Genomic DNA, 144,179 nt, shown 5'->3' on the forward strand with positions numbered 1-144,179 from the left:
TTAATGCATCAATTGTCCACATGAAAAGAAAAATGTGATAGATAATCTATTGTTATTTTCTATTATTTTAATTCATTGCTGCTGGGAAATGTGTATTAGTGGGGCCGTACTACACATTAGAAGTAGTGAGTGTTCAACTGAGCGTGACCCCATGTGATGACAAAAAGCATATTTTTAACTTTCTGCTCCTTACTTTTCTGCATTCTCTTCTGTATTCAAAAGTAACTTTGAGACTATGGTGCCACACTAAAATCATGTACCTATACAAGTGTCTATAGCATATGCTGTTCAAGAGAATAATACATGAACCACAATCTTGTAGGCTCAACTTCTCTGTACATTAAGTGGGGAAACCAAGACCAAGATATCATTAGAAATTTAGCTAGATGCCTTCCACCAATACAGGTGAGAAACCAGTGAACTACACATTCCATTCTCACAACTATGGGTAAGGCCTGCAACAACGAGGGTCTCATCTTGAGTGTTTCAGCCAAGAAGTTTGGTGAGTTGAAATCCTTCTCTGGTGTTCCTTAAGAGTTTGTAGCCTACCTCTCCCAGTGGGAAGTCTGGGAATTCAGCTGCGCCACGTTGGAGATGATGGTAATAACTTAATTATATAAATGGTTGTCTGTTGAAGGCATAACCCAGGACCTGGACCCATTCAGTTTGCTGGTAAAAACGCAGGCAATTTCAGTCGCCTGGATCCAGAAGGTACTGTTACAGGAGATGAGGTGGTGTGATTTGTAGCTGGAACTCCTCTGTGGACTTTCAGCAGGACAAGCTTTTAGTTCACCTAAGCAGGCATTAGGATGACATGAAATATTCCCCATTCTAACATCTGTGCCACAGCGAGAAGACCAAGATAGCATCAGCAGCAAAAGAAATAATGGATGAACATCCTCAGGGCAGACATTTGATTTGGAGGATTCTTGTTACTTCTGCAGTTGAGGGTAGATTATGCAGTTCCTGCCCCAAAGGCTTGATCCTAACTCCTCTAGGGAAGGATTTCTGCTATACCGCACTATAATAATCTCTCATCCTTCTGAGTAGGCTGCTGTGTTTTTCCATTTCTGTTAGCTGGGTTGGCCACAGGCCTTCTGCATTTTTTCATTTACTTTTATGCAACAAGAATATCAGGTAGTAAGATCAAGTGGCTTGATGCCTGGCTGATTTGTCGCTTAGGTTTATTAAATAAGATAGCCAGTGTGGAGCATTACAGGAAGAGGTGGGTAGAGAAGAGATGAGTCTGAGATATTATTTCCATATTCTTTTTCTTTCTATTGTATTCAGTGTTCAAAAGCAAGAAACAGCAGTCTCTCTCCACACTGTAAAATGAAGACAAAATTTCTCTACTTTTCACTTCTCTGAAATACAGGATTAATATAGCAGTAGTAGTATACTAACAGTATACTAGTAGTAGCCTACTTGTGAAGAGTAGAAATACAATTAAAAAGAACCAGAAAAATGTTCATGATGACAGCAAAAGTTTTGTACAGTATAAGAGATAGGAATAAATGATCATAGAGTCTTTTCTGGCCCTGAAAGTCATTTAAGTCTAACGCAGCTTGAAATCCCACAGGCCCACCAAAGACCCTAAGGGGAACAGCTGTATTAAATTGGACTTAAAAGCCACCATCCTTGGCACTGACCTGTGCTCTCTAGTACAGAGAAGAGAGTAGTGTGATTTCAAAACGGGATAATTTATAACCTGCTTCCAGTTTTGACTCTACTATTTCAAATTCATGGGCTGATGGAAAAAAGGGCTCTGATATTGCTGAATGTAATAAATTGGGCCGTGGTGCAATAGTCTTAGGTATACATCCACATAAATTAGATGGAGATAACTACATAATTTTACGGAACATAAAACAGCCTCTTCGTTTGCTGGGAACTGCAGTCTGATTTCAAAAGCCGTCGTCTGCTGAAATCTTCCATATCCTGTCCCTAATCTCCTAAGCCATCTCTACCCTCGAGCACAAACATTAGAGAAAAACAGGGAGATACATTTTCATTCCATGTGCTTCCTCTGCCTGGATGTGAACAATGTTCAAAGTACCTCAGCTAGCCCACGTGCAAAGAGGACATGTGCTTTCGTCAGCATCTGTTTCTTGGAAGTGAAAGGAGCTGCATGACCTCTTCCACCATCAAATTCAATTCACCACTGTTAAAAAGAATCCATACCATGTTCTTGGTTCAGTAAATACATAAAGCTCCATCTTACAAGCAGTTAGTTCTTTCGCTCCTTCCTCTGTTTCTCCCATTAGAATGCTGTTCTTGAACCTCAGTGGAAGTATGGCTAGGAGCACCTAATTTAAAAATACATACATAGCACTTTTCAGATAATCCCCACTATTCCTGTGCCATGCTTTACCTTAAATAGTTCTTCTCTTTCTCTATTTTATCTTCCCTCAAAGTAATTGCAAAAAACAGCCAAAGCATTTCTCAGTCATATCTTTTAACCTAAGTTTTATACTCTCCGCTCCAAAGCCAAGATGACAAATGTAAAACAGACATAGAAATGCTCTAGAGAGGAGCTTTCCAAATTTGCAAGATTTTAAAATTTATAAATATAAGCTTTGCCTCAAATTAAATAGTGTTTCCATTAAAGTTCATCCTGTCTGCTCACATATCCATTCAAACTGTCTATAATTTCTGGAAGTCCTATGATTACCAAGTATTCTAGCACTGAGCTTAAGCAGTCAGTCTGGTTTCTCAGGCTAATCTAGGCTGCTTCCATACAGAGCATCCTTTGGTATCATGTGAAGAGCCTGACAATGTACTTACACAGTTTGGATTACACTTTATATGAAAGAAAATTATGCTTGGGGAAAAAAAAAAAAAACAAAACAGTCACCTTTCCTTGATTTATATGCTTTCTTCCTTTTTTCCTTCTGCTGCCCATACACCTGGTAATATTAGGGGTTCACTGTGTCCAGAGAAGCGCCTCTTTGCTGGCAGATTAGAAATGTATTTCTCTCTCTTGTTTTTAAGACAGTTGAACTAAATTATCAGCAGTGTCTTTTCTAGCCCCAAACTAAGAAAATTAGGTGGCATGTTTCAGGCCTAACCTGGTACTACTTATTATTGAGGTGAATAATTCGATTTTCTTCCATATTTCTAATACAAATAAGAGAGGGGAATGCTGAAGCAGATTCCTCCTGGATGGTCTGAGCCAGCTGATGGATTTGGGACCTGCACAGTCTAAGCATACTGGGCACAATAAAGTAGAAGGTGATGACCCATTAATGCTCCCCTGGATAAAATATCCCCATTTATGTGTGGTTTGCATAGCTTTGTATAGCCACAGCTTTCAGACCTTTTTTCTCCTTGGCTCTCATGTGTAGAACATAATTTTTAGATGTGCTCTGGGCATTGTCCTTGGATGTTTACCAAGACTGTCAAGCACTTTGTTGGTCTCAGAGACTTTTGGCTGTTCACTTGGAGCAAGTGTTTTCCACTGAGCAGGGAAGCAGGATATTGGAGTCCAGATTAAGCCCTCCCCATCTCCCAGAACTGAATAAAATAAAACCTTCTTCCACCCACACACTCCTATCTCAGCTTAACAACAAAAACAACCTGCCAATCTCTCCCCACAGAAAAACCTCTAGAGTTTTTATCAAGAGTAAAGGTACTGCAAAATTTCTCAAGCACATCAGGCAGAAATTGCCATCATTCCTTTCAAATCATCTGCTGTTATTTTCATTGAAACCACTGGATGAATCAGATCAGAAGAAAGGGAGTGGGGTATTTCCTGTACCAAAACCATGCTACAAATAAAGACAAGAAAGTTTTGCTCCCCTCTAGAGGAGCACTTGTTGGCCAGAACTGTCAATATTTGCTGAGCAAAAAACTTTAGTCCAGAAAGTCAGAGAGGCAAAAGTGAACGGTAGCCTTTAAATGCAGTTGTAGGTATGGAGGAGACTCATCTGGGAAAAGCTACCGATACACACACACACACAAAAAGTAAATTCAAGAAGGACCTACTCTAAATAGGCACAAGAAAAGAGACAGGAAAATACAGTGATAAAGCTGAGACAACTAGGGAAAAGAAAAGCATCTAAAACATTCACACTGACAAGAAACGAAGAGAACTAAAAATTAATTGTTGGAGTCCGATGGAAAGAATATGGCAGAGCAAGGAATTTAGGTCTTCCTAGACCTGATTATTAATGTACTCATGGGACTTACCGGAAGTAAACTGGAGAAATTAATGAATATTAATAAGGGACTCGTAAGATTCAATTGTTTATTCAAGCTGTAGGCTGTGCAGTGCTTTGGGATGTGATATCACTTAATGATGTGTTAAAAAACACAGTCAGGACTTTATTTGAAACGTTCACATTATTTTAAACCTTTCTCAGTATGCACCTCTTTAATCTGCAAATGTGGACTCAGGCCATTGATTTATCTGGGTCACAGTATCTTCATGTCTTCATTGGTCACATCCACACCAGTTAATAACAAAGAAGTCAGAGATCATTCTCAGGACAAGATAAGGAAGATGTACAAGCTTGAACACAACTTTTCTCTCACCTGTCAGTCACTTACCCAATTTGTGGGTTTTTTTTTTTTTTTTTTTCCCATGGTCTTCACAACCGCTATTAGACAAGATTAATTACAAGCTGCATGCGATTGTTCTTTGAAACCACTTTTTCAGATTTTTTTTTTTCAGTTTTGTGCACTATACTGTGCTGCAATGTGGACAAAACAGATCCTTCAGGCCCATTGCACTCGTTTCTTCTTTGTGTAGTTTTGATGCCATATGAGAGTGTGTATAAATTTCTGTACATGTGTTGTTGTTCATCTAAACAGGCATTGTGTGGTTTCAACTAAATTTAAAAGAAAGGTGAAAAACTCAGAGATGGTAAATTTCTGAAACACTTATTAAAAGAGGGAGCTGAGTATAAAAGTCCTCTTAGTGAACTTTAACTACCTTTCTAGACCTCACAAAAACTACGTATTGGGGAAAATAAATAAGAGCAGGAAAACACATACAAACATGACTGGTGCAAACCAGTCTTTATCTACTCTGCTACTCATAGAACAAGTACTTCTTTGCTTTAAATTAAAGCCTCATTGCATCATTAGCCCTTTGGTAATTCATGCAAATTGTCACACAGGAAAGTATGTTAATCTAAGATTCCCAACCATGACACAGTTTCTGACATTTATATTGAAGTGAAATCTGTGAGCAATACGAAGCCAATTGCTAACTGTGTTACATATGTGAGAAATAAACTGTATCATTAACATTCAGAGTGTTTTAGGCCTCCTTTTCTGCTATTGCCATAAGACAGATATTATAGAACTCATTTGTAATTTGCTGACAGCTTTCTACTATTTAAACTTAGAAACTGCAAAACAGTATTTCATTTATTCACCTAGGGCATTTTCTATTAACAGTGCTGCTGAAAAGTAGACCTGCACTTAAAAAAAACCCAACCAACCAAACAAAAAACCCACAAGCACAACAACAGAACTAGTAAAACGTATATATGCACATGTATATAAGTATATATACATGTACATCATTAGGAAGAGAAAATGTAGGACAAATTTTCAAGGTGGATGGGAAATCTTCCCAACAAGACTAAGCAACCTGTCACCTTGATCCTAGAGTGGAAGTGATTAATACCGTGTAATATCTGACTATGCTACCTATACTGGTCTGCTATAAAGACCTATGCCCTATCATTAACAAATATGTTCATTAATTCCTTATGAATTCCATGAGGAAAATTCAGATAAACAAAGATGAAGAAAATAAAAACTGGTGAGGTAGGGCAACAATATTTTTACTTTTTTTCCAAACTTTCTTTCCATTGCATCCCTGTTGACCCATCTATCTCCAGGCCTTGGTCTGCAACAAAATAGCCAAGTGCAGTAGCTCTGCTCAACAAACAAGCTGCGTATCCACTGCATGTGTTTTGCCTATGAATCACCTTCTGATGTTGTTCCAGTTCTTTTCTGTGCATTTATTAAAAATTATTTCAAGAGTGGGATGGACATCAGATGAAAGATGGCTTGGTAGAAAAAGCTGTAATTTCATATGGAATTGCTTCAGGACTTATCAGTCTAAGGCAACTGCACAGATGTTGGATTTCCAAGCATTAACTTATCACCGAATAGGCACTGTTTCAACATAATTTATGTTTCAGTCTTGGGATTTCCCTGACAACCTCCTCCAAATCATTTCTAGCTGTTAATGTCCTGTCAGATATAATGACTCTGGCTTCTCTGACAGTTTTGTCCTTAATGCGAAATAAATGTCTTCCTGATGCTTCACTCTATGTCGCTAATGGGGTGATAGCTTAGCATTTTTATTCATGTTTGTCTTTTGGTCTCCAGAGGCTAATCAAAGCTGACCACTGGAGGTCAGGAAATGGATCCTGCTGGCTTCACTGGAAGTACAACAAGTCTTCTGGCCAGGTGGGACCGCAATGGTCACTGAGGCAGATGTGGAGGGGGATAAATCTCAAAGGAAGCCACTTTTACTGGATGACTAAAGACAGACAAGTTACTTGAGAGACAAAATATTTTTACCCAAGGAAGCAGAAAGAAGGGAAGGTATTGGGGCTCTTAGGACACCACAGGCACAGGATCGGCTGCATTAAGTATAGGCCAGAAGAAGGAAAGTTTTTGCTCACTAAAATGTCTTTCACTCTACCGCCCAATATCCAGGTTTCACAGGGATTTACTCCAGACACAAAGAGGTCTGGCATTTTGTTTTCTTAGGTCAGAAATCTTCCACAAGACTGTACTGATTCCCTTTGCTCCTGTAATGGCGGAGAAAGTTCTAATTGAGGAGAACCTTCTTTCCTTTGAGGTGCCAGAGCCCTGGACCAGGCTGCCCAGAGAGGTTGTGGAGTCTCCTTCTCTGGAGACATTGAAACCCACCTGGACACATTCCTGTGTGATCTGCTCTGGTGACCCTGCGTTAGCAGGTGGGTTGGACTGGATGATCTCCAGAGGTCCCTTCCAACCCCAACCAGCCTGTGATTCTGTAAGAAAACCTGTTCAAAAGCATTTTTAACCTACACTTCCCTGATCTGTGAAATGTTTGATTCAGCAAGACTGGGTCCAACCTGATGCCAGCAGAAGAAAAATCATCCTCTCTGGGAAGTTATCATCTTTGCAGAGACTAAATCTGTTCCTTGAGATTTCCCTTTACTGGGCTGGAAATCTCTATACCATAGTCCCTAGGGACTAATTATTATGGGAAGAGGACACCACTTGGGTGATTTGTCTCCTAGATGGTTGGTGTAAAGAGAGATTCCTCGAGAGACTGTCACCAAACACTTATCCCTCTCCTTTGAATAGGGAGAAGTATATGGAACCTAAACTGCTGACTTCTGTGCCAAAATTTGAAAATCAGGTGATATGAATATCTCCCTTTCCACAGTGTCTCTGTTACAATCAACTTTCATAAGGACCCAGAAAATCTGAGGTCCTTAGCCACGGAGGTGGAAGAGAGTGTTTCCATCAAGAAAATGGTGATCCAGGTGACGCAGCTGCATGGAATACTTGAAACATTGGCAGCACCCTCTAATATTGATAGAAGACAGAAATTTCCTACCCAGACTTCAAGGAGTACAAATTCTCCTGTATTATGCAGGTTACTGAGGGATGGCCATTGTTCTACAAACACAATGAGAGACCAGCAAGACACTCAAAGAAGCATTTTTCCCATGGCAAGACTTGATTCTGCCTTAATTGGGTGATTTTTTTGTGCCTGCTTAATGTAATCAAAGCATCTTGAGAATAAGATGCAAGAAAACAATCTGGCCCAGAAGCACAAAATGTGAGGTGGAAAAGGGGCTCTTGTCTCTAATGAAGCAAATGTTTCAGAGAACTTCATTTTTCATACTCAACATTTCCTTCTCTGATATTTTAATCTTTTTTTTTTTTTCCACAGAATAAGCCAGACCAAAAAAAAACCTCCCAAACCCCAAAACCTTCTGAAAAGGTCAGAATGAAGAATATTTCATACTGTAGGTTGTGGAGTCATTGCATTCCTTTTTAGGTACACCAGAACCACATGAGAAAGTTTGCAAATACCATTTAAGATAGCAGGGAATGAGTTGCCTTACATAGGACCTCACTGTCTTATTTAGGTAATACTCAGCCTTGCTAGAATTGTAATAACTGGTACCAGCTCTCACTATTAGTAACAAATACTCTGTAGGCAAGTTATCCCTTAATCTGCCAGTGCCACTGCCAACATTTAATTAATCTGTTTAATGGCCTGGTGCTGTCTCAGTGGAGTAAAGGAATGTTTTGTCATTTATTTAGAGCTAAAACATAACCTAATCGCCATTTTTGGTCACTTGAACACTGTCTGATTTTCCAGATGGGCAACACCATTCATTTCAATAGCACAGCCAGTTAGCTTGTTTCTAAACAGAGTTGGAAGCCTAATTTCTGAGCTGACAGCAATTTTTTTGTAATATCTGTAATGTTTAAATACCTGGCACTCCAATGATCCTGGGTTATCATTATTTTTCTTCATTTTATAAATTAATATTTGTGAAATAATTAATTACCAGGGCATGATGGAAGAATAAACTACTTGTTTCCCATGCAGTTTATGTACATGAGAAACTCCAGATTTACAACTTTTCCTTCTTTTCCAATTCATTTCTCCTCCTGGAATGGGCATTTGTTCCAGAAACCAGTCTGGTATGAAACTTATTCAACTCATAGGCTGTGAATGGAAAATACTGATATCTATATGAAGTGCTCACATCATGTGTCCTTATGTGTTGGCCCATTCAATTTTCAAACTTGAAAGACAGCACTATATGTATAGTTACTGTTTTGTCATAGAAATAGTCTTGTGTGTATGTGTGGTATAAGCAGCACGTTCAGCAATCACAATAACAGAGTGAAGTAATTTATGCCCACTATTTATCAATTTCATACGAATCCTTTCTCAAACTAATTTCTGAACAGAATCTTTTATTTCAAAAACAACAACAACAATAAGTTACCTTATAATATTCTTGGGATTCTCCAACAATCGGTAACGCAGAAACACGGGAAATAATAACAAAATTACTTTAAAAAAAAAGCATGTAGATTTGCAAACTCCTCCTTTTTGGCCAATGACCACACCCAGCACAACCTGGAGCTCATCCTGTATCCATTTGTTTAAACAACTAAAGAACAATGAAACATTTCTGGACATTCCTGCAATTGCCTTCGATCCATCAGCTCTGGCAGCTGCTTGGCAACTCTTGACTTGGCCTCCAAAGCAAACCCACCCTCTGAAGAAAACACTGCAAACTTCTACAGCCAGCCTGTTTGCCTGCAAAGTGATTAATTTTGAGCGTCTTGAAACCAAAGCCAGTGTGCTGATAACGTGAAGCAAACAGAGGGAGCCGAGTGTTGAACAGCTCAGAACAAACTGTTCCTGTTTTGCGAGCCAGGCTGATATTCTCACCACGCATTAGGTTTTCAAATGGATGGAAAATGGGCACCCCAGGCGAGGTTGAAAGGCTTGAGAGGAGATTTTCCTCGTTATCCACCTCCTCATCTCTACGATTGTGGAGACACTCTTTGATAAATATACATTAAAGCTCTTCATGTTTCTCGAGATCAGTCTCTCTGTTTGCTGAAATTCAGGGGCTTCCCTCTCTGAGACATCCCTGAAAATTCCTTCCATTATTCTATTGATAAAACAGGAATATTTTGTATAATAACATATACTGATAAGACACAAAGGCTGAGATGAAGAGGCCTCTTATGAAACCCAGCTAAGAAACACTTGGGTTATCTCAACCAGATGTTATTAAACTCACCACAGGAATTACTGGCTTAGATATGCTGGCCTGTGTTAAGAAGCATTCAAGCCACATGATTAAAACAGTCTCTTTTAGCTTTAAAATCCACATATCTTTGCAGTTACTGAACTTGCTGACTCCCTCTCTGGAATTCATGGGACAATATCAGCTTATACCTTATTTTCAGGAAAGTGTTTGCAAAGAAAAGCTTAAAAGCATAAAGAGGACAAAAGATTCCCTTTTCCTTTAATAATTTTCAATTCAATGTTACAATCTGGAGGGTTATGCCTCAGGATTTATGAGTGATATGAAAAATTAACCTACTTACCTACCATGTAGACTTTCATCTAAGGCTCATCTTGTAGTTTCTGGACATGACCAGTTCTAGCCAAGGAAAACTTAATTAATCTTGACTTAAGTCAAGGTAAACAATTTAAAGCATTGTAAAATGCTCTCTGGGGCTGAAAAAAAAGCAAACAAGCTTCACTAATGGAATACATGATTTCATTCCACAAGCCGCTACTGAGGTTTCTTCAATTTGGTTGAACATCTATCATGATTTTCCAAAAATAAAGCAATAACTATTATTTGTAGCTAGACAGCTTGTTTTCTTGTCCTGTCTGATTTTTCCTGACAGTCCTCAAGATGCTCCTAGGATTACCCTGACCTTTTTATTTTTTTTTTTCCCCGCACTCCTTCCTTCATGTACAGCAAAGCATCCTGAGGAATCATGACAGACAAGGAATGGAGGTGTCACCTGCTTGCTTGTTTTAACAAAGACAATGTACTCACAGTATGTTATACATAACATTAGAGGCATGCATGGGGATAGTATATCTAAGGTCCCTCTAAAACATCGAGTTCTTCTTGCCTAAGTGTTTTTGGAAGTAGACCAACATGATGTATGGTTACAACCAGCTTCCAGCATGCACCTGTGTTTACTTAACTTCAAAATGAAGTCTGTGCTGGACATTGCTGGGTAAGGTGTTATCCTCTAAAAGCTAGTTAAACTCCTTGTTCTCCTTAGAAAAACACTGAAATTAAGTTGTTAGACAAGTCCTGAATACATTTCGGAGCACACTGAAAGTAATCTAAGTGGGTGGCTTACAGTTCATCGAACTATCACACATTTGCTGGAAAGATTTCCAAGAGATACAAACCAGAGAGGCAGGACAGAGCAAGAAGGTGTCAGAGAGCTCAACGGGACTGCTTACATTGCTTTCAAGACCCAGGCATGACCAAAGGCAAGAGAGTGACCTGAGAAAGGTGCTCACATTGAGATCGATGAGCTGAGGCCAGAGACCCACTATGAAGAGCAACTTTAAAAGCCTCCAATGACTTTGCTGGCATTTGATGATACCATTAGGAATCTAATCGTGGCTCACAGCTCCACCTTTCCTATGCAGATAACAACAGCAACCTGTCTCTGTTTTGTCTTGAACCTCAAAAGCACAAGGTTCATCACATCAAATAACCCAATACAGGGCCATGACTCTTAGAGAGACCAGAATACAGCTTCTAAGGGACTTAAAGGAAAAGGTTTTATCTACCGGTCTGTCTTGGGCCTTGGCATCTTGAAAAGATTATGGAAACTGTACGCTAAGCAAAATTTGAAAGGGGGTAAAAGTTGTTTTTTGTTTGTTTGTTTGTTTTCAAATGTAAAATAAAGGGAATTCCCTGTTGGCTTATACAGGGTTGTACAGTTCTGGGCAACGAAAGCTAGTGACACTCAATTTCAATGCTCAAGAAATCATATCTTTAGAAGGGGGAGAAAACACGCCTTTAAAATTCCTAAAAAGTCTTAATATTTGCCATGCGCAATGTCAAGATCATCAGAATAATAGCTGCAAACTGCTCTTCCATGTAAAATATCCTCAGGAAAAAGAAACACTGAGATATTATTTGTCCTCTTTCTGCCAGATATGGGAAGGAGAATTATTTTAGAGTAGAGTGACATTTTCATTTTGGATAAAAGTCCACATTCTGTTAGTCATCACAAAGGAAATATGGTGTAAATCAGCCATAGTCAGTTGAGTTCTGCATTATTTTTTATTTAGTTTTGATGAAAATTTATTTAGAAATGAAAGAATAAAAAAAAAAATCATGTCCTGGTGGTGTACATATGCTATACTTCTGAGCACCGTTATTCATTCATTTTGATAAAATCTTTTATTTGAAAAGACTGTTTATCATTATAGTTCTGACAGGTGACATACTCCTTTTTTGTTTGTTTGGTTTAGGATTTTTTTTTAATGAACTCATGGATGCTTTAAAAATCTAAATGTAAAAGATGTCTATGAAAACATAAGATGAAAATGTAATATGAAACGTCCTGTTTCTGTGCCATTATGCTACTCTGGATGAAATATAAGACCTACCATTGACTTTGTGTTTCTTTTACTTCATGATAACTCTGTCTAAGCCATAAAAACACACAATTCTAAAACACCAAGAAAATATCCAACCTTATCTGAAGAAAAGTTTCCTGTTTAGCGGTGTAGAGGGGAAGGAGAAAACATTTCTCTATTTCTAACATGAGCTCTAAGCTTCCAGTGTCACAGCAATGGGCACTTGCTCAGAAACAGTCCACACATTTATTATAGCCTATAAAAGCAAGGTCCTGTTGTAGCACGAAGCGGGGTTGGTCTCTTCTCCCAAGTAACAAGTGATAGGACAAGAGGAAATGGCCTCAAGTTATGCTAGGGGAGGTTTTGATTGGATATTAGGAAAAAATTCTTCATGGAAAGGATTATCAGGCATTGGAACAGACTGCCCAAGGCAGTGGTGGAGTCACTATTGCTGGAGGTGTTTAAAAGGTGTTTAGATGAGGTTCTTAGGAACATGGTTTAGTACTAGAATTAGGTTGTGGTTGGACTCAATGATTCTGAGAGTGTCTTCCAACCAAAATGATTCTGTGATTCTATAATTCTATGAGCAGTGAATGCCAGTGTAGCAGCACTGGTGTGGTGTACCAGTCCAAAACTTTGCTTGGCAGAATAATTACCCTGTGCTGGGCTCTATGCTACCAAGGCTGCTTCATGTCCAGAGTGAGACCTGGCTCGGTTGGAGACACAATCTACACCTATGCTGAGTGTATAGGGTATAAATATGTGCTGTGACACCAGATGTGTCTCATTAACAGTGCACAGGAAGATTTAGAGTCAAATTTCCATTTATTCCTCACAAACAAAGGCTTACTAATGTAAGGAAGCTGTTTGGAAGAAGATTTAAGCAATCAACATTTCACAGTAGGGAGTGAAGAGCTACATTATTGCAACATTAGAAAGGGGAGGTTTGGGATTCCTAAAATCTCAAGTTCAATGTACATATAGTGGAAAGTGGGAAAAGAAAGAGAATGTGAAAGTAGTTTGTTTTCCAAGCTGTCCACATATCACCCTTGACTTGCCCTTCCTGTTCATGGGTGCAAAGACTTTTCTCTCCATCCTCAATGAAATGCCAGAAGCTCTTATTAGCCTTCCACCTAGCAAAGTCCCTGAAACAGGATGCTATCATTTGTCATTCTCCTCCTGAAAAAAAAACCCTCCATCCATCTGTTCCACTGTACATCAACAAAACAGATAGTAAAGATGCCAAGAAATATTATTTTCTGATTTTTTTTGCTTCCCATTTTACACAGCTTCTGTGAAAACACGTGGCAGGTGGTTTGAATAAAACATCCCATGTGCTTTTTCTTTTTCATCAAAAGACTGACAAAGAATGGCTTGTCTGTCACATTCCTCTTGCAATGTCATTACCGTGAGCAGCATTTTTGGAAGCAGCAGTGCTCCCGAGCATTTCTCAGTGGCTGGCCTGAACGCCATGTGTGTGGAGATAGATATATCAAACTGTTCTGATGCAGTGCAAGCCAATACCTTCTCTACAAGCCAACCAGGGCTAACACAGATTTATTACAATTGAGCCTTGGCCAGTGGGTGTCACCAAAAATTAGCTGCAAGGGAAATTTAAAAAAAAAAAACACACACAAACAAGGGGGCAAGAGAACCTGAATATTAAAAAAGCATTTCCGAACTTATTTTTGGCCCCAAGCCTTGTTTTGAATCCTTCCTTTGGTCAAACAATGGCAGTGAGATCAGAGCCAGGCATCTAGTGCCCGCTAATTACTATCTGGACTGACGCTTGCAGTGAATAGCTGGTAGGCGGCCCAGATAGGATGGGAAATGATTTGGCTGAAGTATCCCATGTGGATTCTCTGTTGGTGGTGGCATGTTTCTTCATGGGCTTCCTACGCCGCTCTCCCTCACGCAGTGGTGGAACGCCAGCCAGGTGACTCACTGAGATTCTGCCCCATGTTTACTTCAAGAGCCTTCTCCACAGGGACTTGCTCTACTGTGCGGAGCCTGATTTTCCCAAGAACACCTCAAAGGGCTAATTTTAAATTAACAAAAGCTTTGGAAGGCAAGGGAGAAGGGAAGGGGGAGGGAGATTGCAGGAGGAAAGAGATGGCAGAAATAGACTCCTTCCTTTTTCCTTTCTCTTGTCCAAGATAAGGAAACATCACATGCTAAAGGCAATTTAAAAACAACTTAAAAGGCAGATAAATTTAGTCACAACTATTCTGCTGGGTGGACAATTGAGATATAGAACAAGTCTTCAGCCAGGTTTTTAGGAAAAACTACCTGTGGTCAAAGCAAAGGGGCCAAAATCAAGGAAATCAAGTTGATATTAAAACTACAATAGAACCAGGTCATAAATCCCTTCAGAGAAAAGACAGTGTAGCAGTCGACACAATGGAATTCAACTTATGCATTCCATCCAGGTCTTCTGGTCCTGTCTAGGCTTCCTCTTTGACAAAGTCACTGCAGCTTTTCCATGGCTTGGTTCTCCACTCATAACATAATAATATTAACGTGAAGATGGCCAGGACCAATGTATGAACAACTACGAGTTTGCTGAAATTATCGTTATATTAATGAGAAGTTGCACTCAGATCTCAAGGTGCTTATTGTACTTTAAAAAAAAAAAGGTTGTAGGATTTTGTCAAGGAATACATTGGGGAGTTTGAATATTCCTGTTACTTTCCAGTTCATAGTTCAAGTTTCTAACTAATTAAGAAAGACTAAAACATAAGCCCTGAAAACTGGTACCGTAAATGATGAGATTTGCTTCCTGAGCATATGAAGCCAATGGCATATTTTCATTGTGTGTCTCCTGGAAAGCTGGAAGCCAACTCATCCACTCATGGAAAAGGGAAGCTGATTTGGGATGCTTTGATATATTTTGACTGGAAGTGTCCTTCTGTAGAAGGGGTGGACTTGCACATGATAAGCATAAACATGTAATCTTCAAAGAGCCTAAGAGATGTCCTCTATCATATGAAAGAGTTCATGTTCCAGTTTTATCAAGACTCAAACTCTTCCAAATCTTTAAAAAGGTGAAGAAATTCATCATTCAAGGAGACAAAAACTGGTGAATGAATTTCACAGGCACTGCTAGAGTCTGACGGTTCTTGTGTCAAATCTTGAAGAGACTTGTAGCTCTGAGGCAAGGAGATGTCATCAGAAAATGACACTGGCAGCTACTCAGTAGAACTAGATGTTTTGCATGGAAACAAATCTAATACAGTCACACTCCAGATTTAATACAAAGATTATAGTAAAGCCGCCCCTTTTATGTCCTTGTCAGCTGTCCTTTTGCTACTCTTATTGACTGTTTTTTCAGTGGTCTTTGGGTAATATGTAATTTGAGCCAACTTGTAAGGTTCAGTGGGCCAACAAAGATATTCTATCCATTATTGTGGTGAACATGTTTTAGCCACTGGTCAGCACTAGCTTGAGGATGTCTGTATAATGCTCCATTGCACTAAATAAACATCTATTTAATCTCTCTGTACCATCTGGATAATAATATTTGTTTGATTTTCCCTTTTGATTTTCTTTTCTGTTGAGATTAGTAGTATTAAAAGTCAAGCTCTTTCTGTTATTACACAAGGATACATGAACACAAATAAGACAAACAGGCCAGGACCTGTTCTTTGGCCTTGAAGGCAAGTGGTGTGATTCATCTCATGGCCGTATGGCTGAACTTTCTTCTATGTGAAAAAAGTGTGGCCTCACCCATACTTCCCATTGGGAACAGTCTCTGACCTGTGATATCACTTGCACCATCTCTGAGCATTTTCTGGGAAAGAAGAAAATTGCATGGAGCAAAACTGTTTTGGGGAGGGAGCTAATAGTTGATCACTATGGAAGAGTGCAGCTCCAGCCCTGGTCTTTAACAGCCTAGACACAATTTAAGTGTACAATACCCAAGACAAAGGATCATAAGGTTGATTGGAAGCCTGTAGGTACTACCATCAACAAGAAACACCAGTAGTTTTCAAAGTTACTTTTTGATTTGGCTTCTATTAGTTCAAATCACTAGTCATGAGCACTTCCCTGAAGGAAAATACTAACTTGAAGGCAATATGAAATCTCTACACAATCACTCCTCTAGCAAATGTTCTTGGCCATTCCCAGTAATTCTCTGCTAGTTTTCCAGCTCTGGAAGATCAGCATGATATGTCACACCAGTGCATGAGAGGAAAATGCCATTAAAGAACATGACTCTCTTGACAGAGAGGTAGAGGTGTGTATTGCTTGGCTTGGCTATGGTGCATTCCATTGATGCCTTTGAAACTTGGGACTGTGAAAGATCACTCAGATAATCCTTCCCAAGCGTAGTGAGAAGGAACTGCTAGTGCCACAGAGCAAAAAATATGTCCAAATCTTGATTCTAATACCCTCATTTTTAAAAAGAAATCGTTGATCTGCAGCTAATCGTGTTTGCACCTTCTGTTGTCGCCAAGAGCAATATTTTCCAAGGTGCTTTTAATGAACTGAACAGCCTCTCAAAGGCTCATGAGAGACAGAGAGACAAATTGCTTTATTTGATTATGCTTCACAATATCTTGGTACATTCTTAACAGAAAAGAACACAACAAAGATTGATCCTTCTCCTACTTAAATCAGTCGGACCTTTTCTCTGAGGTGGAATCAGAGCCAGGACGTATTAATTAGAAATGTGTTTTGATGAAATGTTGCTATGTAGTGTGAGCTGTGTAACCAGAAAAGCAGATCAGGTTACAGGAGAGATGTAGCTGGAGGTGACTTCCAAAGGGAAAAAGGACAGGAGAGGTCAAGGTGGTGGGTTTCAGGATGGAGAGCTCAGCAAGGAGCATCCACACAACCTCAAACTCACCTCTCGTGGGGGCTTCTGACTGGTAGGACATAGTTCCATAACCCCACCTACATTCTCAATGGCTTTGCCAATAGATAAAGGCATTTATTTGTAACGAACTATTTCATGTGCCTTGGCAGAAAAGCACATAGTTGCTGAACAGTTGGGAAAGTGTTTTGTCAGAGATAGTCTGGCTGAAGACTTGCCTATAACACTGTTTGCTACAGCTCTGTGGGGCTACATTTCTCATTTACAGTCTGCTCTGCCTTTGCTGTTTTGTTGTCTTTAATTATTCTTTTAAATCTGTCTAAAAGAGCACTCTTCCCCAAACCTAGATGAAATTTTCAAAATTCTTAGTTTAGTTCATCAGCAAATTCTTCCAACTGCTTGCAGGTAATGTGGTCTTGATAGCAGGAAATTTCACAAACTTGACAGAAATCGCAACAAGAAACCTGCAATTCTAGATGCAGTCTGTGGTTTGTCTGTCAATGTTTCTCTCACTTTCACTCTCTGCCACTTTCTGGAAGCCAAATATTGCACAGAATTTGAGCATAGAATTTGAATCACTTTAACATAAACTGAAACATTGTCAGCAGTTTGTTCACAAGGTATAGATTCAGTCCCAGAGAAAAACAGACTTTCCTTTCTGCTCTATCCTTTTGATGCGAAACATCTTTTGAACAAATTAAAAACCGCTTAAGTTTTCAGCTGTACCTTTTCCGACAAGCGAAAAATTGACAGATTCCGTGAAATAATGTTTTCTCTTACATGTTTTCTTTCTTTGGTACAACTGAGATTTGGCTAGGACAGAACATCAATCTGCCAGAATTATGCGGAAGGCGTAGGATTTGTGGTATTTCAGATCCAGTCAACACAATTAAGCAAGCTTTGTTCTATTTTAAATTCAGAGAACATGTCCATCAACTTCCAGAAAGTTTTGTTTTGTTTTGCTTTGTTTTATTTTGTTCTTAAACCATGCTAGTTCCAGGCTGATGTCCAGAACATTTAAGTTTCAAACACAAATAAGAACCTCTGAGGAGTCATCTGAGCTGAACCTCCAGGTCTTTGACAAGACTTACCTGTTGAGAACGGACAGATGTTCTCCGCACACAGAGTTCTGCTCAGCTTCAGGCCTCCCTGTAAGATCTTCTTCTGTCACTGCAAAATTAAAACTTTCAGCATTATCTAGATTCTCTATGAGAAATATAGACCAAAAAGCTTCAACAACTGTGACCAAGCTTCTTAGGCAAATGAAAGATAAAATAATCTCAATCCAATGTTCCAACAGTGCTGATCTAAAAAAAATTCAGTTGCCTGCATTAAAAAATATGAGCCATTACTCTATGGTTTTGTATTCGATTATAAAACTAGTTCAAACTATATCAGGTTAAATCTAGCTCAGCCTTTTCAGAGCTATAATAACCGCAAATAAAATTTACATCCTCAGTTTGCTGACAGGAGTCTTAAAGGTTGGAACTCTCAATTCCATCACTTTGGTGTCGTGCCAGGGTTTTTGGAAAGAAAAAAAAAATCAAGTAAGCTCCATATGGCTCTTAACAGATTCAAGTAATTTTAATAAAACTAAACTATTGCCTAGGACTATGTGCACCCTGGAGACTCATCCATGTTTTATTCTGACATGTAAAATAAAACCTAATGAGAAGTTACCATAGATTTATGAGAAGAGAAAGGAGATTATTATTTTTATCTCATTTCCAAGCTGTTGTGGATCTTGTAAGGAACAAGAATGATTTGTGCCAGACACTGTGGTGTACAGTTTATACTGTGGTTACGGAATGTTGGTTATTATGTAATATCAGCAGAAAGACATGGAGAAGGAATAATTACAAGGTATCTTCTGGGCTTGCTGTACTCTGAGTTTCCAGAAGATTTTTTTATAAGCATTATGAATTTAACTGTTATTTACCTACTAACTCTTAATGGTTCAAAATTACAAAGCAGGTTTCCATATTTTCATTATCTAATATGTCAAGAATTGAATCTTATATATATGGGTAGGTAAATGTTCAGGAAGAAAGGCACTTCTGAAAGTCATATCACTTTTCTTGAGATGTTTGAGTTTGGACTAAAGCATCCAACTCAAGAAGTCAAATTTTGGTCAGTGTTTTTGGTTTTTTATTATTGGTTGGTTTGGGGTTTGTTTGTGGGTGGAGTTTAATTGTTTGTTTGTTTGTTTTTCCTGATGGCAATTTAACACAGGCATGGAGTGTTTTCTGATATTTTTTCCTTACAATTTGCGATCAAATGTTTACAAAATTTATCCTGTGGGATTTCCTAAGATATTAGTGTGCTTTAAGAAAATCGTTCAGATAGCACTGGCACAATTATCTGCAGGTGACAGAAATAAGGGAATTCTGTGAAATGTTTTGCTCACCTATGTTTTTATTAGAGGAAAACCCGTGACATTGCGATTCAAAGCATGGAAGCTGATCACTTGGACTCCATTATCTGGCAACAATCTTATTGAGAATGTGATATTTGAATGTGATATTTGTATCATTTTTTGACATAATACTGGAAGCATAAGGCAACTATAGCATAACTTAGATAGCTCGATCAGATGTTTAAATGGAAATGGGATCAATCTGGTCCATTGTTTCTCAGCACAAAGGTCGAAAGCGAGGGAGTCCTGTCATTATTACAACAGTCCCTGTAGCTCTCATAATCTTGACAGCTCTAAAGTTCTGAAAACTGTTTTTAAAAGTAATTAATTTATCCAGAAATGTCTTTAAAAAGGAGGGAGCTGGGTTGTCTTGGGGATTCTGGTATTAAAGTGAACCATGTGTGACAAATTTCTGTTCTCAGTTCTTCTTATTCTTACAGAATAAGCCCAGGGAGAGGCTGATTAAATGCAGCAGATACAGAGTAATGATTCTTTTTGCTCCTTGCCTTGAGAAAGCTCCAGGATCATCTACTCCACACAGCTTCCCTAAAAGGAGAGGAGTAGAACATGTAGTGCTCTCTATAAATTGCTTTCCATGGAACGTTAAGTGAGCATTTAGGTAGTAATGATTCTCTCGTGTCTCCTTGGGCAGGGAAGGGTCCCGTTTGCTCTGGCCCAGACTAATTTTTCAGCACATTTGCCTTGGTAGCAGCACTGCCTTTTTTCACATCCCTATTTTCTGTTGAATCAGTGATTTGGTTGTTTCAGTTCCAAGATTTCTTAATGTTTTCTTTTTTTTTTTTTTCCCTGTGAACCTTGGTAAACAATCCTTCATTTGTCAAGTCATGGCTGAGTATTTTCACCTGGCTGATGACTCTGCTTTTTTTTCCTTCTTTGGTAAAAAATGCGCGGAGGTAGCAACGTATCGCCTGTTGCAAAGGTTTTCATTCTAATTAACAGGTAAAAATAATATCTTGGTGTAGCTTTTTCTTTAGTCAAATGGCCAGAGCCTTTTACATCACATGAACAGAATTGTCCATTTAAATCAAGATTATATTTTGTCTAAGAATCTGTAACTGCTCACTCAGCCAATTAATCCATCTGAAAGTGGCCATATGGTCATTTGTGTGGGGAACCATATATCATTGATCAGGATCCGCAACTTAGCACTGACAGTGCACCATGGCTATAAAATTGAATTCAGCTGAACTAGACTAGACCAACAAACTAACACATAGATCTTCGACTTCAGTTGGCTTACACACTATTTTATTTATTTCATGCTTCAGGAGCTTTCAAACTAAGAACCTATTCACAGTTACATACTTGTATTTGATTCCATGTATCTCAAACCAGATTTTATTTTTTTTTAGTGAAATCCCATTCATTTTGAATTCAAATCATGCTGATTTCAATAGGAATGGAATTTCACCTTAAGAGCCTTTCAACTTTAAATGGAGTTAGTTTCCTTCATTCCTCGTCATAACTGTGGGGTTATTTTATCAAAGAAGTATATGGGTAGAGATGCAATCAGCCTCATTAGCTGGTCATTAAAATGTGTAGGTCTGTAAGGCTCTATTGTGAATTACTCTACACATGCCAATATTGACAGGAGGTATTTAAGACATCACGATACTGATGAATGCTGGGAAGTATTTAAACACAAGACAGAAGTTCTCTGATTAATTCTCATATAATTGTTCAATTTTGAATTTTACAATAACTACTCAAATTCACACGGGATATTTTTTTTATTTTGCAATGAGATCACTCTTGTTAGAGTACAAAGTTGTTAGTTTTATTCTCAAACTCCATGTTGTCAAGAAACAAGAAAGAAAAAAATAAACTCAGCCAAAAAAACATTTTCCTGAATATCCTTAAGTATATCAGGACAGAATTGAACATAAGATAATTGGACAATAGTACTCTGTAAGTCCTTGAAGTTAGGCTCTCCTCTTGATTACCCTTCACCTTACTCCAATCATATGTATTGCTGTTGTCATTATATTTTTTCTTGCATTTTTCAAAGTACAGTAATGCAACCAGGAAGTTTTAGTTATTTACTTTCAATTTTGCCTTTTTATTTTACATATAGCAGTATTTTCCTTGATATTCAACACAGACTTGGTTCTCCTTTCGCACATTTACTGTGAGTTTCGGAGTGAAAACCATTAAAATATCACAGCTTGTTCATCTGTTCGTTTTAAATGGGATTCTGAATCAGCAGCATGGAACTGCTTAAAAATTTCTGAGATTTATTCTTTTTCTCACCATCAGCTTAGAGCTCCAGTGCTCTAAGCAAATGGTGTTTGCTTGGAGCTGTTCTGCTTTGTGACCTGCTGTGCTCAGGGATCATTAAAAGAGTTTGTTCTCCCTCAATTTCTCAGGTACAGAGGCCTAGATGGACAAAATGATTAATTTTGTGTACTGTGACTCTATCCTAGCACAACTGCTTGCTGTTATCTACTTAGGTCTTTGTATTGAAACTATTAATTTCAGATGTCTTTTCTCTTGCTTGCTTCCCCAAGCTTAATAAACTATTAACAAGTTAATAATAAACTGTCAAGTATTAAGAAGTTAATAATAAATTGTAGTGTCATCTACAACATGAGTGCATTCAGAAACACATGCACAATCTTAAGTGGGGACGCCACAGCCTGTTAATTTTGGATAAAGCAACAGTTTTATACTTCAGCTCTGGGGAATGTTAGGGGCGTTCACGGTTCTCACTCCTAATTTGCACAAAGAGCAACTGCAGCCTGGCTTAGTTTATTTGTTATAGTAGCAATCATTTTGGCACATGCTGGCACTACCACTGAATGCAGAATAATGTCACCAGAGGCCGTTTCCTACACAAGGCACTGGAATTGCTCAAAAATCTCAGCTGGAAAACAGCCCGCTGAGGCCTGAGATCATAAAGGGCTTCTCGTGCGTAAATGACGCTGATCCTGATGATGGAACAAGGAGTTAAACCCTCTGCAAGCTCGGAAAGAGCACAGAGGAAAAACCCAGAAAATTACACTCGATTTTGTAATTTTTTTTTTTTTTTCACCTGACTATTTTCTGCACACAGATGCCACTGGCTATGATCCCTCTATAGAAAGGGAGGAGATTTAAAAAAAAAAATCTGCTGCAACCATTACGGTTGCAAGCAGAGGGTCCCTTGAAACATCCTCTGAAGTAACGATTTGTCTTGTATGCTGTGCTTCACTTTCAAACGTGTATTTACGTTTTGCTAAAGTAGCTGTAAAAGGCAGGTCAGGAGGAAGCATCTGTTCATCTGACCCTAAAAGACGTGTAAGGTGATGAGTTCAGATATAACATTTCAAGGATAAAATTAAGATTGACAGCTTCCACCTCAAGAAGAAAATAGCATTTAACAAAATTATGTTATGCTTGTATCAGTCACTGTTAGGGGTGCTCCAGACCAGACTGTCACTTCACACACACAGCCCAAGATAACCATATCTCTTTCATAAGGGGATGAAAAAATAAAGCTCTTTCTCTCCTTTTGCTCCCTTTTTGTTATACAATGAAAAATAGACTAGTGCTGCAGTAAATAAAATGTAATTTTACTTTAACTTGAAGGGACACATTTTCAAACACAGCAGTGATTACAAGAACATGATAGCCATGGTTTTGGCTCAGAAATTGATAAAATCTTCTGCATAATTATCACTTTCCCTATCGGTATGGTTTGTTTCTCCAGTTGTTCTCTGTTTTCACACTTAACGTTTTTATATGATTCACAGACTTATATAGCAGAACAACTGGCCGTGACTATAAGAGCCTTCCTGAGAAACTATGATTGAGATGTGTTTCTTAGTTTGTTCATTCAAAATCCTTAACAATAAACTGAAAAGCACAAACCACAGATGAAATAAAGGTCATACACTGGTAAACAACAGATAAGCACATCTAAGCATAAAATGTTTCTCAACATGAAGAACAGAAGAAGAAAGCAAATGTGCATTTGCTGTAAGACCGTGGGCAGTGGTTTCACTTTGGATTTTGATCATAGGCTAGAGTTAGACATGACGTAAATTCTCTTTGCTTGAATCTGTCTAGATGTTGAATGTTTTCTGGTAAGGAGAATATTTTTTTATTACATGCCATTAAAAAGCATCCTCCAGTAGCCAACTTGCCAACCCTCATGGTCCCCATGGCTGTGGTGTCTCCCATGCCCAGCTCCCAAGCTTTTTACCCTGCTCTCCAGCTAGTATGGTTTCATAGAATCACAGAATGGTTTGGGTTGGAAGGGACCTTCCAAGCTCATCCAGTGCCCCCGCTGCCATGAGCAGGGACATCTGCACCAGCTCAGGTTGCTCAGAGCCCCGTCCAGCCTGTCCTGAGATGTCCCCAGGGATGAGACATCTACCACCTCACTAGGCAGCCTGTTCTGGTTTGAAGTTTGCTAAAATATTGGGCATACCCGTGTGCACACACACAGAGGACTGTGGTTCCTTAGGGAAACACTCACCCACCCTGGTCTCTCCAGTTCCTGGGCCCACAGATACATGAGCCCTGTGAGCTACATCCCCTTCTCCAGCTTCTGGCACTCCGACCCCATACATGCATGTACACGGAGCACAGGGAACACCTCACCCAGGAAAATATTGGAAAATAGAGTTTAATAAGGAGAAAGGATAGACTGAGGTGAGCAAGCGCAGAGCGTGGCCAGCCCTGGTTTATACATGTTCAGCTGCTTTTATCCCCTTATCCCTCTGTTTTCCAACACTTGCTCCTCCCCAAGCCACATTGATTGGTCCTTCGCCAAAACATGCTATGATAAGCCTCACATACTCGCACAATTCCTGTAAAAACATCCTACAATAAGTTTCACACAATCCTCAAATGCTCCTCCCCTGCATCTCACCGTAAGTCCTGTTCGGATGAAGTCAGTAAACCCTGGGGCTTTCAAGACCAGGTGGGAAACGTTTCTTTGGTCAAGCCAAGCCATCTAGGTGGGGCTCAGCCCTGCCCATGGGCTGATCACCCTCCGTGGCAGCCCCAGGAGCGACTGAGTCGGAAGACTCCATTGGCACGAGTTACATTATAGGGGTTTTGCTATTTATTATAGTTCCTCAACTCCTTGATGAGCCTTTGTGTTTATGGTGATTAGCTCTTAATCACAGATGCTAATGGATTATGGAAACATCCTGCCTGCTGATGAATTTATTGCTCTTCTGGCCAGTCCTTGCATGGTGTCTGGCATGATTTGCCCATCTACTGCTCAAAAAATATCACGCTCTGATACCTCCCATTGCCCAGGCTCCCTTGAGCTCCCAAGGTCTGGGGAGCCCTGTCTGGTCACCATCTCACTGTGCTCTCTTCCTTTCAGCCACTCTGTGTTAATCATGAGTTTCTCCTCACCCACATCTGTGAAAGTTTTGAGATTCTGATACACAACTTCTGTCTCATTTGTCGTTATGTGCCTTTCCCTTTGTCTCCTTCCCTCCAATTGAGACACTAGTCTTTCCTCTGGGTTTCCTTCTCATTTGCTCAAAAATGTGTGACTCCTAGAATTCTGCCTCATTCACATCTCTACTCAAAACACCTTTTCCCTGGAAGACTCACCAAATCAGCTAGTGAAACACCTTCTCCCCCCACACTGTGAGATATAAGGGCAAAAATGAGTAGATCAGTGAAAACCAGCAGCAACTCTCCTTGATCAAGCAGGTTTTCTAGATTTTGCAGATTGGTTTTAAGGCAAAAAAATCAGTTTTGAAGCAGGGTCCACATGAATCATTTTCCCTTTCCCAAACCTGGTAACAAACATGAAGGCACACTATCTCTTCCTTCCAGACTCGTTCCAGAAGCCACAGAATCCGCACAACCCTTCTTCTGCGCCCAAGGCCAACGGCAATCGGGGCAAGGCAAAGAAAAAGCTCCACCTCCAGAGTCATGTATCATAAAATTTAGCAGCACCCCAACATACCTTCTCCAAAGCTAATACTTTGAAGACCCCAATAAGAACAGATTGTTCAGTTTTGCTCTTTATTTTACCAGCCATTGTAGGGCATACTTTTTCCATACTCTTGGAATCATCACTTGAGCAGGGACTATGCTCCGAGGTGTGGCAATGGTACAACTCAACTGAAGTCAGAGGATTTACGCAGACCTGGCCCTACATTTCACCTTGGCCTTTCCAACATGCTGATTTAATTTAACCCAAGGCCAGGAATTAAAATAAAAAACAATTCATGCCTGGTTACATTTGTGCTTGTGACCTACGCCTGTCCGAACAGGAGTCGGACAGGACAAAGCACAATGTACTTCCTCACTTTTATTGCTTTCGTTCACTTCATGTCATGCCAAAGAAGGTTGATTTAGGAAGTTCTAGTAATTAACTGCTGATGTTTTTGACTGCTGTTCCCAAGAGACTTACAATGACTTGTAATGGTTGTTCTGTAGGAAACTCTTTCTGGAATGATTGTAGATAACACATATTCTCCACATGGCTTTACTTTTACTTGATTATTTTTTAAGCAAGGAACATAATTTTTCCTTTAAGCAAAAGTCACCTGTTCCCTGCATCCTGGAAACCTCATAAATCACCCTTCTCCTCTCAGACCACACATACATTTTGCTGTCAGAGTCCACAAAACAACGAGACTTCCTAATTCAGCTACACATTAGACATAGAATATGTAAAATGGACAAAATGAGCAAGGAAAGAGTAAAAATTAATGCCGTCTTTATACTGTAAGTTATGGGTGCCTTTCATTGGTCTTAGCGGTTGAGAAAACTCAAAAGGTACAAGCACAGCAGCAATGTGCTTTTGGAGAGCACAAGTTCTTAGAAGAATTGAGATCCAAGCTGGTGCAATTAAACAAGATTCTAAGAGTTCTTAACATGGTCTCATGGGTATTTAGTCTCTCACTCTTCAGGATGCTCCCCTGTATTTTTAACCTACTGTGTTGTTAAAAATTAGTGGATGCCTTAGCACTGTTGCATAAAACCTAACAAATTCCACACAAATTAAAAGAAATATAATAATTATCATTCTAATTCCTCTTTCTGTGTCCTCTGCTACTCATACACACATGTATTTCTCACAGCATATGGCATGCAGCCATTAGACACCTATTTTCTCTCCTAGATGACTAAACATTTGCATACCCACAGCTATATTTCATATCGTAAAAAAAAAAAGCCGGCGCTTCAGATTTTCACCTACTATGTGCATCTACTATGCTTGAAAAATAATACCATAAAAGCAGGGCAGATTCTGATGTCAGGTTTGCAAACTAGAATCATAACGTTAATAAAACTGGAGTGTTTCTTGCAGAACTGATTTGACCAAGACTGACTCAGGAAGGATATTGTGCATGATAGGAATTCAGCCCTGAGAAGGATGTCAGTCATAATAAAACTGTTCTGTATTGAAGTGCTCGTAAAAGAAAGGCTTTCTTCACACGCCATTGCAAAGCATTACTCATTTGTCACACTATCTAGGACTGACATCTACCAGCTGCAATTTGGTATTGTGATATTTTCCCCTTTTACTTCCATTAACCAAACGCAAACAACATAGGACAGCAGATTTGAAATCATATCAACAATGTATTACGGCCACTTAAAAACAGGAATACAGAGATGTATCATAAACAATAAGACATAAAGACACAAACTGTGAACCTTTTTCTCAGCCAAAATGTAATAGCATGCAAGACGGTTATCTTCTGCATGAGATAAATGGAAATATGCAGCACACTGAAAGCAGTATTTAGCTGATTTGCACTTGGCATGACTTTGGCCCTTACTGTGTTTTTCTCCTGAATCTAACAGTCAATAAAGTAAATTAAGCATAGGCCTAGAAGTGCATCGCAAAATCTGAGTAACACAAAAATCAGTGATTCATGATGTCCTGTACCTCCAGAGTAAAACTATTTGTAGCCTCTTCCATGTTCGATGCTTGAGATGGATTTTTCCTTTTCACTTGTGTTACTTAAATTCATTTACTGTCGCACCTTGCACCTCCACTTATAATGACGCCTTTCTAATGTTTAGGATTTAATCCCTATCAAAACTACACCAATGTGGCCCATGTCATATGCACAGCTGACTGAGTGGCAACTCAGTAACTGTGATTTTCAGTTGGGATTTTAACTTCTCTTTGGAAATAACCTTGAAGAAACCCAGGCATCCTCAGGGGAACTGTGCCACACACATCTGCACAGGTGGAGACCATGGATCACTCCCTTCTCTTAGGCAGAACTTATGTTTTTCCATGTTCCCTGCAGCAATGATCCAGAGGTCAAGGTCTGGAGACCTTGGCTCATATCCACAACACTTAACAAACTAAGTACATCTCAGCAGAAGGTATGTTTGCGGAATGTAACTTTCAACCTCATAGTCTTTGTGTATTGCTGAACAGTTTTATTCTTTTTGTGGTTACACATTCTTTGCTAGTGTTTTGTCAATTAATAAATATTTGCTGAATTCCAGTGCACAGAGTATTTTTACAAATGCCCAGAATTTTTCTTAGATTAATTTGGAAGTCCTTGCCAAATGATAAGATAATGATAAGAAAATAAGTAGAACACCCCCACAGGGTGCAGATATCTTGGGTGTTTTACCAGGATTTAGGATTGTGACACAGTCATAGTGCTGTTATCCAAGAAATTTACACTTGAAAAGTCTCATGCCCAGGACACCTTCCAGGTCTCAACTCTGATATATCTCCTGGGTGCTCACATGAGCAACCAAATTTTATCAGCAACTCTTTCTCCAAACGCTGGCAAATTCCTGCTGCTCAGTCCTGTGATTTCTTTCACAAAGAGATGTTTCTCTATCTGACAGCTGTGAAGTGGAAGACAGAGGTAAGGATGGTGCAGGAGCCAGGAGGAATCTCTAAACCCATCATCTCATTCTCCTGTTTTGTCAAGGATATGGGTCTACAAACACATTCTTCTCCTTTTCTGACTTCATCATTCACACACAGTGAGATTAATTTGAACAAGTCATCCCAGGGCCTTGATAGTCAGTGGAGATCCAGCCAGCAGCAGGCTGGAAACTGAAAAATGCAATAGACACCTAAAACAAGCCAGATGGCTCTTGCCCATATTGTGCCTATTTCTCACCAGTGGCTTTAAAGACAGTCCTGGATCACTGTTTTGCATGGAGTTATCTACCCTGTAGATACCTCTGACTGGATTAGATGGATCCTGCCTGAGATTCCCAGGTGAGATTAAACTTCCTGCAGTAGGAAGCTGCCTGAGCAGAACAACTATTGCCAAGACTAATTGACAACGCTGGAAGCTTTTGGGTTGGGATGACCATTTTCAGACACATGAAAGACATTTATTTTGAGATTTGTGGATGCTCGCAACTTTCCCATGCCTTTATAGGCAATGGTACATCAACCAAACAAATTGTGTTACAAACATCTCCTACTAAGTGATGCATGGACCGGCTGTGAAAATGAAATATGTGGCATCTGAACTCATTAGCCTTGTTGCATCTCATCCAATTAGCCTCCATAAAAGAATAAGGGTCTAGAAGTTCAGCTTCAGACCCACATTAATGTCACGCTCCTGCTTCCAGGTTTGCTATCTGAGTATCTGAATCCATATTCTCTGCACAGGTCCATCCATCTCAAGCTCACCGGATGAAACCTTGATGCCAAGAGCCAGAGATCAACAAAACAGTTCTCTGGTTCGAGGGTCTAGCAAAAGTCTCGATGTTATCATTCTTGTGAATAGCTAAGAGTTGTGCCTTTAAGCACAAATTCCATGAAATGTCAGCTGTTAAAATTTCACAATTTAGCGTAATTCCTTCAAGCAAACAAAACCAAAACTACAACAAAAAAGAACCACAGCAGATGAAATTTGAAATCGTGGACTACTTAGAAATATTTATCTTAGAAAAAAGTCACTTTGCATACTTGAGAGGGTTTTTCTGTTTAAAATCTGTGCTTGTTTCCATGTTGATATAGCCAACAGCTATTGTTAATGAGGGACATCACAAAAATAGGTTGTTTTCCACTGTAACAATAATCCCTCCCCACCTTGGTTGAAATGACAAATAAAATATCATTGAAAGTGCCCTTTTTCCTTCCCTAGTTTTATAAACAAAGCTCCTAAGGAGAAACCGCTTCCTTATTTCAGAGCTAATGTTGGATTTACTATCTTTTAGCCAATGAAAACAAATAAATGAAGAGCGCTATTATATACAAAGTGTTTTTAATGGGAGGAGTGTTCCTTAGCTTATGCAGCAGACTGGGCCCTGGATCATAGAGACATGCAGGAGGAATCATTTTCTTTCTACGAAGAAACCTCTCTCTTTCCTACATGATCTTATAGATGAACAGAAAAATAAAATAATGCACATCAGTCATAAAGGATTTGGTGTTTGATTCTTACGGTTTATGTTTCTACAAACATGAATTGAAAAAAAAAAATACGAGATAAACTTTGGTGTGGGTTTTTTATCACCTCCTCCACAATAACTGTTCATTTACCAGCTGTGGTCAATGTCAAATAATTCAGGGCAGTTTCCTCCATAGTAAACTTACCCTGGGACAGGAAAATGAAACAGAGTTACCAAAATGATATAAATCTATATTTTGTGTCACATTACTCTTTTGTAAACATACCCAAAGTCATGTAGGCACTTTGAAGAACTGACTATTTTAAGCCTTCAAAAAATTGGTACCAGCATTTTCAGAAACAACCAGTGATTTGAGGTTCTCGTGGTTTAATGAAGGTCCCAAACACCCCCAGAAAATTGTGCCTTCTTCAAGTACTTCTCAGTAACTGAATATTTAGAGCCCCTAAGTCACTCATCACTTCTGAAAAATTGGGGTTTGGCTGTGTCATCTTTCCAAGCTCTTCAGCTTTTCTCTGATTTCTGAAGTGACCATTTCCTGTCATTTCAAATGAGCCCATTAGATACATCAGGAACAAAAACAAAAATAAAACTGCCTCAGAAAAGAGAAGACTTGAAAATCAACAGACTCAAGCTGTCGTATTTGCTCAACCTGGGAACAAAACACATAGTGACAGCAGAGATTCATTCATGATAGTTATCGTATCTCAAAGTTTTCCCAGATTTGACCAGCATAATAAGGGCAGATATGTAGAAAAAACCCCACCACTATGGTTCCTCTCACAGACGAGGAGGTTTACCTGTTGTTATTATTCCACTGACCTGATGTGGCCTATGAAACATTTACACTCTAATATCCCAGAATAATTTCCACTAATGAATTATTAAAAAAATGAGGAGGTGTTACTATTAACATTGCCTTAAACGTTTTATTTTTATGGGACATTCTGTACAAGACAAAGTTAAATATACATACATTTTGTACAAAGGTGACATATGACACCTTACCAAAACAGTGCCTCTGCTTAGATATTAATCTACATACACAATATGCCATGTCTGTTGTTAGCTATGGGGTCAATTTTCAGCAGAGGGTACATTTATTTATGCCACAGAGGAAAAGAGAATTAAATTAAGACATCATGCAGACCAAGTGCCAATGTCACCGGTGTCTTTTCACGCTCAGTAATCAAACAGTTGCTGCTTTGTTTATCTCAGGAAGTCACATTCATTGGGCAGTGAAAATGAGAAACAATGAAGAGGAAAACATAATTAAAAAAATACATGCATGCTGCTGGAACAGGATACGATTCTACACTGATCTGTGCAAATGTTTTTGCATTGCTGTATAACATTTTGCATTGCCTTATCTGATTGACTTAAAAATCCGTTTAAAATCTTAAGAGAAATAAATTCTGGTGCTTTATATCAAATGAAAATATGCAAGTCTTCTTCTTGATGGATACAGTGACCAAAGTAATGCTTTGTCATTTTTCTGCAGAAGAACAAGATCTAAATGAATGTTTTGGTTGCACGTTTCCTTCTTACGGAAGGATGTGCTAGCAAATCTCAGCAGTCGTTTCTCTTGCTGAGTAAGGACATTGCCATTCAACATGCTGCTTTTGGGCTCCACCAGGGTTGGTGGAATTACCCTACACAGGTGGTTGGTGAAGTGATCCAAGTGCTTTATTTCATTTGTGAGTGAGAGCACAGGTGAATCTGGAGCTATTTAATCTTAAATAGACAGCAGGTGGACAGTGGGCTTTGCAGAACAAATGCTCGTGACCATAATTACAGATAATGGGTAAGAAAGATCTGTCTCACTGAGATAGTGTTGTCACTGAAACTAAGTTTCAGCAAAAATACTCCCCATAACCAATGAGGAAGGAGCCTCAAAGTTCTTTGGAGCCTGTTTTAAAAAGAAGGTCAGAGTTCAGGGCCAATCCTCTAAAAGAAACCATAAACCACAATCTATTTCCAAGCCCTATGCACTAATCTATACTCTTTCTTATACCCTGAAAAATCCTTACGTCTTCATGGGTGAAACCCATTTGAGGTGATCGTCTTGGGCTCCCTTTATACTCATCATCCCACAGTCTGGGGCGCAGTTCTCCTCATCTTAAAGCAAAGATACATCACACCCTGATATCTCCTCTCTGAACAGAGGAGAACAGTTCCTTTGAACACGTCTGCACTGTAGATATCCATATTTTAGCCAGATGAAATCTCGCCTGTCACAAGGCAGCTCCCTCCTTCCCCAGATGAACACTTATCTTTGCTGCCCTTCTATCAAGGAGTGGAAGGTTATCTCCAAACTGACATACTTCAAAGCAGTGATTTAAACTAAAAGAAGTGCTTTAAAGGAAATGGTGTACATTTACCCGACTGGAAAATTTAGAAAGGAATTTTTTGTTAAACCTGATTCCAAAAATCTTCCTTCATTTTTCACCTCTACACTGTTTTCTGTCCAAATGCATTCCGCAAAAAGTCGTATTTTACATTATAGATGACCAGTGAGGTAAGTGGGGAAATCAAACTATATTTGCTTCATGAAATAAAGTGTGGACTGTAGGTTATAGAAATTTCAAGAGGAACAAAAGCTTTGGATCTGGGATCTTTGAGTGGAATCGCCCACTCCCAGAAACACCGAAGCTCATGCTGAGCCAAGCTCTTCCAGGGAAATCTGCAGTGCTTGAAGAATTGATGATAAGAGTATCTTAAAGGCAGAGTTGAGTCCACCTATAACCGACAGCGCAAACATATCCGTATATACACAGAGATTAAAGGGTTTGCCAAAGGCCATGTAACAGCCCTGTGGTAGAGTCAGGAATGAGCTCAAATCTGATGCTGTCTCTACCTCAGAGGCTGAATGGCAGATCTTAATCTCACAACATTTAAAGAACTTTGCCTATCTGATCTGAACCAAATTACGCTGAATTAAGTAAAATCAAAATAGCTGCAACTCTGAGATGCTTCAGTGCATACAGACAGTTCGATGTGAATGGAAAGCAAAGGGGGAGACAGATGTTAATTCAAAGATTATCTAAACCTTTCTGGTACTCGGTTATGGCTTATATTCAGGTTGGTTTCCAAATGTAGCTCAAGTGCTAAATCCCCAAGATTTGTATTTGCATAGTGAGTTTGGTATCTCCACACTACACACATTAGGACACTGAATTTTTGTTGGAAATTGATTTTGGAAAGAGCAACCAGTTTATCAGGACTCAGAGGAGTTTGTGTACTGACTAGGAAGAATGTGCTATGATAAATATCAGAAAGTAGAAGTTCTTTATTAAATTCTCATGAAATATTCACTCTCAAGAGAGAGAAATAATTCTAGAAACACTGTTTATCTGCCTCTTTTTCCAAGCCATTTTTTCCAATCTTCAGTTCAGTAACTTGTTCCAATTTGGGTAAAGTGTTGCCAAAATATGTCACTTAAAGAATTCATTTCGGAATACAAACTGCTGTTTCAGTACCTCGTGATATATCTTCACAGTGCATCACTTCAGTACATGCATTTTATTTAATAATGAAAAATGGTATCTGTCACAGATAGGCACCATTTAAATTTCAAACCTAACAGCTCTTCTGTTTTCTGGTAATTATGAAGAAGCAAACCACAGATCCTATCTATCATTTTGGTGTAAATAAACACTAGTGCATAAGTAGTTACAATGGTATAAATGTAAAGATACTGATACAGCTGTCTCCCATCCAGAAAGAAAAATGAGCTACATCAGTGTGAGGCACTGTCACACACCAATTGCACTCAGTATAAGGAATGTACTAGTGTTATTATTCCGGTAACACAAAACCACAATCCTTACTGCAAATATTATGACACAACAAAAACTTGTATAGGCCAGACTTTATCTGAAAGGCCATATGGTTACCAATCTGTTAGTGCAAAATGAGACTTAACTAATATCAGGTAAAGTAGTGAACATAGATTTATTGGATGATATCTTATACTGGTACTCGAGTTTTGTAGGTGAAGAACTAGGCAGCATGGAGAAGGCATGTACAGGGACAGAAATCTGGGTTCAGCGTCTTTCATCAGATTTTTTGAAACAATTGCAGGATACAGAGTGGATCCAGAAAGAGACCTCAAGGGGACGTTGACAACTTCACTGCTTCATCTGTAACCTTGATTTGGTGATGGAAACTCAGTCTGCTCTCAGAAGCTGTATGTTAAAGGCAGTGACAAGGAATTTACGTTAAGTGTTGTTTATATTATAAGCAAATATCTGAAGCACGAGGTGATTGAGGTGAAACTCTTCCAGTCCGCAAACCATGTCATTCTTCCTCACCATAAACTGCAGAACTCTTATCCTATTTCCTGTATTGGTGGGAATAGGAATGTGCTAATTCAGTCATTTCCTTTTTGATTTTACAAATAAAGTGCAGGTCAAGTCAGTCACAAGATTGGTTCTGTGCCATTCCAGTCAATAGCAGCTCCTCGCCACCTAGAAATGAAAACAATTATTTTACATCCATCAGGGAATCAGGTCATTGGAAAGATAGCCCAACACCACCCAACCACCCAACTTTAGAGAGAGCAGGATGGACTCATTTCAGGTAACAAATCACATCTCAAACAGAAAGGAATGGAAGTGAGGTACTTTTGCTCCCTAATTTTAGATGCCCAAGTTTGGAGGTCGGTCTCCTTACTCTTCCTCCAGTCTCTTCTAGGCAATACAGAGTCCTCAGCAGCAGCTGATTTATAACAAGTACTTTTGTGTTGCAAAGGCTGTAGGGAAGCCCAAAATGGGTACAGAATTAACCCTAAATAACCAGAATGCTCAGTCTCAGCTGTTACTAGACAATCTGCATACTCCTGTATAGGCAGACCTCTGATTAGGAACTCTGGGACTCACCCTTAGACCAGATCATGTCATTTAGGAGCAATCTTTGCTCCTGACCTTGGTGCCTTGGAAGTATTCAGGGGCTCACTTTAATGGCAATGTTTTGCTTTTCTTATGCAAAGGTTTTTCATTTTCTCTGCCCTCATTCCTTCTTCAGAATAACACATGCAATGTCTACTGCGAACAGTGTTTCCAAATGAGTCCACACACAAAAACCTTCTATGTTTTTAACTCCTGGTTCTGTATTGGCTGCTGCTGCTCAGCTGCCCACTCCAGGAATGTGACCAACACTGAATGCAAAGAAGGAATCGTTCCTGCATTTGGCATCAAAATGTGTCTTCAAATCACGGCAGAAGACAAAAATCTGAACCAAGACTTGGTAAAGCAGGATGATGCTCTCCAGTGAGCTCACCGGGTTGAAGCGAGTCAACTTAGCGTACAGTCAGAGTCATTCACTGCATGAATTGCACCCTTGCCCGTGGCATTTCTCATGTTCAGAAGTTCGTGGTCCATTATCTTCTGAGAACTAATCTATTGCATTCCCAGTGTCAAGTATTTATATTCAGTTTGAAAATCTGTCTCAGAGTGCATGTGCACAGGAGTAAGATGTTGGTGAGGGAGTGGAGACAACAGTGAGTTGCCAGAGTGCCACATTCTTTCTGTCACCGAGGAAAGAATGTGTCAGCAAGGGTATGGCAGCTCAGTCCTCTTGCTGAGCAAGTCAATTAAGTGTAAAACAAAACCAAAAGTTGAAGTCATGCAGTATTCAGTGCAAAGTCTCAAAGGAAGTGACCATGTGAGGCCTGCTGTGAAATTTTTCCTTTTTTTTTATTTTACTGAGAAAAAACAAAACAAAACAAAACAACTGCAGAAAGACTGTCCCCATCCCAGGACTTTGTAAGAGTACATGACTGTGATGCCTCACATCTTAAGCTAAAAACAGAATATGTTCTAGCTGGGGATACTTGACCTAGTCTGGCATTTGCCAATGGTGAGAGCCAGAGATTCAGAATACCACCCCCAGAACAAACAATTGAAAGTAGGAAGCAAAATTGCCACCTTCTGTCCCCATCAGATTTTTCAGGTAATGCCATCAAATCATCCCTTATCTTGCTGAACAAGTCTTTTCTTTGCAGACAGAAATAAAACTGTCCGGACAATTCAGTGTGATCATTTCCCTAAACTATCCTGCCACAACAAAATTCAAACGGAACCCAGATGGTAACTGCTGATTCAATTATAATTTATCAGATTACCAAGATGAAAACTACATTTGATGCATTTGATTCAACTGCGACCTCACCCAAGGGTCACGGAATTAATGGGAACCCAAGAGGAACTAGTTCAAGCCCTGAACAATGCTCAGTCTGGAATAACATTCAGAGTGTATCTATCTCCTGTACTAATCGTTTGGTATTGTTTTAGAGAATACCAATAACTCAGGATGAAATGCCCATCCTCTCCTCTTAGTCACTAAATTTCCACTGGACGTCTCACTTCAAAGCCAAACAGATGAACTAATGTGTCATACAGCCCCACTACCACAGAGGAGAGCTGATGCTAGAGGGTTAACAAAATATACCGCTGAACTTGGATTAAAATATCAGATCAAAGTTTTATTGCCCTCAGGCAGAGCTAATAGAAGGTATTTCCGCCAGTGCAAAGAGACGCTGAGGATCGTGACTGTGATATAAGAGTATTCTTCAGGGGAGAACGGGATAAGACGTCTGCACGGCATCTTCCGAACAACCCAGGGATGCACATTCCAGACATCTCTTGGTCAGAATCTGACTGCTTCTACAGATGTCTAGGGCTGAAAGCCACGATAAAATCACATGTACTTGTCCTGACTCTATGGCTGGGACCCTGCAGGTTCTACCCGTCCGAGGTGTTACCTGCTTTAAACTCAAATCTTGCTCTTCTGACATTTTATAGAATAGGGACTAAGAACATGAGCTTCCTTATCCTCCAGAAGCAAAACAACCCTTCTCCTCTGATAATAATAATAATAATAATAATAATTTAAAAAACTAAATACAGAAACAGTCTATTACATATGCAGTTTTCCCTTTGGGAGAGGATAAGGGAACAAACAGCAGACAGATGTTAGGCATCTGATGCAATGCATCACAGGACGGCGGTGTTCAGGTACTGGGGTAAACAGTGGGTAAGGCTTTTCAGGGATTAAAACAGAATTGAGTCATGTGAATGAAAGGAAAAACTCCCACCAACATTTGGAAACAACACTTAGCAGTTCTGATTGTTCGGACTGTGAAACTCTCCACGCTGCCTAAGAAATTCTCCTGCATTTTTTGATGAGACAGGTTTGATAAGAAGCTTCGTCATGCATGTTTTGTCAAAATAAGTCACAGCTACTTGCTAGCTTGCTTGCTTTACTAAAAATTAGTTTAGGACTGTTTTCTATGCATGTATGATAGAAAACATTTCTTTTTTTATCTCCCAATTTGTTAAAATACTGGTTAGTTTGGTTTGGTTTTACTTTTCCTTATATACCGTTTCGTAGTTGAAAGAAAAGGTTCTTAAAACAAAAAGGAAAAATATAACACAAAAAACATTTAGCAGCAAGGCCATGCTTAAATAAATATGCTCAAAACAAATGGAGAACACTGAAAACAAGGAGCCAGACTGATCAGAGTAAATCAGACAGGCCTGAGAATGATACAAACAAAATAAATTGACACTGGAATTTGCTAGTAATTTACTTTTTCAGTAGATCAAAGCAGGGAATCTAAAATAAACAAACCTCACAATTACAAGAAAAACTATGACTTTGATAAAATGCCAGGAATGCAAGATGCTCTAAAAGCAACTTTAAGTAGTTGCATGCATGATTTAGCCCCACTGTGTGGGTTTCCGAGGCTACATATTATTTATTTTAGTATTTAGTTATGCTTATGTGTCAGTGGAGCAGAGGAATCAAAGGAATCAATACAATCTACATGTGCGGGGAGCCTGGACTAATGTCACTGCTGTCATGTTACAGGATGCCTCTTCTAGTTTTCTGTAACTTTATAATGGCAGCCCTGCATGAACACACTGTTTGGCAGCCATTGCCCTTTTTTTTTTTTTTGGTGTTTTTTTACAGGACAAATTGTGGCAATAATAGGAGGGAAATTACAAGAGAAATCTGAAGCTGCTTGGCTCGCTGATTTAACAAATGTTATGGTCTTTGACAACAAGGCTTTTACTTCTTGCTCCAAAGATATTCAGAGAACAGCTTTCAAAGTCATGCTGATGGAGTTGATATAAAGTTGATTTTTCTGCCCAAGTAAATTTCTCTATTTTGCTTCATTCGTGTCTCACTAAATTGAAAATGTTCTCCTTCAGTTCGGTATGACTTGGATAAATTGCTTAGAAGCTCATCATTTAATAACAGACAGACCTCAAAATGTCCATGAAAATCCTAACACGACAGGAACTAGCGTTATATTTAAGGAGAGAATACGACCCAAGAACTGTAAAGAATGATTTCACAAAACACAGTGTTCTGTGATCTTAAGTAACTCTGTGCTGCCCATAGACACATGGCACGTTTGAGAAAACTGAGACCACTGATCACAGGGCTTCATGCATTGAGAACGGTATCCAAGTACCTCAGTACAAATATATTTTTCAGAGAACACTGATGAAAATGGAAGAAATTTTCTCCTTTTTTCACCATGCCTCTGCAATATGAATCAATCGCTTTTGGAAATTTAAATTTAGATCTATCGAAATCAAGTTGTGCTCTCAAACTGAATTTGGCTCAATCAGCTCTTCATCATGTAATGAAGGTTCCTCTAAGAATGACGTGAACATCTTAGCCAGTTTGATGTTAACTACAATAACACACAATTAAATGTGCAATACAAAGTACCACAGCTTGGCTTATTCAGATCCTTTCTGATTTTTAAGCAGTAATTTTGCAAGATTACTTGCTGCAATATTTTTTACCACACTCCAGCCTTACTTATATCATTTATGTCAATAACTGAACATATCTGGATCAAAAACTGTAGTTTCACTTACTTCGTCCTAATACAGTGCTCAAGTGGAGGAGTAAGATCATTTTCTTTATCTTCAGTGCACATCTGAGTTGTGTCTGCAGAGACATATCAGATATAATAATTAGCGGCTGGGTTATATCTCTGTTCGTGTAGAATACCACAGTAGCTTGTAGGAACTCTATCCATGGAAGCGATGGATGACCACTCACGTTGTAAATCTTCTAGACCACAACAGGCACATATCCACTTGGGATTGAAATACCCTGGAAGATGAGCATCGCTGGCACTTGAACGACATCTCATTCTCACATTGGAACCCCAGACAGGACCAGGAACGCCCAGAGTAAATACCACAACTACAACTCTTTGAAAATATCACGGGCTTTATGGCTGACCTTAGAGCGGACAGTCTGGCACTCACTGCTTTGCCGTCTCAAACCCTTTTAGCTCGTGGTCTACCACTTGTTCATGCACTGGCAAGCTAAAGGTTGAAAGAAAGTGACTGAATGCAAACTCGTTGTTGGAAATGATCCCCAGACTGTGCCAAGTATCAATTATTCTGGGTCAGAAACTTGCCCAGAATTGTGCTGACTACTTAACAGTAAGAATGATCGTGGGCAGTGTTCCAATTCATGCCCTGAGCTATGTTAGTTTACTAAAATTTAGACAGTTTCAAGCAAAACATGGATGAGAAGGTGGAAGAATATACTGGAGGCCTGTCATGAAGTTTTTCTTGTGCAATTGATGTTGTAATTATCAAGAAAGCAATTGTCATTCCTCAAATAATAAGGACGGCAGTAGTTGAGTATAAAAGCCCAATTCCAGTCCAAACTGGGCTAAGATTCCTTCACCCTGGAAAAGAAGATTGTCCCTTGACTGTCACGAAAGCAGCGCACAGACAGGGAAGACTGAGTCGTGTTGGATATAAGAGAGCTACCATAGGCTCTGAGCATTCATTTGGGACAGAGAAGCAATTGCACTGTTCCAGGGAAAACAGAGAGATCGGTGTCTCAGACACAGGATCTGTCAACAGCGAAAGTAGCCACTGAACTTCCCAGGGAAAAAACATCCTGCGACCAGCTTGGATGTCAGTCTGCTCAGCTGTTTCCTGTTTTGGAGTAAAATACCTTAAACCGCAGTAGATGAGGGGGTTTTGTTCTTTTTCTTCTTTTCTGTCTGTCATCCAGCCAACGGGCAGGCTGTGAGCAAAAAATGATGCCAAGATGGGGTGTAGGATATGGATCTGCTTCAGTGAGACTGATGCAGACAGGATGGGAAGCAATTGCTCTTAAATTCACAGCTGCCAGTCTCAGAGATATCTGGCTTCCTCATTTCATAGAGAGGACCTGGCTATCCCTTGGCTGTTGATCTAGTCAGTATAAACACATGGAGAAAACTCTAAATGACTGTAAGGGCTGGAGCAGTAGGAATTGGACAGTATTTACAAGTACATAAAATACTGGTGGTTTTCTCTTATATCCTTGGGAACTTAGAGGTACACAGGAATCTTTTGAGTTTCAAAGGGCCTCTTTTATCTTAATATTGAAGAGTTTATAACAGTTCATTAGAGGTCTCCTACAGTATTTGGAGCCGTCTAGGAAATCCCGATATTGATGTTCTGGATCTTCTCATAGCAAGAAGCAACAACCACTGTCCTGATGATCATGCTGGTAGCAGGACAGGCATACGGCCTGGCTGCCTTTCCCAGTCATTGCCAGCTTGCTGAATTTTGTCATTTTTAGACTTGTGTTCTTCCATCAAGGACGTTTGAATGGAGTTTTTTCATACAAAAGAAAAAAAAAGTATGACTTAAGGTGTATCCTACAGGAGTAGGCAAGGAACATTTAGCTAAGTTTATTAACAAACTGTGTTAAAGTGTTTCGTACAACTCACGTGGAGCAAGAAATATTGAAGTTACACTCTTCCATCTTGGATTCATCACCAACAAAAAGGATGTGAATATGATCTCTTATATCTTCCCTTATATCCTAAGCTAAACGTAGGGAGAAACTGAGTGCCACCACAGTTACAGAAAACTTTCTGTTCAGAAGATATGATCAGTATAGGTTCAGAAAAGTGGAATCTGAACAGACAATCACTGACTGAAGTGATAGTGCTCATAATTTTAATGGCAACCTCAGGAAGTGATGCTTTATTAATTACCTTTCCAGAAGACTTTTGTACAGTGGCACAATCTCATCTTAACCGTGCAAAAAACCTGTTATGAAAGAGTCATAATCAATATACCAGCCTTCCCTAGAAGCTGCCTCCATGATCTGAATCTCTGCTAAATTTCACTTTTTGCACTGCCTTCTGTGGGCTCTGCAAAGGGGCTGAGGATGGTTCATACGACTGGCAGTCTTCTAAGAAATTCAGTTATATTCTTCTCAGCAATTATTCAGCTGCTTTAAGAGTATATTAGGTTGAAGATATGAGAATGATTTATTAAAACAGATTGATACAAAAATTCCCTGTATCTTCAGTTGGAGAAAACATATGGTAAATATTAAGGTGTTAACTGTATATATTAGAAAGAAGAAGCAGTGTCTCTCTGAGCAGTACAACACACTCTTTCATACAAGTGCTCCCTGTGACATCTAACAAAAATCCCAGAATCTCCACTCAGTCCCTAAACAGTTGACAAAAGAAGATAAGCAAATTGGAGAATGTTATTAATTTAGATACACAAGTTTGTTTCCTTCTCTACCTATCAAAAATTCCTACCCCAATGGAAAGGATCGAAGATCCTTCATGTATTTAGGATAGAGTTATATGTTGTATTCACTAGCAGGCATTGCCTGCTTTTAAGAAGAAACTCCATATTTCTTGTCTACATTTTAGCAAATAGTTATGAGCATGAGAAGAAGGGCAAATTCTCAATATAAAGTGTCCATTGCTAGTACCTCTAAAATGTAATTTCTTTCTGTCTTTTTCGCCTTTCTTGCCCAGTGTAATTTCTTCAAGATTTCCTGAAATCTGATCTTGATTGTAATCTTCCTAATTATAAACAAGATTCCCACTTCAAGGAATTCACCTTGTTGCTAGTGAAAAGCAAGCTTTGCTAACCAGCACCACTGAGATGTGTCTGTGCAGCACGCAGAAGCTCCTGTTGCATCCCTAGATAACAGTGCCTAACCATCACAGCTGCTTTGTTTTTCCATAATGGAAATACCAGTAATACTTAGCCTTCTGATATTTCCAACTGGTACTGTATGATCAATGTTACCGTTTGGATGTAAAGTAATTCCAGTTTTTCTCCTGACTTAACAAAGGATTACTGTACAGCCAGAAGTAGGAAAGTGTTTGCTTGGAATGTTGAAATTATTTGCATTTCACAGCCTTTTTCAGAATTTCACAGATAACAAAAGATTTGCTACAACACATGCCTGGAAGAGGCTATAGCCACAACAAAAAGGTATTTACCATTCAGTGCAAGTTTAGTCTATAAGGAGAAATATAGAGATATGCCATGACAGGTTGAATGCTAAACAGAGATATTTCTACAGACTCTGAGAACTTTCTCATCCAGGGATCTCAGAGTGCTTGGTAGCTCTGGATTTTGGAAAGATTCCTGATTTATTAATGTTGAAAAGATAGATAAGGACACCTGGTTTGGATTGTATGTTACATGGTACAACACAAAAGAAAAAATGTGTCGTGATCTCTCTAGTCCTATGCTGAACTACATCATCCATCACGTACAAATAATCTTCTATCTGGGACAGACCATATGGGAATCAGTTGGCAACTATAGTCTTGTAAAGGTTAAGCAGTTTTTTGAGACAATATATAATGTGATCACTTCAATAGAATGACAGGGATTTTAATTAAAATAAGAGGATAAATAACAGGTAGAGAGACAATTGAATTCACTATCAAATCTTGTGAGATGCTAAAGGTCCCAGCACTCCTGCCATACAAACAGCTTTACCACATTGACTCAATTAGAACATACAATACCTGTGTATAACTCATCCTGTCCAAGAACCAGAATGTAGGTTCAAACAAGAATATAGACAGCTTATTTTTAATGAGTGGATCACAGTAGAGTGGCTCCTTAAGATTGAGAAGGAATTTGATTAGATTGTATAACTATATTGAATAAAAGAAAACAAAAGATAAGTAGTATATTATTAGCAAATAAGAATTTAGTGGTCAAGAATATCTTAATATGGCAATAAGTAGGAGCTTTCTAAGCACCACAATACTTCTTGTCTACATGCCTTCCAGTTGGAGAAATACGTAATTACTTTAAAAGCAGCTGCATAATTTGGCATGGTTTCCTGAAAGAATGAGTTGAACAAGTCAGATCTTTTGCATGCTTGTGTTTCCAGGTATGCTGACAAGCACATACAGGGACTAGACTTTGTTAGCAGATTCCTGCCATCTTCTGAAGTAGCTGGTTTTGGAGGCAAGGATTTCATGCTTCCTCACCCTCTCTGCTCATTTTACTACAGGCGTGTAGGGTAGTGGAACAAGAGACTTGCACTTTCTGTCTGTAGAAATGATGCGAGATGTGATGGAGGATGGGAGTAGTTAAATATGATTTATAGTCCCGGGAGCATGAATCGGCCAGATCACAATCCGTTCCTTGGAAGTCAGTGTCACTGAAAGATCTACCAGTCCGTATAAAGTAGAACATGCTCACTTTTAACCCTTCCAAGAGCTTATCCTCAGAATTTCCTTGTGAAATCTAATTTCCCAATTAATCATCAAAATTAATTATGGAAATTAGGAAACAGGCACACAAATAGTATTTAATGACTGAGATCATCACTGCCTGTATTATTGGATTATTCTTTCTGATGTGATGCTGTTGCCACCACCAGAGACAAAATGCAGAGTTACTGAGTCATACGTACCAACCGTTAACCGTATTTCTTCTTCCTGGTTGGCCAAGCCATCATAATAATACAGATCAAATCTCCGCTCTGTTTTCCAGTCACCTAGTAAATCCTTCTCCAAACAAAAGAGCACACTGAAGTGGCTTTCACTGCATACCAACCAAATTGGATATTTAGGGGTCTTCAAGTAACAGCCAACCTAAAAGAAAGATACAAAGCATTAGGACATCATGAGGGGTAGAGGGAGAAATGATTCATTATGGAAAACATGAGATGTATAAGATCACTTATTTATTACAGTCTGCAAACATTAATGAAGGCTTATTGTATACTGCTGATGAAGCAGACCTGGATAGCTCTGGTAAATCACGGAACATATACAGCAAGTATCTGCCCTTGAGTTATAGGCAGGTAATGTAATCCAGCTGTAGCATCCTTAGAGTAAAAAGATCATATCCCAGATGATCTGAAACAAAAGGAGCTCTCTCCTCTGCAATAGCTATCAAGCCACAGAGGATGTAGGTCAGGAATCCTACACGAGGTCAATAGGAGACTGTGCTCTTATGCAACAGTGCCTGGGAGCCAGGCAAGAGACGTCATAGGATCTCAGATGACATGAGACACCCTCGTGTGGGCCACTAAACTGAGCCAAAAACATTTTATTGGATTAAGAATATAATATTAAGAATAATTAAGAATATAATTCCCTTCACTTTAGCATCTTCTTCTAGCTTCATAGTCCAGATATATAAAATATTTTCATCTACTGGAAGAAAGCAATAACACAAGCTCTTGTTTTAATCATTTTAATAACTTTTTTTCCGCTGCTTCACCCCGTAGTCTTTAAGGTTCAAGTTCAGCAATAGATTGAGGCCAGGTTTAGGTATATTTAGGCTCATATATAGTATTTCTCATGGAATTTATGTTTTAAGGCAGACATACATATGCTTTAATACTGGGATGCTGGGAGTGTCTATGGTTTTGAAACGTAATAGATGCTGATACAAAATGAGTCGTGGAAGTTTCCTGCACGTCCTGATGTCACTGAATGTCTTGTAGTATTTTCTTCACCTCACACTAATATGTTCTGAGACAGATCCCATCCTCCTATTGCCTGCATCTACTTTAAAGCCACTCCAGTAGTAAATAACACAGTAAAAATAGTGATTAGGTTGCTTAATGTAGCAAAGATATCCTATTTCTTTGAGCTAGGATTTTAATATTCAGCTACAACACATATTTATTACTAGGTATATTCCTGTCATTGAAAGCTGTATTTTAAGTTCAAAATAATACTGCTTTTTCCCCACATTGAATTGTTGGGTTTTGTATCTTTGGTAAATTAAAAACCAAAATAGAACTTTTCGTTTTCAGTGTTCAGTAGCTTCTGACTACAGCTCTGCTTATTATTCTTCTAGTAGACACAATCACTATTGTGCAGGACATTATATATAACCATCTTTATTTTATCCCCAGTTTTATGTATCCTTTGCTAAAGAGATTATGCACTGCTAGTGTGCTACCAATCTGCAAAACAAGGAATGGCAGCCAAGTGTGCAAATATATGTCCATAGATACACCTGATTAGTTTCTATCTCCATAATATAGACACATGGATCAAAGAAATTTTGCTGACTTAGGGGCTCAGGTATTTCTGAAGAGGTTGCATAGTAATATGCAAATAACCTACAGAAATCATCTCTGCCTATTGCTGCCTTTACCACTATCAGATTTAAATGATGCTTCAGCATATGCAGTAAGTGCTAGTGGAAACTGGAAGACTTTTAACAGAAAAATTCTTATACATGTTTTCCAGATATAGATTCACAGACACAGATTCTACAGTGCAGTCCTCAGTTCTCCACCTTGGGCACACAGGTGCAAATGTCACCTAATATACTGATAAAAGGCAGAAGCCACCATATAATATATGCTGTTGTAATTAAAAATCTAAACAGTATCCTAATTGATAAGGAGAGTGTGTTTTTTTTTTTTTTATTATTGAGATTTAGAATTTATATTTGAAGTGTTATATGAGTGCAAAATCAATTATCTTTCCCAATGAAAATTACTTCTGATGTTAGATAACAAGTCTCTAGCTAATTAAGTAACTGTTCCCTGACCCATTACTTTGCTAATATCTATCTAAGACAGGCCTTTTATACAACAGCTTTGCTTTTCATGTAAATTCTTGGCTTAGAAGTAAAGAAATTTTGTGTACAAGCTTACAAAAATACTCATAACAGAGTTGCCAAAAGGGAAATACGCAGATACAACAAAAGATGGCAAATTAGAGGGATACGGATGTAAAGATTCGGTCTCATAAACATGCATATTTTAATATACAGATTGATCGAAGCCAAAAAGGAACAGCTAATCTTCTCCTAAAAATGTGTTTTTCCCACATATGTCTGCTAAAGTAACTTCCAAGCTTCATCAAACAACATTTGGCAAAACAAGATTAGAGAGATACAGAGCTGTTTCAAACCACACACCCACTCCAATTCTTACTCACGTGAACAGTCCTATTGAAGTCAGGACAAATTGTTCAGATGAGCAAGGTCTGTAGGAACATTTTCCAATTATGTATAGTTTTCAGTTACAATGCTTGCTGAAGAAGGTGAGGGCATGAACTTTAAGACAATAAGGAGAGTATAAAAACATTGCAAGTCAAATCCTCATCTCCCATAAAATTGAAAAAGTCTTCATTTCAGTTACATCAATTATACTGGTTGAGGATTAGCTGCTGCCTTTGATTTCAAGTTGCGTTCCAGCTGTTGGCTGGTCACTGCAGGTTTGTTTCTCTCCAAAACCACTGGTAACTTCATCCCACTATTATAACCTTCCAGGGACTTCTGGCTCTCCAGATACTTCAGGTTATTCCTACACTCAAGTTCAAGCAGCGTGGAATGGTTTTTATCTATAAAGCTAAAATTCTTTCCTCTCCCCAAACACGTTACTTTATCTAGACTTCCTATAAGGAACTTCCCTTTCCAATAGCGTTCCCTAAAACATGTCTAGAATTTTTCTGCAAAATAAAATACGTATCTACAGTACTGGCAAAGTAAGGATAATCTTCACTTTGTGGATTTCTTTGCTCATTTCTTCAACCATCAATTGTTGAGTGGACTAAAAAGATGCCCTGATTTAACTGGTCCACCTGGTGAGTGCTTCTTCCATTGCCTGGCCAGGTTGGTCACTGGTAGTGATCCTGGAATATAACAGGACCTTGAAGCAGGACAGAGAAGAACAAGCACGAACACCCAGTGTTCTGACTCCTCAGGAAGCCCTTTAAAGTCCGTCAGAGTGTGTGTCATCCAAAAAGTGCTTGCCAGAGAATGAGGCCCTTCTTTCCAGCTGTTGTTTGATGCCCTATGAGTGTAATGCTGGCTCTGACTTCCAAAAGTAAATCAGGGATATGTGACTTGAATCTATATTATTAAATATTATTATTATTTTTGTTAAGGGCTCAACAGTTGTATTTCTACTTTTCAGAACATAAAAAGGATCTTTTTTAATTTTTTTTTCTGCTAGCACTATCATAATGCATTAAAAATAGTGCATTACTATTCAAATATTTGTTTTCAAACATGCTCATTAATCTTCAGGGAAAAAAAAAAATGTAAGGAGGGAATGAACTAGGCGTCTTTTCATGCTGCATGTTTTCAATTTCTATGGAGACTTCACTAACCTAATCCTCTCCCTTAGAAATCCCTTAAGAATGCTCATAAATTTCAGGGACACAATTCTCATCTTTGGAAAATGTCAGCCTTTCAAAAACAAGCACCTTCAAAGGGCTCATTTTCAACACTATGGGTGGTCTTTGTCCACATCTGACTTTAGTGTGAATTCACACAATGGTGAAATCAAATCTACAAACAACTATTTATTACTGGGGAATTATTCCAATATATCTGCCAGAATGAGTGTATGGTACTTCACTATTCAGATTTTATTTGCCCATTGAACAAGGCTGTCTTTTGCCACGTGTATACTAAAAGAAAAAACACACGAATTATAACCAAAATTCTCTGTTTCTTGGACTCCATTACACAATTTACCTTGAACAGAAACAAACATTATGTTATCACTCCTATGCAGTGGCCACGATTCAAAGAAGAAAAGATGATATCAAAACCGAGGGGGATCACTGGATATAGCTAATGTGATGACATCTTCCTTCAGGAGTTTTGTTATCACTTAATACAATTTCACTTCCTTGCTTGTTGGAGTACATTTTTTTTTTTAATTAAAATTCTATTCAGACATGTCTTGCTTTACATTTGTTTGGCTGAATACAACTGTTACAGATGCTTATTTTCTAAAGTAACCATAGAGTGCAGAACTGAGACCCATGTGATTCCAGAGAGGTCTGGGTTCTGTCAAACTGAGTAATTGCTGCTTGCACCGAATCCAATAAGACTGATAGAAAAAAAAGGTAATTACACAGAGCTTTCACAGTTACAGCCCCCAGCCTATTGTTTTTTTCTGTCAATGTTTTCCCCCTGTGATTGCAATGACCTTTACTGAATTAATATTAAACAATGTTCCAACAGTGTTAAAACTGATGTGTCAACGGTGTAAAAACAGATACTATTGCAATAGCCCTTGGGTGACTCAGTTCACCAATTCCACCAGCACCATTAAAACAGCAGGTCAGCCTCATTATTACTATACTTGCATATAGTTAAGGGACACTGTGAGGTTATAGTTATTGCCATTGTTCTGTACTTGATTTCAGATTATGAAAAAGAAAATTAATGTTCACAAGATCTGACATTCAGAGTATGCAGAATTTAATGACTATGCCAGGTTAGGCAGAAATCGAAGACGTTTTAGCCAGATATTTATAAATAGTCATAGAAAACACTACTGTTACATGGGAGCCCTAGATAATTTCTCGGCAGCTTTGAATACTTTTTGATGTAGAAAAGGAAATCTTTCTGATTATGAATTGGGGTGAAAAAAAGAGCAACATTAATGAAGAAGAATAGAAAGAGATGTGTGTTCAATCCCAGAACTATCAAACCAAAGAAAGGACTCCTGGAAAGCACTGGATTTTGACTAAAGTTCTCTGAGGGTGCCACAAGATAAAAGAAGACAGCAGTAAATAGACATCAGGGCACCAGGTAGCCTCAGGATCTTTATCTTTGTCCCATTCTGCTGCTTTTCTGGTATGTCCCATCAAGTGAAGAAATGCTGAGGGAGATTCAGACCATCACTCAGACTTCGGCACTTTACCATTCCCTCAATACACATGAAAGAGTTTATAATTCATTTCAGCGTGTTATTTCACTTCAATGGCAAAGGTCAAGATTCAGTCCACTTAACTTAAGCATCTATTTCTAAGCCCTCTAACTTAGGCTGGTCCCTAGGCTTTGGCTGTCTATAAAATCAAAGAAGGCAGAGATGGGTATTGGCAGGTCACAAATTTAGACCCCCTGTTCATCAGCTATAAAGTTCTGGACTCTTACACAAAGGATTTTCAGCCTATGAAGGACCTAAAGTGAGATTCCAGAAATCCAGAAAATCCAGAACCAAATGCAGGTATTTATAATCTAGACAGAGATGTGGAAAACGTTTGACTTCTCATTTTCTGGTTCGTGCGTTTGCAAAGCATGCAGATCTCTGTTAAACATGTGGGGTTTGTTATTTTTATTGTCTTAAATAAAACCTTTGTGGTTTTATTTTATTTGGAAGGACGTTGACAAGAAATCAATGCCAATACCCAGCAACAGTGACAGGCCTCTGGGAAAATAACTGTCCACAGATAAGTAAGAGGACAATAGGACTTCATTAAAGAATATTTCAGTTCCAGGCTAGAAAGGGAGATGTAGAAACAAGGAATGAAAACCAGATATTTTTAAACGGCCAATGCTTTGTCAGCCTTATTTCGGTCAAACTTGTATGTATCACATTTTTTTGCCCACAGTGGCGCTCACATCTACGTGACACGATATCTACTGCACGGCCATTACTGAAAAATAAGTGGGAAAGTAAAACCAACCATCAGTTTCCATTTTGCACACGTGTATTTTTGTTGTTGGTTTCTGAAACGAGATGGTTAAAAAACCTCTTTCTAAACCTCCCGCTCTGCAACCCCACCAATGACCTGGCTTGAATCCAGCCCATCTGACTGGGGAAGGCGCCTGTTTAACAGACATATTTCCCAGCGAAGAAGGTTACAGGAACGACTTTCCACAGGGCAAATAAACAGGTGAGGTGCCAGAAGATGGAGTACGTGTGCTGAATTTAATAATTCAAGTAGGTCTTGTTATAGCACAGAGCATGCTGGTTTTATCAAAAGGACCCAAGGTAATATTTCCCATCTGTGGAATTTTAATGAATAAATTCTGTTGACTTATGTTTCTCCCTCTTTTTGAAAGGAAACAGGAAAAATGAGCGTAATTTCTTTGTCAATGCCATGTTCTCTTTTTGTTTTCAGAAATGCAAAAACTAAAAACCATTGGTCTCTTGAAATGCTGACAGCATGGGCAGAGACTTGGACATTACCAAGAATCAGAGTAGGGTGAGTTTGGGAGGTCAGATGTTGAGAGGCTTAACTGCTGTAGCAGGAGAGGTTAAAAGCAGGAGAGAATCAGTGAAGGCAAAGAATCAGAGTCAAGGTTCAAAAGAGACAAGTAACCTTGAATGCTTCCATTAATTCGTGTACAACAGCACATACTCAAAGTGGTTTCAAAAAGCTTTTCTGAAGGATGGCCAAATTCACCAGCCAGTAAGTATCATACTAAACACAGAATGAGAGATTCAGAAGATTTGTTCCCTCTTCCCAGTGCAAATACCACCTTACTGGATGACTTACTGGGATAAGCACTTGGCTTTTTGTTCATCTGTTACTCCCCCCTGTAAAATCAAAATGACTGTTGCCCCTATTGCAAAGCACAGATCAATTAATAGGAAATGCCATATCAATATTATATATTATGATTGCTATTGTTATTATCATTTTTGATGATAATAATGATAATAGTAGCATCTTTTCAATTTTTCAGATGACAAGGCAGATTATTTTTCCCTTTTGCCACTGTTAGTCTCTTAAATGATCTGGTATAAATATGAGGAACATCTGTTTCCATCTGTTCCTGCTTTTAATGTGCAATAAGTTTTGAAAAGAGTATTTCATCATTCAAAGCTTTTTGCCTTGTAATTTTAGTGTGGCATTCAGGCCAAAGACTCTGACCCAAATGCAGGGAATTTCTCACTCACGACTGCTATAAATGGCCCTGCCTGCTTCTGGTCCTCACTCCTTCCTCTGAGGTCTTGTGCCTGCTGCAGAAACGATTTGGCTTCCCTGAGATTGCTGCTAAACTGCTGTATGCTGCAGCCCGGCAAACAGAGGAAAACCTGTATCAATTTTATGTGGAATGATCAGCTTTTGGAAATTTTCCTGTTGTTTAAGAGCTCTAAAGAAATCCCAGGAAACCTAAAAGCATAATTTATGCTTCTTAATTAAATGTGTGAGATCAAATGGAATATAGCTTAAATATGGGTTTAGCACAAAGAAATCCAAAGATGCTTAACTTGCCTACTGAAAAGTAACAGAATTGGACTTTTAGCTTTTTTGTTTTGGAATACGGACTCTAACTATGAAACTAAATATTTGCACATGAAATTGATAGAATCAACCCATCTGTCATTGTGAAACAATTTGTGGCAAGTAATTACATTACAAAAAATATACTGAGTGTGGTGCTATGTTAGGACTAAAAGTGATGCTTAGACATTAACAATTCCAGGCAAATTACATGAAGCACACATTTTTCTAATCGGCAAAAATAACACATAATCCAGTGAAAAAGATCAATGGGTCAGTGACGGAGGGATTTTTCAGGCAATCACTGGAGAAAATGGGACTGATCATTTTGTTTTGATTTGCTCCTGTTGAAGTTTGATGGATTCATTTTGCTGTCATGCCCTCATGATATTTTCAACTCAGAAGACATGCCAAGGAAATTGTGGATTATATACAAATACTCCACATATTAGACAAGGGAGATAAAATGGTCTAGAAATCTTTCTCCATGTGGATTTACTTCGTCTAGCCTGGTATCTTGCATATAGCTTCCTAAATACATTGGTAACTTGGAAGAAGTTTAGAGTAGAGCAACAATAACAAGCTTTGGACAGGATATTCTGATGAAAAAGGGAGGAACTCTTACATCAGCTTGCAAATGTCTAGCGGATGGGGATGAATTGTTTAGGGGGTGGGTTGGATTAGAAGTAAGAATGATAATTAGAGGAAACTAAGTAAATGAGCAGTCAGATTTAATATGAGCATATCCAAAGCACAAGCGGTGTATTAGATATTAAAATCTACACATCTGAGGTATCTGCCAATCTGTACTTGCACTTCCTCACATTTTAAAGTTGAGACATTCGAGTAAAAAGGTAAGATCACTACAATTAACTAATAAATGGCCATCACAACAAAAGGCAGGAACTTTATGGATATGGATTTTTAAAAGAAAGACTACTATATAACAGGAGAGAAAAATATCCTGAATTATCCCCTGAGAAATTGCCTGGATATGACCTAAAGGGAGTTTTCCAACTCGAATGTCTATGATTCACCGTATGTCACGCTCAGGATTTTCTTACTCCTGGAAACAAACAAAAAAAACCCCACATGATCAAGAATGACAGTCCTTTTCCATTACTGGTTGCAGTTGCCATCCTTGTCGCCACAATGTAATTGGATGCTGAATCCACTTACCAAAACACTGAGAGGAAGAAAAGAGTCACTTTGAAAGACTTAGAGGCAAATGCTATTCTCCGTTCCACTACTGCAGACTACCAGTGACATTTACTTATTCTGAATTGTTCTAAACTTGTATCTTTGCTAACAGAAAGCAGAATCTGGCCCCTCATGCTGAAACCACAGTGGAGACTCCCCAGACGTGAGGCCAAAGACCACCAGAATCTGACTTCTGCCCTAAGGCGTTGCAGAATGCATCAAGACGTACGCACTGAAATGCGGAGCACTCACAGATGTTCTTAATAAAAAACAAGACAATTTGCATCAGACGCCTAACTAGTGTAGACTGAAAAAAAAAAGGAAACTACATCTCCTGGAGTTTCTGTAACTGATTAAGTCATTGGCTTGGAAAACAGATCCCATGCAAGAGCACAGTAGTAGAACAAACAGATCCCCTCCACTGAATAATTTGCACAATAAGTGGAAGGCAGTGTCTGATTCTCTGGGTAATTTTGTATTTTCTTTTTAGAGGGCAGATGGGAAAGAAATATAGCTGTTACCTGCACTGACCTCACTTACCATTTTGTTACTTAAAAGTCATTTTCCTTACTAGAGAATGGAAAAACATGCTACAGTGATGCACAATCATTTTTTGAGGTTTTAAGTGCTACATTTTTTATAGAAAAGGACAAGGAGTTGAACTAGCCACAGAAGCTAATGTATTTTTAGTCCAGCTTTTTCTAAATTAATCTGATTTGGATACACTGATGTGCTGTCTTGACTGAATTCAAGCCTTGTTATTATCTTGTGACTAATGTATAGAGTTGTGTTAATTAAAAATAACAAAAATTAGAATTCGTCAACAGTAGGAAAATGTAACTGACTTTAGCCATATGGGCAACCGGTAAAATCGAGGTTTGGTTCCAGTGACACGTTTATATTAGATCTGTACACATAAATTCATTGCAAATAACTTTCAGATGTTTACAGAGGCACTGACAGGGAATCCAGATGAGACCCTTACAATTATCTAATCTAGCACAGAATCATAGAATCATAGAATCATTTCAGTTGGAAGAGACTCTCAGGATCATTGAGTCCAACCATAACCTAACCTAACTCTGGCACTAAACCATGTCCCTAAGAACCTCGTCTAAACACCTTTTAAACCCCTCCAGGGATGGTGGCTCCACCACTGCCCTGGGCAGCCTGTTCCAATGCCCGACAGCCCTTTCCGTGAAGAATTTTTTCCTAATATCCAATCTAAACCTCCCCTGGCGCAACTCGAGGCCATTTCCTCTTGTCCTATCACTTGCATCTAACACAAGCAAGATAATTTCAAATAATGTCTTTGCATCGAACAGGATTGTCTGTTTAAGATAGAATATTCCTTTAGGAAAGATGTCTCCTTGACAATGTCTGTCGATGGAGAACCAGTGAAATCCTTACACAAGTTTTTCCAGAGGTAAATTAATGGTTGTCACTTCTTTGACATTTTTAATTTATCTTTTAATTTTCATGATGACTACAATTAAAATACTAATTTCAAAGATGTTAAAGGGAACATTCCTATTATATTGAAAGCTTTTTAGTTGTCTATTATTTTCTTTACTGCTAATAAAATATGACCACCACTACAGCAGGGAGTAGAGGATTCAATCAGTCTGGCTCCCGATCACATAGGAACCCATGGAAAACTGAATACTTCGAGTGAGTTTCAGCTCCAGCTTCAGTTGCTTATGTATACATAATTAAAATATAGGTGTCCACATATGAGCTGGGTGTCTCAACTCCACTATAATCAGTGGAGATCTAGCGAATACAGTCAGGAGAACTTGCTCAGCTCAGCCTGGAGTAGACGATTATGTTTAGTCAGTCAAACAGCTGTCAGCTCCACAGACTGGGCAGGTCCCAGTTCACATACACAGATCTGTGCAGTAGCCACTTAGACAGAAGTTTGCCAGTCTGTAAACTGACTTTCGCTTCAGGAGATCACTTAGAAAATGAAACAGGTACATGAGATTTGAGATGCTGTAGACTACTCGAGTCATTTACCAAGGGGTGGCATTTGTGACCCAGAACCTGCATCCAAAAGGGAGACAACACTCTGCCTTGGGGTGTCTCACCAGCAATAAATGCCTCCAAATAAGCAACTGAATCAAGCCCATAATTTACTAGCTGCTACACTCACTCCAAGCCAAATTTAAATTTACTTGTTTCCTTTTTAATTGAAATCAGAAGAATGGAAAGCATACCTGACAAACATCATAGTGCTCGAAGAGGGACAGTAAACCAATGTCACTGCGGCTTGTGATACCTTTCAAAATTGTGATATTGCCATTTCCAGAGTCCAGCTCAATCACATTGTTGAAAACATTGGACACAGCTTTGCCAGTCAAAAACAAGTTCACCAGTTCCTGTTTGTGACGTTTAAAAAAAAAATAAAACAAAACAAAACACAAACCACGTAGTTAAACATCTTGTCTCTAAAGACGTCAGTACACGACTGATTCAGGATTGATAAATTACACATACATGAGATCCTAAACTGATGTGGTGACTTGAAGTTTAGGGTTAGGGGTAGGATTAGGATTGCTTACAAAACTTTTTCCAGATATTTTGGGGAAAGTCTACTCCAAAAGTAAATTGAGGAAATACTAGCAGGGTTTTCGATGTTCATTTTTCCAGAGGCAAACTGCTGATAATCAATGTCTTCTTACATCCAGCTCTCAACCTCAGTGTTGCTGGGGTTTTTTTGTTTTATTTAAAACATTTTAGTGGCTCTTTTTCTCTACAATGAAAGCTACAGCATGAATGATAGAAATTAAAAGCCTGTACAGTAGTATCTCATATTTCTGCATGTGCTTGATGATGTATTTTGTATGTTGGACAAGAGTTGTTACAAGATTTTTTTTTTCTCACTGATTATTTCTGGATGAACTTAAGTCTCATTCAGTAAGACATTCAACCATATGGCTTCACATCTGGTCCATATCACTAATATACTTACTGTAGCAGATTGTTGATTACTTCCTCTCCAATTGAACTAGAATATGGGTATGTCAGAGGGTAAATACATGTGAGAGAGTGAGTGTGTTTGCATATGCACATGCCAGTGTGCCTGAAGTTAGAGGAGCAGAGACATCAGACATTTTGCTTGGCATAAGATCTTCCAAGGGCCAGCTAGGATGTAAGAGCACATAACAATATCTAGCAGCAGACTGTGCTACAGCAATGCACTAGCTAGCTATTAATAAACAACATATGTCAAGGAATTTGAGGTGAAATAATAATAAGAAAGTTTCCAGAAAAAAGAGTCCAAACTACCATGCCCGAAGACATGAATAACACTGGTATTGCCAATTTGGACTTAATGTATGATGTGTGTAATATATGACTGTGCACATTTATAGCCACGTGTTTCTTCTGGATTCCCTGGAGTTTATAGGCTCTTATGGGTGTTTTAGCACTTCTAATTCATCAGTGATGTTCCACCACTTTCTTGGGGAATCACCGCGTAACCACAGTATAAAAGTCTTTTAACAACAGTACAAGAGAAGAACATGAAGCTTGCATTTTGCAGCCAAAATGGCAGTACATTTAATAGCTGTGGACCATATTCAGAACACAAAACTGCCCATGTCCCAGCTTTGGGGGAATCCATGTCCTAGAATTTTGGGATCTACATTCCACCTATGTATCCAAGGCAAAGGGTTTCCAACTGCTGGATGCTTCTGCAGTCCTAGAGCCAGTGGGAGATGCTTGGTACAGCAAACAAGATGAAATTTAGACTACATAAAGCTGTGGTCCTAAGTGCCAAACAGGTACAGACACATGCGGACCAGAAAACTAAGCCAAAAAGTAGAGGCAACAATATGCTAAAACGCAAGGAAAAAGAAAAAAGGATGAAGGTGTTTTACATCACAGGGGAAAAGGGAAAACATAAGGAACTTAAAATAAGATACGTCATCTCTTCCCAGCTCTGCTTGCAGAACATCCCCAAGATCGCACGCTCAACTTACCTGAGTACAATAGCCATGGCTGCCAATCAATCGGTTTGTAAGTACATCAAAATCATTGCGCACCCTGAAAAGGCAGCAAGAATACAATTAAATTAGGGGTGGAGAATACAGTAAAACTGAAATAAAATTCCTCATTTTCATTAGACTTAACAATACTGCTGTGTGGTCCCTTCTTCTATTTTACAACACCAAAGAGAAAAGTCTGTGAAATTGCATTGTTGATGAATATGGAGTAATATATCCCCAAACTAAGTTCCCTCTCCCATAACTCCTGGAACTATTGAATTAGTAATTGGTTGATGACCTGAAAAATAAAGGTTGTAACTGTGATCATTTTTATGCTGCAGATATAAAGTAATTGCAAACATTATTTTATACATAAATAAATGTCTAATTATTTTTTTGAGAAAAAATGGTGTAGTATACTCGGGGACAGCTATGGCAATAAACCTCACAGATTCATTCTATGCTTCATAAAAAGCTATTTCCCTTCAGTATAAAATAAGTTCATCTCAGTTGTTTTGGCTATATCCTTATTTGGGCATTGCCTGTTTGATCATCAATTAAGACTTATTAATAGTTATTCTACATATACCTGGCCTTCTCACTCCCATTTGACTTGTAAAATCTTCTATGCACCCAAATGTACATGTTTCCTTGTAATTAGCACAATTATTAAACAAACGAACAAACAAAACCCATGAAGATTTGTTTTTGACAAAGTAAGAATTGAATTGGTGTGGTTAGGGTACAACTGGCTAGAAATTTCCCTTCAACATTGCTATATATGGTCTGTTCAAAATTTATTTCTTAAGTAAAAAGCTGGGACATTACCAGTTTTCATCCCAAACTTTACATAACTAGTTTCTCATGGGTTTTCTTTGAATGCGAAAATAAGAATGTAATAATAATTTAAACCAAGTTGTCACCATTGAATCACAATTCCCTTATTTAAAATTTTATTTTAGACAATTTAGTCTCAATCATAACAAACGGTTACAACATCATCTCTTGCTAGTGTGAAATCAAAGAAAAGACCACGGAAAATGTGCCTGCGGTATGGAAAATTCTCTCATGCAACATTGCAAGGAATGGATGAGGCGATAATAATCTTTGGATTTTGGCCATTTTTTAGTTTTAGAAACAGTTTCATCTTGAAAACGCCATAGCCTTGTTTGAAATGAGTAGACTATACAATATGCGTCAGTTAGGGACGATGGGACGTACGACAAAGACAATAGGAGGAAGTTCTAATTTCATCTGTAGGTACAAACAATATGGGAGTTCAGAGGTGTATCTCAGATTTTCAAGAAGAAGAACATCTGCCATTCAAATCATCTCTGCTAATGAGGAAATAAACATTAGGTATATAGCTAAGAGGTTTACACCTATTCTAAATGGTTTTAAGATTATTATTCATACCTGCCAAAGACTTACCAGCTTCCGTGCAGGTGTATTTATTGTATAATAATAAAAGGTGTTTGCTTTTAAGTGCAAGTACACTTCATGCAAAAATATCAGATAATGATAGCAATGTGTTTTGTTTTCTGCCAGGCTGTGAAGACATTCATTGATGACAAGCAAATATGAAGCACTTGTTCATTCTGGTGTCTTGGCTATCAGATGTCAAAACAGATGTAATGAATAAATCATTACTACTAAAATACTACTAAAATGCATGAAATTTTCCATTTATAATCTTTAAATCACTTTAAAACAGAAAACCTCATTCAAGCCAGGAGACATTTAAATATCCCCATCATCACCAGACAATGATTAAAGACTTTAATGAATCCCTGCTTCTCAATTTACAACACGATGTTCTGCATGCTGATTTGACAACATCACAGGTCAATAAAAAGACATGACCAAAGAGAACAATGTTAATAGTAAATACTTCTTCCTCGTGCTATAGTATTGGTGTTTTCCAGTGTCATGGTAGTACATAATTCCAGCTGGAGAGTGAACTTGGAGAATGGTGGTTTTTGCCTCACCTAGTAATATTGTAAAGTCTGTGAAAAACAAAACAAAACAAAAACAAAACAAAAAACAAATCAAACCAAACCAAAACAATTCAGAGCACAAGATACTGATTTTTAAAATCTCCTGGACAAATATTAAAATTAAGCATGTTTTCAAATATGCTTAAGCACAATCTCCAGCAGGAATAATTTCCTGAGTTGATATAAAATTAAAAAGTTGACAGTGAGATGTGCTAAATTTCAGATCACTCTGTAAAATGTCCCAGCTTGATTTTAATTTTAGTTGTACTGTGTGCAATGTGATGTTGCTTATGTCTGTACTGAAACCAGGGAAGAAAGAGTTTGAATTCTGAATGAAGTGAGTAAAGCTGTGGTTTCAGCAGCCTGTTGAGACGAGAGACAGCAGCAAATACACTCAGATTAACACACTTCCTAATGTGCCTAAAGTTTCTACTTTTGCTGCGTTTCAGTTTTTGCCCTGGGACCCTTGAATTGCTGAAGTCTCCTTTCAGCAGTGCTGGAATTGCTTAGTCCAGCCTTTCTGATATCTTGACAAAATGTGGAGGTATTTTTATATGCACACAGAACATAAATAACATGGCAAAACTCATCTCCATATAGATTATTGGTTTTCAACTGTTCTTTTAATTTTTCTTTTTAATTTATTTTTTATTTTCCCCATAACACGGTGATCAGGGTGAGTTACCTATATCCTAGAACTCATCTGTCTTTTCCTTCAGCATGCAATCTAACATTTTTTTCTCATATTATTATTGCATAAAATGAACTTAATTATGTGGCAAAACAAAAAGATGTGTATGGTGGCTTCAGAGCAAATATTTACTTTTAGGAACTGGGGAAATCTCATCATGACAGAAATCAGCAAAATACATCTGGTGTGAATTACAGTTATTTTTCCACGTTTTCTAATGGTGCTGGTTTTAAGGCAAGAACACCTGAAATAGCCTTTCCAAAAAGTATCATTCCATATTTAAAATCTCGTTGTCTCTCCATGCTCCTGTAGGTGATTCTGTGTTAATCTTCAGCCTCGTTGAAACTGTTAGTTTCAAGTTACGAATAACGTAACATTAAGGATGTAAAACACTGAAGATGTACAGGTGTCCTGAGCCGAACCTTTCACTGCTCTGAATTGTCACAGCCATCCTGACATAATCTGATGACTTCAAGGTAGCCTTGACAGTTCTTATTAGGGATCTGCCCCATGTTTTCAATTCATTCATCCATTCTGGGATGTACAAATTATAGATGAAAAAAAATATTCTGAGAGTTCAAGACAGAGGGGCAAAAATACCAGAGTTATAAAAAACTGTAACGGCAGTATAAACCTCAGCACTGATGGTGCATTGACAAAATAAATTACAGTGATTTGAATGGACTCTACTAAAGTTTTAAAAGTGCATAAATACAAATACAAAATATAAGTATTTTGAGCACTGGATGCTACAATATAGCATAATCCGTAATCAGATAAACTTTTTCTTAGCAAATAACACTGAGCTAGATAAATTAGACATTTAAAAAATGCTTCATATGCATTAAATTCTCAGTTTATTTCCAGGAAAATTCTTGCCAAGTCTTAGATGGAGAACATCTGAGCATTGAATATTAAATATAAAAGTCACATACAAACTGTAGCACTGGGAATGACAGAAGACTATCAAAATATGAGTTAATTCATGTCAGTTATTTACCCTAGATACTGTTTGGATTGATAGCAGAAGAAAATAAAACAATACAAAACAAAACGTGGTGTATTCAAGTAAGTGCTAGCTGGTTTACAGTCCTTAACTCTGTGGCAAGGCTGTAATAAAAAATTGGTGACCTCATTTTGTTCATGGCAACAGACAGCTATATTAACAAACACACAATTACAAGTCTACTCCAAAAATAGAATTTGGGTTGGGAGGGACAAAAACTTGTCTTCAGGCATAAGGATTTCAAATAATTACAATGGGGATGAGGAAAATGACAGGATGGGTGACTGGTTTATTGTGTAAATGTTCCATAATTTTTCTTTTTTTTTTTTTTTTTTTCTTTTTTTTTATACTGGCATACTGCAAAGGTTTCAAATGAATGTTCAAAAAATAAGGGAAGAGCCCCACTGAAAGAGAAAATATATTAAAAAAATGCTGTTTGGGATTCAAACCAGTGAAAGCAAGGAAGTGGCTTCATTCTTTATTTATGACTCTTTTCACATACCTGCTAATTTAACAAAGATCTTAAAATGTACATGTACTGAGGTAATCATGCACATTTAATTTACCAGCTCTGTTGCTACAGGGTGCTAACATACTTCAGAAAGTATTTATATTACAGAAGGACAGATCTGATGTGAAAAGTGATTAATCTATGGGCACATTCAATCCACTATTTCATTTTAAAAAATAAATTATCTTTCTCATTGAATGCAATATGTCTTCCTGAGCTCAACACATTAAGCAAAGACACTAAACCAGGATCTGCCTAAACATGTTGACCTTATATTTAGCAAACAGCTGAATAGTATATAGTATTGTAGTACACTGGCTGAAAATTGGCAAAAATATGACAATGTTTTTGTTACTGCTCTATTTTGTAGTAGAATGGCACTTCTTCTTTCACATCTTTGAAGTCTTTTTAATAAATATACTTTCTATCCCTAAAATCAAAAGAGTGCATTTCTGAAATGCTTTGATTTCCTGAAGGAAAGGAAAACAAAACAAAACCAAACCAAACCAAAAAAACCCACCGAAACAAACTAACGAAAAAAACCAAACCAAACCAAAACAAAACAAAAAACAAGACTGAGAAGAAGACAAAGCTAATCTATCACTTAGGGATGGGCTTCACATCATTAATTTTTTTATATCTAAAGATGGCCACATAAACATCAGCTAACCACTTTGGGCTCCTTTACATTTTTGTATATGGAGAGAAACTGGTATATCATGAAGGTAATTTATATGACCTTGCTTAGATAATTTGCAGAGCAGAGGAAGAAACTACTGGAAAATGCCTTTTCTCCATCTGAAGAACATGAGGCAAAGGGAGTCTGCCCTGACTCGGTCATGGCCATCTAATTGCTATATACCAGGGACTGGACAGATAAATCATACTCACAAACATGTGGGGACTTCTGAGAGGCAGGGTATATTTTCTTTTTAGATTACAAGCTGAGAAATAAGGTCGCTATAGAAATGACAACCCCCTGTAGCCACCCTTGAAAAAAGACTCCTCAATTGGACGAGGCAATTAAAAGCAATGCATGAATACTCAGTTTCAAATAGTCGCTTTGTTATAAGTTTTAGTTCAACAATAACAGGATTTGAGCATTTAGATGTAGTTGAATTAGAGGAAGCTCAGATGGTCAGAAGAGGCCACTGTCAAGATGTGGAGCACGTTTGCTATGAGAAGAAACTACACAGACAAGGACCATTTCACTGCAAAAGAGCACACCTGATGGACTGCAACCAAAGTTCAAAAACTCCTCATTGGTAAGGAGAGGATTCACTCACTACTTTTCACAACATGTACTAGGCAACAGTCGATAGACTTATTGGGCAAAAAGTTCAAGTGAACAAAAGGAAAAACTCCTTTGCAAAACACATAAGGACACTGGGGAACTCATTGCCACAGGACGTTGTGAAAGAGAAAAGAATTAAAGGGTTCAGAAAGGTTTTAGAAAAATTTGTGGAGGATAGGTTCATCAAGGGCTCATGAACTCAGTGGTCCGGATACAACTGCCAGCTTAGGAAGTCTCTGAATTACTGACTGTCGGAAACATGGAGAATATACCAGCCAAATAATTGCTCTATATTCACCCCATTTCTTAAGCAGTTTCCTTCAGCAGCCGCAGCTTTCCACTACCAAAGACAGGCTAACAGGTTAGATGGACCTTTCCTTGGATCCTATACAGACAGTTTTAAGGAACTGAGGGGCAATTAAATCCATATATCTCAGATACTTCTTAGAACAATACTCTGAATTTATATTAGCCATGGTGTGAACTACAGACGCATCCCATAGTGGGATAAAGCTGAGCTGTGGAGAGAGGGAAGAAAGGAAGATGATGTTCTCTGCATCTGGCAGATGAAACCCAGCCATCCCAGTTGCTCTTTCATAGAAAACTACATTTCTTCGTTGTTTTCTTGGCTCTGCATACTTTTCACAGTGGTAGAACCTGAAATCTAGCCATAACTTGGGTGTGTTTATTGAGTCACAAGGTAAGTTTACTAATACACTTCCATTTTGTATTAATATTGTCCTTTAAATTAATAGCTCTTCTCAGTCCTTGTTGTTTACTTACAACTGCTACCCTCCCATTTTTTAGAAAATAGTTATGTGCCTTCTCAGAAATTGGTTTTTAGGCTAGGAAGGATAAAAACTTCTGTTATTCTTTTATAAGACAGATTTCTCTTTCCTTTGGTCTTCCCTTTCCCTACACTTCTCCAATTTTAATGCGTGAACTCAATTTGACATGGCATTTCGACGAAAACACCTTAGTGCCTTGCACAATCTATTAATATTTCTTCACCTCTTAAAAATATTTATGCTGATACACACTAAGAACAGATCCAATGCTATTTTATAACGCTGGCTCAAAATCACTGCTTGCTCCACTACTCATCTCTTCATCCTGCTATTTACAACTTATGGACCCCCACAGTACAGTAGTGAGTAGTCTGTATGCATGACTTTGTAGTTTCTGCAGTTAAAATAAATTCTTTTTTTTATTATCCTCATCATGGAGCTGAGCCAACTCTTTTTGTAGAACATGATTTGGTCTCTGTATTGACAGTGCCTTTCAACTTTTGACTCATCAGTACATTTCATTAGCACACCACTCCCTTTTTCCAGCATTACTATAGGGAAGAAAAACTAAGTTAAATCCCAGGCTGATCACTGAGGAACTCTATCAGTAACCTTCCCCACACTGATAATGCTTTTCTGAGTCCCTTTCCTTTATCACCTTTACAATTCTTAAAAGATCTCTTATTTTCACATTAGCAAATGACTTCTCATTCAGCATGATATCAATTACAAAAACCTGTTATTACTTTTCTATTAACTAATTTTATTCTAAAGGTGTTTGGGTTTTTTTTTTTCAGTTCAGCTAGCAATTGTCTATTCACTACTATAATTGCATGCTTTAGTGAAGTTCAGAAAGAATTAATCTATTTCATTTCCCAATTTGAAAAAGCTGTTCTATCAAAGTAGAATATTAGTTCAGTCTTGCATAACTTCTCTAGAATCAGACTGCATTCCCTGCCATTCTCCCTTTACCTCTGTAGTTAGTTACTCTCTTTTCAGAAGTTTGCCTACGGCTTTTCAATCTGCTGAGATTAAAGGCTGTTTGGTCTGCTTTTCCATCTTTCTTAAATGTAAATATTGTTTGCTATTAAACTGTTATATGATGCCTTCTATTGTGAAGAAGTATTAAGCATCATTGCCATTATATCTGTGATTTTAGTTATTTCAGTATTTGGAGACGGAAAGCATCCACTTTTCCAGATTTACTGCATCAGAGATGCAAATTTATTATATGTTTTAATGGGGCAAGTGGTATAGTATGACCAAGCATGTAAGCTTTTAGGATAAAGTTCATAAAGTCTGACTAAGCAAAAGAGAGTTCAGAAAGTCTTGCATAATTTCAGGAATGAGATCTAGACAAAATGATACCTGGTTTATTTTTTCCTTCATATTGTGTAGCCATCACTCTTTCAGGTTCAGTTCTACCTCCCACAAAATTCATTCAATTTCTATGCATAGTTTCCAATTATCCATCGTGACTTTGCACCATGTTGTTCTCCTTATTGAAATATAAGGCAGAATATTAATTTAGATTTGAAACAATCTTTACATTATTCCTCATATCAGCCACATCCACTTCACATCTTTTCCTGATATCTTTTTATTGATATGATAAGGAAATTGCTTGTTGTTTATTTCTGTGACTCAAGGTCTGGGTCTGACCTCATCTGAATCACATTTTTTCTTTGTTTTCCAACACCAAGACTCAGACGACTAGTGCTAGAGCTATTTGTTCCCCACCACACTTTTTTCATTCCTTTGCACTCTTTCTTTGGAGATCAGAAAATTCTCCAGAGAATGAGCTAATAACCTTCCTTCATTTCAGGCATGTTCCCCAGCATTATGATCTATCCAGATCTGTTCTAGAAGGAACTGGATGTGTCAGGGGAACAATCTGGATTTTTTCCTGTTGTCATAAGAAATCTTTCTGGTGCATACCCACAAGAAATTTGCTATCATCCGGAATATAATCCACTTGTCTACCAGTAACAGGCTTCCTGAATTCTCTTAACAGAGAGACAATGGTGACACATCTCTCTCCATTATTTGTGCAAACCCCAGTTCTTCCCCCCTCCCCTGCCCTTTTTTCATTATTTCCCAATACACCAATCCCTTACCTAGCAAGATGTCAAACAGAATCAGTGTAACAATCTCTTTGTCTTCTTGATTCTTCCCTTTTCGATGAGTTTGGTTTCTTTTTTTTTTTTTTTTTTTTTTTGTTTCCTTTATGACTAACATTTATTCCTTGTTCTTCTGTGCAGTAATTTCTTCAAATCTAATTCAGCTCTTCCTCTTCCTTGCCTTTGTGGTTATGTTTCCACTTGGGTCACATTCCTTAACTAGCAGGCTATGTAGCTTCATTATCTTCATCTCTTATTCAACAGATGCCTACATATTTGTTTTGTGTCAGAGTCTACTCTCCTTTCCTGTATCTTATCTTCAAAATCCCATTCTACCATCATCTGTAGCTTTAATCTTTTGCCCCTGGGTCCCTTCTTTCTCAACTGTTACAAGTTGATGTTTCATATATCAATATATTCCACTGCATATCCACTTCTGAAAGAATATAAATCTCATCGTTTCAAACCTTGGTTTCACATCGTCCTCCAAATATTGCTAAGGCTGTCTTATTATCTTTGTCTTCTTGTCTTTCTTTGAAGGAAAACCATTAACTTCTTTCAAGTAAATTCTCTTCTTTATTGCCTCTTAGCAGCTGAAGCTGCAATCTGTGCTTCATTAAGGTTCTATGTTTATTTATATAATTATCAACGTAGCAAGCAATTTTTGCCCAGTGAACACTGCAACTAGAAGGGTCTCTTCCTAATTCACACAACGGAGCCTCAAAGACAAAGATCCTGAAGATTATGAGTCTCATGCAACCTATCAAGCAGGAGGCACAGAAGTTCACTTACCCAAACGAACAAGGACTCGATTCTTCCCTACCAAGCACTGGATCCCACACAACTCTCCTATTTGCTCTCCTCCCACTGTTTTTGGTAAATCTAATCTCATGCTTCCTCCATATTGTAAAATCACACATGAGTCTTGGAGAGGTCTGAGACTCAAATGTGGATTTTTCAGTTAGGTCAAGCTGCCCATTTTTTAGCACTGTAACGTAGTTGACAGCTGTTTCCCCTTAAAAATAGCTGCTTCCCTATCTTTTTCAAACACCAAAAGACTAAGCCGTAAAATACATGATGACATGTATTTATATTGCATAACTGTAAACACTGAGTGAAACCTGCTCACACACGTAATTTCCCCTCGCTGTTGGTCTCCCAGGCGCATTCAAGTGCGGGGAACTACATCTGAAGAAGTTTTCCCAGAAAACTGGCTCATAGAAAAATATATTTCCATTAAGAAGTGAGTTCGCTCCATGCGATAGGATCTTTTATGTGAAGTCGTAATTGCTTTTACTGCTGGACAAGCCAAATGGCTATTTCACAGAAACCTTTTCTTCACCAGCCAAATGGCATGAGTAGAGTAGGTGCATTTTATGAGAACTCTAAATTAGAGATTAGCTCTGAAAGAGGAAGAGATGTCAGTTAAGAAATGTGGACTGAGGGTGGAGGACCCATTGTTCCACCCACAGTTCATATGTCAACAGAGCATCACTTTCTTTTTCAACGTCCTACGTGACTGAGAGCTTAAAATCAAGTCACACGTCAGAATCACGGTTGTTTCACAGTAAATGATAAAGAAAAGGACACAGAAATGATACAGAAAAGGACACAGAAAAAAATGACTTGATACAGGTTACTACAATGATGGTTATCTTACACACCTCAATAAAAGCTTATATTGAGTAAAGGTAGTCTTCCCAGAGCATGGTTTTCAATATGTTTTAACTGCACTAATATTTTATAATTTTAATATTGTTATTCGAGAATATTTAAGATTATTAATCGTAATGAATTGTACGGTAAATTAAGAGTGCTTATTCTGTCCTTGCAGCAATATAAAATAATCCAGATGAAAACAGACCAGCAAACCATGTCTGAAAGGCAGGTAACATCATGGCTAGAGATGCCAAAGTCCAATGTTCAATTGACAGTCTCTTCTCTGGTTTGTGGCACCTCATTCTGGCCACAGTAAAACAATGTGCTCTCATGTTTATAGCACATGCCCAACAAATTATACATATCTGGAAGCTCCTTGATAAATCAGTTCCCACAGACTTCTGCTTTCCATTTGTCACATGTCCCCTCTGTTCTATGAAAACTCTGTAGAGCAGGAATTGAGTGGCTATAGGCAAACAGCTGATCTTGAGGTCGGGTAGAGCCTGGCCCACAGTTACTGAATATATACATTGTCTTACCCTGCAGCAAATCAGAGATAACTTTCTCCTGTGTGAAACAAGGGTGAACACACCTCTTTGCCCTATACGTCAGTGCACATATGGTCAGAGGTATTGGGGAGCAGCCAGTGGCTGGTATTACTAGGTATTACTGCACTATAAATATATAATGTACATGTATGTCTCACAGTGAAATGCTGTCCTGTGGAGATGAGTAAAGACAGAACTGTTATATATTTTTAAAAATTGACAAAAACAGTTTGCCAGTGGACCAAAGAAGGAAGATTCTTGCAATATGGCTTGCAACCAAACAATTACAGAAGTAAAACCAAGTTGACATGTGGATATATATGTTGAAGGTAGACGCTCCTCATAGCCAGAGAGGGATTGAAGCCACTGGTCCTTTAGCCTATCTGATCAGGCTTTCCTCTCACACCAAGTTCAAACATGTCAAAACTTTTCTCCCCTATAATATGCCAAGTGTAGCTCAGCGTAATTTATTATGGAAGGATAATTTTTGAGATGGAATAGCAATACCAGAAAGGTATTAACATGATTTGATGCTTGCGTGTGTTTATTTCAAGGATGGATTAGAATGAAAGATGAAGGAAAGTTAACTGCTCTAGTTCAGTGAAATGGTGCCTCAGGAATGAAGAATAAGTTCTCAATGGCACAGAACAACATAGTTTTAATCATAGGATTCTACTTAGTAAACAATTGTTAATTGATGAAGATTCCAGAGAACTAGATAAATTACTCATAACTAAGACTTATTTGTGTGAGAAGTCCTAGACTGATAAGGAATTTATTCCATTTAATGAAAAGGCAATGGCTTTTGAAGAAAAAAAATCACTTTCTTTTTTTTTTTTTTTCCCCTGCAGATAAAGCCATTGTTTTCTTTATTCTCACATAAAAACTTCAGAGAATAAATTGAAAAGTTATCACAATGACCAACATTGACTGCAGAATTACATTCATGCTTTGCTATCAGTGAGTGATGAAGTGTCCCTAGGTCAACAAAAGAGATTGGAGACACTGGTGTTTTAATTCTATTGGCCAGCAAATTTGTGAGTTACACAATGAGACTGTTTTTCAGAGGAGGCTCTATTTATGTTCTCTAGGTAGTTTGAAAATGGCAGTAACCCTGGTTTTCCACAAAGGAATTTGACCTTAGGAATTTTCTCATTCAACACGTTCTTTGCTACAAGAGGTTCTGGTAACAATGGTATTAGGCAATAAAATTATTGCACTGATTAGGAAAAATATGGCAATGGAAAGAGACAGTGTGACTGGTTGGTAAGAAGCTGAAATTTAAAGGCAGCTTTTCAACAAATGGATCAGAATCAGCCACATCCCAGTATAGCAAGGGTTTTGCATGAGCAAGCACAGTGAGGAAGGTACCAAGTGTTGGAGGTGATGAAACAGCATCTAGCAGAGCAAGTTCGTGCTGCAGTTCCAGTATGTGTTGTAACTTAGGCAAGACTGGGGGGTTTACTGAACCTGCCATTACTGAGTTAGTGTAAACTCCTGAGTATTCACAACTTTCCCACATGCAATGTGCCATTCTCAGATGCAATGGTGAGACCCACATGGGGACTTGCAGCCCACCTTTAAGTTCAGTCTCTCCCAGGTGCGTGGAAAATATCTGGTAGCTCTTAACAACATGAAGATTTTAGTACACATTCAGGAAGATTAGTCCCCTGAGCTAGTACAATACGCCCACTATTTTTTTAATTTTACACTGGTTGTAAAAAAAAAAAAAAAAAAAAAAAAGAGATTACAATGGTTAGTGACTAGCACTCCTTCCTGTACCAGAAGCAACAACACGTTCTCAGCAACTTCCTCAGGAATTCTCACTCCTCTTTGGCCATTTGTTATCAGTTCTACCAGTGATGATCATTAGTGCGTGGAGTATGATAAACTCATTACCAAAATCTACAAAGCAGTGCAAGCCCCTGCATTTCCTCGCACGCATTCCCATTAAATAAAAATACTTAGATGGTCAGTGGTTTAGAACAACTGCCAAATAGACCAAAAGTCAGCCTGTCCCAGCATCCAGTCAGCAACAGCAGCAGCAAACATCAAAGCAGAACACAAAAAACAGGGCACATGGAGATTACATCTAGACAGGTGTGTTTAACGGTACTGAAGGATGTATGTTCCAGTAATTTGTCTAAATTTATTTGAACCTCATAATTCTTCTGGCCTCCTCATCTCCCAGTACTGAAAGTTATTTATGCTGTGGAAAAAAAGTACTGTTGCTTGTTTTAAAACCAAAGTCAGAGCATTTCCATGACAGCTCCCAAGTGTTTAGACTCTGAGAAATAATGTATAATCACTCCTTATTCAACGTTATCATGGATGTCTAAATTTTTGTCACATCCAAATTATTCCTCTTCAATGCCAAAGAAGAAAGATTTCATCTGTCTTCATGCAGAAGCAAGTCCACACTAAAGGGAAGCAGTGTGTTCTAATGTCTGTTTACGGACCTGGGGGACAAGACTACATGCAAGATAAAGACATGAGAAGATCATATATATATATATATATACAAAGACATTACCATGTTTTTATTCTGTTCTGGTTTCTTATCACCACAACTTCCAACATATTGTTTCTTTTTTGTCTGTCATAGAAAGTTGAACTGATATGTTCAGATAATTAAATTACTAGTAGTGGTGCCAAAATTAGTCTCCTTTTTTATAATAGCCTATTTAAAGCTCATCACTATGTTAAGTACAGCTGAAACTGTTTTTTCATCATGAATAATGTTTCACATTATTAACATGTCATCTCCCGTTTATTGACCAGTCACTATAAGACAGAATTCATTTCACCACTCAATGTTTACAGTGTCAAGCCTCTAAATTAGTAGGTCATTTAAATTTTCTTTTTATATAGGGGAGATAAGTAAGCATTTCAGGAGTTGCTTTATCTAAGGTAGACATTCAAAATGAGTCAAATGAATCATGAAGTTTTTCTCTTTTTTTTTGAGCACAAAGGAAGCCTAGATACAAATATTTCCATAGAAAGTAAATAAAGATAAGTAAGGTAGATGAGCACTCTCAAAATAGCGAACATCTAAGAAATTGGAGTCTTAGCTAGTAGTTGTCCCTCCAAAATAAAAAAAAAAAGATAGGTACTGCCCACAGCAATTCTCCTCACCTTTCTTGACACTTGTTTTCAAATGGGATGGCTTCTCTCTTTTCATTGATTATAGAGAGAGCTGAAAGGACTGAGACTTGGCGTAATTTTTAGAAGGTGAAACTCAGGTGAGTTTACTCCATTGTTGGCATTATGAGATCCTTCCAAACTGCTAGAACTTAGTCAGAAATTTAAGAAGGTGCTAACAAGTCATGATCATTCTGAACCACATCAACTACAGCACCTACCATTCCTGAATTGTGGTCACAACTGCATCTCGCATCAGGACAGACACGAGCAGCATCTGTCCACAGCTGGGACTGCTCTGAGGAAGTCTCTAAGCCTTGTAGTCTCATTATCCTGCGCTCCTTCTGGATCAGTTCTGGATGGGTTGAACTGCACTGGTCTTGGTACAGTGGTACTTATCCTTCAATTAATTAATTAACTTCATCATTTAGTCCTCATTCAAAGTCTTTTAACTTACAGTTAATGCTTCCCCACCATATAAATAAGGTAGAATTATTTTCTTCTAATTATATCCTGCAGTGAAAGCTTCAGTAAACACTGGAATTATTTATAGAACAGAAAACATTGGGAAGAATATTTTTGATTGAAAAAAACATTTCAATATTCATTAATCAACAATCAACCTGGAAAGGGTTGTCAGGCATTGCAACAGGCTGCCCAGGGCAGTGGTGGAATCACCATCCTTGAAGGGGTTTAAAAGATGTTTAGACGAGGTTCTGAGGGACATGGTTTAGTGCTAGAGTTAGGTCAGGTTATGGTTGGACTAGATGATCCTGAGGGTCTCTTCCAACCGAAAAGATTCTATAATTCTATGATTCTAACATGTCAGTCTTCTCTTTGTTGAACCAAATGTAAATTCTTTGGTTTGGTTCCATTGGACATACCTCTGCATCTTACACAATGCTGGTTTGTGATAACCATGGTTCAAAACTATTCCATCCTTAGTCTTCAACTTGCTTTCAAGAAATGCCAATTATTTATACAAGAGATATTTACCAAGGGAACCCAGAGAGTCAGCACTGTGGGCATATGGTAAAGAACTGACCCAAACAGAAGCATTTCAACATGATCTGAGAAACTAAAATATGTCAACTTCTCAACTACAATTAAACAGTCTAGTTTTTTCAGTAGAATATGCACACAAAAATGAGGATAATTGAAACTTCCATGGATTTTTCTTTTGCGCATATATATATTCTAAAAAAAAACCAACAACAACAACAAAAAACAACCACCAACAACAAAAAAAAACCCACAAAACCACCACAAAACAAAACCACAAAACACCCACTGATTTTCTGCATAAAAACTTAAAAACTGGGACAAAAAAAAAAAATCCCAGGGAGATCTATTACCGGATGAAAATTCCGTTACCTAAAATGACTCTTATTTGTCTTCAACTATTCATCCAAAACTATGCCAGTTATGTAAATAATTGCTTACAATGTTTGTAACACTCACTAGATGGTACATATTTCTTGATGATATGAACAGTGAGTTATTTGTCTTGATATTTGTAATATCCTAAGAGAAGTACTATGGCAGAGACATTCAAATCTGTTACTGAAAATTGCACAAAAGAAATTTAGTTGGCACTTCTAAAAAAAATTATGCAAAAGTCTGAAAACACATTCCACTGTATCTAGTGATAGAGAAAAATTCCTCTTTCTTATAAACAAAAGATAGGTACCGATGCAGTGTATTATACAGCACTAGTCAAGAAGAGTAACTCTACTTTAAAATGAAGTTCTGTAAGTCATGAATCTTCCTCAAAATAGAGCTTCATTTTATAAACAATTCTTACGCTGTAGACCAGAATTGTAAAAATATTTAGAGACATCAAAATGCAAATAGGTACCATAAGGAATTTTCATGTTCACTTTAGACGCTTCGCTCCCTCAAATACAAACAGAGATGATTGATTTGCCTTGTCTTAATCCATCTGTTAAGAACTGAGAAGTGATGGAAAAAAACAAGCTCCTTGCTTATCTTATTAAGGAATGTTTACCATTTTACAGCAAGTAAAGCAATGCAATCAATAGCAATTAGGAACATTGCTGCTTTGGGTGATCCTGCCAAATGCCAAACCTGTTGTTACTTGCTCAAATACCTTTACTAATCTGGACCTCTCCACTGTAACTAACTCAGCAAAATGAGAATAAACGACATGTTATAAAATTATCACATCATTTTTGTTAGAGTGCAAAAGTGAAGCCAGCAGCCTGTAGTGTTACTGTAAGCGAAAGAAAGGAAGAAATGACAACAAAACAAACAAAAAACCCCCAATCTGTGCACATTTATAGGAATCTCAGTGGGTAACTAAACGCATATCACAATTTCAGACTAAGTTGCTACTTATTTTCAAGACAATGCAGAGATGTAAGAAGTAAAAGCTTACACAAATCAACCCCATGCTGCTTTCAAGTGCAGCTGCTCTCTTCATGTCAGTTGTTATTGCAAGTTGTCAGGGAACCGTTCTTCTTTTCACTTGCAGATAACTCTAGGAGATTTTTATAAAGGTGGAGTTTCACAAAATGAAGAAAGCTTTTATATTCTGTCCCACTCTGATATTCACAGTACCACAGGAATACGTTTAATCTTTATAAAAGCACAATTAACCACAACTGTGCTTGGGCAAGCCTTGATGAGTTTTAAAAGAGGCTGTAACAACTACCCCTTAGCCAGAGCTCGGCACATTTATTACACCAATTAACTGAGACCAGATTTGTCACACCTTACTTTTAAACATCTAAAATTAGCTGTCTAATCCTTTTTATATTAGGCTCTTTTTATCATTATCATTGATGGAGAGATTGGGGCATAACAAACAAGTTATTCATCCCTACTTAAGACAGATATCTAAAGTATGTGAAATAAATAACCCTCTAAACGAGTCTTGCTTTCCACTGTCAAGACAGGGAGCATAAGCAATGCCTAATGTTTAGATGGAGTCATTTATATCCAAAATGGGAGACTGATCACTGTCACTTTAACAGAATATATATTTATATAAGTGTATGTGTATACAACAAAAGAAAAGCCAAGATTAGCTAAGTAAATCTGCATAACTTCTGCATACTTATCAGAGTAAACATCAAGATAGATTAAAAAGGCCAGAGGCTTAAGTACATCATGATTTTTTCGTCACATTGCAGAGCTTGTTTGCTTTGCAGTTTATGAAAAGGGAATACAAAGACACTCACAGATTGATAGATCTTGATAAGATGACAGACACAGTCAGAAGGATGCACCCACAGGGTCCAATTTCAAACTGAAAAAGAAAAGGATTGGTTTTATTTTGTTTGTCCTGTACATTTTTTGCCCAAACCTAATGAAATGCAAATCAAACTGAAGGCAGAAAGAATTGTTCTTATTTACTTAAATACTGATTTTGTTGCTTTGCTTGTTAAAATGCAAGACATTTTATGCAAGACACAGTATTTGAAACAATGTTCAGAAGACATAATATGAGAACGATAAACACAGAAAGACTGGCAGCTGAACTACAACAGGTTTAGCACCTTGTCTATACACAGTACCTGGTGAATATTGTGCTGAAGAAACACAATCAGATCTTCATATCTTGTGGCACTATGTAGTATTAGCTGGGGAGAAAAGTAAGTAAAAAAAAAAAGTAACTGAAACAATAACAACTCATTTTTATAACGTGAAATCTGAAGTAAAGTAGCCAAAGCTTTAGATCTGACAGGAAAGATTTCGAGTAACAGAGTAAAGCTTTAACAAAATCTACCTCTTATTACTGTTACTTGGTATGGTATAGTATTTCATCTCAGAACCTCATATATTCTGAATTTTTAAATACTGCTTCTTGGTTTTAAGTTCATAGGACAGTGTGACTCAATTTTAAGCATTGTTTATGCAGTGAAAAACAATTCCTAGAACAAACACAGCAGCTTTTAAAGACACAGAACGGGCAGGTAGCTCAGGAGTTTCTACCAATGTGGCGAGGAATCTATAGCAGGCATGTATCAGAGCACTTCTTATCATACTCAGAAATTACCCCCTGAAATTAGCCCCTATTTGACATGAATTTCAGGAGAGTTCACAGATCCAGGCCCTCGCTTCAACATTATTTTTAAAATTTTTCTATCTTCAGATTTTGACGGAAATGATCGTCTTGCAGATACCGTATGAGGAAAGATCAAGCAGTCTGGATTATATTCCTTTCCATCACATTTTCACCGTGGCCATGTCCACATGACCTTGGATAAGAGATGATTAGAGGCAGCACAATGGTTTTAGTTGCACTCTGAACTAGCCAGCAGCTCAGAATTATGTTAACATATTAATTAAATAAACTGTCTATAGCCAAGCATATTATAGCCAAGGCTTTATGCTGCATTTACCCTATTTATACAGGTTTTCACTTCCAGCTGTTCCAAAACTGTCTGGTTCTGACCAGTTTTTGACACATCTATTTCTCCATTTAGGTGGATGGTAATATTTCCTTAAACCAGTAAGGCCTGGCTTATGGCATCACTGTTTGCAAAGCCATTTGAGAGTTTCAGATGGAAATAAAGGCATAACTGGAAAGTATTTTGCCATCTGGAGCTTCTGGAGAGAAAAAAAAAAAAAAAGGCAGAGAATTCTGTGTAAGACAAGAAGAAAATAGTTTCTTTCGATGCTCACGGCCATGCTGGTTAACTTGAAAAGATCCACGTTCACTTTTGCTGCATATCCATAAAAGCAGACACAGTTTATAAGCTTGAAAGGTAGATGGAACAAAAAGGACTTCACAGAGCCCAATTGCCCACAGACACTGGGACAAGTCAGAGCCAGACTATGGGATTTTGCTATTTCCTATTGGTTTTTGGACCACAGGTAACTAGTTTGATATAAAAGATTTTTAAAACACTAAGAGAGCAATGGAAAACAAACTAATTGTACTGAAATAAGAAAATCTAGAAAGAGGATATATGGAGAAAGTTACTGTGAGTTCCACAGAGCCTTACAGTTTCTAAGATTCCATCTGCCTTGTATTTTCCCAAGGGAGTGAATTGCTGCCTTCCTGATGGCCTGGAGACAAGATTCAGACAAAACCAAAGATCATGTTAAAAGAACAAAATGGCATTAAAGAGAAATCAACATGTTATATGAACTGAATGATGAGCCAAAGATTTTGTATTATTTTTTTAACTACTTTTTTTAAAGAAAGGACCTCTTGCATAATAGGCTCATATTACATGTTAAACAAGCTTTTATCAATTAAGTCTATATATTAGCTTTGCTATTGCAGAGTATTTAATATGAACTACAAGTTTGTCTATACAGAAAGAAGATAAATATATTTTTAAGACGTTAATGACAACTTTTAATAGAAAATAATATTACAGCAATGACATTAAAACCAGTAGAAGAACATATGTACCATATCATCACAGGAAACATTTTATAGATGTAAAATATCACTCAAATGTCTTTGAATTTGCTGCTTCTATTTCAGGTTCAAAGAAGGGCTTCTGTATCCAAAGGCTTCTGTATTATTTTTCAGCTATCTTAGTTGATTTAATAAAAGAAATGACCTATTCTCACAAAACCTGACTCACTTAAAAATATGCAGGAACCAGTACAGCCAAAGCCAGCAATTTAAATTTTAAATGTCTTGTGTACAGGCAGTCTAAATGCATAGCATAAGCTAAGCAACTAGTGGGCAGCTACAGCAAAAGGAAATTATTCCCAGCCATAACAGAATATCCTGCAATACAAAATTGTTGGGGTAAAATGCTGCACCTGGAAAAATAACTCTCGGTAAAGATTTTGGAGGAATCCTCACCTAAACGAAATCCACAGGATCTTTCACAGCAATTCCAAAGAATTTTACTATTCTGTCCCAGCTACTGGGACAGCAGAAATGATGTTTTACGTTTCTCCCTAAGCCATTTCAGATTGCATAAATACACCTCACAAAACTTTCATTTTATAAACTAGGTACATACGTAACAGACACAAGTATAGGAGCACTGTACAGTAACTAAAACTGCTTCTCCTACTTACAGTGCGACAATTGCTTTTTCATTGCCTCCTGCACGCCACAATATGTCTGCAATAGCCATGGTGAGGCATTTGGTCCTGTGAGCTTCCGAAGGCTGAAGGCAACTGCAGTGTGGGAAATGCAAGAAACAAAGAAGTACCAAAATGAATATTGGGAAGCTTATTCATTAGATATGATATCCATTAGATATTATACACAGATTCATAGCAGGTTTGTATCTAAAAGAACAAAAGTATTTTTAGAGACTATTTAGATGTCGTAATGCCTAATAACAAGGCTCCAGCAAGTTGCCTCAGAAAATTATAATTTAGGTAACTCAGTTCCTTCTATAATCAAGAAAGACACAACTTGGACGGTCAACTCAAAAAAATCCTGTGAGTTGAAGAGGGAGTTAGTATTGTGACCGAGAAGACATACCAGGTATAAAGATACAGAGGAATCTGACCTTTGTCTGAGGATGAAGCATCTGAATGAAATGCCATGGGAGCAGTCATTGGGCAGGCAGGTTGAAGAGTGCTCAGCACTAGACTGAAGAGGTGGTAAAAGGACATGGTGCTGCTATTGAGCACCAAAAGAGTTCTAAGAGAGAGACGCAACTGAAGTCACCACTGGAATCTGGGCTTTCTGGAACCATTCTTTGAGGTGAACCACCTTAAATATCATTGTAGGCATTTAAGAAGGTACCTCGGATCTTACTGAGAATAATCGGATCCAGTCAATAGAGCTGTATCTAGAACAATTTCCCCTTTAGATTGCTAGTAAAACACACTCTGGGCACAGTGGGTAGCTCTCTTCTCCAATCAGAAGCAAAATGGAAATTTGCAGGAATTTAAATTCATCTAGGTCAAGTGTTAACAGCAGTGTATTGTATTTGGGGGATCTGGATGAGCTTATGTTGCTCACAGTGATGGCTGGACTGCTCTAATGGTACTTAAGCTAAGCAATTGTAAGATTGTTAGCCTATGTCTATATGTTCTACAGCAATACCCTTGTACTACAGATGAATCTAAGAGATGACATGCACAATCTCTACTTCTAGAAGATAGTGTCTCATTTAAAAGGAACAATTGAAACAAAACTATTATTCTCATTGTGAAAATGGACATGAGAGGACTAAATGAGGTATGATCAACAAGAGAAACTGATCACTGGAAACTAATCTTCTAAAAGAAATAGTGGATGTTCTTTCAGAATACAAATTTGTAATTGATTGAATAAAAATCAGGTAAATGTACTTTAGGAAAAAATACTGTATTGGCTAATAATGGACATGATAAACTAACTCATCTTTAAATCTGTAATAAAATCGTTTTTATATTCTGTAACAGAATTGCTTTATTTATTGAATATGATTTTCAGTTTATAAAGACCCTCGTACTTATTTTTTCTTGACTTACAAATCTACACTCCAATGTTCTTACCTACTACTGAACTTTGTCTAAAGTATCATCTGCAATAAATACTATGTTTGCAGTTTTTTTAAAAGGTGAGCCCCGAAGTGGTGACCTAAAACATTATGGTAACTGACCCAGTATTGTTCTGTGGAACCCCACTGTTTCTGAATAATTTTCACTTAAATGTTTGCCTTGGAACTTACACAATGATGTGCAAAACTACGAAGTGTTTACATGAATCTATTGATCCCAAACATGTAAGCAACGCTGTCAACACATTTCCTACAAATTGTGTTTTGGGAAGTCTTCTAACACCTCCTGTTACTGTGACTTCCAAGATGTGAATTGATGAAAAACGGAATATGAGGCCAAAAGTCACATAATGGAAACCTGGCAGATTCAAGACTAAAACCCCACATCCACGAGCCTGAAAAAGTGGACAAGAGCTCTATGTCCCTGGGAAGCACAGAACTGGAATTTTGTCTAGTGACTTCGAGAATGGCAGTCTTTGAAATTCAGATCTTATCAGTTTTAGAGTGTTACCAGCATGGGAGGTGATGCCAGAACCTGTTCCCAGCATTTGAGTAAAAGATCTAATAATGCAAAAGACTAAACAAGAAGCACCAAACATCAAAAAATTAAACAGACTTTCAAGTTCAATGTCTGCCTTGAATATAATGTTCATTTAGCAAATGTTTCCACCTCTGAAGGATGTGAGATATGGGAAATAATTGGTGAGAGTTCTCAAGTAAAAAAAAATATAATCACGACTTTCTCTTATCTCTGCCTCTGTTCTAATACAGACACTCCAAAATTTATGGGAAGAAGAGCAACTAATTTATGTGTCTGAGAGAGGTAGCAGAGCAAGGAGACGTGACATTATTTCTTGAATGTTGAAGAAGCCTGAAGTCAAACACTTACTGTGAAGTGGCTAATAAGTCGAAAAATCAGGTTAAAATTAGAAAGAAATATTAATCCTCTCATTTCAAGCTCCAAGACTTCCCTTCCTTTCTGCCTGAGTAAGAGTTCCTGCCCATGGCAAACACATCATAAGAAAAATGTATTTATCTCATGAATAAAATAGCCCATCTTGCTATTCATTTTTAGGAGCCTGGAGGCTCTTGGCATTTCTGTGCATAAATATAAAGAGCTCACCTGCTAACCTGAAATTCCTTGGAGACTTCAGCAGCATTCGTCATATATAAAATACATAAAACCAAAATCTTTTAAGACCGTGTGGATAATAGGAGGGGAAAAATAAAAGAGGCAAATATTGCCCAGTAAGCAGTTAGGTTGTAGTTGGCATGAGTTGCGACACTTATAGTTTAAACAATCTGGCTGCAATCCATTTATTTGTGCGTCACATAATTTTATTACATTAATGATCACTGAACCATGTTGAAAGGGGAAAAGGTTAACACCTCTGTTTTTGACTAAGGATGACCTGAGACTCAAAGGCACCAAAGAGCAGAAGATCAAAGGCTATTCTCCAAGCTGAAGCAAATTCTTGGTTTTCACAACCAGAAATAATTCTTCATTGAATTCTGTGGAGATTCCTGGTCATGAAATCTAAATAAGTACTGGACCTGGACACCTGTGTGGACCCTCTAGGGTCTGGTAATCCTTTGATTAACTGTCACCTCCCATCTTGGATGCTGAAGACAAATAATGATGTTCTACAGGTGCCTTTTTCTTTCCTTTGTTGATGAAAATAGCCCAAACAATGAATTTCCATTAAGTGCCAGTAGACAAAACTAAGGAAAATCAAGAGACTCTGTCATTTTCATAAACAGTCACAAGCAGAAAAGTGTGTATTTAAGGCCAAATTTTCATACATGATGAACATTTTTACATTGTAAGGTAATGAAGTTCAAGAAAAATCTCAGCATGAAAGCTTTTCTTCTGACTAAATTGGAGTCAGTGTTTCACCGACAAATAATACAAGTTGATGACAGCATAAAGTAGTAAAATACTGTTATCTCTATTCAGCAAACTATATCTATAAAGTACAGGAAAGCTTTCTGAAATTATTGTTTTGTAAAGAACTTAATTACTTATTGAAAACTAAAGGCGAATACAAAATGACTGGTAATAAAGTAATTTTTTTAGACATTATTTTCCAGCATTTCATTGAATAAGCTGTTTCTTTAGCATAGTGACAAGTACATTAATATTATAGTAGTCCAAGCAATTTTCCTTTACACTAGCAATATTTAACAATATTCCTTTAAAGTAAGGAGAAAATCCATGCACAGAATTTAAATTCCAATTCTATTAAGGAGTTTAACTCTGAAAGATCAAACAAAGCCGCAAGGAAAAAAACCAAAACAACAAACAACAACAAAACAAACAAAAAAACCCAACCAACAGGAAAACAAACAAACAAACAAACCCACACTATAGCTATAACTTTAATTTTTCACTCTCCCTGAGATTATTCGTGTCAAAACCTGCATGAATTTCATGGTCTTTCAAACCATATCTCCATGGGATCTCAAGGTTAAATAATTTTCATTGGCTTCAATTCAGCTGTTGGATTTTTTTAGAAGTTCTTGGATTATTCACAAACAAGTAATTATACAAACAAAACACCAGCCTCTAAATTCCTATGGTTGAAAGGGAAGTAAATACAAGTAAATCATATGCTACTTTTTTTCTCTCTCAAAGAGAAGTTCAATAACTTTAAACTCAAAAGGCTCCTGAGTGGCTGCATCACAGAAAACAAATTTTTACTTCTGTATGGAACTTATTTCTGAAGTCAATTGCTGACTTACCGAGTGTCTTTATTCCTGTTACTGTCTGCAAAGATAAGCTGCTGTAGAACACAAGCTTGAACTGCAGCCAGAACTCCACACGGGCCACCCTGAGGGGAACAATGAGACACTCCATGAGCAATACAATTTGCACTGTTTGATGCTGCTGAAAACTTTTGCAAGTCGTGTGTTTCCATTCAGGCTTAAGCCATTCTTTCATCTCTCTCTTTCCATCCATGACTTTGTAGTGCTCTCTGTTGCTCTTTTTTTTTTGCAAGCCAATGAAAACCAACTGCTATTGTGCTTCCCACCCATTTTTTCCTGAAAATGCCTAGACATCTATAACATCCAAGGAAAGTTGTTTTGTTTTGTTTTGGTTTTAAATCTATTCTGTGATTATGGAAACAAATGAAAGATCTCCTGATCCCTACTGAGCCATAGTCTACCTCAACTTCCAGAGAGAAATCAAATCTGTTTTCCAAAGGGTGAAAATAAGCTGTCCTCTTTTACCTCGTCTGAGCACTATGTGTCCCCTGATGTTCCCACACACATCACTAAACAAAGATTTATGTATAGTCTCAAACGATGTTAATGTTGGGAAAAAAATCACAATACCAACAAATACCATGCTAACTTTAAACCTTATGGAAAATAGATTTACAGCTGTTTTGAAAGACTGTGGGATGGGGTAGCAATGTATTTCCTTTTCCTTGCTTATTCCCAGCCAGCTAGCCCCCCTGACCCCACTGCATGACCAAGACCTGTTGTTATAGGTTAACTATAGGGCAGAGATAGCTGCACAAGTTGTCCTGAGAAGCAAAACGTATGCCCTCTTCTTGTCGAGAAAACTTAATCCAGCATAAGTCTCCTTCCCTTGTTCCTCAATTCTCCCCCAGGTGGCTCGTATTATTTTATTTACTCAAGTAGTTTGCTGAGGAGACAGAGAAAAGCTTTCATTTCTTTGGAACATTTACGCATGAATGCAGCAGGCTACACAGGACGCAAGACTAACATCACAGATACCACGCGTCACATTGGTAGTACTGGGAATTACTGCAACTAAACAGAGGACTCAGCATGTTAAATCTCACAGATGCTGTCCCATGTGTCTGTCAGCTCATGCTGCCATTCTCAGAAACAGGTTTATTCTTAACGCTGGGAAATCCATTGCTTCAACATAGGTCATCATCATCCTAAATCAACATCCAATAGAGGTTGATGTATAAGTGCTAGTTTTTTCTACCCAGCTAAAGTAAGAAAACACTGAGGGTAACAGAATATGGACCACTCAGCAGGTTTTCTGGAGAGCGTGTGTCTTGATTTTAATCCAGGCCAAATCTATGCTGTTGTTACTCTCCATAGCATGAGATTAACCTGGAATAACACTGCTGTCACCTGCCACAGTTGCACCCCTGATTTCCTCTGTAGATCACAACCAGGCTGTGGTGAAGCAGTTCAGGACCTGTCAAACTCCGTTCAAAACCCTAGAGGAGGATGAAAAGTGCAGCCAGCACTGCTATTTTTAAATAGCAATGTGATCAGTTTAATTCTCAGTTTGTCCTAAGTGCAGCATCACGCCCAAGGGAGTGGGACCTGCAGGCACATGAAGTGTGCAGAGGATGCGACCTCGAAAACAAAGGTCCTGTAGTCAGAAAATAGCTTAGATATTGATACCTTCCATCTTCTCGTTTATATTACACACATACTGCCTCTCTATAATTACTTACACAACTGATGAGTGAATAGTCTGAAATACATTAAGAAAAAAACAAGATTTATTTCAGTCCACCCGGGAAAGCCTCCCAGCCAAAAAAATTGTAGGAATCATTCTAAATATCTTCTTATAGCACCAAAGAAACTTAACATATGGGAGAAACAAACAATTGTTCAGATCAAATGAATTTTGGAAGTGAAGAGGAATATATTAACTATCTGAAATAAACACATCTAAACAAAACACTCTGGTTTACCATTTCCGTTGTGGAATTTATGATGGGGAATTTAATGGCCAGTGAGTCGCTAGAAGTGACAAGACACTCTCTCTCTAGCAGCAGGGTCTGGAAACACCAAAGCAACATATACTGTGGACCAGTGAACATTACTGCCACAGTTCCCTTTGAAGTTTAAATTAATTTTTTAAATTAATTATATTTTTTTCCACTAAGTTTTATTTAAACATAAGCAGCTTTCTTCTGAGATCATTAGACTAATGAAATATTTAACAAGACAAGGTAAGTTGATTAAACATCTTGATGACATGTTTATTAGCCATTGTCCTTGCCCCAAAGTCTCTCTTCCTCTCATTTCTGTATAGTACATAATGGTCTGCTTCTCTTGGGCAAGATAAAGATTTTCTGCATCAGTGCAAAAGCTTGATGAGCTTGATGAGTGTTTTGTTAAGAGGAGCTTACTCCTCCCTAGTCTTTACTGAAGTCATAGAATCATAGCATAATTTGGCTTAGAAGAGACCTTCAAGGTCATCTAGTCCAACCCCTGCCATGAGCAGGGACATCTTCACCAGCTCAGGTTGCTCAGAGCCCCGTCCAGCCTGGCCTGGGATGTCTCCAGGGATCGGGCATCCACCATCTCTCTAGGCAACCTGTTCCAGGGCTTCATCACCCTCATGGTGAAGAATTTCTTCCCCACATCTAACGTGAATCTCCCCTCTTTCAGTTTAAAACAATTACCCTTTCTCCTGTTGCAACAGGCCCTGCTAAAAAGTCTGTCCCCATCTTTCTTACAGGCCCCTTTTAAGCACTGAAAGGCCACAATAAGGTCTCCCCGGAACTTCTCTTCTCCAGCTGAACCCCCCAGCTCTCTCAGCCTGTCCTCCCAGCAGAGCTGTTCCAGCCTCGGGTCATTCCTGTGGCTCCTCTGGCCCCTCTCCAGCAGGTCCGTGTGTGTCCTGTGCTGAGGACCCAGAGCTGGACCAGCACTGCAGGGGGGTCTCACCAGAGCGGAGCAGAGGGGCAGAATCACCTCCCTGACCTGCTGCCCACGCTGCTGGGGATGCAGCCCAGGATACGATTGGCCCTCTGGGCTGCAAGCGCACATTGCCAGCTCATGTCCAATATTTCATCCACCAGTACCCCCAAGTCCTTCTCAGCAGTGCTGCTCTCCATCCCTTCATCCCCAGCCTGGATTGATACTGGGCATTGCCCCGACCCAGGTGCAGGACCTGGCACATGGCCTCGTTGAACCTCATGAGGTTCGCATGGGCCCACTTCTCCAGCTTGCCCAGGTCCCTCTGCATGGCATCCCATCCCTCAGGTGTGTCAGCTGCACCACTCAGGTTGGTGTCATCCACAAACTTGCACTCGATCCCACTGTCTATGTCATTGATGAAGATATTAAACTGTACTGGTCCCAGTACGGATTGCTGAGGGATACCACTTGTCACCAGTGTCCATCCAGACATTGAGCCACTGACTGCTACACTCTGGATGTGACCATCCAGCCAATCCCTCATCCATTGAACAGTCCGTCCATCAAATCCATATCTCTCCAATTTAAAGAGAAGGATATCGTGGGGCTGTCTTCAGATCTGTGCTTTTAGAAGAGACCTGACGTATGGATATCCCAGAAGCACATGTACAGTCACAGGGCAGAGACAAAAGCATTAAGGTGCATCTGAGGAGGGTGTGTTTTTACAGTAGATCTGCTTGATTTTGCAGACAGCTACATATCCTGTGCCTTGCATGTTGTCCTTGGTCTGGGTCTATGCATCAGCCATCTAAGAAACACTGCAGGTGCATGTGTTCTCTTTTAATTTAGGAATGAGCCCCACCTTGTGACCTCCCAAAAATCTCCTTGTGATTTCCCAGGTACTACAGGCAATTCTTGATATTTACTCCCATTTTGAGACAGATCAAGCTCCATCTTAAACTTGTTAAACATTGCCCTCTCATATCCTTTTCCTCTTAAGCTCCAGCCTTGATTCATGTCCTTTTATTCCTTTACCATCACTAGCATTTGGCTGAAGTGGCTTGTCTTCCTCCCTATAACTTCCCATCATACACACATATGCACACTTTCTGTAGCTACTTTAATTTTCCCTCAGAAATAATCCGTCCATCTCAAGTCTCGTTAGAAGGCTTGACAAGGTGCATCATTCAGTGGTAACCAGAGAAGTTAAAGAGAAGAGTCTTTAGAAGATTTTTCTTTTTTTTCTACTGAAATATACAGTCTTTGTAAACTCAGAGTAAAAAGCAAAGATCACTTTAAGGAAGTCATTTACAGTACCTTTTTTTGCACAATGCCATATTTTAACTGTGGTATGCTATTAAATGTGAAACTCTGTATTTTCCATTCTTCACTGAAGCAACAAAGACTAGAGCCAAACAAAAGGTTTTTTAATTCCTAGAAAAAGAAAGAAAGAAAGAAAGAAGTTCTCATTTTAAAAACAAATCCAAAACACGGGTATGTTTTCTTGCAGTAATTTGTAGAAAGGAAAGGAGGAGTGTGGAAGAGTAATGACTAACTCACTGTAACTACCCTTTTCTGTTTTATACATACCGTAAATAGCAACGCTCAAATGAAAAGGAGCAATTTTTTCCTTTTCCTGCAATATCCCTTCAACTCATAATGATGTGTCCTGCTCAGCATAGGAAACTCTTTATGCAGATTGTCTGGGGCACAGTTTCCCATGAAATCATTACAGAATATTGCCTTAAATTTAACAACTAGAAGAGGAATGCCTTCTAATAGTTACATTAGGGAGAAAAGGGCCTTGCTGGCCATGGTATGGAGAAAAGGCAGCCAGACTTGCCTGTCAAAGTTGCTGGTATGAGACAAATATTATTCAAATGTTTCACTGCTGTGCGTCAGATGGAATATCAGCATATGACAAATTCAGATTTTGACTTTGAACAACTGCAGACCACTACTATTCAGGAATAGCTAAACTGAAGAAATTGCATTCATGCTAAAGTAAAGCTGAGTAAATAAGAACAGACTGCTCAGTGTTTGTATAGTTACTTGGACTTCTTTGATCTAGAAACAGTGATAGGGGAATAATAAACTCGTTCTGAACCACTGTCAGTTTAAAGGAATGGAGAATAAGCACATGGATAACTGACTAGAAGCATTAATAAAATAACACAAGCTTCATTAATGAAAAATATTATCTATGCTTTAAATGATCTGATGCATTCTGACATGCTTTTCTGGTATTTTTCTGAATTTTGGACAGGCATCCCTACATTACTTTTTCACCTGATTACCAAATAGGGAATATACTCAGGAATGAATGTGGCACATTTTAAATCACAGACAAACACACAACACAGAGCAATCCATTGCAGCTTTGGGTAACTTATCTGAAATAACATTCTCACACATCTATTTGTATTTAACATCACAGTTAGTCTTACTTTTGCAAGAGAAAAATCAATTGCCTTTGATTCGATTTGAAGCATATACAATGTCGAAAGATCTGGGTTCCTTCTAACTTCTCCAGTTGTTTCTTCATCCTCAACATCAACTGAAAGCCAAAAAATCATATAATTTGTTGGATGTAAAAAATTGCTTCCCCCAGCAGGCTCAGTGCCAGGGTGTCATCGGCACGACAATTAACACTTACTTGTCATCCATCTTTATAAAAAAGAAAATATAGTTTTGGCCAGAAAGGACAGATAATACACAAGTCACCCATTGTTTGATTACATCTTAATGACTTCTTTAGACAGTGTTACCCAAAAAGTTAATAGCAAATGCAATTACTCTAAATCAACTAAGAGTTACAAAAGAAGCAACCCGTACTTGGTTACAGCTGCTCTGAAGACCATGATGACAAAAAACCAAACTGAAGCTTGAAATAACTTACGTAATTCTAGGGCATCTTTCATCTGGTCTTCTTTACAGCAAGTGGATGTTGGAGACTTCCTGCATTAAAAATTAGTCAAAAAATGAATGACCAAATGTTCACTTTTAAGGATAAAAGTTTTTTGAATAAACAAGAAGAAATATGGTGTATGGCCACACAAAGATATATTTTTATGTATGTATATATATAATTGTAGATATATGTATATGGAGGGAGTGAGTGATTGTGTAAGAGAGAGACAATAAAAGATGTAAATAGATAAAAACCATATCCAATGGCTTTCATCTTTAGCTTTTAAAGTGTTCTGTACTCAGGAGCTCAGTCTCACTAACAACTTTGTATAAAGAAATAATTGATGTTAGAGCAAAAACTTTTCAGTGGAAGAAAGCTGAACTTCAGGAGTTCATCAGGAAAAGCAGCCAGCACAGAGCAATGCACTGCAATTGACTCAGACCTTAAATAGAGTGTTAGATTTTTGGAGACGAGTTTATTCTTCCTGTTGAATTGACACCAAAATGAATCCAGAACCAAGGAAAAGTTTCAAATAACTACTGTAAAAATATGTTGGTTTTTTGGTTTTGTTTTTTTTTTTTTTTTTTCAAAAGAGCAATACTGCAAAATTGGCCTTGGCTTTGGAAAAAAGGTGTTGCACTGACAGTCCTTTCAAAAGTAGTAGGGAATAATTTCCTCAGCAACACTCTTTGTGTGCACGATATTATTATAGCAACAACTACTGTCATATCACATACTTTCCATTAACTTAATTTCCTTTTTCAGTGTGTGAAAGATGAATAAAAACAGAACACAGACGTATCATATTCAAGACTTGCAGTTAAAAAGCATTTCGGTATCTTTCTCACGGATAGTATTCGATACTATAAGAAACGAAACACTTCCCTTTCTCTCTATAAACAATTTAAAGGATTTATGCAATGAAATCTGGATGGCCACAATTCAGAAAAGACAGAATGGAAATGAATCACCCATGTTACTAGGAACTTGATGTAAAAATAAATCGTATGTCCAGCAGGTCAATATAAATAAGAGAAGCAAGAGCTTGTATAGTGACATAAGTAGTACTGAGCTCCCAATGTAACAGTACTTTTATTGTGATAGAGAGTTCAATATAGTTGACTGTGGTATATTTTAAAATACAATCAGATCTCCCCTTGCTTTTTGCTTATACTGAATTTCTGCTGAGATTTCTTTCAGCCAGCTGCTTGCTAGTATTTTTCACCTCTCTTGCTCAGGGAAAGGGTCTCAATGATATTAAATTTCCCAATAAAATGTTTTTCAGCAAAGTACTCATGTCACTTAACTGCACTTAGACTTAATCCCAATCCACATTTTTGTTTTGTCTGAGATTGAACCCTATTGTCTCTTGTTTCCTAGAGGATAATGTGTTTTTTCCTAGGTCAACCCATTTTGATCTAGTTTTGCAAAAACAGAGCTCTTAAGAACGCAGCACCATAGGTTACAACATCAGCCTTAGTTGCTGCTTCAGAAGGGCTTGGGTCTCCTATACGTACCATATCACATCTCCCAGCTTTATTAGATGTCTTGGAAAGCTTAGACTCTCAAATAGCACTATATGCCCCTGTATAGGCATGCAGATCTCTCCCTACACCAAACTAGCATCCTTGGTTCGTTGTTGTCCCAAACAGTCAGTCTTCTTAGTAGTGTTTCATCTGAAAAGATCTATACATGAATATAAAGTTAACTATGGTACAATTCATACATAGCTCACCTGGTGCCAGTTTTTGTAACATTATTGCTTCCTGGAAAGTCTAAAAGGTCTTGGTTCTACACCCACTCCAGGAAAAGCCAAGCCCGGGATGCAAAGTGCTTTGAATTCTCAATGCAGAAGGAAATTCCCATCAAGCTGAGGAAAGTGCTGACATCAAAGATTGATGTAGGTGTTTTCTCGTTAAGTGGGGTATTTTTGCAGGTGTCAGTTCCCTCCTTAAGGGGAATTTGTGTTTCTCAAAACACTGTCAGGACGTTTATTGCAATTTCCATTTCAGCAGATGGTTACTGTTCCAGGAAAATTTATTGCACATGTAAAACCATACGGTTAGAACACTTAGGAGGGGGGAAGTCATCCATCATGGCAGAAAAACAGGACAGGAAGAAAATATGTTTCATTATAAACATTCTATACAGTACTTTCTCTAAATATTTGAACATTCCTATCTGCCCTTCATGCATTGCAGAAAACTGAATTTATGCAGAACAGCTGAACTCACAGAGAAACCATTTCTCAGCACAATAATGCATGTACATTCCACTGTTTCCTATTTATACTACCACATACAACAGGTCAAATAAACAAAGGGGATGAAAAAATAAACTCTGATCACCAGCGGCTTTAAGGTGACTGTGTTGGTAAAACTTATTTTCACTGCTTGACTACGATAACTTTTCTACTGGACATATATCTTTTCTGTATAATAATTTAGTGTCAGAAGGATGCCTAGAAGTCAAAATGCAATACTATGGTATTGCACAGTTATGCCATATAGAGATATATATGATATTTTTGGTATAGTAAGAGCTGGTGAGTAGGTAAGAAAAAAATTAGACTCTGTTACTATTTGCAAAAGGGTAAACAAGGCCAGTGTATGTGATGCCACTTGCCACTCCTTTGAGGCAAAATTTAAAACAAACAAACAAGCAAACCAGAAATATTAAAAGATATTCTAAAGATGCAAAGGAAATTATCATCATCAATACCAGGCAATATATTTCTATGGGAAAAAGACTTTGTCAAGAAGATTTAATATAAATTCTGCCATGTTTGCAAGTCTGGTTGATAAAGGTAACCAAGCTCATACACTTAATTTCTCCAAACTTCCTTTTTAGTTAAGCACTGCATCGGATTTGATTGGTACATTATCAGTATGAAAAACTAATTCATAAACACATGGCTCATTGACCTATATATATATATAGATATATAAAGTAAATTGCCATTGAAAGGGTTATTTCTAATAAGCTCGCACATTCATCTGCTTTTGTCCTGCTGATTTTTAATAACTGTAGTTACAATTCAGGAGAAAACTACATCTTTGCTGGGAAAGTTTGTATATGAAAAAAAATGATGTTAATCACAGGTTGAGCTACAAGATGGTTTGAACTGCATGATGAGATGGGCTCACCTGAACAGAATGCTGCCTCAGAAGTAATGAATGGTCATCTCCAGCTACAAAACCAGACCTAATATAACAAAACTATAGCCCCTTTAGTCACATTGTACTCTATCAAAGATTTTCTGGTGCAACACTCCCACGCTGGCATTTTCAAGGAGCACAGTATCACTTGTGTGAACCGACCATTACATTCAGCAACTCAAAACAGTTGCCAGCCAAACAAATGTCAGTAAAATAAAACAGGGAGCTAAAAGTCCATTAAATAAAGATGCTTACATGACACTAGCTAAGAGACACTATGTAAAGCACTGACAAGGGTTCCCAGACGTCAGCATTCCATCAATTCACATCAGGGAATACAACCCTCCTTTCTGTTTTTCATACACAAAGTACCCACTCTGTCTGGTTTTGACCTTCAACTTTTAGGCCATTCATTTTTAAGGATGTGGAATATTCGCAGCCTTATATTTCCTGTCAGAAAGCTCAGATTTTTAACAGTCCAAATCACTGTAACCTGACAGATTTCAGCAAAATAGATTATCTTCCTGAAAGCTAATATCACGTGTTAAACTGGAAGAAGACAAAAGCTTACACTGAGGAGTGGGTAGTTCACCTATCTCATTTTATTATTAAAAAAAAAAATGAATACAGATAACAGCCTATTGGAGAACACAGGTACAGATTTACCACTCCTGGTAAAGTAATCTTAGAGAGAGTAACACACAGGGGGACAAAAATTCCTTGTGCTACCTGCAAACAATGGATTGGTTTTAAGGACCAGGCAATTTCTTATACTGCTTCTTATGCTCCCCCTGATGTTCATATGTGGACACAGTGCAAGAAAATGGTGGGAAACTCTATGAGCAAAATTGGATGTATGCTGTCTGTTCTTGTTTGACATTTGAGAAAATCTGGAGTCCCTCTATGTTTGCATGAACAAGGCAAATTCTCAATTGACTGAATGCGTTTTACGCAATGAGCTGGACATTTCCATTTTTACGTCCTTTCCAAAAATAAAGAGATGATACAGACGCCATTTGCCATTTCCAGTAATTGCAAAGTACTTCTTCCTATGGAGTGTTGGAAAAATACTAAAAGGGCAAATGGCAGCACATGCAGATGTTATGTCGAAGGCTCTGATGCCATAAATCCATTGGCACAAAACAAAAGTCTCAATAGTTACTTTTATTTTAGGTTCTTTTTTCCGGTCCAAGCATTATGTTAGAAAAGGTGTTATGCAATTCTAGATACTTGAAGTTTTTCACCGCTGAGTGATTTGGCAACTACAATCTCTCTCTTTTGCATATGGGCTAGCTAAATTCATATTCCCCAGAGATGGCCCCATTTTTTTGGCAGCCATTCTTCTGATTGCCAATTGCAAGAGTCAAATAAAGAGTTATTCCCTGGCTTGCTGCCGAACATACTCCAGGAAGGTTTGGTTGGTCTCTCAGGGATGGTACCGACTGCACTATTCTTACTGTTCTTCCTGTCTACAAAGACAGACCGAAGCTTTGATGAAAACTTGAGATGACGTCATGTGCATCTTCGTGTGGCTTTTAAGGTCAACGTCTGGTGCTATGCACAGATTACAAAGATGGAAGGAAACATGCAAAGGCAATTTACCATTAGGCTGCTCCAACTCTGTATTCCTTTTCATTCTTTTATCTGAAATGTTGCACTCTGACTAAACTCAAATTTCCTAAAAATGCCACTGTTGCCCAATGCATCCTCTTCCTCTCATAGTGGGAAAAATTTAATGAATTCCTCAGACGTTGCTCATTCACGCTGCATGTCACTGAGTATGCTGCATATACTGAAATCAGTTGGGATTTTCTGACTGATTTTATGTAGGCTCTACTTTATAATAACATGGTCATCTGAGCTCAGACCTCATTTCGCAGAATAGGTGATGAGTACTTTTAGGAACTTCTCAACATCTCATAGCAGCAAAACTATATTTCTTACCAAAATGGTAGATATTATTTTAGACAAAGAAATCTCATTTGACACACCAAATTTGTATATAACAATGAAATACTATAGCCCACTGGGCAAGCAGTACAGACTTAAAGATATTCCTAGAAAACCAATTTTTACACCAAAATGCACAGCAGAGAAGACTGAAGCCAATCATAACTGTTGGATAAATTATGTACATTAAATAACTTTGCTGGAACTATTTTTCATTTGAGTTGGAAATTCAATTTTATTTAAAAAATAGAATTAAAACTGTAATGTTGATCAGTATTCTTGATGAAATCTGACATTCATGTATTAACCTTCATTAGGCACTGTATTTTCCTGTTTCAGCGACAGCCCATATTTAAATAGGGGAGTTGCCCTCCCCTCCCCTCTCCTCTCCTCTGCTCTCCTTTCCTCTCCCCATCTCATGGTTGCCACAGCCAAGCCTATTCCCAGCCTTCATATCCCAAACCAGTTCACCCTTGCCTGTAAGGATCGGGTCTAGAGGAGCACACCCCCTGCCAATTCCTCCATCACCTGTGTCAGGAAGTTATCATCAGTGCAGTCCTGAAACCTCCTGGTTGTGCTCTGCTTTGTTATTTATACTGATGGAGGAATGTCAAATCCTGCTCTAGACTTCCTTAGAAACTCATGGCCAACATTCTCTGCCAAAGTTCTAACGTAAATCAGCACAGCTTGTAGCCAGGAATGATGCAGAAGAAAAATGTGTTGAGAGGATCTTGGCAGTTTTAAGCATTCAGTCACATATAACTGATAGGTGTAGGTTTGGTCCTCACATAAGTAATAAGACGGTTTATTCCTGTTAATAACAGAAAGCATGAGTACTAATTCTTTAAGGACCATTGCACTTTCAAAATATTATTTTGAAAGTCTCAGATATCTAAAAGAATATAAAACCCCCCTACATATATTTTTTACAGGACTTAAAGGATTTATTGAATAAGATTAGTGGTTTGTTTTCATCTAAGGATGGCCTAGCTTCATAAAAGTGCATTTTCAGGGACTTTTTATTGGAACACGTGAAAGGGAAAAGGCAGGAATTTTCAGTAACACAATGGATTCACCTGTACTGGTCTCTGTTCATGATGAAGAAAACCATGGGTGGTTCAGAAAGCAAAGGAAAGCCGTTCACTCCTTGTCAGTCTTACATAGAAATGCAAGGAGTTGAAAGGAGGCGTTTTTTCTATCAGTAAATAGAGGCACATATTGCCTTACCACAGAAGATTAGACTGAGTTTATAATTATATTATAAAGGTCATTTTGGAGGAAAACACACTAAACCACTGAGGAAACATTCTACGTTCTACGTGCTTGAAACTGAAATTAAGCCATATGCCAGTGATGCACTGCAGTGACAAATGGGCTAATGTGATTTTATAATGCTGAGGATCATGCCATGAGCAGCAGGTGACTGTTCTTACCCTGTATTAGTGAGAGTCCCAGTGCGACAAAGTTAGGGCAGTCCTTAGACACATGGAAGAAATATAAAACAAATCAATGAAACCTAACAGAAAAACAACAGCAAAATTTCAGAGCAAGAAAGATAAAAACACAAGCAGACAATACAAGCTTTAGATGAAAAAATGCCTAAAGGAGCATGAAAAATATTTAAAAGTATTTTAACAGAAGCGAATATGTAGCAAGGAACGGATAAAAAGGCAGAAAAAAAGCAAATGTAAGGTGAATATAAGGCAAAAATTCCTAAGACTAAGGACTGTTAGACACTGGAATATATTCTCAGGGGAGAGGTGTTAGTTGAGTTATTTAAGACTGGACTAGACAAAACCCTGGAAAAAGTGTTACAGCAAATATGTATATATAGTAACAAATAATCTGCCATAGAAGCAAATGACCTTAAAAAGTCTTTTCCATCTGTAATTTCTAAGATTCTATGAAATATGAGTAATGTTCCACTAAGGAACTTGGTATCTATGGCAATTCACTAACCCTACCCTGTTTGTGCTAGAATGCAGAGCACTGCTAGAAAAAGGTTTATTACCAAATAATGAGTGATATTTTGGGAAACCACTAAAGAGTGCCCAGCTAAGGCAAACTCAGTAGAGAGGCTATTGCAGGAAGAAAAATTCTGGCTCCAGACTCACTGGCACTTGCTTTCCTGGTGGTGGTGATGAAGTGCACCAGAGGTACTGAGGTTTCGGTTGGAAAAGGCATCTGAAGCCAAGCTACACGCTCATAAAACAGTCCTTGCTGTCTGAAATATCCATCTGTACTGGCAGACTTCTGAAAGGAAACCGCTAGCTCACATTCAGTTTGAAGCCAAGACCGATGGCAAGGCAAGGGAGGGTATGACAGACACAATTAGAAGAATGGGATAATTAGGGTGATTGTTCACAATGAAAGAACGAGTGGAGAATCAATTATCTTCCTTGCTCCTGAAACTGTATTATAGATCTCTGCCTTTGAACAATGGGATCCACTGCTGTATCCTTTTGCTCACTAATGGCAGGAAGATATTTTTGTTCTGATGTAATGATATTCCCATTTCTTTTTGCCTGATAGCCATTCCCTTTCAGTTTCTATGAAATAGGAAAGATACAATATCCTTAACTTCAGGTCCTGAGTGCCAAGTCCTCTTGTTCCCTTGGGTCTTTGATTCCTTTTTTCCTCTTTTGTTTCTCTGATTTTAGTTTCTATGTTATTTTTCTTGGAATTTTTTTTGGGGGGCGGAGAGCATGGTTGGTTTTATACATGGAAATGAGAAGTTCAAACATCTCAATATGTTGTTCTTCTTAATTACCAGAAGTGAAACCGAGACAACATCTGCCCATCTCACTCAGCAGAAGGTGGTTCCACTACACTCCAGAACCACCCAGTTAGAACCAGCTGGCCAGCTCAGATTTACTCATTTAGAAACTATTCAGCTGAGAACTGAAGGGTTTCCACACCACTACCACACCTTACACTGATAGAATTAAGGGGCATGGAAAATTAGGAGAGCACTTCAGAAGCTGCTTAAGCAACAACTGTAGTACATCTCTGCAGCTGAGATGAACTGTTTCTCAACTGCTGTGAAGTGGTTTTGCTTGCCTTTCCCCAATTTTGTTTGCTCAAGCCATGAAATATGGGGAAATCTTGACCTTCTAATGCTAAATACACCTTCCCAAATAACTCATTATTTGCCATGGTTTTTCTGGAAAAGCAACAGAAAGATTGTAATCCAAGGTCAGGCATCAACTTCAACAGCTATTTATTTTTTGCAGTTCCTAAAGATCATGAATTCCATCCCACTGTAGACCCTCATTCTTTATTCTGCGTGTTCAGTTTAGTGGTAAACATTTCCTTCTTGTATGGGATTCAGCATAAAGGAGAATCACAGAATCACAGAACGGTTGAGGTTGGAAGGGTCCTCTGAAGGTCCTCTGGTCCACCTCCCCTGCTCAAGGGACAGTCGGCCTCACCTCAAGGTGTTAAAGGTGGAAGAGAACCTTTCCTCACCGCCATTCAAGGCTCTGCCCAGGCTAAAAGACTCAGGAAAGTCATCAACATTTTAATACCTTTGATCTGAGTATGTTCCTTCAACATAGTCTCTCCCATGTTCCTGTGGAACTTAAAGCATTTTAACAAAATCATAATTACAGATACACCAACCTTTTAGTTGTAATCTTGGACTGTGTATTTTTAAACATAATTTTAGGCTCCATTGAAAATCTCAAAATTTAAACAAAAAAAGTAGGGAGTCATCCACATTTTGCTTGTGCCTTGCACTCAACTAACACTACTGAGAGGAACAAGGACTCAACAAGAAGGAGAATAGTGAGAAATACGCCTTTGAGAACGAGCTATAAACAACGGCATAAAAATGACCTGAAAGAACAGATGGGGTTTCAAATTCTTCAAGTGGCACTGAGACATAAGTGTCATTTTGAATTTGTTCCATTAAATAAATTTGCTATGAAGGGGCATGGAAGAATTACTGACATAATGCTGTATATACATGTGTGTGTCGTTTGGTATCAATATACAAATACTGGATTATGTACTTGTCTCCATATGTTCTTGGAGAAACACTTTTCATTTCCTTAAAATTGAAAGTTCTACAGTAAAATAATAGGAGTGCTGTATACATTGTATGAGTTTATACAACTGGAAAATTCATCAACGATCTACCTTTGCATGGTAAAGTCACATAGGAAAGTACCACAAACAGATTCACTGTTAATTACTTCTGCTCCATGACTTCTGTTTCAAAGCAAACCTTTACTTTTCCTTATTTACTTGATATATCAATGACTGAACTACTATTCTGTAGTTTAAGTAGAAAAGAAGAGATGTACTATAGCCACTGAAGCATTATATCTAAACTATTACAACCTAAAGCCATGGAATATGAAAAGTTAGGTGTCAAACTCCTGAGAAAAGTAAATTTAAACCTCAGACTGAAATACTGTCCTTATAATAACCTCCCGTATCTAGGGCTTCCAGCAACCAGCACGGTTAACATTACTAATAGAATATATACTGTACAATAAAAACCCAAGATGAATCAAGAAATTAAATTAGCTGCCTTTTGTTTACAGCTGAGGATAAATGAAGATTTGCTGCCACCTATATATTGTTTTGTTTTGATTTTTTTTTTGATTGATTAAAAATACAGGAATTTTTTTTAAAAAAAGGCATATAGATTGCACTCACAATTACATCTGAGTAGGTATGCAAATTGTACAGCATATTATACTTTCTTTATGCAATAACTCCTAGTGACATGGAACAGAATACGATCATGACACAGAGAGCTATCATTGACCCAACAGAACAAAAATTCCTATTCCTCCTGTAATACAAGGAAGAAGATAATCCTTTTGTTCTAATTCTTTGTGATCATTATTCTCCCTTTTCTGTGGAAGAACTCAGACATCATATTGCCAGGCACTGTGCAGATAAATGAAGATGCAGGTGAATAAATTGTTCTTCACCTCTGCCTTTCTGTGATTAAAGCAATGTGGTGCCCTCATTATGTCTGTAAGGGGATAAATATTAACCCTGGATTATGCAGAAAAAAAAATGTGGTTTTCTATTAAAAGTCAGTATTTTATTACAGTTATGAGCAATTAGGTAATAACTGCAGTTAAGCACTGGCCTTTTAAACCATTGCTAGTTACCTCAGCAGTAGCAGTTCAATAAACAAGCAAAGACTACATCTGCATCATTAGTCTCCAACTGATTGATTAGCTAACTTGATTCCATTTTCCTAAAAAGAAACAAGAAATTGCAGCAATGGCATAGCAAATAAATGAATTTGCATTTTTTTTTCTCCTATCTGTGGTGGGTGTGTTGGTCTGTCATTTTGGAAAACTTAGTGCTCCCTCTTGAATTACAAAGCCCTTTTTGCTGGTAAGCATTTAATTTGGGTCATCACAGAAATCCAAATTCCTCCTCACTGTCAAGATAGCAAAATGGTATTTTTAAACAAAGACAGAACTTTCAGTTCTTAATGAGGACAAACTTTTATGGGAAATATGGTACTCAGAGATCTAACTTCATGTTGATACAATAAGATTGAAATATCAAGTCGCAAACCTGGCCCCTCAACACAGTTTCCCTGCTGCACACACCGCATGCAGTAGCTAAGAATTAGTTAATGAAAATTAAAAAAAAAAAAAGCACGACACTTTCTTTCATTAAAATATGTGAGTCAAAATGCTGTGGATCTGTATTTCCCCAGGATATTTTTATAGCTAGGTATTTCTGCCCACTCAGTTTGTAAGCATTTATTCGATAACATTCAGCTTGCCTTTTGAAGCGTGGCAGTGGTTTTGTTTCATTTTTTTTTTTCTCATATGTAGACAACGGATGCCTGAAGCTGGTATGCAACAATAGCATTTTTTGCATGTGAGAAAAAAGAATGAAAAAGTACAGCAAAGGGAAGGAAAAATAAGATTTTTGTGTCTTTAGTTTTCCATGGGAAACAGAACCAGAATTGCAGATGCCTGTGGATGAACTGGCTGTGGTTAACCTTAACCGGATTTTCAGCTACTTATCTAAATACTTAGAGCCATCAGGTAGCAATAACAGAGAATGGAACAGGATCCAGACAAATCTCTGCTCCTACTTTGTAATTTTTCATGCCTCATAATGCTCGAGCATTCTGGCCAAGTCCTGAAAGGCTCTCAAACGCTGCAGGGTTTGGCCAAAGGGATAAAGCAGTCTCGCAAGAGCCAGGCCTTATATTGGAATGGTCGATGTTTATTTGGAGTCTCACACTCTCTGTTACTTCCACTTAACTTCAGGAGCATCACCAGTCCTGCTGATTTCAGTGAGAGTTTTCAGGAGCTCAAAGCTCAGTGTGAATTCGAACACTCTACTGGCTTTAACTCAAATCATCTGGCAGGAATGTGCCTGTTTTGCTTTGGAAACAGATTACATGGACTAAGCTTAGGAAATAGCTCCCTCTTCTGTTCTTGCTGAAATAAAACCAGTCCTCCAAAGGAAGGAAACTATCTCAAACCGCCTGCTACAGCACTGGAGCACAGTACATTGCATTAAATGGTGCTCTGGGACAGTCCAGCATTTCCTTTTCTTGTTACTCCACAATTACTGCATAAGGTTAGGAAGTGTCACTATGTCCAGCTGAGTGATTTCTTGGTCAAGCACAGTCTTCCCAAAGAATTTTATCCAGTCCAATATGCCTTTGACAATCATAAATGATGTATATTCACTATTACCAAACACCAGGAATACACTTACTCTTCTCAGCTTTGTTGAGGAGCTGTGTAAAGCCCACCGAAGCTGTATTTTCTACCTCAATTAATCCAGAAACTGGAAAGGATGAAGTGGTGGGTTAGCACTACCTTATACGCTCTGTCGAGATAGATGAAAAAGAGTTTTATGGAGTCAGACTCTGCTGCTTCTGCTTCCAGAGTGACTTATAAGCTGGTTCTCTGCATTCACACAGAGTCACGCAAGACTTAATAAATCCTTCTGGAAGCAGAATATCAAAGGTGGCTCTGAAGGCACCAGTTCAGCAACAACTAAACTTGCATTGCCTGGGTTCAGCCATTATCCGACAAATCTCAGCTTTCCAGTACAATACATAACGGACAACTGATTTCTTGTGGATTTTAAGATTTAAGACTGCAGTACTTTGGCCTGTTACTCAATAATCTTTTACAAATGAAGTTAGATAACACAGGTAAATAACTGCGTAATGCTGGTGGGTATTTTCAGCTGCTTTTTGGTTCCAGACAGGAATCGAGTGCCACTCTCGGTCCATCTGCAGCTCCAGTAGAAACCCAGTTTGTTAACTGCCACAGCCCTAACATCAATGTAGAGAGACCCGATATATCATTGCTTCCTCATGATCTCAATGCAGCTGCAACAACAGCTCAAGATTTATAAGAAATTAAATAGGAAAACAAAATGGTAACAATAACTAAAAAAAAAATCTATGGTTGCAGTTTTAGCATATTAATTAAGTTTTTCAGCAATTTAAAAGAAGCAACAAACCTGGCTGCTGTTAAATTTAGTAAAACAGAAATACTACATGGCCTACAGAAGGGGATAAGGGCATGTGTGTTAGTTTATGGACCAGCAGGTGATACGAACTTGAAAATATTTCCAACAATTACGACACATGCTCACCTCTGGCACTGGGGCTGTACCACAAGACCAACACTCAGGGTGCTGATCCTTGTGCATGACTTTACCATCAACATGCTGCGTGATCTGTAGCATGCAGGTGTCTCTCTACCTGCTTCAGTTTTCCGATCTGTGGCATGGGCAGAGTGGAACTCACCCCTTGCTTAAAGCCGTTTGAGAGCCGCTGATGAAAAGTGCTAGATAATGAGGCAGAAGTTTTTATTATGCAAATTTTATATATGCATGGACAGAATCACAGAATCTCAGACTGGTTGGGCTTGGAAGGGACCTCTGGAGATCACCCAGTCCAACCCACCTGCTAAAACAGGTACACCCAGGAATGTGTCCAGGTGGGTTTGAATGTCTCCAGAGAAGGAGACTCCACAGCCTCTCTGGGCAGCCTGGTCCAGGCTCTGGCACCTCAAAGGAAAGAAGTTTCTCCTCATATCCAGATGGAACCTCCTGTGTTTCAGTCTGTGCCCATTGCCCCTCATCCTGTCGTTGGGCACCATTGAACAGAGTCTGGTCCATCCTCTTGACACCCACCCTGGAGATGTTTATAAGCATTGATAAGGTCCCCTCTCAACCTTCTCTGCTCCAGGCTGAACAGCCCCAACTCTCTCAGTCTCTCCTCATAAGAAAGGTGCTCTAGGCCCCTCATCATCTTCGTAGCCTCTGCTGGACTCTCTCTAGTAATTCCTTATCCTTCTTAAAATGAGAAGCACAGTTGCCCTGCACTGCTCAAACCTAGAGCATCTTTAGTGGTTCAGAATTCCAGACTGGTTGAATTCTGATGGATGACTCTACCTGAAGCATTTCAACACCCAGCCCAAGTCACAGCCCCACTACGAAATCAGGTTTGAGATGTGGCAGTGTGGGTCCTACTGCTTTAGCAACCCCCAAATAAACAAAATCCCCTGCCTTCCATTCGTATCAATTTTTGCACAGAAAAAAACAACCCAAAAAAAAAAAAATCAGTTAAGAAGATAAGTCAGAGAAAAGCCAAAAATTCATATTTGGAGCTCACAGAAGGAGGCTCTTCTTTTATATTGATGTAAAGCAATGGAGCACAATTTAAAAAAAAAAAAAAAAAAAAATCTGAGCTAAATTTGAGTAAAATACTGTGATATGCAAGAGCTGTGTGGCTGCAGCATCATGGTGCACTGAACACTAACTGGGCTTAGTCTAAATACTGCAATGACAGGGGCTATCCTGCCTCAAAGACACACTACAGTGTCTCCACATGGTACAGCCCTGTGCTGGTAGCTAAAGCAGCCTGTTTGGGTATGACTTGGACATCTCAACACAGCACTACACTGAACCACGTGGAGATATGTATGCATGCGGCCGGTGTTCTTTAATTTTTGTTCTCTGAGGTTTTCTGGATGTACTACTGCAATATTGAGAGGATCTTTCTGAAGGAGCAAGCAACATCTCCATGCAGATGAGCCCCATAAGTGGGAGTCACCTGTGCTGCTCAGATGTCTAAGTGGTCCAAGTCTGAACTATTAATAGTAACTTTTGAAGCAGCAAAGAGAAACCAACACCTCTAGGGTCTCTCTACTGACCAAGAAAGGAGTCTAGAGAAGTTTGAGATGTTAAAAGTTAGTAAGTTAAAGCTTAAAACTTCTCTCTGTATCTTCGCCTCTTCCAGCTACTTCCTCTCAACAAAATCAGAAGGCGTTATCTCAGTCACCTAGTCCTATGTGAGATTTTCTCAATGTTTAGTATAATATTCTTTAAAATATTCTTACCTGTGGCCTGACAACCGGCTCTCATTTTTCCTGAGACATCTTTCTCTCTTCTCTCTTCCAGCCCCTGAATGTCTGTGGGAGGTGCTCACTTTAAGGCTTTTTTCATTGCTGTCTGTACCAAAGCTTGGAACTGATTTTCTTTCTTCTGTCCTGGTCCTCTCTCTTTCAGACAGCAGTTTGGCAAAAGAGTCACCTGTATCCTTGGGGATGTTTCTTAGTTTTTCAGAGGCTGAACTTGTGCGTGAGCTGGGCATAGTCTTTGATGCAAATTCCATATTTACTTGTGTTGAAGATCCTTTGCTTTCCTGAATATCAGTACTAGGGACACTCAGGTCATTTTCTTCATGTTCTTCACCCTTGAACTGTGCTGTGCTGCTTGTGCTAGTGGATCGTTTTGAAAGCCTCCTCTTTTGAAGATCCTAAAAATAAGTGCCATTAAAACCATAGATTAAAATTTGAGCATCTTTAAATAAACACAAAAAGCAAAGGAAAGCTCTGTCACTGATTTCTGAGCTAAGTAATTTGTTTATTATTAGGAATCAGGTTATATAGTAAATCAGGTTTTTAAAAAAATGATAATAAATAACACAGACATATACTTTTCCTTATAATTTGAACAGTATTAAAGATGCTCTATGTGGTTAAAAACTGCTTGCTTTCTTTCAAGAACATCAACAAAATACATCCTAAAAGCTTCATTTTGGGTTGTACCCAACTTAGGAAGCCAAAACATGTAAGACCTTTTACTGGAAAGACTGCTGCCTGCTACACATATCTAGTTTTTATTTCCAAATAAGACATATTTAGAAAAATCCAGCTAATTCATTTAACTTCCATATTCTCTTTAGTATCATCTAAATCATATGTTTAAAATATTTCAGTTTCTCATTATTACGAGCCTAATTTTACACAGGGAAAATTCCTGCCTATATAAAAGCAGCATGAAGGGCAAATAAAAAAAGAGGAAAGAATTTCAGAACCGTGTTTTGAAAACATTTACTGATGGAATCTAGTGTGATTGGATCACTTTAGAAACATATTTCTAACTAAAAGTAATTTTCAATTCCAAACTGCTAGTGACTAAATGTGAGGTTTTGGGAAAACCTGAGTAAAACATATACCAATGGCTAAGGAAACTTTGAAAGCTGTAGATACTGCTAAGATACAAAACAGTTTTCCTAGGAAAATCTCATCTGTCAAGAGATATCAAGAATCGACAAGATTTATAAAGAAATTGTGTAACCTAAGATAGCAGACATGCAGGGGGTAGTTGCACTCAGTGATTATAACTGAAACAATTTGAATTTCTGAATTAACCAGAGCCACTTCCCTAACTTACCACATCTTTTCAGACTGCAGATTTAATGGATTAGCATGCAGGAGTCATTTTAATGTTATTTGCAAATTTATTGCAGAAGGTTAGATATAAAATCCACGGCCAAGCCAAATATTTTGTAAGTGTTGGAAATCACCTCTGGTGAACTTGCTACTGGTCCAGCCATCATTCCTCTGACAATAAGACCAGACCTGGCCTTGGTCTTCTCCTTTGCTGTGGATTTCAGCTCCTCAGAAGTCATTGCCGTTTTTAAATCTTCTCGACTATCTTTTAACATCTTATCCCCATCAGAGGGTATGTGGCTGTTGTGTATTGTCCCTGTGTGGCATTTTTCACTTTTGTGCTGATGTTTTCTGGATGGAAGAATTTTATCTGGTGGATTCTCAACATCATATCTACAAGGAAGAAAAAGGCAAAACTTCAAACAGCAAAATAATGCACAATGAAATTAATGAAAACATCTGCTTGACTAATTAAAGCACTGCTGTCAAATTATTAATAAGTTACTTATTATCTACTGATGGTAATCAAATATAATCACTATTCATTTAAACATCTATGTGTAGGCCTTCAGGACATTATTTCAATATTATTATTATGTGTCACAATGGGTTATAATACGTGTAACACTTTAATCTTATGCTTACTTATTTTGATATGTACTACATGTATCATACCAGACAGATCCTACGCTACCACCAGCAGTTCCCATTCCTTCTCCATCTGCTTGGTTAGCAGTTTGAAAATTTGTTAACATTTTAGCCAGCACCCTCTGTTATTGTATAACTTAGACCGACTCTACTGACCCCTTTCACTCTTTGTTCAAATGTAGGACACTTATTTTAGTTCAAAATGAAAGGTACTTTTGTATTTGGGCTTTTCGTTGATAATACATTTCTACACTGCTGTCATTGGACCTCTTGAGTGTGGTCTTCCAGGTAGCAACACAAGGCATAGTTAATTGCATCTGTTTTCTACACATATATAATGCTATAAACAAGCTTTTCTGAAATGGAGGTGAGATTTACCTGGATCTGTGACTCCATTTGTACACCACTATGTGCATTTTTTTCTTAAAAATATTTTTTAACAAATCCTGTTCATACAAAAAAAAAAAAAAAGTCACAATTTGTGCCAATAAGAAATCATGACAAGTCCAATTTTCTTCATCAGGATCTGTTTCACTCTCTGCATAATATTAGATCACTGTTAAACTGAAGTTTTATTGAGTAGTTCCCACTTCACTGATACCTCTTGTGTCAGTTGATAAATCTATATTCTGTGTAACCTGCAAATGCCAGCCTTCTTTATGATAACTGTTCTTGAACTTGTTTTTCACTCTAGAATGTTTTTCTCCAACCTATTTCATAGTGAAGCAATTCCGTGACTTGAAGCATCTTGAATCACAAAAACATTCCCTTATTTAACTCTTTACAAATTGTTTTTTGAAGTAGTATGTAAGCGGTGAGTTTGGTGCGTATGAAGGCACAAAAATTACTACAAAATCACACAGGATTTAGGTGGAAACCTGCAAGTCAGTACAGGATTTTACCCTCTCCAGAGCTGGCAGCTTTCAGTGTGTGGCTGAGTAACATCTCCAAGCTCATACACACAAAAATTTGGGTATTTCTGGGTTTTGCTTTCCGATTTTCCTTTTATCTGCCATTTTTGGCTCCCTCTTGCCCCACTAGTTGGGGCAGCAAAGGGGAAAACTTCACTCCCTTAGGGACGATGCCTGCGCCGTGCTGGTGAGGGGCCCTTCCTCACAGCACCACACCAGCACCCACCCTCTCCTGTCACCAACACGTGTTGCTCCCATGCATGGGCCTTTATTTTGCCTCATGTGTGTACGTGCACGTGTATATAATGAGTGTGTACATGTGTGCAGGTGTAGAATCGTAGAATCATTTTGTTTGGAAAAGACCCTCAAGATGGAGTCCAACCATTAACCCAATACTGGCACTAAGCCATGTCCCTAAGAACCTCATCCATGCATCTTTTAAACGCCTCCAGCCTGTTCCAATGCCCGACAACCCTTTCCGTCGCAAAAATTTTTCCTAATATCCAATCGAAGCCTCCACTGGTGCAACTTCAGGTCATGTCCGCTCATCCTATCGTTTGTTAGTTGGGAGAAGAGACCAACCCCTCCACGCTCCAAGCTCCTCTCAGGCAGTTCAGAGATCAGAAGGTCTCCCCTCAGCTCCTGTTCTCCAGCTGAACCCCCAGCTCCCTCAGCCGCTCCCATCACACTTGTGCTCCAGCCCCTTCCCCAGCTCCGTTCCCTTCTCTCAACTCGCTCCAGCACCTCCAGGCCTTTCTTGGTGTGAGGGGCCCAAAACTGACCCCAGGATTCAAGTCGCATCCTTACCAGTGCCCAGTCCAGGGGACGGTCACCGCCCTGGTCCTACTGGCCACACCAATGCTGACACAAGCCAGGACGCTGGTGGCCACCTGGGCACACACTCGCTCATATTCAGCCACTGCTGATCCCACCAGGCAGCTTTCCAGCCACTCTTCCCCGAGCCTGTAGCGTTGCTTGGGGTCGTTGTGAGCTGCAGGAGGTGGGCAGGGCCGCCATTTTGTTGGGGGTCAGTAGGGGGAGTGCGGAGGCTGTTTGACGCTGCTGGGTGCTGGAACTGATGTCTCTGTTATGTTTAACGGAGTTTTATAGAAGGTCAAAGCAGGCCATAAAACAAAGAATATGATTCAAACAGAACAAGAATTGGTTACTTATGAGAGCAACTTGAAGGACAAACCCGGAGATAAAGCTAGAAGAATATGCACAGAGTAACAAACCATGAAATTCGGCAAGGACTAGTGGCATATTGTGAACTTAGTGAACTATGCTCATTATACACTCATTTTAATACAAAAACACACCTCCACATTGAAGACTACCTGCTTTCAGGAGAAGGCCCTTACTCACTGAGCGTGTGTAGAATATTTTGTGTTTACTGTACCTTTTAAATCAAGGCAAAAAAAGTTTAGACCAGCAAACTTCGAATAGGCATAAATATGTGTAAGATGTTAGGAGTGGCTAAGAGTTAAAATGTATAAATATGTAACTCGGTTTGCCTCTAGCATGCTAGCTTTGCGAAAGATTGCCTAGCACCTTTTTCTTGTGGAAGTGCAAATAAAGCAAATGCCTCAACCCCGTGTGTGAATTGGTATCTGCACACCAGGTAATGATCCCGCCTTCGGAGAAAGGGTATTCGGTGTCAGAGGGGGGTGTTAGTGGATTCCTTTGTAGGAAAAGACTTTTTGCTGTAGTGAGAAAGGTCTGCAGGCACCGGAATGGTTTGTATGGTGGAATGGGACAACTTGCAGTGTCTTGTAGGGCAGAGGGAGAAAATGAGGCAGGTCTGAGGCAGCAGCATGAGGTGGGATAGTGTCGGGGGGAGAGAAGATCACTGACAACATGCTAAAAGCTCCTGTATCTGAAAAAGAGAAGCAGCTAATTCTTCTTTTGCACTGCCTCCTTTTCAACTGTTGCTTCTCAGTTAGTAGCATCAACTTTTGAAATCTTGGCTTTCTTCTCCTATAAGGAAGGAGTTGCTGGGGCTGCAAGCACTGATGCTCAGACTTCGCGACTATGAGCATGCTGTGTTTAGGATGGGGAATAAAATTTGATTAATTCCCTAAGTCAAAGCTGGGAAGGTGAATTACTCTTCTGTGCTCATTTTAAAGGCTCTCTGTTGAAGCACAGGGCTATTACTCCACCTTGAGGCACTAATAAACGCAATTGAAAGACTTGGCTACATGCTGCTTTCAGGTGTTTTGCAGCATGGAAATAATTGAACCTGCAGTGTTTGTAACAATAGTGAATTTAAGATAGTAGGCCTTGCTTTCGACTATGTAAAGCATGAAAATCCTTGTAGTTTGAGTGCAGGTGTTAGTTTCTCATCAGAATACACCTCCATTTGACTATTTTCCAATTTACAAGGCATGAAACTCAGATTTCTATATGCTTCAGTGCCTGAAAGAGGCAATTGGGATTATCGAACTTTGTAATTGGCTGGGAGCATAAAAGCATTTTTGAAGGGTAGCTTGCATAGGTTGTTTTAATAATCTGGAAATGTAAGCTTTGTGTTACTAGGGTAACTAATAAAAGGTGGTGTAGCTGGTGGTATAAATGATAAAACTGAAACACTAGTATCCTTATTTTATAATTAAAAAAAAAAAAAAGTAGTGACTAGACAGGGCAAAGAGAAGGAAATAGGACTGTACCTGTAGACTTGAGATTCGCTCTCATTAGGCACAATGGCACCCCCACGGACATGATCTTCATCCGACAAGTCGGGTGGGTGAGATGTTGAGCTCTTACTTTGAGGAGCTGACAGAGCAGAACTTGAACTGATGCTTCTGGAAGTCCCACGGTGCTCAAGGAAGTAATTAGTAATAATTTCAAGGAGTGTTTTCAGTGGGCTCTCCTTTGCCTATCCAAAAAGAAAAACTTCTTTGTGACTATTGAAACTCTTTGTTAGTCTTGCTGCAGCCTAAAATAGGATATTCTTTTTACGCTGTAGAGTAGCTGAACAGGTTAATCGCTTTCTAGAGATAGCAGCTTGAGGGTTTACCCTAAGTGTGACTGCATAAACAATATAGGAAGGTCAAAGATGTCGGCTAAGGAGTGTCAAGAGCTCAAAGGTGTTGATGTGTTAAACGAAGTAGCCATTGACACAGAGGAAACAGCCTGTTTCGCTCATTCCTTATTCTCGCTTCAGATAAGCATTGCAAAGTATCATAATCATGCTAGAATATACCTTTTCTACTGTCAACCTGGTCAGCTTCTGAAGAATGTAGACTGAACTGCAAGTATTTTTAGTACTCGACTTCAGTACTTGTGTTTTATCAGAACTTGGTGAGAAACATTGACTCTAGAACTCATGTGCATGAGATAGCTCTTTATAGGGCAACACCCCACCCCACTTGTTTTTCTGTTTTTCAACAATATGGTGGAAAATGTGTCCTGTGTATATAAGCATTCAATTGAAAAACAAAACAAAACAAAAACCAACCAACCAACCAAACAAAACCCCACACACCAAATCAAACCAAACACCATAGAAGTTTAGAGCTTAAGTAAAAAATTCTACAACGTCTGCTATAGTGATATAACTACACTGGGAGATGTTTTACACGTGACTTATTACTGGACAGTCTTACGCTGCTTACAAAAAAATTGCAGTGTCTTAAGTCATGAGTGGACAAGATGGGGTCTAAGGACTAAATCAAAATTATCCATTGATCTCCCTGACATTAAATATTGTGGTCTATATTACATTTCAAAGAATAAATGCTAAAAGTGTAATTTTATCTGCCAGGTCTTATATAAAGTTGCAAGTAGAAAAAGGGATGCAGGAGCACTCCCAAAATTGAATAATCTAGCCATAACGATGGAAAAGGTGTTAAAGTGAATAACTGCTCCTGGTATATTGGAGGAGGTTGCGGTTTGTAACAAGGGTTCATGAACTGTCAGGTTCTCAGCTTTGTCCCATGAGCTGCAATGTCAACTAAATTTCAAGCTCTCTGTTCCTCAGAGAAGTGTCAGGGTGTCCACAGCAATGCAGAACCAGACACAAACTTGAGTTCTCTGCCCTTTGACATGCACCACAGTCTTGATCTGGTTTCATGGGATCTGATAGCACATTTTGGGAAGCACAATCCATTTCCTTACCTTGTTCTGTTTGTACAAAGAGTGCAGATGTAGGACATTTCGAAGTTCATTCCTGTTATTGATGCTAAGTGCAGAACGTGGGCGCTCTCGGTCCATGGTAGTGATGGTTTTCTTCAAACCCTGAGAAGGAAAAGTGTCAGAATTCAGAATACCTGAGACAGTACAACTTACCAAAGCTTTTATTTTTGACTTCTTGGATGTAATATGAAATGTCTGGATACATTAAAATGACCGTAATTAATGACAAGCTAACTCTTAGAACCCGTGTTTTAATGGTATAACCTTGCATTACTAAAGCCCACAGATGTGAAAGTAATATAAGGTGGCAATGTTGCCTGTGAGGTCAGAATTATTGAACTTTAAAAAAAAAAATACATTCATGCCGGTGACTTCAGTTGCTAAACAGCCTCATAAGACTGACTGGTCTGTATGAAGGGCCCTGCTAATACCTGGGCTTCTGGTTCAAATAGTTCCAGAAACACTGTTTGCTTTTTCCATTAAGATGTGATACAGCTTTTCATAAATGTGATTCTGACTTGGGTAATTGCAAAGTCTGATCGTCAGATGTATTCTAGCTCTCAGAGGGTTCATAGCAGATTTCAGAACCTTTATCGTGGGTTGAAGTTATTCTCATCAATCTCAGGTTAGAAATCAGTCAGATCTCCATGGCATCAGCTGGTTTGGGGTCTTCAGACTTCGTCAACTACTTGGTATCTGTAGTCAGCGTACATGGGTATTTCATAGAATCATTTTGGTTGGAAGAGACCCTCAGGATCATCGAGTCCAACCATAACGTAACCTAACTCTAGCACTAAACCATAACTTAACTCTAGCACTAAAACCTAACTCTAGCACTAACTAAACTAAAACCTAACTCTAGCATCTCAGAGACAAAATGTGTGAGCCTCTCACTTTTTGGAGGGAGAGACTGATTCATTGTGAAATGTCAGAATCAGATCCCAAACTAACTTAAGTGATACAACACCAGACCACCATTTTGAGAAAGTCTCGTTTCCTTCTACGAAGAGTTATTGTCATGAGAAAGGATTTTTTTTTTTTTTTCTGCAGGTGGATTGTCTGGCTCAGATTTAGGGAACTACAGACAAGTTGTGGTAAATAACAGGTCATGATCACAGTTGGCTCTGATGTGTATTAAAGATCTGGGGGAAGCAGGGGACACTTGTACAGAAGCACGAGGGACTATCAGTGCCCCTTGTTTCAATTCCTGAGTATATAGTATGAAACAGATGTGGCAATTCAAGTATAAGTTACTACTACGAGCTGTACGGTCTGTTTTCCCAGCAGGGCATTCCCTTTCTTTCTATGCTTTTATTCAGTTTTACCTTTATAGATACCTAAATCAGAAATGTATATGTCTTTGATTTGAAAAATCTTTGCAATCAGTTGAACTGACAGACTTGAGCCTCTCATACTTCTGGCAGTAAATGGCAAATAATAAATTCTGCATCTGAAATTCTGTTGGCAAATGTTTCAGCTTTGTTCACAAACATTAAAAATGTGCGTTTGGAGACTGGATGCAAAACAGATGAATAAAACTGAGGTTTGTGTAACACTTAGTAAGATAGTGGCTGTTTAATTTCTGATATGAGCTAACTCATTCCTGACACTGGCGGACTGACTGGGCTGGACATCAGCAATATTTCCTTAGGACCGAACATAAATACAAGGTGGTAGGTAGTTTCACCTGGAAACGTGAAGGCGCCTTTTCTTCTGCTCAATCTCACGCTCCCCACACCTACATACGGGACAAAGTTTCCTTTACAGCATCAATCTGTGAAAAGTATGATAGCCTCTTTCCTCCCCTTCTCCCTGTCTTCTCCCCACCAGATAAATTTGCTGTTACTGAAAACCAGAAAAAAACACAATTTTTAAATATTTTTTTTTAGGTTTTTTTTCCTGGGAAGTCGTGCATGCCTGTCGTAAACACAAGGATAATAGTAAGAGAGGTAACTAATGAGAAAAAAAAAAAAATGAAACTGCATTTCTTGATTTAATCTTGGGTTTTGCAGGGGTGTGTGGGTAAGAATCAGGATTTCTCACAGGAGGAGGAAGCTGGTTTTATAGTCAGCAACAAAAAAGCATTGTGGGAAATGTAGTGCAGACACTTACCCGCCAGGCTCGTCACGGTTCAGTTCTCGCTGTTTTAAGGCTGGAATAAGTCCCCCCCTCCCAGCACTCCTCAACCTTACAGCACTTTACATTTTTCACGTGTCATTCTCATTTGCACTAGCTGGAGAAAATCAAGACAAATTACCTTTCTACTGAGAAACTCCCTCACCAGTGATGCAGCCACTTCTTCCACAAAGGAGTTGTCCATTTTTTTTTTTGTTTTAGCCCAAAGCGTGCTTAGGGGGGGTATTCTTTGCTCCACCTAACAAATCATTCGAATCGGACATTTCGGCTGTTCGGGGCGGCTTTGGGGCACCGCAGGCCCGAAGCGGCGGCGGGCTGGACGGTGGCGGTGCGGTTGTGTGCAGTCCGGTTGCGGGAGGAATGTTGCTGTGGAGACCATGTCATCGGAAACGGAGACAACTCCTCCCCCTGGGAAGGAAGCTCATGGTGCAAGGCTGCCGCAAGCAACTCGGGAGTTGCATTGAAATGAGAACATTTTTGAGAAAGCAATGTTCAAATCTGAGAGAGGGGAAAATTTTCTGGTGTTTTGTTTTGTTTTGTTTTGTTTTTTAAGAAGCATAGTTATTCGCAACCTATTACTCCTGTGGTATAATGCAACTTTTACTTTGTACAAGACAATCGTCTTGTCAGTACAATAGGCCCAGGCAGGATCTCTCAGCAAAGCGTATTTTATAACAATTTTCCACCAAAATCGTGGTTGCAAATTCCTTCTCCTGCTCCCCACGGGTTGGTACTGCAGGGTTTACAGAATACCCGACCCTGCCTCAGTTTACCTGCCTCATTCATCTAATTCTAACAACCCCCTTCCCCTTATTGATTTATTTAAAATATGGATTCCTGGCTCTTTCATCACCCTTCCCTCTAGCTTAATGTTTTAAATAATCGGGTTGCATTCTGGGATTAGTTCGAAGAGACTCGGTTTGACATTATGGATTCACAGTCTGATGTCTCCCAGTCCTTCCCCCCACTCTGGGGTCAGGTGCCAGGTCCCCAGTTTTGCAACCTATTACATAGTTTTGCAGCCTATTACATTTGCAACCTATTACTCCTGTGGTATAATGCAACTTTTAACCCTATAGGTTTCTTTAGTAAAATTGCACTCTTCTATAAGACAAACAAACAAAAAATGCAGCTGCTAAATTAAGCTTAATCTCTCATACTGAACGCATCTAGGCTGGAAGCATTAATCAATTGAATCTTCCCTTTCAGATTGCACCAATGTTAGCCAGTAATACAACATGCCAATGGGAAGGATTGTGGTACATCTTGGGCTTGGGGATCTGATTTAGGCTGGAGAGGTCATGTTGTAGGAAACAATTACCTTGCCAATATAATAGGCCCAGGCAGGATAACTCAGCAAAGCATATTTTATTAACGACTTTGCAAGACTGGGTGTTCTACCCAAAGGTAGACACATGAAACGGGGCAAAAAGCCCCTGCTGATATCCCCCCCAAATCCCAGCTGCAAATTCCCTCCCTGCTCCCCACGGGTTGGTACTGCAGGGTTTACAGACTGCCCGACCCCGCCTCAGTTTACCTGTCTCATTGAACTAATTCTAACAACCCACTTCCCCTTATTGATTTATTTAAAATATGGATTCCTGGCTCTTTCATCACCCTTCCCTCTAGCTTAATGTTTTAAATAATCCGTTTGAATTCTGGGATTAGTTTGAAGCGACTTGGTTTGACATCAAGGATTCACAGTCTGATGTTTCCTGGTCCTTCCCCCCACTCTGGGGTCAGGTGCCAGGTCCCCAGTTTTGTAAAAACAACATTCCTCCTTCAATGGCTCCTTACATTTGCAACCTATTACTCCTGTGGTATAATGCAACTTTTAACCCTATATGTTTCTTTAGTAAAATTGCACTCTTTTATAAGACAAACAAACAAAAAATGCAGCTGCTAAATTAAGCATGCTCTCTCACACTAGCAGTGTCTGGAGTGGAAGCATTAATCAATTGAATCTTCCCTTTCAGATTGCACTTACATTTGCCAGTAACACAATATGCTAATGGAAGGGATTGTGGTGACACTTCGGGCTTGGGGATCTGATTTAGGCTGGAGAGGTCATGTAGCAGAGTACCCTGCTCAAAGCAGAATACTATCCCAGGATGGAGATTCCACAGCTTGGGTAACCTCTTCCATTATTTGACCACTTTTAGGTGGGTAAACTATTTTCCTTAACTAGTTAAAACTTCCCTTGCTACAGCTCCTGATTGTTTCCTCTTACCCCTTTAATGTGCCCTCTGAGACGAGTCTGGCTCTGTCTTTTCTTTAAACCCCATTGAATAATTGTATGTGTAGCATCTAGAGCCTCACCTGATCTTTTCATCTTCAATCTGATCATACACTGCCCTCTCAGTTTCTCCTTGTGTCTCATGTGCTTCAACCCCTTAATTGCCTCACTGGTGCCTTGCTGTACTTGGTCCGATTTATTAATCTCTCTCTTAAACTGAGTAGTAGAGGAAGCAAAACAAAACACTTTTTTCCTGTATGTGGCCTCCAGAGTGCTTCACAGAGGGGCATAAACCCTTCCTTTGATGTGCTGGTTTTGTGCTTTTACTAGTGCAGCCCAGTATATGGTTAGATGCCTTTGCTGCAAGTGCATCCTACTGACTCATTTTCAGCTTATCTGCCTGCTCTCTACAATCCTTTCCTGCAAAGTTGTTTCAGAACCAACACATTAGGCTGTGTTATTGTGGGGGTTTATTTCATTCTTATTGCAGAACTTTGCATTTGACCTTCACGTCACCCACCAGTTTTTCCTTATGCAGATCCAGCAGAGCAACCCTATGCATAAACTTGCCTACACAACATCAACACGTTATTGTCAACACACTCCAGAATTCTCTTTCTTTGCTTGTGCCAGGCCATATTTCTATTCCGTGAGATGCTGAGGTGCTTAAATTCCTCCATAGGAAGCAGGACCTGGTGATGGTGGTGCTTCTTCCAGTTCTCTGAAGAAGTTGCCATTTCTTCTATGTGGAACAGACCATAGCAGATCCCCACAGCAATGGCTCTTCTGTTGACCTTCCTTTTGGTCCTGACCCATAAGCCCATCGTTTTTTTGCATAGCAGAGCTGCGTGCATTCAGGCCGCTGCTTTGCATCCAGCACAGTTCTCCCCCCTCTTCCCTGCATCGCTTTTCTTGAAATCCTGTATCCATCCACTCAGGTGAGCTGTTTTTAGCTACTTCCAGACCATGTGTTTTGCTTGCTTATGGGTTAGCTTCATGTCCAGAGGTACCATATAGTATAATAACTGCAAGAACAACTAACTGGTTCTTGTATAATTTTATTTGGTAGGGCATCAGCTGAAATCTCAGGTTTAAATCTGCCACACATGCATGTCAGCTCTGTGACTGACAAAGGGTGGAATGTGACTCACTGAATGAACCTCTACAATGGAAGAGTGGTGGGTGGAGATGGGTAAGGCTGATGTGGCCGTGAAGCTCAAGGAATACTGCAAAGAAGCCGACTTTCTATCTCAACACAAAGGGGACCAGGAGGGTGGTCTTTGTTTTAGATAAACAGCTCTCAACAGTTGAGTGGATCAATTGGTGGTGTGAATGTTTCTCCTGAGTTACTCAGACCAGCATGGAGAGGGAATGTATCCAAGGATCAGCCCAACAGGGACTATAAAAACTAAACGACTTAGCAAAAGGATTTTGAAGAGACCAACGGGTTTGACCTGGCTTCCAATCCCCTTGTTTTTTCCCAATTACGAGGGATGCCCAATGTCATAACTATGAACATATAGAGACTGGTAATGGGGATCATACTGGTATCATGATTGAACTGCGTATTGCAATTGCTTACATTTGTATTGTGGTGTTAGTATATTTTATATCACTCTGCTAAATCAGAAATCTCATGTAATATCAAATATATTCAAATAAGTACATTTGGTATTAAACATTATACCCTCCATGTGTGGAATATCTCAAAGAACCTGGTCAGAAGGTTTTGAACTGTGACAGACTCTTGGAGTGCTTGGGGAAATGGCATTTTGAAAAAGTTTTGGTTAGTTTCTCCATGTCTTTTGGGGATATCTGGCGAAAAGAAAGTAGCCTTGTGATGGATTTTAACTATCATGTGCCTTCAGGATATCAGGGGAGGTAATTTGCCATCCATTCAAAAAATTGGACATGCAAAGGGCCTGACTGTTCCATACTGTTGTCAGTATTTGTTGACTGTCATGCATTAACTCACTGGCATTTTATGTGTTCCTAGAACATGATGTGGCCTGCGAAAGAATGCTTGCTATGGTATACATGCCTCTGTCTCCCCCTTCATTCCAGGACACCATACTGCAAAACGAGAGTGGAATATGATTTTGATAACAATTTAGCAGTAAAGGTGCTGTCCTGTAGGTCTCCATTTGGTGCAGTGGGGATGGGGAATGGGGGTTGCAGTCACAGAATCACAGAATCACACAGAATCACAGAATGTTAGGGATTGGAAGGGACCTCAAAAGATCATCTAGTCCAATCCCCCTGCCAGGGCAGGAACACCTAGGTGAGGTTACACAGGAAGGTGTCCAGGCAGGTTTTGAATGTCTCCAGAGAAGGAGAACCCACAACCTCCCTGGGCAGCCTGGTCCAGTGTTCCATCACCCTGACTGAGAAGTTTCTTCTCAAATTTAAGTGGAACCTCTTGTGTTCCAGCTTGAACCCATTACCCCTTGTCTTACTGTTGGTTGTCACTGAGAAGAGCCTGACTCCATCCTTGCGACACCCACCCTTTACATATTTATAAACATTAATGATGTCGCCTCTCAGTCTTCTCTTCTCCAAACTAAAGAGACCCAGCTCCCTCAGCCTTTTCTCATAAGGGAGATGCTCCACTCCCTTCAGCATCTTCGTGGTCCTGCGCTGGACTAAGTCAGCCCATAGCAGCTTCTCTGCTGCTCTTCACCCTTCACACCCTTCCCTGCTCCAGCACAGGGTTCTCCACCTGTAAGGAGCCATTGAAGGAGGAATGTTGTTTTTACCAAACTGGGGACCTGGCGCCTGACCCCGTCAAGGGGCTAAAGAACTGAGAGACATGAGATTATGAATCCATAATGTCAAACAAAGTCTCTTCGAACTAATCCCAGAATGCAAACTGATTACTGAATTTAAAAAGTTAAGCTAGGGGGAAGGGTAGCGAAAGAGCCAAGAATCCATATTTTAAATAAATTGATAGGGGGAAGGGGGTTGTTAGAATTAGTTCAATGAGACAGGTAAACTGAGGCGGGGTCGGGCAGTCTGTAAACCCTGCAGTACCAACCCGTGGGGAGCAGGGAGGGAATTTGCAGCCGGGATTTGGGGAGGATATAAGCAGGGGCTTTTTGCCCTGTGCTGTGTGTCTACCTTCAGGTAGAACACCCGGGTTTGCAAAATCGTTAATAAAATATGCTTTGCTGAGATATCCTGCCTGGGCCTATTATATTGGCAAGGTAATCGCTACATACACATGGGTTGCGATGTGGGTATCAATTGGGATGTTTTACTTGAGCTAGTTTGTTGCCCACCAGCCTTTGACCACGATTTGAGACGGAGGGTGGGGAGAAAACAATTAGAGAAACACTTCTCCTGTTTCCCAGTCTCATGTTACCTTATTTTCACCAAATGATGCATTCAGTCCACCAAAATTTCTGCGGTGAATATGGACCATATGGAAGTTTGAAGCAATAAGTATAGTGGTTCCTGCTCCAGCGTGGTGTCAGCCACAGGCTGGAGCTCTCTCAGCATAGCTGACCTGCCATGGTGTATTCTTTCCCCTTGAGAGTTCCCTAAAGACTTCCAGATGTTCTGTTAAATATCTTTAAGCTCAAGTACTTCTCTAATTTCATTAAGTTTGGGCACACAGTGGATTTTTCTGCCGTTGTTTGATTTGTCTTAGGGCAGCCTGGAAGTAATTTTTTCCTGAGACACAGTGGTTTGTGATGTGCTTTCTCAGAGGTCACTGTTGTGGCCTGCTCCTTCTTACAGCCTACGACATCGCAAACTCCATCCCTCCCAATGTGAATTACATACTGAGGAGGAGGTTGTAGAGATTATCCTAAAATAGAACCATTTAGGTTCAAGAAGACATTTAAGATCACCAAGTCTAATCATAAACCCAACACTGCCAAGTCCACCACTAAACCATGTCCCTCCGTGCCACATCTGTACGTCTTTTAAATACCACCAGGGATGGTGACTCAACCACTGCGCTGGGCAGCCTGTTCCAATAACTGACAAACCTTTCACGAAGAATTTTTCCTAATATCCAATTGAAGCCTCTGCTGGTGCAACTTGAGGCCATTTCCCCTCATCCTGTCACTTGTTACTTGGGAGAAGAGACCAACCCCCTCCATGCTCCAACCTCCTTTCAGGCAGTTGTAGAGAGCAATAGTGTTAGATTTCTTTTCCCAAAAGGTGTTCAGAATGATTTTCGGTTGCATTGAGTGGCACTGGCTGCCAGACCGTGATGCTATTGAGGCACGGGGTGCCTGGCCACCTCATCTGTATAATCACATAAACTTGATTATCATTATCAGCTGCCAGGTGAGTGGCAGCCCCTCCTAATGCCGCAAATCCGATTCAGCAGCGGGGAGCTGTGTAACCTATAGATGGGACGCCGGCTCCCAGTGGTTTAACTGAGCTCTGACCTTTCCTGCTGTGCGCTTAACTACATTTTTCCTAAGCCATCAGATGCATCCCACCTGCTCCAGTTTCCCAGCATCTCCACAGCTGTTGCAGAGGGGTTTCTGAGGCTGTCAACTGCAAATTTCCCACATATCCTCCATCTCTGTCTGATCAAAGGGCTGCTGAGCGGTCACACTCCGGGGAAATGACGCTCCTGTCTGTACGGGTCTGTTAATCAACAGTAACTGGGGCTGCCTTACAGGTTTCTGGTTTTAATTAGTCATCAGACTCACAAATATCACTATCCCAGCTTCAGGATCCCAGTTGGTGACAGTCATAGTAGACACTTTGAGCTCACCGACTGTTCACACAGCAGCTGGGGTAGCCTGGCGTGTAGTTTAATTTGGCTCGTTCAGCACTAGTAGCTACTGAATGTATGCGGTCTAGAAACGTTTTTCTGGTTGGGGGCTAAGGGAAATACAGACAGTAATGTGAGTGACAGGTTCAGCAATCCATCAAACGTGAGGTCTGGAAAAGGTTCTTAAAATATTCTTTGAGCATCGTGGTGTCTGAAAATACCATTCTTTTCCAAAGCGAGTAATGCACAATGAGTGGAATAGATCTGGCTTTTAAAGAGGCACCTGGAGTTAGTTGGCATCTTTTTGGTACAGAATTTGGAATACAATAAGAGTCTGATATCAGTGCAAAGTAATTAGAATAGGTTATGTATTGCTTGTATAATTGCACACAATTAAGCGCTGCAGTTTGTTGACTCCCTTTGTTCTCTGCTCTGTGCTGTGGAGAACATAATTGCACTTAAGCCTGATGTCTTATATGCAGTTTAAGATGACCTTTATTTGTCTAGTTCATGTTCCTGTGTTTCTTTAGTAAAAATGCAGAACATTTCTTTGTCTGTTAAAGGAGAAAGTGAGATGCATAAAGATTTTCTGAATGTGGAACTTTTTCTGAACGAAAAGCATTTTTGTAAATAAGGTTTTTTGCAGAGTGATTATTTTGTACAGGAAAGAACTTGACTGGTTCTTGGGGTGCTAAACAAGAAAGCTGGTTGAGCTCCTTGTTGCCAAAGCATTTTTTAGCTCCACTGTTGTTTCATTTTCTGTTGTCTTTTTTTTTTTCTTTTTCAGCCCTTACTTGAACCAGAGGTGTGGGGAAAAAATGTGTTAAAAGCATGAGAAGGAAACAGATGACTCAAACCTCTGTGTACACACACAGCTGCAGATTAGAGAGACACTTACCCAGGACTTTAATTAGAAATAAAGTTTAATGAGGAGACAAGACAGACTGTGCCGGCCAGGTGCAGAAAGAGAACCGTACTGACCAGCAAACAGGCATCCAGCCCTTTCTAACTCCTTGCCTTTCTATTTTCACATATCTAATCTTTCCCAAATGACCCTGATCCCTGCATTCCCCTGCCTGTGGCAAACCAGATTCCTTCCTACTTTTTAAAAAAAAAGAAAGTGCTGTACGTAGCTATGATTTTACTCCACAATTTAAATCTCCTTTCTTTGTGTCACCTAGCATAATGGATTGATCTTTGCATGTCTGCATTATATAGGTATAATTTTCTCTCTTTTGTGATTCATGTTCTTTTATTCACATGAATAATTTTCTTTCCTTGTTCTCTACATTTTTTGCAAGACAAATTATTTCATGCAACAGTACTTGAAATGCTACTTTTAAACCATTGAATTAACCTTGGATGTGAGACATATATCAGCCACATTGTACTAGGAAAGGATTTGTATTAAATAATTGAGAGATTCTTTCAAAGCAGCGCTTAAGCTCTTGAACGCTATGACGCCCACTTCAATTTATAGAATTTGGGTTTGAGCAAAACAATGCATTTAGCTTGAACTTGGCTCATTAGTGCAGATATTTGTTAGAAATAATTTCTTTTCATATCTACAATTGTACATTTTATTTAAAAATGTAAAGTAGCTTACTGTATTCTATTCTAGAGCTGCTGTGAACAGGAATATAGGAAATTACTGCTGATATCTGGAAAAGTATTAAAATGCATAGTAGGAAACATGCTCCTTGGTCATGTCCTGGTTATCTTCTTTCCAACCCTGAGGCAACATAGTGTATTAATGAGAAGTTATTATGTTTTTAAAGAACTTTTTACTATGAAGTTGAGTATCCATTGTAAGGTGCTGGTTGAATTAATTTCCATCCTTTTATTTCTTGTTTACATTTGACCTGCCATGCTGTATGGCTTTTCTGTTCTCTGAATGTGGTCAAGCTTTCCATTTCTTTAAATTCTGGCCTTTTCCTTCTGACAGCCTTTTTAACTCCCCGTGGAGCCAAGCGAGAAGTAATTTAATTTTTTTTTTTTCCTTTTTACCTTTTAAATCCATATTTTATCTGGGCTTCTAATGCAGTATTCTGTATAGTTTTTCAATTGCTTGTAGATTTAATTTTTCCTGCTTTTGGGGATGTTCTTTTCATCTTTTTCTTGACTAATAGCCTTGTTAAATTTCTTCACATTTTTTATCTAGTCTTTTCTTCCCTTACCTGCTCTTTTCTGTAGTAACCTAATTGTGTTGTGATCACCACTAAAGAGCAGCTCTTTCAGTGATTCCACTTGAACTGGTTCCCAAGCACCACTTGAGCCTAAATCCAAAATAGCGTCTCTCCTGTGGATTCCTATACAGGTTCTTCAAGGAGTTTTCTTTCTGCATCTCATCCTGATGGATCACCGACCGATTCTGTATGCAGGTAACTTAACTTGTCCTATTGCTACCAGTCCAAATTGTACATTTCGTGTGCTCAGCATTTCATGATCCACTGTCATTTCCCTGATGGGGTTCAGTAGTATCCATTTCCAGTGCTAAACTGGAATTAGCTTATTGGATTCCTAATCTCAAGGATTCTTCCATGCTTCTCTTTTCCTGTAATATCTTTATGCTGTTACACTAAAAACATATATATTTTAAAAAATATATTGGAAGACACCCATCCATGCATGTGGCTCTGGTACTCTTGCAAAATTGATAACGTACTCCTGTTGTTGAAAGACCCTGTTTTCACCGGGTCTTTGGAATGTCTCTTGCTATTGGGGTAGTCAATAGATGTCAAGCGTTTCTTTTGACCCCTAACCAGGTCTCCAGATTCAATAATTTGACCAGAGCACATCTACCTTATCGAGGCTGCTGCAGTCCCAGCCCTGGACTCAGGAAGGGGGGCCCAGTGCTCCATGCAGCCACATCTTTCTCCATGGGCTCCTGTCTAAGTCAAGACCTCTTCCATTCACACAGAACATCACCATTGCACTGACTTCCCTTCCCGGGCTGCACCTCTGGTCCTCTTGCTACACTAACCAGTTAGTCCCTGTTTGCACACCTTGGCCATTTTATATTTGTGGGTAAGTAACAGCTCTGGTGGGACCCTGTTGTGTCATCTCCCTCTAGACACCTGAGTATCTGTCATTTAGAGGCTTGAAACAAATATAATCTTGTTGCCCGTGTTTATCAGAACTAGCTTCATTTATCTGTTAGAAATCAAAAGCAAAAATGACTGAAAAAATAAAACAATAACTACAAGAAATTTTGAAAAGCTTACCAAGGGCAAGATGCTAAATTCTGATGCTCAAAAGCTGTTATGCTGCTTTTCTGCTCAGGACTGCTGCTGTAAATCAGTACTGCAAAAATTAGCCTGTCAAAAGTTATAGATGAAGAATACACTCTTAGGAAAAAAAACACACGAAAATACCACTCTCTGAATACTTCAGGATCAAGGTAGCTTTCTGCTGTTTTGTTGACTGAAACCAGCAGAATCTGCTTGGTCCACAAGTGGATTCTATTTATCTTGCTATGTACTGTTTAATAATCATATTAAATGAAAAGATTTAATAACTGTCTTGTTGGAGATGGTTTGGATTCGTCCAATGTGGTTTTGCTAATATTTTCTGAAGAACTTTTTTGATGTGGGATTGAAAAGCTGTTTCATTTTGTAAAAAGAAAAGGAATGAGACCGTGCTTTTTTTTCATCATTCTTCACTCCCCATCAATTTAAGGAGGAACTGGAACAAAGGACAGGGCTTCGAAAAAGCCTGAATTTCTGTACTGTATGGTAGCCTTGCTGTTTCTGTAAAGGTTTGTGCATTTCTGCATATTTCAGAGTTACAAACATAGAGCAAGTAATCACAGAGATGCCAGACGCAGTTTGAAATACTGTAATGTAATCCTTTGTATAACTCATGAAGTGTGAGTTACAGCATTGTTTCAATTTGGAACTTCATCCATCTTTTTGTCTTGCTTCTCTGAAAAAGGAATACTGGTTTAATGAGAACCTCAGCTTTCTGTTATGGAAAAGGTATGAACTACACAGGCAAGAATTAAATTTCTTAGAAGCACACTAATGACAGCAAACAATATGTACTTTTCCACCACTGAGTTTTATAATTGCATCTGAGGCCTTGAGAGTAAGCAGCTGTGTAATTTTTAATGTTGTAATATTTCATATAGGAGTGTGATGGATGCTTTGTTCTTCACCAGCCCTGTTGTTAAGAGACGGCTGGAAATCCTGAAGCATACTTCACTCTTAACTATATGCGTGTGTAATGACATGCGTATCTTTTGGGTACGATTCTGCTATTAGTTTCCTAATATCAGGTTGTTATACTCCTGTGAATATTGCATTTTAAATAGTTAAAAATGAATTTAGTCAAAGGCTTTGGGACTATTTGCTAATGCAAAATGTTAAGCAGCAGGAGTCAGAGACAGTAGTCTTACCTTAATTATTGAAAAATAGTTATAAACGAATGTTTGCCATTATCCTGTTGGAAATGTGGAAGTAATACAACTTAACAGCAGGACTGTACTTGGAACATTCATGCAGCATCTGATAACAGTAAGCTTTGTTGCTCATTCTTTGTGCAACTTTTACGCGGTGACTGATAGCCTATTTTTCTTGTATTCTCTCCTTCTTGTTACATCTTGTTTGGCTGGATAACTGTCCTGATGTCTGCTGAGATTTGTAAAGAACTTTGTTGTCATACAGTTTGTAAAGCAGGAGAAGAGAGAGAAGGCAGAAGCCATGGATCGATGCGTTTCATCAGCCAACCTCTGTTCACTGCGCTATTTTAGACGACTGTACTTCAACTAAACTCTTTTTTTTCTTTTTTGTGATGTGGATTCTTTGTTTGCTGGAGCACTTGTGTGGGCACAGAAGCACTCCTGAGCCCATACTACCATGGAAACAAGCTCCATTGGCTTGATACTGAAGTAACCTAGATGGCCTGCTTAGGATCTTGAAAGTATGAAGCTCTTGCGCGGTATTTGCAAGCGCCCATTAAAAAGTGCATTATGTTAAAACATTGCCCATTTTTCTTGGCCATGGAAACAACGCATATAAAGACAGCAATTCCTCTGGTCTATAGGAAGGGATATTCATGTAGGTGGCTGCTGCACTCTCAGTAAATGCATATTTCCAAGCCCTTTGCAAACCTCTCTGTGCTCTCTCTACCCTCCAGATCCTTCCTCAGCTCCGTTCCCTTCTCTGAAATGGCTCCAGCACCTCAAGGGCTTTCTTGCCATGAGGGGCCCAAAACTGACCTCAGGATTCAAGGTTTGGCCTCCCCAGTGCCCCGTTCAGTGGTGTGACATTACCTGGGTGCTGTTGGCCCTGTAAGATCCTGGTCCCTAAATGGTCCCTCTGATTACCTCTGGAATTTGGCCACCCCTCACATACCTCCCCCTCCATCATGTGTGAAATCCAGCCATCCTTCACAGCGCCATCTATAAGTTTCTTCAGCTTTTCACCCTGTTACGTTCAGCAGTTTCTAATTTGATGTCCAACACTTTTTCATGGTCTATTCAGTTAACTAAACCTCAAGCCAGTGCCCAGTTGTCTACTTGAAGACCTTAACAGAAGCACTGTAAATTTGGTGGCTCACATATATATATATTTTTTTTCTACAAAGTTGTGCCTTTCAAAGATCCAGAGAAACTGATAAGCTTTGTGGGAAGATTTCACTGCTTCTGAACTATCTCTAGTAACAGCAATATGACTGTGTGGGAAATCATGAGTATATTTTGTTATTTAAACAGGAATTGGCACTGTTGTCAGGAAAATAATTAACTCAAGACCAGTAGTAAACAATAGTATGCTTTGGCACATAGGCTGAGAAATAAACAAAATGCAGAATAAAATTACAGCAACAAAATACATGCTCTGACTATCAAGTCAGTTTTCAAACATAATTTTTAAAGATTTTTTCCCTTCAGATATAACATGTTTAATGCAAGAATATGAATCAAAAGAATACAGGAGATGATTCATTTTTCTGTGCATATTGTTGTCAGCAAAATAAATCATTGTCTTGACTCTATCACGCTTTTTCTTGCTTTTATGGAATCCATAGGGCTTCCTCTCCAGACTAACCTTGGTCTTACTTATAACTCCTCTCTGAAACCTTTGCCTTCAAGCAGTCACTGCTTGCAGAACCCAGTTGTTCTGATTGAGATTGAAATAAGGGATTTTGAGTAGAGATTGAGATTCTCCCTTTTTTTTGTTTATTTTTCTTATTTTTTCTTTCTTTTTTTTTTTTTTTTTCTTTGGGACAGGATATGAGGAAGGGGTTAAGAAGAAGATGGAGCAACCAGAAGGGCACCGTAGCATCTTTTCAGACATCTTTAAAACTGTTACCAGCAAACAGAAGTACTCTACTTCCTTTAGTTTTGCCCTGAAATTTCTCACCCCATCTGAAGCTTTTCCTCCCGCTGCGTGCTTGCAGTGGTTTTTGACTTCAGGTATGAATTAATCACCGTCATCTCATACCAAATCACTGCTATTGTGCTTCTTTTCTGCACAGTGACACTGTCACATTGGCACAGTCAAGCAGTTTTTCTTCTTCGTGTCATCCTATTATCGCTTTTCCTAAGGGAAAATATAATAAATAATAAATAACTGCATGTCTTTGGAGCACAGTTCTGTCTCAGGGAAATTACAGTGTTGCCCCCCCTCCATCTCTGCAAGGTGGCTGTTTGAGAACAATGCTCTGCATGCTGCAAAACACTCTTTTCTTCCCCTAAAATGTGCAACTGTTTTCTAACTATTAAGGAATTCACCTGCTGTGGGCAACACGCTCTTGCTGGTTTGTTAGATTTTTTGTTTGTTTTTGGGTTTTTTTCAGCCCTGAGCAAACTGCAGAAGGTTTTGTATCCCTCCTTGAAGTGCATCATCATTAATGGCATCAAACCGTATGCTTGAAATGCATTATTTTATTGGGAATGAAAATTTTAAAAGGCAGGAAGATGAGAAAAAATTAGAAAGACAGCATGTAGCTGCATGCAGCCTGTCTTTATGTAAATGCACTAGTTCCTGAAAACCGGGTCATGAATGAATTGGGAACTTCTTATAAATCCCATGTGAAATACTTCAGATTTTTAGCTTGTGCGTGCTTTTTTTCCCTCTCTTTTTTTTTTTTGTCTTGTGTCTTATGCTGAAACTACAGAGTAAATTCTTAACTAATAAGTTGCTAGGGACTCTCCATGATAAATAATGCAATGCTTATAGTCTGCAAAATAAACAATAATTTACTGCTTTGACCTTAATTGATTAACTGGCTTCAAAATGCACATCAGAGTGTTTGAGTATGTTCAGTTTGTTGTAAAATGGAGATTCGGATGAGTAAGCATTTGTTAAATACTACCAAAAGAAATCGGAGTTTAGGCAAGTAGTTTTTTGCTTTAATATGGAAAAGACAGATAAGTAAAATGTATGAAAATGCAAAGTGTAACTTGAAGGATTTTTTAGTTCCTCACTGCAATCTTGCTTTAAAACACTAGGTTGAGCTCATGATTCATGGTTTTTCTTTTTTTCCAGCCTCCTTATGTTTTCCTAATGATAAATAAAACAGAAACTTTAAACAAAATGTTGCTTTTTACGCTCTATTGTAGCAATTTTTTTCTCGCTAGTTGAAGTGTCATTTAATACAAGACAAATAATATTTTCAATAATGAATTAGCAAAATTCTTTTTACACATTCACACATATTTCTCATCCAAATACTGTTTGTTGTTGTTTTCAGTTTCGGTTTCTTTGGTTTGGTTGGTTGGTTGGTTGGTTGGTTGGGGGTTTTTTGTTGTTTTTGCTTTGGTTTGGTTTGTTTGTTGGTTTGTTTCTTTATTTCACAGTAACAGTTCCAGGTGTTTTGGAACCCATTTGATATAGGCTTTTTTTACTTTTTTTTCCCCTCTCTGAGGGCAGCACAGGCTTTTTAGTGTAATGTTAGAATTTTTATCATGCATTTTTTGAATATTTTCTCTGTCCTAGTGGTCCCAGCTATTCTAAATTTCCGTTGTGGTATTCGGGAGCATTTGGGTAAATGAACCACAAACAATAATAGCATTTCCTTTCCTTGATTGGATGAGCAGTTCTGGCATGAATAACATACTTGTGTGTGTACAGATATAGTCTTTGAAGCCCCAAGTATGCACCCATGAGATCTTGAAACTAATTTCTTGTAAGTATCTCTGCTAAAAAAAGGAATGCTTGGGTATTTGCTGAGAGCCAATGTAAAAGGATGTCTGTCCCCAGGTCCTGCAGGAATTCGAGCCTCGTTGCATTTGTTACACTGTAATTTGAATTAATTCCAGTCCAGCAGATTAGAAACTTGTTTGGGTTTTGTACTCAGAATGTGTGAGAAATTAAGTTTCTTGAGATCTGCAGAAAGTACACAATAATTGGAAATGGTTAATGTTTGGATTGAAAAATAAGGCTGAAGTTAGACATAGGTTTGCAAGCATTTACTTTAAGAGTCGTGTATGTGCATATAAGAGCAATCATATGGTTTCTCTGGCTGCCATCCTGGCCATTTCTTTCAGTCCTCAGTGTTTCCCACCATCAAATACAACGCAACTGTGCTGTATATTTGCACCACAGCCCTGGATTACGGCAAACTCCCAAACAATCTTGTTCTCATAAATATGTTTGACTCAGAATTGGATTAACGGATCCAGACCCTATCGCAGGGTTTAGAGTCCAGCTTTTGGAGATAATTCCATAATTTGCAGTACCAACAGGATAAAATGGTGAGGTTTTTTAGACTCAATCTATCTAGGCCATACTGGATATTTCAGAAGAAGGTACAAGAAAAACTGAATTGGTCAGGTCTGGCAAAACCTTACTTCTATTCCTTAAGACATTGTTAATGGCACCCAGCAGACCTCACTTTGATTGGATTCTCTCTTACATTAACAGGTTCTGGAGGTGGGAAAATCCATTCATGCCTAAAAGATTTTAAAAACAAAGATTCACAGAAATGTAATAAGGAAGGAGTTTAGCGAAGTCCATAAATGGCAAGTGTTTGTTTTTAATTGGAGAAGAAGCATCTCCCATGCAGCAGCCCTGGTCACACAGGTTTTGCTGCATAAATGAGCCTCAAGAAGAGATTATTAGTTTGGATGTTACCATTTTACCAATTACTTTCCCCATGTTTTAAATCCAACTGAGAGAGAAATCCTGGTGGATCTTCAGCTTTCAACCATAGAGGCTTCACAGAACTGGGCTGTAAGTGCAGGAGGTCAGAGCATATTTCTACATACTTGCTTCCAAAGAGGTGTCTATCATCTTTTTATTTTCTCCTATTGTTCGTGGATGTTCTCAAAATTTAATCCTTTATTTACTGAGACCTAAGCCCTTCTTATGTTTATGCATGAGCAATTATCTATTTACTCCAGCACGGCTAAGAGGCCATAAGGTTATGGTTGTTGCTAACATATCTTTTCATTTCAGTTCTTTTGATTGCTCTGTTTTTTGGGGCATTTATTTCCCTCTAACAATGCTTTTTCCTTTTTTGAACAGTTGTTCTCATTAGTGTTATGTTGTTTAATAATAATGTCTAATTGTTAGAGCCTCTGCTTCCCCCAACATTCATCCAGATGTGTGAGGAGGTTTTGTTTGTGTTACAGGACTGTTTAGTGAAAACCTTCATAGAACTGGCACTGAATTGGAAAGGGGAGTAGGAATTAAATAATTGATTACAACATGAACATTCAATGGAAATTAGGCACAGTGAAATTCAGGAGAACATGGGAGAAATAAAAATGATTTTTAATTGAGATTTTGTGGAAAAAGTAAGGTCAAATCTTTCCACTTCAGACAGTCTGTAATTTGCAGCCAGCCTACAGTTAAAACTTTCAGATGTTAAGTGTTCATCTTCTATAATATCAAACTTGTATTTCAATCCTGATATCTGTTGTTTTCTTCCCTCCTGTAACAGACAGTCCCTGAACCTTGAATCTCTTTCAAAATTCGGAGGTATTTTAAATTTGGATTTTAAATGTTTTGTGCCTGAGGTCTGTTCCTACTTCACATGTTCATCTAATTTGAATGAAGACCTTGAGGTCTGTCCAGCCATCAAAAATACTGGAATTTGCTGTTCTGGAGAAACATTACAATTTTTCACTGGGGAAGGGAAAGGTAAAATTCCAATGGAAATTGTATTATATCTTGCCTTTCCAGCAGCCCTAGCATTCATTTTTCATTCTGTTTCCGTTCTTACTGAAGGCATGCCTTCAATATTAGAAGCTTGTTATAAATTACAAGCATCCATAAGGTAGCTTTGAAACATGCGTGGCTCTGAAATATTCCTGTGCTCTCTTTAGGATCATCACTCAAACTTTATCAAAAATATCTACGGTCTTATGTTCACGTTTTTTGATAGAAGCTAATTATAGATACTAGAACTCCTGAAGTGGAGGAATTTTTTTTCTTTTTTTCTTGTGGAGGCACAAAGCCAAGATCATCATTACAAGGTTGCACAGTTTGTTGCCTGCGCAGGCCTGGGGAGCAGATGGAGGGAGGTAGAGGGACTCTCTCAAGTAGAACTGGCTGGGAAACCGTACATCTGCTTTGTGAAAAATGGGGACGGTTCAAAATATGTGTGGAAGCCAGTGTGGAGCTGGGCATGGTGCTTCCATGATAAGAGTGGGAAAGCAAGCAGCCTTCCTGCAACAGCAGGCTTTGCTGCTGAAGACAAGCTCTCAGAGATGTCAAATTCTGCATTTGCAGCAAGATTTGAGCCCAGGTGTTGTCCCCTCTGAGTGATATAACACTAGGAGGGGGGAATAAGGAGAATATGGTTGTGTGCGTAACTCGTTTTAAAGTTTTTAGTCATTCTTCCTCATTTTCTGGCAATTTTAGAGGACAATGCCTTTGAGCCTAAAATTTCACTACCCAGGCTTTTAATAAATTCTGGTTCATCGTTAGCTTCACCTTGGTTACACCCACTTGATGCCAAGGGAGCTTCTAAGATCCCAGCACTAGAGAACCTGTTCATGTTGTTTCAGCTTGACAGGGTGAAGTGATCTTGCTTGAGTCAGCCTTGCCTGTACTTGGCAAGGTTGTTAGAAATACAGAATTATAGAACTGTGTCTCTGCTTGTAAGAATTATAGAACCTTTAAGGTTGGAAGGGATCTCTCGAGCTCTCTAGTCCAACCTCTGCCCCAAGCAGGATTCATTTCAAAGTCAGATCATGTGGCTTGAGGTTTTCATCAGCTGAGTGCTGAAAATCCCCAAGGACAGAGATTCCACAAACCCTCCAGGCACCTGTCCCAGTGCTGCACCAGTCTCATGTCCAAAAAGCTGTTCCTTCATGTCCTCCTGAAATTCCCCTTGCTGCAGTTTGTGTCCTTTGTCTCTTGTCGTTTCAGCATGAACCTCTGAGGAAAGTCTGGTTTTGTCTTCCCTATAACCTTCCACTAAATAAGTGAAGGCAGAAATTCAATTCTTTGCAAAACCCTTCTTACTCAGTGCAATTGAAACAGAAAAGAAGGATCAATACAGCTAAAGGAAAAGTCATTTTAAGAAGACCATATATTCATGAACATTTTTGACTGCTGACCCAACTCACCCAATAGAATATACTTCAGCAATATGCCCGTATCCCCCAGGCTAATTCCTCTAAGCAACAGATACAAGAGAGTGGAATTTTCCTGCCTTTGATTTTAAATGTTCTAAATTAGATAATTACTTAGAGCCCTGACAGTTCTACAAGAGTAATTGCCTAATTTTATGATGCAGCAGTACTGAAAACAAAGATTACTTGATCTAAGTCATGGATTGAAAAGTCTTGCTGAATGTGTTTGAATAACAGCTGAGAAATACACTGTCTAAGGTCCAGTCAGTCACTGAGGAAGAGCCAGTTTAGCGGCTGGACACGCCAGCTCCTGGGAAGCATCACAGAGGAACTGGAAATGCACAAAGCATGGGACCCCTTGATGTGTAGACAAAGAGATAAGGGAAGAGGAGGACTACTGAGCGGACACATGTACAGAAAAATTATTAAAAGACCTTGATAAATCCTTCATGCCAGTGAGCGAGCTGAGTTCAATGTAAATCAGACTTTTTTCTATTTTTTCTTCACTTCCACTCATTCAAAACAGCTCTGTTCATTCCAGCAGTATCGACCCTGAGATGAGTTTGATGTACTGTAGCTAGTGCAAGGCTCCTCTCTCATACTGACTGGCAGCACTTTTGGACTATTAAAGTGCTAGGGTACTCTAGAAGAGGTACCTATATTGGAAAAAAAAAAAAAAATACAAAATTATAGGGTATTTGTCTCCTGTCATTGTCACATTCTGCTCAAGCATTTTTCTGACTCTCCTCCCAACCGTACAATGTCATAATGGCAGTTGTAAATCAAACAGCGGGTTTTTGGCCTATCCGTTCCTTCCTGGGAAATCAGATGTGCAAGTGAGAAGTCCCAGTTACGTGCGGTATTTTGTCCCCTTGCAATGATACCAAGCCAGAACAGCAGCCAGCTACATTTCTTTAGTACTGTTTTCAACAAACTGAAATGGATTCTGGAGCCAAGCAGCTCTAGCTTTGAGTCAGTGTTATTATAATTTTATTGTATTTAAACACTTCAGAGGCACTTTTTCAAGTCGTTTGCAGAATGGAGATGCTGGGAGAGCTAATAATGGGCTCTTCTGCACATCCACTAAATTTGCACCAAAAAAAAAAAGCAGCTGCCTTCAAAATAAGAGGGCTTTTATGCTAAGAGCTTCTACCCTGAAAGCAAGTGCTGCACTTTCTCTGTAAAGTGAAGCCAATGGATTGAGGACACCACAATGTATCAGACAACTTAAGGAGCCGGATCAATTTATTCTTGCAACACGGATCATCTGATTTTGAAGTAGGTGCTGAACTTCTGGGTGGCTGAGCTAGGTTGCTTTGCCAGTGCATGAGGAAGGGGCCATTTAGTGAGTGAGTTGTGCCATCTGTTTCAGAGGAGTATCTCAAATAGGGTGGAACAGGTCACTTCCTGGGGATGTCTGTCTCTCCACTTACTGATAATGGGAGTCTAGAAGAACAACTGGGACCCAGTAGCCAGATTCACCCACCAACCGAGCAGAGGAGTGAAATTCAATGAAATTATTCCTTGGGTCTCATTCTAGTTTACTTAGCAAACTTTGGTCAGGAAAAACACTTAAAGAATTAAAAAACCCCAAGATATTCCACTGAAGGTTAAAGGAAGAACGTAAGCTTGTTGCAGACATAAGCTGGTTTCCTGTCTTATTCAAACAGGATATTGTCTTTATGTTGATTGGTGATTAGTAGCACTTACAGTGACAAGACTCAAACAGCAGAAAGGTCTGCAATATCTATTCGTACCATATTTTTTACTGTTTACAAGTGAATTCAAAAGGACAAACTCCTGTAAAAGAGAATCGTATTTTGGTTGGGTTTATTTTTGGGGGTTTTTTGTTTGTTTGGTTTTTTTGTTTTGTTTTGTTTTTTTTCCTACTGTGGCTCTCTATTACAGATCTTTTTATTTTTTTTTTTTGGCCTGACAACTGCTGCAATTTTCAAAAGGCTGTAGAAAAAAGAGAACCTGATCTGTGTTCAGTCCGATTTTCGGAAGATGAGGACAGCTGATGAACATTGGCAGAGCCCTCTCTTTGTGGGGAAAGGTGAGGAGACAAGCAGAAGTTAAAAGCTTTGATTTAACCATTCCAATTATTAACTCATATGTCTTCTTGCTTTTGCTCTGATACAGGGTGCTGATATATCTAGATATTAAGATGCTGAAATTGCTGGTCTTTTAATACTGCTTACTGTTGCAGTTCCCTTGCTGAACCAGTGGTTTTTTTCAGTACCAACTATCCCACTGCAAATTGCTATGGCAATAGAAATCAAGCACAAAAACAATTCTTCCCAAACATATAAAGTTTTATTTACCCTCATTAATTCAACTGCATACTTTCTCGTGAATATTTTTGGGATATCATTCTCAGAACAGAATGAGTTGAAAAAAATTGCATTTAACATGAAAAACACGGATGGCAAAATGACAGATCCTAGATGTCCAGATATCCTGAGGGAACTGACTTGCAGTGACAACAAGCCACTCAGTCCCTGTTGGGCTAATTTACTTTCTTGGAAAACAGATCACTACAGACTTGACTGTACTAATCTAGGACATGTCTACACTGTTGACTAACTTGGGTCCCTGCTTTCCAGGGTCTGTGACTTACCATGTTATTATGTTATTTAATTTCCAGGCCCTTTGTAGGACTCAAAAATCAGCTCCTCCTGGTGTGAAGCTTGGGTTTGGTTCATTCCAGGGTTTCCATGGTCAGTAGAGACAGGCCTGAGCTCCTCCTGTCCTCCAGTGCTTCCCCAGCAAACTCTGCTTGCTCAACCTTGCATCATGTCTCCTCCAGTTTACATCTTAAAAGCATTTGGTCATCTGCTGCATAGTCTGTTGCCATCAATATTTTGAGTAGTGAAAATATGCGCAGTACAACAGGAATGGTCTAACGGCCCCAGCAGTGCCACACAGTTGAGTCAAATGCTCCTGAAGTGAACCCACCCATTTGGCAGGAGCTTCTCGGAGAGCCTGGAGTTGCTCCCTGGTGTCTGTACATTTAGCAACATAGAAGCAGCAACAGGGAAAAAAACCAACCAAGAAACAACAACAACAAAAACCAACCAACCAACCAACCAACCAAAAATGGCAAAAAACCCCAAACAAAAAAACAAAAAACACAAAACCAACCAACCAACCAAAACAAAACAACAACAAAAACTAAAATGACACCTTTTGGTGTATTCAAGCTTCTCAAAGTGCAAATGTTTAAACAGAAGACTTGCTTTGTATAAATTCTGCTCTATTGCTAAAATTATAGTCCTTTAAAACACATTACTATATTTTAGATGTTCTTCCTTAGTAGCGCTTTAAGTCCTTTAAATCACCTCATATTGTCTGAATGCCACTACTGAATTACAGACTGAGGCTTCACTTTCCTTAAATCATTTTAGCAGAGCTATACTTAAGATGCTTTAAGTGTAGACATTCTGTGTGAAAATAAATAGACCTGAGCTAAGTGTGATAAAGCAGTTTCTCTCCAATTAAATCCACCATGTAATTTATCACTGTTTTATTAACAAACTTATATCTCAACAAGTGATTTTTCATACCATCTTTTAATTAAAGCTGATTCGTGTCTCCATGGAAACTCTAAAGATGAACTATCATTACCATACATCCATAATCAATCATTTGTAGCGTATGAACAGACCAATAACTTCAGAATTTTTTTTCAACTATTTGTTAATAAACATTTGTTAAATTTCCCTATTTACCAGTGAATCTCTGTTCTGACAATGCATCTTGTAAACCGCTGACTCTAAACTCTTTTAGTTTACAGCCCAGTCAGTAAAGCAATGATGGTGGTGTATGTTTACCAGAAAATGAATTTATACCATACTTAAACAGAGTTTGTAACAAAGAATGGAAAAATGTTGTGATTTGATTTTACAGAGCCTTTTCTGCTGTGAAAATATCTTCTGGGAGGAAAGTAGGAAGCTTTCTGTGATACTTTGAAGATGGGTAGAGAATGGAAGAAGCAGCTGTTTCCAAGATGCATTATAAACTGAAATAACTCCTCCATCCAAAATTAGATACACTCATCAAGGGGTGTTGTAAATCTAAATGGCAACATCAGACGCATGCCAACGGGCTTGTAGTAAAGCTCAATCCATAAAAAAAGAAAAATGTTTTAACAAGGTGGTTACTACAAAAGAACATTTATGTATGTCCAAATCCAACAACTTTCTCACTAGTGCGTCCCGGGAGACTGATGTTTCATCTGGCTGTTGAGTTGCTGATAAGAACCTGCTGGTCCACTGAAAGAACAACATCTTGTTACTACTTACTGTTTTCAACAATAAAAGTTACTACATCCAGCCACAGAAATTAATAAAATAGAAATTAATGACATATTCACGGCAGCAGATATCCCACCCATTCTACCTCCGGCATCACTGGACCTGGGTGAACTATTTAGAGATGCCAGTCTGTTCGTTGACCACTGCTCTGGGTTTCTCACCTCCTTTGAAAGGTGCCAACACATAATAGTTTCTTACGAACTGTTCCATTGGCTTCTCACCTTCTGAACCACTGACAGGTTGGCTTGCGTGCTTGTGGCCTGCAGGCAGTTGCATCATCATGTCACAACCATGAGCTGGTGCAGGCTTGGGTCTTCCCAGCCTCATCTGTCCCGAACTGCACTACCTCAGTTTAACTGGCAGGCACTGTTCTGCACTTTCCTTCTTTCACCTGGTTGAATGATGCAAAAAAAAAGGAAACGTAAAACCACTCACCGAGCAATTTCTGGAATGAAGACAGTAGAGATGTGTAAAAATCTATGACAGAAAGTGTGGGCATTTTTTTTAATTTGTGTTTCCTAGGTCACATATCTGCTGTTAGCTGAGGTTGCTATCTGAGGTATGAAAATATTTTGTAATATCAGCAACTTGGTTAAAGGTTTAGCCATGGAATCTTAATATGTTGCAAAATTCCGATCCTATGTCCTTCTCTGGATTACCTTACCTCACCACTCCTAGGGGTCTCAGTAAGACGATTCTAAATACTCTGTAGGTGAGATGCAGTTAGGCACCATCTTCTTTTTCATTGTACTCTAGAAATATGATAATTTGGGCTTAAGCTCATTTTGTGATGCTTTTTTGTATTGCAGCGACATTGACTGAATTTCTTTTCATTGCTTTCTTCATCGCCACAATAAACTGCCAGTAATTGCAGGATGGATGAATGATTGCAGGAGAAGAGCTCGTTTGACCATACATGCCAGAGACTCTCAAGTCTTTTAAAAGAATTATGCTTCTTCCAGTGAAAAAGTAGTAATTTATGGTTCAAAGCTGCACCAGGGGAGGTTTAGACTGGACATCAGGAAGCATTTGTTTACCGAGAGGGTGGTCAAAGACTGGAACAGGATTATTAGAGAGGTGGTCGATGCCCCAAGCCTGTCAGTGCTTAAAAGGGATTTGCACAATGCCTTTAATAATATGTTTTAATTTGGTCAGCTCTGAATTGGTCAGGCGGTTGGACTAGATGATCATTGTAAGTCCCTTCCAATGGAAATATTGTATTGTATTGTATTGTATTGTATTGTATTGTATTCTACTCCATTCCATTCCATTCCATTCTACTCTATTCTATTCTATTCTATTCTATTCTATTCTATTCTATTCTATTCTATTCTATTCTATTCTATTCTATTCTACTCTATTCCATTCCATTCCATTCCATTCCATTCTATTCTACTCTATTCTACTCTATTCTATTCTATTCTATTCTATTCTGTGCTGTTCTGCTCTGCTCTGCTCTGCTCCACACTGTTCTGTTCCACACTGTTCTGTCCTGTTTGATTCAATCCTAATTTTTACAACAATATTTGGTATGTAATTTGGGAAAGGCAATTTTTTGTTAATATTTTTTTTTCAGTTTCTTATCTGTTAATCTTTGATATTCTTAGTAGGATCACATGATTTAGAAAGAGATCTGAAATCTTTAGCATTCCCACAAGTTCTGTGAAGGTCAGCGGAAAGGACCTAGACCACATCAGTTGCTACCCCTAGTGCTGTGAGGGAGGTCAGCTCCATTCCTGGCTTCAAGGGAGCCTACATGAGAGAGTAGGTGAATAGTCTGACAGCAGAAGAGCTGAGCCTTGCTTGGAGCAGGACAACCTGAACAGAAGATGTAAAGATCATACTGAATGAGGCTTCCTGTGATCCTCTACTTGCAGACTACTTCTGTTTCTCTTTTGGGATGAAGTTTGCTCTGAAGACACAGCATGTTGAGATTGTGCAGCAACTTTCTCTTCCCATCTTCGAAACATACACACAAAAACCCCAAAGAACCAACCAAAAAAAACCCCACCCAAACCCCAGACCAAGCCAAACTAAACCTAACAAAACAAATATTGAGAGAGCAGCATCTACCCAGGGACTAATACTCGCAATTTCTCAGCCGTTGTAGAAATGCGCCAAAAAGATGCAGCGCAGCCTAATCGAAGGGCAATTCATTTAAAATGAGTAAACAGCCTGCCCATACAGTCAGCTGTGTGAGCTTAGAGGATTGTAGCTGGACAGAAACCAGCATCTGTGTTGCAGCTTTCTCTGGCTGCTTTTATAATCTAATGAATGAAATAATGTAGTCAAAGACTGTGACTGTAAGCTGTTGAGTGACGGTTTGCCAAGCATACTGTAATAGTAATTAAGACACAAAAGGTAATAAAAATGTGGATAATTACATCATGTGCAACATGGCTTAACTGTTCTCTACAAAAGCCAGAGGAAATTTCTTCCCCCATTAAGTGTTATTTTCTTGGATTGGAGGTCAAGTTAGGTATTCTGTTTTTCTTCAAAGTATAGTATTCTTGTCTCTTCAAGAGGTCATATATCAGAGAGCAATGAATCCTCCTAGGCAAATCATATTTTTTGACATGTGTTTCTGTGCCCAGATGAACACAGAGGGTGTGATAAACTCTGAAAATGATCACCAGCCTCTGTTCTGAAGCCTGTGTGATGAAATATTGTAATACGGTCAGTCGCTGTCAAGCCTTGCTTTAGCTGAGGGTCAAAACACCAAAAAATTGTTTTCCTTCCTGAACCGTGTATTTCCTGTGTGTGATCCACTTGCTGTGACTGATGTTCTGGCTTGTGTTGACCTTGGCAGTTTGAAAGCAAACAGCAACCTTGTTCTGCTACTGCAAATCCTGCAGTTGATCTTGTCAGTAAAAAGCTGTGTAAGCACCTGTTTTATTATCCAGATAACACAGTAAAGGCATTGCTAATGAGAGTCCCAGGAGTTAAGCACTTACTGCCATGGGGCAGTAAGAAGAGGAAGATGTTTTATGTCTTGTAGCTGCTTCCCGAGCCCTTGTTTTAAGGTGATTGATAGAAGAATATGAATGTCTAACTCCTCACAGCTGGATGAGATCTAATCCTACTAAATGCTCTGCAAGAAAAATTGATGCTTGGCTTTTAAAACCTTTTCCAGAATTGAGCCTATGGCTCGAAATTGCTGTCTCTTTTTTTACTATTCTTATTCTAACAAGCAGCTTTATATGCATCCCAAATGTCAGAGGAAGATTGCTGGCCGTGCAGAGCATTTTTATCCAGACCAAATGCTGGAGCTGGTCACCAGAACTTGACCTCAGACTGTGTACTACTAATAATATGTCCTTATGTCTGCTGGTGCTAGACCTAAAAAAATGAGTGGACAGGAGCCAGAACACCACTTCTTCACAAATGAGATAACGTAATTTTAAGTGAAGCTGTGTGTGAAGTGCAACTGCAATTTCTTAAGCTCTGCTGCTCCCGGGCAACCCAGCATCAACTGGGGGGACACATGAGATAAAAAGAGAAAAATTAGTATACTGAAGACTGCAGTCCAGTCTTGCTTTACACAAAACCAACCAGTATGCCAGAGAGCTACCAACTAAGTATGTTCTGGTACATCCATAGCATTGCATCAGTAGCAAACCTTGCAGCTTTCCTTAGTGTTAGTTTTTACGATCATGGTTACAGCAGGATCTAACTGTAACCTGAAACCGTAAGTGATCAACTCAGAAGGGAGAATTATTTTTAATTAGCTGTGATTTAATTTGGAAAGGATTGCACCAGTGGTCTGAGATGACAAATCACTCAGAGCAGCTAATTTTTCTGCTCGCCTGACTTAGTTATCAGAATTCACTTTCCTCCTTCTACCACTTTTTTATAATAATTGGGACTGAGATGATAGAGAATTTCCAATCTCTGCCCTGGTGAGAAGCTCCAGGAGGGCCTGACACAGAAAAGAGTTGCTGCCTCAGGAACCGTGTTCTCATTCTCAATGTGTTGTTATTTGGTGTGAAAACTGCCCAGACTCGGGACTACCTGTCCCGTGGAGCTGACAGCTGCGCACATTGATCGCAATGGGAACTGGAGGAGGTGGAAGCAAACAAATTGAAAAGAATAAGTAAAAACAAGAGTAAAACGGCCTCAGATACACTAACGTATATACAAAGTCTCTCTCCTTGAGACCTGCACTTCTTTATCACTCTCTCAAACTGCGATACGGCACAGCGGACCAGAAATTGTAAGATTAGATTTCACTGGTGGTGTAGTTCTCAGTCCTTCATGAGGAAGTCATACTGTGGATTACGCTGCCTTGCCCTTCCTATGACATTTCAGGTGGAACAAAGAGAAAAAGGCAGAAAGAAAAATCTATTAAATGAAGTTTCTTCTAACACACAGCTTGCTGGACCAGAGCGGAATGGATGCTGCACTGTTGCTTTCCCTGGAGCTTGGGCAGGATGCGGAAAGATGCTCCTCAGCCCGGTTAAGGACCTGCAAGGACCACAGGCTATCGAAGTACAGCCAGTTGGTCTCTTTCTTTCTCCATTTGCCATCCTGTCTACTCTTCTCTCAGCCAAGCTGAGGATGGTTTTGTCACTTGGGTGAGGTGTGCCTCTATTTCCCCCAAACTCATCGGTGCTCTGCACCGTGCAGAGTCTCTGGGAGGCTGTGCAGGCCACAGGAGGCTTCAGAAATATCATTGCTCACCCCAAGTAATGGTGCGAGGGCAAGAAAGTTTATTGTTTTTCACACTAACTGGAGTGTAAATGCATCCATATGCAGGGGAAACGGGAGAGAAGAATTGGTCACTTCAGCTGGCCTCAATGAGCCTTGTGTTCAAAATAAAGACTCTCCGTACTGCACTTGTCACTCATGGTTATGGGGCAGGTGTAGAACCTGGATAGTTTTGTGGCTGGAGTAATTATCTCCTCGAGTCCTGCTCTTTGGGACGTGTCCACCACGAGGGAGGGCTGTGACACCCTGAACATGGTGCCAAGACTGACCCTGGGGAAGGTGGGCGATCTCTGAGGCAGGCGGTTATCTCCCATAGTGCCCTGGGAGAGCTGTTTAGTTGTTTTTGAAGTCTGTAGCTGTCCTTTGGGACAGGGCATTGGTGTCCAGTGCTGTTCTCCCTGCAGAAATCCGTTACACATCCTTGCCTACCAACGTGTACAAAAAAGCAGCGAGTTAACCCATGCATTGGGAAATGAAGCCTCAGAAGTGGGGATGCCGTTGTAGATTGTAGTAAGTCAATCACGCTGAATATAATTTTTTTTATTTGTCATTAGTATTGAAATTTTTCGTAGTAAATAACCACTTAGGTGCACTTTCATTGCCCTGTAATGATTGTATTTTTTGTCTTGCAGGATCTCGTCTCATTTTCAAGCACTCCACTGAAAGCAATGACTTGGAGTAAAACCATGTCATCCTATCAATTACTATGACCATCCTATCATAACTATGACTAATTTTGTCATAAACACAAAAACATGTTTCTTGGAAGTTATGAATTATTGAAATTACATTTTTAATGTTTCAAAATGTCAGGCTTCATCACAGTTGTAGCAATTTTCTTCAGCTGTAAAGTTTTCCTGTCAATACCATTTATGCACAAGAGTGTAAGCCCTTTTCTGAGAGTGAGAAAGGCATTTTAGATAAGGGAGTTGTTTTCTGGGTTAGGCTTCTGGACATGTCCCCCGTGGCAGTCTTACCAGCATAGTGAACAAAAAGGCTGGTGAAAATCTAATTGGTACAGAATCATAGAATAATTTGGGTTGGAAGGGATCTTCAAAGGCCCTGGGTGTCTCCCAGGACCTTCAGGACATTTTCTGCAAAGCTTTTTTCTAGTTGGTCAGTTGTCAGCCCATTCCAGTACAAGGAATTTGCATTTCCCTTGTCTGAAGTTCATGAGATTCCTCTTTGCCCATTTCTCCGGCCCTGCGAATGGCAGCACAAACCACCACCTGGTGTATCCCTTGCTCCTCCCAGTTCCATATTGTCTATGAGTCTGCTGAAGGTGCACTCTGTCTCAACATGCAAGTCACTAATGAATAGATTAAACAGTATTGGCCCCAGTGTCAATCCCCTGGGATATAGCACTAGTGACTGGCCTCCGGGTGGACTTCATGCCGCTGATCACAACCCTTTGAGTTTGACAGTTCAGAAAGTTTTCAGCCCACTGGACAGAGGTTGCTGTCATCCTGCTAGTGGCTTCTTTTTATGCATATAGGGGAGTTATTTGGCCTGATTTTCTGCTAGTTGACATAGGCAGTTAAGTTAGAGACTCAGATTGGGTCTGTGTGGTCAACAGAAGGATGCACTAACCCTCAGGACATGACAGCACCTCTACGTTGCTTAGATGGAAAGAAGATGATGTTCTAAGTTAAGTGTCTGATGTCATATTGGGTCAGTCTGGCTTGTTATCTCTCTAGGTTTCCATTTTATCATTCATCCTTTCGCCATCTCCCCCTCTTGAAATGTAAGCTTTTGGAGAAATGTTTTTTATCACGTGTTATGCCTACTCCAGGCTGGGGACAGGCTCGTAACAGTTCTGCAGTACAAATAACACCAACTGCTTCTGCTCTTCCATTATCTTGGCAACTAGTCACTTGTTTGACCCCATTGACTTCAGTGGATTATTCCTAATGTACTTCTGCAAGGGAGGAATTCACAGCTCAAAATTAGGATATAATCCTTAAAAAAACCCAAAAAGTTTTTAAAAGCCCAGAGCACATCTGTCTGTTACCAAGGGCACAACTGTCTTGTAAAGCAAATCACATCTTCAGGATTTGGTTACGGCAGCATTAGTAGAGGAGACTTGATGACATTGGGGAAAGAAGTGACTCTCTTTAGCTGCTAGCAATAAAGTGTTTCATCCCCAAATATGACATCTGTGTTTGTGAAATACATATTTCCTGTATAATTTGTATCTTGATAGACAGGGTTTTAATACGTATTAACTACTTGTCGTATCAGTCTGAAACAAAAGGACACTTTTATTATGTTTATGTTGGGATCCAGTCAAGTGAGTTGTTAATGTTTGGTCAAGCACTGTTCTCTTGATACCACAGAGACCTTCATTCTGCTGTAGGGCTAGTATGTCACTTTTGAGTAGAAATGTAGATGTAGAAAATAAATGGCTGTCTTTGCATGAAGGCACAAATTAAATATTATCCTGTGGAGATCCTGAGTATAATTGCTTAAAGCATTCTGATAAGGGAGAAAATAATCAGATGTTTAGTATGGTTCTGTGGAAATAGGTCGTTATAACTCAAATTTCAGTAAAATTTTGCAGATGTGAAATGTAATGAATCCCAAGTTGTATTAAAAGAAATAACACGGGAAAAAAAAATCAGTAATTCTTGCAAGGATGAGTTGGTGGCCAATTTATGATCAAATTCAGAAGATCAAATTTCAGGCTGTTCTGGGAAGAATAACTGTAATGAGTAGACAAAATTACCGGGACTAATTGCATTGCAGTTCACTTTTACTGACAGGATTGGCACCGACTCAGTTATAAACCCTTCCTTTGCTATTCAAGCCCTCCTGAACACTTGGATGGTCACTCAGTGGGTGGGCAGACATTCCTTTCTGCAGAAGGCTTTTAGATGAGTCTGCGGCTGGTGCGTAAGTAGGGCTGGTGTAATAACGCTGCTGTGACTGTGGTGGTGAGCAGCCAGCACGTTGAGGCTGAAGCACACTTTGACGTATTGTATGAAGGCTTCAGGCTGTAGCGCGGAGGCAAAAGAGGGAATTTTCTGTCTGACTTGAGCAAAAATACTGTAAAAAGCTTTAACAGGTTGGTATCAAGCACAGCCTGCAGCTGTGCTCCAGAGAGACCTAAGACGTCTGGACTCTTCTCAGCCTCAAGATGGATTTTTTTGTGACCCTTTGCAGAAGCCATTTAATCATTTTTACCCTCAAGTCTTCCAGTATAAAACAAGAATTACTGTCCCTTTCTAACTCTCCTTGACTCTTTTCTACTCCGTTAGTAAGCTTTTGGCACCAGACTGTTCTTTTAGGGATGCTACAACAACTAGTGTAACAAAGCCCCATCTCACTGAGACCCCTGATGCTGACATAATTAATAGAAATAATGGATACGATGAGAAATCATCACAACCTTCTCTGGAAGTGTTCAATTTTGCAGGGCACTTTGGGACCTTCAGCCAACAGCAGTGGCAGAAGCGTTTCCTTTTTCACATCTTTTTGTTAATTGTTTTAGTTGGGACCAAATTTTTCGCTTCCAAAAAAAAAGGTTTTGTCAAGCCATGTATCGTAGAATCATAGAGTCATTTCAGTTGGAAGAGACCCTCAGGATCAACAAGTCAAACCGTAACTTGGGGGACCAGTATTGCTGGGGTGAAAAACATTAAGATTTTTGTTGAATGAGCATGGAAATGGAGAATCTCTGGCTATCAGAGGAAATGTGCTATTTATTGCATTGAAATTTCTAAGTAGCCCTTGTTGAAGCACTTTTTGAAGGATCAATGTTACCTCTGTGCTTTGGGTGATGATAAATCGGTCATTTTACCAAGAACTCTACTGGACAGCCACAGAAAAAGTCATGAAAATTCCAGGTAACGTCATCTCAGCAAGAAAAGTTAAATACCTGCTGAATACCTAGAAACTGGGATAAGAATCAATGCATTGACTTCATGTCTTCAATAGATGCATATAGTTTTGACTCAGTAGCAAGAATACTTGTTGATACTGTGCTTCTCTGAATTTCATTCCTATACTCTCCCAAGTACGTAGTTGAACATATATATATATATATATATATATATAGTAGGTAGTTATATATATATACACATATATATATATAGACACACACATATATATACACATATATATACATATATATATGATTAAGGGAGTGGAGCATCTCCCTTATGAGGAAAGGCTGAGGGAGCTGGGTCTCTTTAGCTTGGAGAAGAGGAGACTGAGGGGTGACCTCATAAATGTTTATAGATATATAAAGGGTGGGTGTCACGAGGATGGAGCCAGGCTCTTCTCAGTGACAACCAACAGTAAGACAAGGGGTAATGGGTTCAAGCTGGAACACAAGAGGTTCCACTTAAATGTGAGAAGAAACTTCTTCTCAGTGAGGGTGACGGAACACTGGAACAGGCTGCCCAGGGGGATTGTGGATTCTCCTTCTCTGGAGACATTCAAAACCCGCCTGGACGCCTTCCTGTGTAACCTCACCTGGGTGTTCCTGCCCTGGCAGGGGGATTGGACTAGATGATCTTTCGAGGTCCCTTCCAATCCCTAACATTCTGTGATTCTGTGATATATACATATATATACATATATATATACACATATATATATACATATATATAGTAGGTAGTTATATATATATATGTTTATTCTCTGGGAAGGAACACATTCATTGCTCTAACATTCACATGTGTGGCCAGTATAATTTCTTGTTCTTATTTGAAAATTACTCAGAAAGGAGAACATTAAGCCTCTACAAGAAAAAAAAAAAAGGTAGGAAAACAATAACTAAAAAGCTAAACTAAATTGGTTTTATCAGTGTTCCTAGGAAAGTGCACTAGTATTGAAGCAAACAACTAGACAGATATGGGCTACCTGGGCCATTCTTCCAAGAGCAGCCAGCTGCAAGTCCAAAATTAGCAGCTTTTGACTAGAAACAAGAAGTTAATCTTCCTCATGGTTACGACTTGTCACAGTCTTTCACAGCAATCACACTATACAATGTTTATGGCTGGTTGACAATATTTAACAGTGTCTCCAAAGGTTTCTTTTTTTTTTTTTTTCTTTTGGATGGAGTAGAATGGATAGACATCTGCCCAGAACAGCTCAGCTTGCCCATACTTGGGAGATTTGTCATCCTCCTGGCTTATACTTCTTCCCTGGTAGGAAGGAACAAACCTACTTCTCAGAAGTATTTGAGCTCATTCACATGTCACAGCTGTGGTTGTCAGTATTTGTAGGTCATCTTGAGTCCATATTCAGATGTTCACTCAACCTTACCCTAATTATGTGCAAAAATGTAAGCCCATATACAGCTCCAAGTCATTCCTCATAATGTGATATTTTTGTCAGATATAGGACCTCGGATGTCTATTGTGTATTATTTTTCACTTTAAACAGATTTTTCATCCATTTCTTTAAAAAAAGAAACCTGAGCTCTATGATGAACTATAAAGTTCATCACTGGAAGCATATGTAAAGTTGGAGTTAATGAACTTTGATACAAAAAGTAGGAAGGAAAGTTAAGAATCTGGACGATGATGGGGAGGCTACTGGAGTCAAATCTGGGAAACTGGGCTATTTCTTGAACTATTGCTGCCAGGAATCACTGTAGAGGAATCCCCTAACTCTGCATTCTGTGTTTTTCATAGTCATAAAAATGGCACTTATTTTCTTTTAGCTGGGGTTTGTCTTATCTGATGTACTTTCACATTCATAAAGCTGGAGCTTCCCAGTGTGCTGGAGCCTTGACACATCTGTGATGGTTATTTGTAAAATCACAGAACCTTGTAGGTTGGAAGTGACCCCTAGAGTGTCTGTTCCCAAATCTTGCTCAGAGCAGTGGTAGCTTCTATCTCAGGGTTTTAGTGGAGTTTTAGTGGAGTTCTGAAAAATCTCCGAACAATGGATCCTTATGAAGCTCATTCAACAAAGGCAAATGCAAAGTCTTGCACCTGGAGAGGAACAATCTCATGCATCGCTATGTGCTGGGAATGTTCCCTGGTTTGATAGACCCCAAACCACCTTCATGGCCCTCCACTGGCCTCACTCAGCTTTGTCAGTATCTCACTAGTACAAGAGTCCCCAAACCAGACACAGTATTGCAGATGTGTCCTCACAAGTGCCACATGGAGAGGAGTAATAACGTCCCACAGCCTTCTCAAAGCAGCTAGTATTTTATTAATGCCTGAACATCATTTTGCTGCCAGCAGACCTGTCAAATCTTGGCCGATACTGTAAGATGCAAGTTCAAAGGCAGTTGAAGTGAGGTGAAATTAATCTCCATCTACATCTCAAAAGGAATAATTGATGTTGTGCTGGGTGCAGTTCCTCCTTAATCACTTTGGCATCTTTCTGCATGTGCAGCATTTAACTGGATGTGCAGCTGAAAGAAAATCCTGCCGCTGTCCTGTGACAGCTGGTAAAAATTTTGATATATCTGGAAAACTTGGATATAATGTCTGCATGAGAAACCAAAGGGGACTAGCAGATAGAGGGAAATCGCTTCCAGTTACAGGCAAGGTCACTTGTAACACATCTGAAGGAGAAGAAAGAGGCATTTATTTAGTTATTTATTTTTATTATTATTCCTGCTTCTTTGACTGCATCTCTGTGTTCATTTGTACTCTGCATGCTTGAACCACTCGTTGTTTTTTAACTGCAGCTCATAGTTGTTCATACAACTCACTTTTCCTAGGGTGCTTCTGCTTTCTGTGTTAAGCCTTCCAGTCCTGCTACAAAAGAGTTTGAGAGTGTGTGTGAGACGGGGAAGACCTGCAGAGGGGAAATAGCTGGATTTGAGAAAGTCAAACTTGCCAGACAAAGTAAGCTCTTTATATCAGTTCTGGTATTTCAGGAGGGAAAATATTTGGAAACAATTGAGAATTTTCCAGCTGGAAAGAATAGCTGCTGAGCTCCTGCAGGAGTGAGTTAACAAGCACAAACTTCCTCCAGCTACTTGCTACAAAGAGCATTAACTAAACACGGAGTCTGCTGAGTGACCAGCGCCAACCCAAAGAGCAGTCAGGATGCTAAAGGCCAGCAGATCATGATACACTTTCATTAGCTGGGGTGGATTTTTTGTGCCTTCCCCTGCTCAAGTGCCTTATCTCCAGATGTTAT

At 38.9% G+C, this 144,179-nt stretch overlaps 1 protein-coding gene across 1 annotated transcript; it reads right to left on the bottom strand.

Moving 5' to 3' along the window:
• Positions 1–33,526: 33,526 nt before the first annotated feature.
• MINDY4 (MINDY lysine 48 deubiquitinase 4) lies at positions 33,527–109,889 on the bottom strand. The gene is made up of 18 exons (XM_065629247.1): positions 109,667–109,889; positions 107,392–107,511; positions 105,942–106,150; positions 101,851–102,109; positions 100,379–100,797; positions 85,897–85,955; positions 85,445–85,554; positions 84,315–84,431; positions 80,094–80,182; positions 75,928–76,029; positions 74,886–74,949; positions 73,452–73,517; positions 73,116–73,183; positions 56,152–56,215; positions 54,385–54,546; positions 43,432–43,612; positions 38,592–38,664; positions 33,527–34,163 (listed from the first exon to the last, which is right to left on the bottom strand). The coding sequence occupies exons 1-18, from the start codon at positions 109,727–109,729 to the stop codon at positions 34,115–34,117; spliced, it is 2,274 nt and encodes a 757-aa protein (XP_065485319.1). The 5' UTR covers positions 109,730–109,889; the 3' UTR covers positions 33,527–34,114.
• Between the last annotated feature and the right edge of the window lie 34,290 nt (positions 109,890–144,179).

Source organism: Caloenas nicobarica, chromosome 2 (assembly GCF_036013445.1).
Source record: "Caloenas nicobarica isolate bCalNic1 chromosome 2, bCalNic1.hap1, whole genome shotgun sequence".
Classification (NCBI taxonomy): domain Eukaryota; kingdom Metazoa; phylum Chordata; class Aves; order Columbiformes; family Columbidae; genus Caloenas; species Caloenas nicobarica.

Coding starts and splice junctions, on each gene's coding strand:
- MINDY4 (XM_065629247.1), bottom strand. CDS start 109,729: ATGGACAACTCCTTTGTGGAAGAAGTGGCTGCATCACTGGTGAGGGAG. Junction 107,512..109,666: donor GGGAGTTTCTCAGTAGAAAG/GTAATTTGTCTT, acceptor TTTCCTTCTCAG/GGTTTGAAGAAAACCATCAC. Junction 56,216..73,115: donor TTATCAAGATCTATCAATCT/GTGAGTGTCTTT, acceptor CTGCCTTTTCAG/GGTGCGCAATGATTTTGATG.